The following is a 123,389-nucleotide window of genomic DNA, read 5'->3' on the forward strand; positions in this document are numbered from 1 at the left end:
CAAGTATGCTGGGGACCCGTGTCCTTTCCCTGCCAAAGGAGGGGCCTTCCATGACCCCAGCAGAGACATCTACAATTAGGTCTGTAGGTATCACTGGAAATCTGCAGAAAGCTTCCTGCAAAGGAGGTGCTGGCTGTAGTTGGGTCTCACTAGAGCCCTTCTGTTTTTGTGAAGTCAAAGCAGAGGAGATGGGACAGTCATGTCACTGGTCCCATTACAGCAGTGGATCAGAGAGAAGCCTTCTGAAACAGGCAAGGTTACACAATCTTGCTGTGACTGCAGTCTGAGGTCTGCAGTGCAGCCTCTCCCCACAGCAGTTCTGTCTGGGTGGGGACAGCAGACACCACCAGGATAGACAGGATAGATCGCAGATTGCAGGAAGAGACATGTTTCTCCTGGGGCAGGGACAGGCAGCAGACCTGTGCGCAGAACACATGCTCAGGTGGCGCACCTCCTGCAGCAGGTGGCTGAGCTGCACAGGCAGCAAGAAGGGTGCATAACATCAGGGAGACTGAGAAGGTGTTAGATAGCTGGTCCCAAGCTCAGCCTGCAGTGGCCCCATAAGCTGACGACCTAACAGCCAGAAAATCTCCCTCACTAGCACATATGGAAGGCAGGGGCTGATACTGCAGAAGAATGGAAGCTTGCAAGGACCACAGATTTCCTGAAGCCTGAAGTGCCCTTGCCTTTCATAACCACTTTGTTTCCCTGTGGACTGAAGAGGAAAGACCTGTCACGTCATGAGAGGCACTGGAGCTGAGTAAGGCAGCCCCATCTGCTCCCTGTATAACAACCAGTAAGGCAGCCCCATCTGGTCCCACTTCACAGCCAGCACAACTAAGAAAAGGCAAGGGGTGGTAGCAGTAGGTGACTTCTGAGAGGCTCAGAGGTACCGAGAGACCTGACACAGTCTCTGGAGAGGTGTTGCTTTCTGGAGAGTCATAGCAGGGATGTCACTGATAGGCTGCTGAGCCTTGTGCAGTCCACTGATTATTACACACTGCTGTTTCATTAATTCCCCCCTGAAAGGGAAGGTGTTTGAAAGGGCCAGTCAGGCAGGTAAATCAACAAATGGTTACAGGCTGGTACCTCAGTCCAGGTTTTGGCTTCTTGGACCACATAACTCACCTTGCGGAACTGGGTGTACTGAGGGCTCATGGGCTCTGTCTGTCAGGGAAGGGGAAGAGCATCTTCAGCCATAGGCTTGCCAGACTGGTGAAGAGGGCTTTGAATTCAAGGTGTCAGGAGATTGGAACCTCAGTCCCTCTTAGTCCTTCCAGTCTGATGGGAAGTCAGCAAGAGATGCCCAGAGCTTGGAGCAGGTCAGGAGCAGAATACACAAAAAGTTATGAAGGAATTCCTGACACTCCAGCCAATAAGTCTGCTTCATCAGGGACTGAATTTATGCCACAGACATCACAGGGAATGATCAAGAGGAGTTAGAGATGGGCTAAGAGGCACCACAGAGATATGGTGGGGTGGCTCCTATGACACAAGCATTGGAATGAGAGGTTACAGGCTCTTTTGAAAACAGGCAGGAGAGACGAGGAAAGAGTGTTGCTGTCTGTGCCAAGAACATGCTGAAGTGAATGGATTTCTGCCCTGGAATGGATGAAGAGCCAACTGAGAGGTCATGGATCTGGATTAAAGGCAGGGCAGGGACAGGTGACATTATAGCAGGGGCTCACTACAGGCTGCCTGACCAGGAACATTGAGCAGATGAGTCCCTCTGTAGACAGACAGGAGCAGCCTCACATTCACAAGCCAGGTCCACAGAGGGAACTTGAATCACCCTGAGAGCAGTTCAAGGGAGAATACAGCAAGACATAAGCAATCTGGGAGGTTCCTGGAACACAATGGCAATTTCCTTCTTCAAGTGATAGACAAGAAGGAGATGTGTTAGAACCTTGTTCTCACCAAGAAGGAGAGGCTGGCAGGGAATGTAATGCCTAGGAGCAGTCTTGGCTGCAGTGACCATGAAATGGTGGAGTTTGAGATCTTCAGGGCAATGACAAAGGTGCACAGCAAGCTCACTACCCTGGACTTCAGGACAACAGATCTTTGCTTCTTCAGGGGTGTTTAGGGATAAAGTCCTGGAGGGAAAAGCAGCCCAGGAAAGCTGGTTGATATTAAGGATCACCTTCTTCAAGCTTGGCAGCAATACACCCCAGCAAGGAGGAACTCAGGCAAAAAATGCCAGGAGGCCTACATAGATGCCAGGAACCCCTGGACAAACTCAAACACAACAAGGAAACACACAGATGATGGAGGCAAGCACAGGTAGTCTGGGAGAAGTGCAGAGAGATTGTCTGAACCACCAGGGATCAAGTAAGGAAAGCTGGTTTTTGGCCTGGTTTTTGGTAGTGGGGGAGACTACAGAGGTGGCTTCTGTGAGAAACTGCTGGAACTTCCACCGTGTCCAGCAGAGCCAATCCCTTATGGCTCTGAAGATGAACATGTCACTGGTCAAGGCTAGAGATGATGGTAATGCCTCTGTGATAACATCTTTAATAAGAAACCAAAACAAAGGTGGGAGCACAGTTTTAATTCCAGCCAGAGAAGTGGAGGAAGTGAGAATATGTGAGGCACCAAGGTCAGTGAAGAAGAAGGGGCAGGAGCTGCTCCAGGCACTGGAGCCAAGATTTCCCTGCAGGCTGTGGGGAGACCACAGTGAAGCAGCTGTGCCCCTGCAGCCCATGAGGATCCATGGGGGATGCACAGATCCACCCACAGCCCGCGGGAGATGCCGATACTAGAGCGATTAGATCCCTGGAGGAGGCTGAGGGAGACCCAGTGGAGAGAGGGGTCCCTGATTCCAGGCTGGAGCAGCCTGTCCTTGAGAACTGCACCCCGTGGAAGAGTGACCCACGCCACAGCAGTTCTGGGAGGGACTCAGGTTGCAGCAGTTTTGGGAGGACTGCTGCTCAGAGATTTGGAGCCATGCTGGAGAAGTTAATGGAGAACTGTCTCCTGTAGGAAGGGACCCCATGGTCTCACAGGGGAAGGATTCCTCTCCCTGTGCAGCAGAAGAAAACCTTGGGTGATGAACTGACCAAAGCCTCTGTGCCCTGTCTCCCTGTGCTCTTCGTGGGAAGGAGGGAGTGGTTGGGAAAAGAAAATGTGTTTTTAAGGGCTTATATTACTTCTTATTATCTTCCTCTGATTTTGTTAGTAATAAACTCACCTTGTATCTCTAAGCTGAGCTTATTTTGCCCTTGGAGTATTTTCTTCTGGTCCTTATTTCAGCTCATGAACCCTACATTAAATTTTTCTCTCCTCTGCCCAGCTGTAGCAGAGGAGGGTGAGTGAGTGGCTTTCATGGGTGCCTGGCACTTGGCAAACGGTGTCAAACCATGACAAGTCCTCATAGACATAAATCTGGCCAGGGACAACAAGGGCAACAAGAAATTATTCTATAGGTATTCTGTATAGGTAATGTAGCTAGGCTGTCTCAGTCACTGTCAAGTAACACCTGTTTTGGCATTGGCAAAGGCATGGTGACAGACATATTGCTGGGGATGGTCCTGATGTGAGAAGGAGGCTGGACTGAAAATGTCCTGCCAGCAGCACAGCTGTAAGTCCCCATTGAGATGAAGAAAGCAAGTAGGTAGTATGTACCTCAAATCCCCTCTAGTAATTCAAGCACCATGGGACCTAGACTTTCAGGATCATTATTTACAGTTTCCAAATGATGTCAAGCAGTTCAAACATGCCACATGTTCTGTAGAGGATATCTAGTTGCATGTTCCCCACCATCAGGTACAAAACTTCACAGACTATCTTTAGGTAGGTCAGGGTTGGGCACTATTGGGTCCAGTTGCATTCTACAAGAGTCCTCGTGTCTCACACCTTCCATAACATCTTGACTTTGAGAAATCTGTGACACAGTTGCGTAACCAAAGCAAAAGTTTTAGTTACCCATGAATTATAAAGACACTGATCAAGACATAAGAAATATCAAATTTTCTTAAATACATGTGTAACTATACTCAACTACTCTTCTGCAAGCAGTGTTCAAGAACTTTTTAATACTCTGATGGCACAGCCAGACACACTTTGTGGTTAAGTATGTGAACCATGTAATCAGTGAAGGGGCAAAGAAGGATTCAGATTCAGAATAAAGGTTTTCGAGCAGCTAAATGTTGCTAGAAAGTGAGCACAAGACACTGGAAATAAGAAACATTCTAAATACACAGTAGCAAAAGCAAACCAATATAAACAGTATGAGGAACGGGGGAGACCTCCATCCCATTTTGGGAAAGAGCATAAAAGAAGCTAGACACAAAAATGGAGGAAAATCAGAAGTCATAAGACAAGCTTAATTTAACCTCTCTCCTCAAAGTGCTTTTGTGACTTAGCACCATTCCCTCCATGACTAGAAGCCACTCAGGACCACAGGCAGCAATGCTAAGGAGGTGGCATCTGCTACATGGTACTCATAGTTTACTGAGCACTGAGCTACACAGAGTGGGAAATGATGATGAACAGCATGCAAGAATGAATCATTAGCAAGAACTGTGTTGTTACAGAATAGATCTGCAATTCCCCAGCTGATAGATAAATACACATATATTTAGATATCAGTCATGGTTTGGGTTGCTTTGTTGACTCCAAGCCTTCCTCCACAGGTCTCTGTGCCACTTCCCTTTGCAGGCTCCTGCAGGACAGATTCTCAGAAAAGTTTGAGAAACCTGACAGCCTTCATTGAGCCTTGTCTGGCACTGAGGAAACACAGAGGAAAAGAAGCTATATGAGATGCTGCTGTACCTATCATGCAACCTCATCTTAACCCACTTTTTCCTTGCCAAGCAAGTTGTGAGTGGAAAAGGGGAGGTCCCACTCAGGGGCTGCTGTTTCTGGAAGCATGCAGTATGCAAAGGAGAGACATGGAAGGGCAGAGGAAGCACTGATGGGCAGTGCTTGGAGTCAGCAGGGACAAGACAAAAGCACTCAGGCTGCTTAGGTCAGCTAGGGTATTGACAGAGGCAGGCTGCATTCTACCAGTGTCACCTGGGATGAGTGGGCTGTCCAGCCTGCAACGGGGCAGAGTCTTCAGTTGGGCAGAGGGGCTCTGCTTCCCAAAGACATCTTCATCTCTGAGGTGCTAATTGCACATGGATTCAGGAGCTTACAAGTGTCTTGAAGGTGTCCTCAGCTTCCTGACTAGTCCCACCAGCAAGCCTGCAAAGGAGCTGGGGAGTCAATCTGAAGCTGTTCCTTTGCTGACAGTCACCAACACTTCTCCGGGTTCCCCCATGCTGTCACAATGGTCAAAGCTCCTGTGGCTAAAGCAGCAGCCCCTCCATATGGATGGGCAGCCCTTGTATGCACACTGCTTTGTCTCTTCCCTCCCTTCCTTGTCCAGCAGTCTTCACTCCCATGGAGCCTTCTTGCCCACAGTGAGGGAAGACAGCACTTCCTACCTGTTCTGACTTGGTGCTTACTGTTTGTACCAGGAACACAGATTGTGCATGCACAGCATAATCCTATTGATCCTCCAGATGTGGAAGGAATGGGGAATGATAATGCAACTCAGGGAATTCATGGCCTGGCCTCCCCCCAAATAAGTGCTCCTCCTCCACTTGGAGGAGAAAGAAAAGAACATAGAATTGAGAAAATTACACATCCAAAAATCAAATAGTTGAAGCATAAGCATCCCTTTCCTAAATCTATCACTTTGACACTCCACAGTAATTTCAAGATCTTTTTGTAGTTGCCTGTGGGCAAGAGAGAGTGTCCCAAAGGCTTTTATTAAGCCAACAGCATTGCTGCCACAGCCAGAAAGGAATGACATGCAAAGCTGTTGCTGGTTAGTGGTATTGCTCTCAGCACTTGGCCCCATCTGCCTGGACAGCTGGGAGCAGGCCAGCTAGGCACTGCCTCTCTGCTTCTGCTAAGAGTGCCTTCTGCAGTGGGCTGGGAGCAAGCCTGAGTGCCCCCTCTGCAAGAGGAGGATGACCTCCGTCCTGTACTCGGTGTGGGGGGATGACAGCTTTGAGGAACATGTCATTCCAGCCCACAGGGCACCATAGGACATGTTCCACCTGAGAGGAGGAGGTCCCAGGTACCCAGCTGCTCCCCCATCTGCACAGCCCTGCAACAAACACCCTGGCCATCAGTGGGAAGACAGCCACCTCCAGTGGCTGAAGGTGAGTACAGCAAATGGAACTGCAACATGTGTGAAGTTGTACTCACTGGCAAGTGCCTTCATTTAAAGAGAAATTTGAAAAACAAAACAAAACAAACAAAAACCGACAAAAATCCCAAATAAATCTAACACAAAAATAATGGACTCTGCTCCAGGTTTGCATTTCTGCAGTTGATCCCAGGGCAGATGTTTCCAGCCAGGGAGACTCCACAGTCAGCCCGTGCCCCACCACTCAACCTCACAAGTTCTCCTCCTCACCCTGTGCCCCACATCCCGGGGCTCTGCTCTCCTGCCAGCTTGGGCTGCCCGCTGCAGCCTCACTACGGCAGTGCCCAAATCCCTCCTCCTGCCCAGAGTCACGACTTGCTGATCCTCTCTGAGTCAATCCAGGGTTGTACCCTGTCAAGGCAGGAGCCCCAGGAAATTCAACAAGGGGAAGTACGAAGTGCTGTCCCTGCTTGCAGTGAAAGACAAGTGGGTGAGTGTTCAGAACAGGTAAATGAGAAAAGAAAGGCCCAAATGATGAATATAATTTATTCAAGCCTTTGTTAACCTTTCATTTTCTTGGTGAATAAAACTGTAGTGGGTGCAGAGGCAGAGGAGCTGTCCTGGAGGAACCAGGCATTGTACAAAATCCTTTGGTGTGAAGCTAGCACCTTACTTACAGAAAAGTTGCAAAGAACCTGCCAGGTATTTGCAAAACTTTATGGCCATTGTGAGTCTATTTTGCAGGAAAGCAGCACACCTCTGTGTTTAAAGCAGTCCTTTCAGACAATCCCCCTTGTAGAAAAGAACTCAAATTTTGGGTGCTTTGAGTAGAATTGGGCAGGGTACGGAATCTTGTGGAGGCAGCAGGAGCTATGGCACATCACGGTATATCTGGGGTTTGGTGAGACATCTATGGAACCTTTGGCATGGCCCTGGAGAAGTCTGAGAAAGTCTTCAGAGGGTTTAGGGTTTAGGTTGTTTGTGGACATTTTAGATGAGTCTTTGGGGGCAGCTGGATGTGATTTCAGATGTATTCCTGGCTCAAAAAAAAGGTTTCAGGGTGTTTAGTGGTTGCAGCCCTGGACACAGGGTATAGGAACTTTTGGGGGTCATAGACAAGCTAGTAGTTTCTTTGGTTGCTCCTGGAAGGGACTTATGGATGTTCTGTGGACTACAAAAAAGATTTATGGGGTGTTTATAGGAAATTACAGTTTATGGGTGTTTGAAGAAGGACTTTCAGTGGTTCAGAAGTAGGGGTTGGGAACTTTGGGGTCTGCAAGGCAGATTTGGGGGGTTTTGAGGGTACTTGGTTAGGGTTTGCAGGTATTCATGACACCTAGATGACATTCTCCAGGACCCATTCAGAGGACCATTCAGATGTATTTGGATGCCTTGAAAGGAGTTTTGGGAGTGTACTCTGACAGGATTGGAGAATACCAGAGATACTCAGGTAGTCTGTGGGGATAAGTGGAGGTACCCTGGAGCCGGACTTAAGAGGGTTTTGAGCTGCTGGCATGGGGATGGGGGTGTTTGGGAACATTTAGGTAGGGTCGAGGGAAACTGCTGAGCAAGGTTCAGAGGGAGGAGACTAGAGCAGGGTTTGGGATGTTTGGGGGCCCTAGGACAACTCAGGCATCCTTGGGTTTAGTCAGGCAGGGATTTGGGGTCCTGAAGCTATTGCATCCAAAGGAGGGCTACAAAGATGATTGAAGAGCCTTGAGGAGAATCCATATGAGCAGTGCCTGAGGCACTTGATCTATTCAGCTTGGAGGAGACTGAGGGAAAACCTCATCCCATTGTTCAGCTTCCTCGTGAGAGGAGGTGGAGGGCAGGCACTGATCTCCCTGGTGATTGATCAGTGACAGAGGGTGTTTGGGCATTGAAATAGGCTCCGCAGGGAAGTAGTCACAGCACCAAGCCCGACAGAGTTCAAGAAGAATTTGGACACTACTCTCAGGCCCATGGTGCGATTCTCTGGGATAGCACTCTGCAGAGCCAGGAGCTCGGCTGGATGATCCTTGTGGGTCCCTTCCAACTCAGAACATTTTGTGTTTCTGTGATTATGTGAGGCTGAGTCTTGGGGGCCTCAAGCAGAGCTCTTGTTGTTTGAGGCTATGGGGCTGGTTCAGGCTTTCCTGGGGGGCACTAGAGTGGGTTTGCGTGTGTCCAGAGATAACCAAGAGCCCCGAGTTAGTGTGGGGAGCCTTTTTAAACTCACCTGAGCGCAGGTGTTGCGATGGGCCGGCTCAACGCTGCAGGGACACGCTCCGGGCCAGTCTTTGCCGCTGCCCGGCTCCCGCCAGCAGAGGACATCCCGCCCCCGTCCCTCAGCCCTCAGCGCGCTCCCGCCGCAGCAGCGCCGCCTTCCCACGCTGCCTCAGGCCGTGCCCACCCTCAGGGGGTGCCGGTGGCCGCCGCGGAGGAGCAGCGGAGCGGCGCGGCCGTGCCGGGAACAGCGCGGGGAGGCGGAGGCCCCGCCGCAGCGGGCAGCGCGCAGGGCCGCGCACATGGCCCCGGCGTGCCCGCGGCTCCGCAGGCCGCGCTCATGGCCCCGGCGTGCCCGCGGCTCCGCAGGCCGCGCTCATGGCCCCGGCGTGCCCGCGGCTCCGCAGGCCGCGCACATGGCCCCGGCGTGCCCGCGGCTCCGCGGGCTCCGAGGGGACAGCGCCCGTGTGCCGGGCACGGACAGAGGCAGGGACGGTGGAGGGACGCTGCCCCACGGCGGGAGGGAGAGAAGGAGAAGGGTAGGGACCGAGGAGTGGGCGTGTGTTCGAGAGTGGAAGGGAGGGACCGGGAGAGGAAAAGGGATGGTGAGTCAAAAAGTGGGGATAGGGAGAATAAAATAGGGACAAGGAAGGGAGGAGGAGGAGGAGAAGAAGCGGAAGAGAGCAAAAGGAGACAGGGATAAAGAAAGAAGTCTGGTGATAGGGAAGTGTAAGAAAATACACAAAAAGGATACAGAATCAAGCCTGAGGGCCTGGCAGTGGGAGGAAGAGAAATTGGGAAAGAGAGGGGCAGAGTGGAATAACCAGGAAGTAGGGCAGAAACAAAGAAGAAGAGGCACGGGAAGCAGGAAGGAAGCACAGCAGGAAGGAGGAAGGTGGACGCTGATTTGGGGGAAGAAATTTAGAGATGGGAAATAGGACAGATAAGAAGATCTGCAGGCCTTAAGGATGCAGGCTGACTCCAGCCTGGCTGAGTCTTGGCTGAGTCCCTGTCAGCAGGGCCAGGGGCTGGCATTGCTCCCTGACCAGCTGAGCATCCACCATAACCAGTGGTGCAGACCCCAAGCAGCCAAGGAGGTGGAATCCCCCTCTAGGCTGAGCTCTGGTGCAGTGCCCTGCACCTCTATGCTTCTCTTTCTCTTCTCTTCTTTATGCTTCTCTTGTGTGGGGAAAGGACAGAGCAGGGGCTGAAGAATCAGAGCCTGAGCCTCTGGGGATAAGGGGCTACTTGCAGGCCTGTCTGACAAGGCTGGAGCTCCTTGTGTCTTGCTTTTGTTGTGCAGTTCTTTCCATGTGCCATTGGAGCATGCAGAGTTCAGGTAGCAGCTCCATTGTGACCTCAGCTCACCCACTAGGCATCTGCTGCCTACAAGAGTGGGAAGCCATGAGATCCCTAGTTCATGTAGACCCTCCTGCCACCATCTGCCTCCCTTTGCACCAGCAAAAGGAGTGGCCCCCTCCATAGCTCATTTCCTTGGCTTCCTCATCCTAGCACCCAGCAGAATGGGGATTACGCCAGCCCAGCTCCCTGCTTAACCAGCCAGATATATTCACAAGCTGCAGTACTTTCCTATCCTCCAGCATCCCCAGCCTCACCAGCAAGGTCACTTGGCCTGTGTATGTGTGGCCTGGTGTCATTTACCTTCCTTGGAGAGGAGCTGAACCCACTGAGTGGTCTCTGCAGCTTGACATGCATGGTGAAACCCTGGTGATGTGACTTCTGAACAATGCTCTGTATCCTTCAGCACTTGACACCTTTATCAGAATTCCCCAAATCACTCGTGACTCATCCAAACCACTCCTCAGATAAAGCACTTTCCAGTACTTCCTGCATTATGAGGGCTTTCTTTATGCTCCTGTCTTCTTGTGCAGCTGTTAAGGTGTGACTGTGGCCAGTTGTCCTTTATCTCTGTTCGCTCACAGCATGAGGTGCTGAGTTTGGCTTGGAAGTCAAGTCAATGCTAGAAGGGCTGACTGGGCAAACTCAGCAGCAAGCATGGTTAAAGCTGGTAGAAGAGCTGTCTCACCTGCAGACAAACCACAGAGGAAGGATGCCCAGCTCCAAACTTGCTGAGTTGTACCAATGTGACCCAGAGGAGACAAAACCTCAGGAAGAGGAACAAGTCACATAACTTCACAAGGTCAGAACACAGTCTGAACCCCTGGGTAGAGCTTTGACATGGACCTTGTCTATAAGCTCCAGTCTGCAGCAGTCCATCCCAGGCTTCACAGGGAAATGGCTGTGAGAGAAAATGTCCGCCTCTAAGGTCTTTGGTGAAAAATCCTGGTTTCTGTATTTATGCCATCTGCTTCTGTAAGAGATGAGCAATGAAAAAATCCAGAGCTGAGGGGCGGGTGTACATCCTTACTATAGGATCTCAGCCAGAAGGGCTGGTTTTATCTTCTCTGGGAAAGTTTTTTTCAGTGGCTGCACAGTTCAGGACATGGGAGAGGAGGAGCACAACTTGCACAATAATTTTGTCCTCACTGTATCCTTCCTTAACCACAACCTGTGAGAGAAGCACACCTTCGGGCCCCTGCACTGATGATGAAACCTATGCAAGCAGCAATCCCAACAAAGAACCTGGTTGCAGCTCAGTAGTGCAATAAGTTATGTTTTATGGACTCCACAGTGTATATTTGGTTGTCAGAAATGCTCACTTCTGCCAGATGACATGGTTAAATGGCTGTCTGTGGAACAAAGCAACCCAGACATTTCGAAGAATTCACTTGTAGCCTAATTTTGAAATGTGATTAAGAGCTGAGAAGTGCAAAAAAGGAGCTAGACTGCAAAGCCCCTGGATTCTGCCTGTCTGCATTTGCATGCTCAAAGTGGGATATTGCAGCACCAAGTCTCCTGCTTGCAGAGAGCCATAATATAGGTGGATTTTCCATCCTTGTGAGATCAGTGACTTTCAGCCTGTGCTCCTGTGAGTAATTTGCAAAATGGAGCTCTCAGTTGAGGCAGCCGAGGTACTCAGGAGTCACTCTTGCAGCAGCAGAAATTATCTTGGAGGGGAAAACTCCATCTGGGGAGCTGGGAAGGTTTTTTCCTGGGGGACGTGAGTATTACTTCCATCCATCCTTGGGCCAGACAACAATTGTGGCCTCACTTACCTAGCACAACAGTTGCTGCTGCAGTGTCCCTGACAGGCAGTGAAGTGGTTTGTCATCCCCAGCTGTCTTCAGACCCCACCGCACATGGCAAGCATGGCCATGGAGCTGGACAACTGCTGTCCCATCTGCCTGGTCAGCTGGGAGCAGGCCAGCTAGGCACTGCCTCTCTGCTTCTGCTAAGAGTGCCTTCTGCAGTGGGCTGGGAGCAAGCCTGAGTGCCTCCTCTGCAAGAGGAGGGTGACCTCCGTCCTGTACTTGGTGTGGGGGGATGACAGCTTTGAGGAACATGTCATTCCAGCCCACAGGGCACCATAGGACATGTTCCACCTGAGAGGAGGAGGTCCCAGGTACCCAGCTGCTCCCAGTCCCCACACTCTGGCCATCAATGGGAGGACAGCCACGTACAGTGGCTGAAGGTGAATACAGCAAATGAACTACAATATGTGTGATGTTGTACTCACTGATGAAAGCTTTCATTTTTAAAGGAATTTAAGAAAAACCCAAACCTAAACCAAAAATCATGGACACAACTATGCTCCACGTTGTTCTACTGTGGGGATGTGAGGGGAGTAGAAAAGGAGAAAAGGAGAAGTTTAGGTGCAGCTGCCCCGCAGTCAGCACAATTGTCTGCAAGAACAGGCATCTCTGCTGTTGGATAATACCTTTTTCCTGACCCAGAGATGTGACAATGGAGAGTTGTTTTAAAAGCTTTAATTCCATTTTTAGTCTCATGAAAAGGGTGTGACGATACAGATGTTATAATTCACGCCATCACAATCAGAAGACGACTATTTTGTAATTACAATACACTATATGCATTTCTTGGCCTGTCAGCTTTTTGCCACACCATGCTGTAGATGCCTTAAAGCCAATCATCTAGAACTACCCCTCATGTGTCCTATTACAATGCATCTTTCATAGTTCTGTTTCTTCAAAGCATCTAGTCTTATTTGCAAGGCCATCCTGTGAAACTTTTTTCTAGCTCCATTTCTCTCTCAACAATATCTGTTCTATTCCATGGCATTTTTAAGTCAACATTTCTTGTCTCAAAGCTTGCATGTGGATGCATAGTATGTGGGCTTTCTGTCAGGCCCTGAGAAGGGCCTGAGAAGGGCCTGACAGAAAGCCCACATAGTGTGCATCTACAAATCCATTTCCCACACTCTGCAATGGGCTCTGCTCAAGTGATCTCCCCTTGCAGGAAGCTGTGATCATGTATCAAACTCACTGATCTCCTAAGCACTTAGCTGCTCCCAATCTCCATTGCTCTGCAGCACTATCAGACCTGAGACTAGGACTCCTGCTGCCCCTAGTTCCCACAGCACTGCGATAGTCCTGCCATCAGCCATGTGGCCACTGCCCTGGGGTTAGTGAGCATCTCCTGCACTACGTCTCAGCATCCCTCCCCTACCTTGCTGTTCTCCACCACCTGCTGTCATAGCTGCATCGGGAGCAGAGGCAGCTCTTTGAGGATGGTAGGAAGCAGCAATAGTGCAGTGCCTTGTCCCATCCAGCCTGCACTACTTTGGCCCAAATGAGGCTTTGTTCCAGCTTCTATGGGCTTCCCTGCACAGGCACACCAGGAGCTTTGCCCACCATCTTATTGACACCATCACAGGTTCAGTGGGGAGGCCCAACATCAAATGGGCCCGGAGGTCAGCAGTGCAGCTGGAGAGTGGGAGAACAGCCCCTCTACAGTCCCTGGCCCTGATGCCACTCCAGGGGGTCTCCTAGGCCAGCCTTCCTGGGGTCCCAGCAGCAATTCCCATTCTGTCCCCATTCCTAACCATGGGGAGCAAGAAGGAGCCTGGGAGAACCCAGAGGAGGCTGTGCCTGGTTGTTCCACATGCAGCTGGTCAATGAAAGCTCACCTGGGGCATCCCAGCAAGCCTGCAAAGGGAGGGCCAGCAGCTCTGAGGACCCTTCCCAGACCCCCAGGAAGACAGCCCACCATCCAGTGACAGGGTTGAGAGGGCATGAGGATATAGCTAAATCAATCCAGGCTGCAGCTGGGGTATACGCCACCCCCTTGTGATCTCAGCCTTCCAAATCTATTTAACATTTATTAAAAGAAAATGAAAGCATGAAAACAGCAGAAGATGTTTGTGTGTTACTAACTAACGCTGGTGGTGTTGCTCTCCCCACTTGTAATGTTTCCCTCCCCTTTCCTGGTTCTTTGACCACCGATTTTTCACATGTTTCCTGAGCATTGTAAGTTTGCATTTCTCAGCTGATCCCAGGGCAGATGTTTCCAGCCAGGGAGACTCCACAGTCAGCCCGTGCCCCACCACTCAACCTCACAAGTTCTCCTCCTCACCCTGTGCCCCACATCCCGGGGCTCTGCTCTCCTGCCAGCTTGGGCTGCCCGCTGCAGCCTCACTACGGCAGTGCCCAAATCCCTCCTCCTGCCCAGAGTCACGACTTGCTGATCCTCTCTGAGTCAATCCAGGGTTGTACCCTGTCAAGGCAGGAGCCCCAGGAAATTCAACAAGGGGAAGTACGAAGTGCTGTCCCTGCTTGCAGTGAAAGACAAGTGGGTGAGTGTTCAGAACAGGTAAATGAGAAAAGAAAGGCCCAAATGATGAATATAATTTATTCAAGACTTTGCCTCACCTTGCCTCTCTTTTGCTAGTGGATAAAATTGTGGAGAGGAAGGGGAGCCAAGGTGAGTGTGAAATCCCACAGTAGAGAGCTGGGGAAGAGGGCACTCAGAGCAGCTCCCTACATCTGGTGGAAGTGATTACAGGAAGGGGTGCACAAGAATTGGACAGGAGATTGGCTATTTTCATATTTTCAAACTTTTGCGAAATTGAATCCCCCCTGCCACCTCTGCTGGGAGAAAAGGCAGGTGTGTGCCACAGGTGCTTGCTGCAAGTTGCCCTGGCAGCTGGGAGGGAGCAGAGGGGGACACACACTAATTCATTTCACCGGGAAACTACTCTAGAGGCACTCGAGTGCAAGCACTGGAAACACTGCAGCCGTGCTGTCTCAAGTTAGGTACAATATGTGGAGATGTGGAAAGCGTCTCCGAGGCAGCACACTCCCCCTTCTTGCAGTACACAGACAGCTGTGTGCGAGGATCACTTGCATTTGCTCCTGACCGGGGAAAGGCTCAGTGTGTTGAGCAATGTGAGTCCAAAGGAATGTAACCTGTTCCTTTGTGTTTGGATTTACTGACCAAGCACTGAGCTGACTTTGCTCCTGGGGACTGGAGAAGCACATGAGCAAATGCACTTTTCCCCCCTGGCGGGAAGCTGGTTTGATGCCTTATTACCGTAATTGCCAAATCCATCAGTCATTGCAGGCTGTCTTCAAGACTTCATCCTCTTTCACCCTCTGCTCAGGAAGGAGAGCCAGCTTATTTTGACAATGCTCACAGAAAGGTGCTTGGCATTTGTTTATTCTGCACTGTACCTCTGGTCATCCTTGTTCTTCTCACTCTTTAAAGGTAAGCTAATCTGTGTTTGTCCAGGGCTTTCATTTTTTTTGTAGTGGTTTGGGTTTATTGTTGCTGTTGTTTTGATTTGTTGTTTGGTTTTTGGTTTTTTTTTTTTTAATCTGCTAAATGCTAGTTACATCCAACCTCAAATATTTTTTTTCAGTAAGTCTTGTATCTGCTTATATTTTGGACTTCATTAGAGTCCCATGCTGGTTTAACTGACTTTTGTAATCAGTTTGGGTAAGTTTGTGGATCTTACAGTGCTGGGATCTTACATTTTTTTAGAGAAGGAAGAAGCATGTGTGTTTGGTTTTGTGGTTTTTTTTTGGTTTTGTTTTTTTTAATTAAAGGTGAGTAATTTTAACTTCCGTAAATTAATTGAAATGGTTGTGTTTCAAAAGAAATATTTTCTTGCTTTCCTGAAAAATGTAACCTTACTGTGGTTTTTTGACAACAGGAACTTATAACTTCAGGCTGGGCAGAATGATTTGGGAGCACTGTAGGTGTGTGAGTGCAATGGTGTTCTATAGAGAAACACAAGCAGAAGAAAATTCATAATTGCTTATTCTCTGTGCATCATGTAGAAATATTAAATCTGTATAAATAATAAATTTATTAATTCTGGTTTGTTTTTATTAAACATACTCCTAGTATGCTTAATAAAAAACAGTTAAGACAGAGATTGATTTATAGCTGAAAATATCTAATAAGAATAATGGGCTTCTGTAGTCTAAGGTGTCAGCTCTGACTAAGCTTCTGTCTTCAGAAGTTTCAGCATGGTGCTAAAAAAATAGGAGCTGTGTGATTATTTCAAAACATTCAGGATAGCAAGGCTGACAATAAAGTGTTTTTAAGTGAGAATGTTGAAATAGCCACAGTCATGAAAGATATTCAGTATTCTACACAAAATGTGCTTTTATGGGTCCCTTTCAGCTTAAACATAAATGTCTGCAGCAATCAAAAATTCTAAAACTAGGTATTCTAGTTGTGAAGGGCCATGTTTTGTTTCTCACAATTTATGTATAAAGCAGGATTGTCTTTTTAAAGCAGAGAAAGTTGTCCATCTATTTCAGAAGTGCAAGGGCACTGGAAACTTGCATATATGGGATGTTGCACTAGACTATTCATGCCAAAGATAATTCCTCATTAATTCATCTGAAGCTGTAAAACATCTGGACATTTCATTATTACATATCCACATTTCATCTGCCTAATGTAGTAATGGTACTGCTGAAAAATATTTCCCCACCTTGCTGAATTAAGAACCTTGCTATCTTCAGGACATTTCTGTGCTACTGTAGGAGCTGAACTAACAAGCGGGTTATAACATCTAGTTATAAGATAAGTAATTTTGTGGACATTCCCATTTTGAGAAGTTGTGTGTCATGTAAATCCCGCCTTTTAAATAATGAGTAATCACTAATTCATCAGGGGATGCCTAGTTTCTCTATACAGCACATGAAGACAAACTGCTTTTATAAATAATTCAGAGAATTTTTTGTTAGGTGCTCTTACCAACAGCTTATAAGTGTGCACTTTTACAGAAAAATGCTAAAGCAGAATAAAATAATCTCTGATAATGTTGGTCTGTAACTGACTTGGGCTTTACAGATTTTTTAAGTAAAAAAAAAAAAAGAAAAAAAAGGGAAAAAACCCCAGAATGACCTGGGAATTGAGCAGCTGGGGCAGAAGAGAAAAAAACTCAAGATGATATTAGCATGTTATCAGTAGCAGAGTTTTTTATTTCTTAACAGTAAATCCAGATGAACATCCCCCTGGGTTCCTTAGTTCACCCACAAGGAAGTCACACCAAATTCAAATCATAGCTAACATTACTCTCACATAGCACTGAGTTTTTTCAACATTGTTCATAGCAATTTATCAAGTACTGAAAACTCCTGTAGGGCTGTTTGACAGGAAAGTTGTTGCAAGAACTAGATAAAAACCAAACACAAACAACACATGAAGAACTCAGTTTTTTCCCAGTTCTTTCCTCAACTGTCTGCTTCATCCTGACTTTACTTGCAATAATGCTAGAAGCCTCAGTAGTCATGTCATTTAAGCTGGGTCATTGCAGCCCTCTTTCTCAAAGGGCTGATGATGCTTTTTTGAGACATGGGTCTAAGGAAAAATCAGGAAACTGGTTTTCAACCTTCCTATATCCCAGGTGAATACTCTCAGGGTCAGACATCCCTTCCAGGCCAGGGGCAATCCTTGAAGAAGCACCCAGAATGTAGAAGGACCCAGTGAGTCTCAGCAGCTACCTAACAACCTTGGGTGGAGAAACTTGAAAAACCTGGTCTAGGGATTGATTGCAAAGGAGGGATCAGTCCCATTCCTGCTCCTTTTTTTGAATGTGATGCAATCTGAGAGATAGGGTGCAGACAACCCTGCAAGTACATTCTGAGAAACATGTCACAGTGACCACAAAGATGCATAGCCTCTCTGAGGAGTTACCTTCAGATCAGGGCATGGTCACCTAGAGGGTTTGAACAGCCAGGGAGGTTAAATACACACTTGGCTGGCCTGCAGTCAAACCATGTATTCTAATTACTGTGCCTTTATACCCTTTTTTATTTCTCAGGTGAGACCATTACAGTGCCCACATGCCACACAGAGCAGAGTCAGAGCTCTCAGGTTCTTTGTTCTATACAGACTGCCATCAGGGAGGGTCGTACTGGGCAAGTGGCTTTGAAAAGCCCAGCAAAGGCAAAGGCAAGCTGAGGACAGCAACCTTTCTCTGCAGTCTGGTGGGAATATAAGTGCTCAGCTGTATGGGACAAATCCTATGGCAGGGGATGCTTCAAGTGACCTAACCAGCTCAAATATGTAAATGATGAAGTAATTCAGCCTGACTTGGTGTACCCAGCTGGTGCAAGCAGCATTTCTTTGGCTCACTCACAATACAGATTTGAATTGCAATGCTACACCCAATTTCGTGCTTTTTCACACCTTTGCTTATTTCAATGGGGTCTAGTGATCACATCAGAACAGAACTGATGATCTCTTGGAGCAAATCCTCACAAATTTCTTGGTTCATTTCCATGCAAGCAGGTGCTGTTTCTGCAACAGCAGAAGCATTGGCAAGATAGCCTCAGAAGGCCAGATTCCACTGCCAGGCTACAATTTCTCTAATGTGAGCTAATTAGACTGAGGTGACATGAGTTGAGAGATCTGTGTAGTAGGAAGAACAAATAATGTTACGTAAATGCCTATATATGGAGTCTAAACTTCAGGCCTCAGCTGTTTAAGCCTGATAGAACTGCAATGATGTGTTTTAATCAAACTTATGTACTCCAAAGAGACACAGTCGAACAGATAAAAGGATTCCTGTGCCTTATAGGAGTACAGTGTAATATCATTGGTAATTTATGTGGTTGGTGAAGTAGCTGTATTTTTACATCTCATAACTGTTATCAGAGTAGAACCATGTGTGAAAGTTAAATCATTTAGAATCTTTCATACCTTAATTAGAGGTCTGAAGGTTCTATTCACCTCAACTCTCCATATTCTCTATGTTGATGCACTGAATGATACAGTTTCAAAGATAACAATGCAGCTGATGCACATTTAAAATAGAAAATACATGAGCTAGGTCTTAGCTTGTACTGGTAGCTCTTTTCTTCCATATTGATGGCATAAGAAGATGCCACACATGCAACTTGCAGATGTGGCAAATTGCTGTCAGATCCCTGCCACTACTTTAATATCTAATAGCACAGACAGCAGAGCTGATCACTCTGAATGCTGAGAGCGTGCTAAGGCAGCACATGTGCATGGAGCCAAGGGAATAAATGTACTTGTCCCTGGCATGTGCACATATGCTCTGTTATCAGGAGCACTAGTGCCATTGATATCTGTCAATACATTTAAGACAGGGTCCTCAGCAAACCCCTATTTCCTCTGCATTACTGTCTGCTACAGTAACTTGCTGTTCATGCTTGCTTCTTGAGGTTGACTTTATAGTTCAATGAACCAGACCTTGTGTTCAGTCAGTAATCTTCTATGTGCATTCACTGGCACAGCTCTAAGGCTGATCTGTATTATCATAGGCACAGCTGTGACAGTGGAGCTGGCCCAAGCTTCTGAGAAGTTGCCAGACTCCAGGAGAGTTGGAGGTATTTCTATGTGCATTTGCTGATAGGGATCTGAGCTAAATCTTGTGTTAATTCTTTTCAAATTTAACTGGAAAAAGTGGGCAGCTCCAGAAAAAGCAACTGAGTCAAGACATCACCAGTGCCTATTGTTACATGCAGCTATTGGTATAGCAGTCTTGCATGTAGGGAGGGGTCCAAAAGCAGATGAGAAAGTAGCATCCATCTGGTCTTTGGGATGATGCCAGATGGCACCTTGGGTGCCTTCAGCCTTGCTTCAGCTCGCAGAGTTTTCTGATGGCCTCAGAGCAGAAGTTCTCGTTCCAGGCAGAGGTTTTATCTCTTAAAGGCAGCTTCAGAACTTTTATTTCTCTCTGGTTTATTTTTCTAAGGCCTGCGGAAAAGAACATGAGTTAGTTATGGTGGTAGCACATACAATTTCATTTGCATGTGACAAGCAAGGAGGGAGGTATAGTCTCTTCAGCTCTAAAGTGTGAATAATGTAGATGAAAACCCTTTGCATCAGTCCTGACATGGTTGTTTGAAGATGTCTACTGACTAGAGATCCTACATAAACTAATTAAGAAAGAGATCAAATCTGACTGAGACAGGTAGGACTAGCACTGGCAATCAGTATAAACCCAGGAAATGAGAAAGGCAGACGGGAGTTTATTGCTGTTTTAGAACACAGTCCTGAGAAAATATGGCTTAAAGAAAGAGTTTTGCTTATCAAATACTTTCTGCATTGAGCAAAACAGCTGATGAGAATGCTGAGACCAGAACCAGATGGAGTGTTTGGAAGTAAGAATCTCCCCACCCAGGGCTTACAATTAAGTCACTAAATTGCAATGGAAAGGAACCTGTAGTCAACATGAGTACTTATGTATGTAAACAGTGAGGTGCATGTGTCTCCATCTTGCGTTGCTATCAATTGGCTTTGCTCAATTAGAAAATCTGTGCTTAATGGAGTGCTGAAACAGATGCCTGCAAACCTTATCACCATTCAGAAATGGGTATTTTCAACACTTTTGCATTCCACAAGTTTGAAGAGAAAACCAGTCCTCATTTCTATTCTTAATGCAACATAGATTTGATCAGAAAAATTACTTAGAAGAAACAGGCAGGCTTGAGGAGGTCTCATTTCTCACTGAAAGCTCCAAGAGGCTGAAGTCAGTTTGCAGACTGGACCAAGACAGTACACAGTGTTCACTGAAGCTCAGCTTTGATTACATGGAAAAACATCACTGGTCCCTTAGATCTTCACCATACAAAGGGAGAAAATTAAGTTGTAAATTGGAAAAGGTGTGTCTGTGGCAGCTGAGGTGAGGGAGGGTCTAATCTATACAGGTTCATATAATGGTAGAATAATTTCGCTGGAAGGGACCTTCAGAGGTTGTTCAGTCCCACCCTTCTTCTCTGTTGGGTTTTTATCTGAGGAGTCAGCCAGCAGACATCTCCAAGGACAGTGGTGTTCCTTATGCAGATAAAAAAAAAGGCTCTCTTAGTACTGTGGGAATGCCCTGTCATGCACCTTTATCTTACCGGTCCTGTCCCCGTGCACCTCCCAGGAGAGCCTGGCTTCTTCATGATGAAGCCCTTCCTCATGGAAGCTGAAGGCAGCCAAAATAACTCCCCCTTGTTTTCTCATCTCCAAGCAGATCAAAAGCATATCTCTTTAACTCCAATCCATCTGCTGGGTTACAGCCTGTTGTTTGTGGCCTCCGTTTCACTCACTCCAAGGGATCAGTGCTGCCCTATGGAGGCTTCATGACACAGAACTAACTGTGTGTCATGCAGTGGGTCTCATTGAGCGCAGGCTGGCTGTAAAGAATGATGCTTCTTAATGTTCTCACCACATCTGAGTCAGTGCATTTGGGAAAAACGAAAAGTAGAAAGTCATATAATCATGCAGATAATACTTTACATAATTCTTAGCCATCTTGTGGGTTTTTTTGAAGATCCTGCAGGAGTGATAAAGGAATTGATGGAGTGCTTTCCCTTTAATATTGTGTCATTTTAGAAAGGTAGTCAGCAAACTGAAATCCAGCTTTTATAACAAATATAAAAATGGAAAGCAATTATAACAATAGGAAGAAGAGATCAAAACTTAAATAAAAAGTTGCCAGATAGTTTGCAGTTCCCACTGTTTCAAGTGGCAAATGGGCAGCAACTTTGAATTAAACCTGCTTATGTTCAGGCTTCACACACAATCCATAAATGGCAACTGAGCAGCTGCAGGAGCTCCAAGTAAAAGCTTTGCCTTTCTTTTATAACCAAACAGCTATCCTGTAGCATACTCTCTGCAGTAGGTCTGAGACTTCGAATGTAATTTCCAAAGATATTAGGGTCACCAATAATAATTTAAATTTATTGGATAGGTATCTCAGCTCAAGCACTTCAGCACTCCTGGCACCATCAGATATACTTATGTGTTGCCAGATTATATGAAAGAGAAGGTAGATCTAAGGAAACCGGTCTGTGGGTAAGGAGAAGAGACATTCTTCTCCAGAGGAGGTCTCTGTCAAGTGGACAAATTACTTCACCTTTGGGTCAAAATGCTGTAGCAGTCTCAGGAATTCTTTGCTGGGGAATACAAGAGGGCTGCCCAGACAGTACAGGATCACTTTCTAACTTTTAGGCTCATTCTGGTCTCGCTCAGAGACCAAGCATCCTGCATCTGTGGCATTGCTGCTGTATTACAGGATGACAATCTTGCTCCCTCTGGACACACAGGGCACCACTTCTGTTTTAATATTTTTTGTCTGCACCACCATAATTCAGGAGCAGTAGAATGAAGTTACCAAAGCTTAAAAGCAACAGAGTAAAGACAGGACAAAATCATGCTCCCCAGGTCGTCATTCTATAGAAGTACCTCAATTTCACTGTGATTCATTTCTGCTCTTAGCCAGGATGAGTGACTCAGCCAATGCAGGTTTGGCTGGCAGGGTGCAGCAGGGAGAGACCAATATTTAATATAATCACTAACAAAACCAGGACCTGAGCCATGTACCCAAGGAAAAGACAATAGCATCTAGTGTTCTGAAAACAGATCAAGGCTGACCAACACTCAGCTGTCACTGAGATCTTGATACCTTTAAAGTCTGGGGGAAAAAAATCAAACAACAAAATAGATGTAAGCTTTTAAGCCATTTTGTATGCATATAAGTAAATCTGGACTGAGTCAGCCAAAGCATAGTACATACAGTTTCAAGTGTCTTAGGTCAGATCTTGACAAACCTTGTTTGATTGGTCACAAGTCCAATTTCCTCAGAGCCAGTCATTTACTTCATCAAGAGGTATTAGAAGCAGCTCTTCTCTTCAATGTGAAATAAATTCAGACTTCTTGCTAAGAATTTTCACACCCTTATTTACAGTTCCCTTTGTATTTGAAGACCTCTACCACCAAAGCCTCAGACTTCTTTCCCTTAGAAAAAAATTCCCTTGATAGCAGCCACTTCTGCTGCCAAGACCTCCAAACTATCACCAGCTGATTGGCAGCACAATATCTCACACAGACAGGCAGCATGTTTGACCTGACTTAGTGAAAGCTCATTGGTGCTGCCTAAAACAAGGCTGAGTCTTATCTATAGGTGTGCTATGAAAGTTCTGCTCCCCAAGTGTGAAACTGTTTCAGATTTAGGAAACATTTAGAAAATGTCTCTCCATATTTCCCAGTTCACATACTAAGCACTGAACAAATTAGCAGTCATTCAAGGTGCAGTCAAAACTTTCATCTGACTAACCCCCATCCCTTTCAGAGGGCTCTTACATTGTGTTTTTCATTATCCATCATTTAACTTCTGATATTGTAAAGACAAACCTGGAACTTTCTTTGCATTTTCAGATCCATGTTCACTAAGGACGTTTGTGTCTTGCCTGTGCCTTGCAGCCAGTGGAGCTCTTACTTTGTTCATGGACAACAGCTGCAACTTGAGTGATGAGGGAAAAAGGCAGGAGAAGCAATCTCTAGCCTTGCCTATTGCATCCTCAATGACTTTGCTGCTTAGCTTTGCTATGCAAGTACAGGTGGCAGGCTGGCAAGGCAGAAGCTCACAGTTTGGGAAACTAGCTGTCTCTGGGATTATAACCAGCTGATGAGTACTGCAGAAGGAAAAATGGAAAGAAGCACTGCAACATCTCTGAGCACACTGGGCAGTTCCTTTTCATAGTGTTATTGTCTGTATCATTTCCACTCCAGCATATCCTCTACATTGCCCAGAGGAGTTTAACCAGATTACCACTGCTTCACCAATAACACGCTGAGGCAATGGTTTAGAGCAAGATCCCTCCCTCATCTTTGAACCATAAAAAAAGGCAACAAGCTTTTTTTCCTGTTAAGGACATCCCTGTGACTAAGGAATAGCTCTTGGAATCTTTGCTCTCTTCACATCTTGGGACAAAATGATTATGTTTCTCTTTGTGGAAAGTTAGTATATCTCAGTATATAAACTGAGGAAAACTGACTAGAAAAGGCTGATTGCTGCTCAGGCAGGGGTGGGCTGGGCACAGATCAGTGGGTGGCAAGCAATTGTGTTGTGCATAATTTTTCTTCTTTGAGTTTTATTTCTGTCTCTCTTTTTGTGGTCTCCCTTTTCATTATCATCATCATCATCATCATCATTATTATTATTATTATTATGTTTCATTTTTATTATGTTTCATTATGGTTTATTATTAATATGTTTCATTAATGTTATTGTAATTTTTTTTCTAATTCTTCATCCTCTTGGGGGAGGGGAGATTGTAAGCCAGTGACTGCATGGTACTCAGTTGCAGTATGGGGTTAAACCACAACATCATTGCAGGCTCCCTCACTGCTATTATCTGCACTGGTTTAGGAAAAAGAACTCCTCCTACATATTGTTTTTCTCAGCCTAATCAGACTTGCCTATCTGTTTCCACAGAAATCATTATTACACCTGTCAGTTAATTTATGACTTTCTTGGATCTGAGCTCTCCATACGTGTAGAGTGGACTTTTGATGGGGAGGTGCAGACTGACTTGACCCTTTTCAGAGCTATCTGATAATGCTGTCTATAATGCCATAGCTTCCACATTGATGCCACTTAACAGGTGAAGCTCATAGTGCTTTCCCAAGAAGGGCTTTCCCTGGGTTGACTGGTTTGGGTGCTGAAACCCATAGAGATGAAGGGATGTGACAAGATGTTCTGCAAGCCAGCGGGATCAGGGAGTGCAGGAGGCCAGTCCAGTATACTGATGGCCATATCACTGGTGCCTTTTGTCTCTTCCCTTTGTCTTCCATTACTACTCCTCTCCACAAATCCCAGGATAGTTGGCAAGAGTTGCTTCCAGACAGCCACAGTACTCTGTAATGTGTAACAAGGGGTGTCCTTTTCTTCATGACTGCTCCAGATTCCTCCTCCTGTGCTCCCTGTGCATCTAGTATTGTAGCAATGACTTTTGTATTGCATGGAGCTAATGCAAACTAGCATTACACTAAAAGTACATTTTTTGCCTTTACTGGCTGTAGCTACTTAGGTTTCTGACCTGCAGTAATGAGGCAGTTTAAATAATGTTGATAAATATGATTGAGAGGCATCCCACTGTTAATACCTCAAAGTGAGTCTCTCTACCTTACACACATTACTCAGCCTTTAAAACACCCGCAACCAAGCCGATAGGACCAAAAATATAAGCTCATCCTTTCATTATATCGTTTTAGTATGTTGTCATGGGCCTAGAGTCTTTAAGAAAAAACCTTTCCTTGCATACCTTTTTGATACCCATCTCTCCTGGGAAGTCTTTATCTGCTATGAAAGAGCAAAAATGACCCGTATCAGGAATATTGGGCACTTCTTGCTTAGGAAGTCAAGTAATTTCTCACATTCCTCTGGATAGCTGATGAATTTTGTGTGTAAGATGCAGAAACAATCTGCATAGCGAGAGACAAAGATTAGAGTCAAAGATTACCCAGAAGGGAAGTAGATTAAAAAGAGGTTTTAAATGAGGGAAATATTCAAATACACAACACATAAACACACACACACAGACACACAGGGGGTAGAGGTAGCTGATGTGATTCCATTGTTTCTTATGTGAATCCTCTTCCCTGAAGGCATGATGGCATGCATTTTAAATCAAAGGGCATTGAAAGAAATAGTGCATTTGCAGCCACAGATAAAAGTAACAATGCTGCACATAAGAACAAAAGCAGATGGGACACATCTGTATCTCTGGGGATTAAGTGACATATGGCAATGACATCCTTTATATTCTCAAAAATCTGCAAAATATTCAAAAATAAGTTGTTTTTTATAGCTACCAAATATTAGAACATGCCTCATTTTGTAAATGCTCTTGCCATTGCAGTTCTTTCTGCGAATGAAATGGTCTGTGAAACAACCTGCTTTTTTCCTGATACTTTTCATGCTTCCCCCATAATTCATTATTGCATGTAGTGTGTGTGTGCGTATATGTTTCCTGTGATCATTCTGTTTGGATTCTGAAAGCAATAGCTAAAAATAGCTAAATATCCCTGCAAAAGTACAGTGATAAACTGAAATGAAAATAAATAATAGAAGGAGCTGTGGCAGGAAGGTTTTAGGAAAACAGTTTTAAGTTCTAGGATTTAGCTCTGATAACCATAGTTTTTAATGGATTTTTCCTCTGTAAATATTCCAGCTATAAGAAAATTAAGTGCAATCATTACCCAACTAGACTTAACAACACTTCACAGTATAATGGCACTGATGTGTTTGTTTTTTATAAATGCCAGAACTTTACTCATTTTCTTTTATGAAACAAATAACAAACAAAACAAATAACAAACAAATAAACCAAAACAAAAGATACACGTCAAAGTAGCAGTTCAGAGAGTAAAAAGTGACATAGATGTGGTGAAAAACTTGCGGAAGGTACAAGGGGAGTGAATAAATGTCACAGCTACAGTATCACTCAATTTTGAGACCTTTCATGAAGTATTGGGGGGCAAAATATATAAAAGCAATAATGTGATGGATCAGAAACATACTGTTGATTGTAACTTACCATGTTCTTCAAAAGGATTATAAATGAAAGTGATTTTAGGAACTGTCTTTGAAAACAGAAGAAGAAAACAAAGAGACATTTTATAATTCAGAGGCATATTAGCATGCATATATGTTAATAAAAAGTGATATGGAAAGACTATGATATTTTGTCTGAAAGCCATCATGTTAGGTACCAATAATCTTGTATGAATAAAGTAATGACTTGTATATTTGGACTCAAGTGTCTGCCTAAAGAAATGAGCAACAGCTAGAAAACAGAAGCTTCCCATCTCCAAAAGTTGAGAGATTATGAAAACAAAACCAGGGAACACTATGAAACAGATATAAATGGTTGATAATACAGATGTCATTGTTGAAAAACTAGTGGAAATCCGTCTTCTACTACCTATCTACTATCTTGTCAATGTTTCATTATTTATTCTTTGCTGTGCACAACCAGCCAGAATATGTCTCAGACCAGCATCCTCAGTTAAGAAGCTGACTACTTTGTGAACAAACCTGGGGAACTGGAAGGGCTGGACTCTTGCCTTATAGTTTGGAGACCTTGGCACGCAAAGCAGAGCAGGAAAATCAACCAGCCAAGACCAGGCATGACAGCACAGCTCCTGGAAAGGAGAGAGCATCTGTCCTTCCTGGGGATGCCATATGGATAGTCTGGCCGGACCTAACTGCAGGTTCCCTTGCTGTGCAATTCTCAGCAATTACATCTTGGAAAGAAATATGAAATACAACTATAGCATCTATGCTCAAAAGATTGGTAGCAGTTTATAGTTTATATGAATCATTCAATCAGTGGACTTCTTGCAGACTTCTTTGCATATGCAGAAGCACAGAAGGAATTTCCAGAGAGGTGTTTAAAAGTTTAATGTAGTGCACAAAAAACTGCTTTCCATAGAGCTCTTAGCAGCCAATCCAAGGATTGGTTGCCTTCTGCTTCCCAGTTGTCTGCAAGCTCCAGGAGCAGTTTAGTTATTTAGTTTATTAGCAGTTTAATACTCATTTTCAAAGTATTAAACAGTAAATCTTGAGGAACAATCCAGCCCTTGATCTGGTAATTCTATGTTTCCTTTCTACTGATAAGCCCCAGCACTGGATCCAGCATTCCAGGTCTGTATCACCAGTGCTGAGTAGAGAGAAAGAATCACTTCTATTGATCTACTTGTGTGGTTCTTCCTGTTGCAGCTCAGGGTGCTGGTGACCTTTGCTACAAGGGTGCATTGCTGGCTTATAGTCAGCTTGGTACCTATAAGGTTCCTCGCGGCTTTTGTGCTATCCTGCTCACCAGACAGCAAGCCCCCAGCCTTTTCTGGTACCTGGGATTACTCCTCGGGTGCAGGAAAACTTTATACTTTTTCTCATTGAACTTCATGGGGTTCCTGTCAGTCATTTCTCCAGTTCTTCAAGGTCCTTCTGAGTGGCAGAAAGCCTTGTGCTGTATCAGCCACTCCTCCCAGTTTTGCACCATCTGAAAAAAACCCAGTTTTCTAAGGGTGCACTCTGTCCCATTCATTCATAACAGTGTTAAATATCATTGTTGCCAGTATCCATCCCTGGAGTACTCCACCACTGGCTGGCCTTCAGCTGAACTTTTTGCTGCTGACTACAATCCTCTGAGCCTGACAGTTCAGCCACTTTTCTGCCCACTGTTCTCTTATCTAGCCTGCAAGGCATAGACAAATGTGTGTGAGAATTTTTCAGAGATGGTGTCAAGAGCCTTGCTAAGCTTGAGGTAAACATTCTAATCTGCTCTTCACTCAAATTTTAATGAGTTTGTATGTTTTCCTACTGCTTCAAAGATACTTCATAGACAAAGGAGACACTATCAGAGGCAGTGGGTCATAAAAACTCTCAGATCCTTTCCTTAGAAAACACGCCGTTTGCCAGTTACTTTTACTTACCAGTAACATAGGCAAGCAAGTCTGGCACTGGTTTTGGGAGACTGACTTGGCAACCTTAAATATTGACAACCGTCATCTAGCCTAGTTTAAAAGATGAACTAGTGCCACTGCTTTTGGTTAAACTTTCTGTGACTGAGAGGTAGTCAGTGGTAAAGCTTATTCTACCACTAGTCCTGGGAGATTCAGGCTTCCCCATCACCAGCAAGCACTCCATTTAGCACACAGAGTTGTAGTGTCAAAATGCATTAGCACAAACATAGGAGAAAAAAAGCAGAAATCTGTCTCGAGTATGAAACATTAAGTATTTGAAAATTACAATTTAAAGAAAAAGGCTGTGAACATATAAGTCAGACTAGACTTCCACCTCAGTTCCTTTCTCCAAAGCAGCTGTAGCAGAGACATGGCAGTGTGATTAGGCTAGCCAGCTCTTTGTGGTACCAACAGCTGCTGTGGCACTTTGCCAGGACACCCCAGGGCTCCATCGCTTCTGAATATATGTCATTTTGTAAGAAAACCATGCAGCACAAAAATATATGGTCACCAATGCCAACTCGGCAGACTAAGAAAAGATCATCTATGACCATGTTAATAGTTTTGAATTCAAGAGACTGCAAAGTACCAGCATTATATTACAGAGAGGAGAGTTGAAGAAAGGATGGAAAATTAGGCACAGTTCTTGGCTATTTCACCTCACAAAGTTTAACAGAGAAAGACTGTTGACTGTTGACAGGAAACAGCTTGACTTCAGCATGGATGAAGCTCACAGTGCAAAGATAGCTTTCCAAAGCCTAGAGCAAAGGGTTATGCTTAGATTTCTGCAAGCCCCCCCTCCCTTGGGGGGCTCTTCAACTTACTCCAACAATAGTAGTACCAGGGCAGTCTAGCAACCCGGCTGGGTCCAGAGACTGGTGAAGGGTGCTTTTCTCCTTTTAAAAGCTGAGGGAGCCAGTTTAAAAGAAAGGTTGAAGGCAAGTACTATGTAAGTACTCAAGATGAGAGCAATAATTCAGAAAGTAATTTCTTCCCTAAAGCACAGGAGCATGGGTGGGTAGGTGAGTGAAAGGACAGCAAATCTGCTCCAAACTCAGAGCATCTTTCCATAGGACAACATGCGGGATTTTCACAGGTTTCCTTCACACACAAGACATTTATGATGGAGTCTGGTTCTGCTGAGGCACTGGAAAATACTAAGGCCATAACAGAGGACTTAAATCTCTGCTTAAGTAGGCAGGGAACATTACTTAAGATGCTGAAGGAGAGATACTGTGGTCAGAAAGCACATTGGTGAAAGCACAGCAACCAATACTGAGGTGTCAACAAGGGCTATTGAAGGCTTGCTTACAGCATTTGCTCCTCTGGGTGCCTGTGATCATGTAGAATGTTATGCAAGAGGAAAAAGGACTCATGAAATTGATGTGATGGTGTAGTTTACTAAACTGAACCAAAATACTCTTCTTTCTTGTTTACTAGGCACTGCCATGCTAGAAAGTCACAATCTCCCTTGAGTATCAGCAAAAATGAAAAGAACACAAGTTAAACAGACCTATGGAGTGTTTATAAACTGAATTTATTATTAGTTTTAAAAGGCATGGCTGCTTTGTTGTAGGGCAGCTTGTCTCAGGCTTGAAGTGTTTGCTAAGCACAGTAAGAGGCTGGGAAGGCAGAACGGGTTGTTACAGTTTGTTTGCACTGTCAAGAAAATATTCATCACAACCTCAATCAAGAAGTAAAAACCGTCATATACAGATAGTGGTAACTGCAGTGGATAAAAATTGCTTCAGTCCAAAGTAATAATGATTCAGAGTGCAGATTCTCTGCCAGGGATTGAATTTATACAGTTCAGAGAATACATGCTTATGTTGACAGAACTGATTGACCTCAGGGAACCTGCAGCCCATGACCTTCCCTCTCTTAGGTGCAGCTCTTAGGTAGAGCTCAGGCTGCCACTAGCCACAGCACCAAGATCAACACAGTTTTGGGGAAACTAGGGTTCTGAGCAGTGTATCCCAGCATACACCTTGCTTTGCTGAGGGAAATCACCAAACCTTTACCACCCATAGTTGTCATCAACTATGACATCCATCAACCTGGCAGAGCAGGTGAGATGGATGCTCTCCACACCCACCCCAAAGGTGGGAACTAGGGCATCTTGGAAATTAAGCATAGACTGAAATTCTGCTAATCTTCAACATGCTCAGCTGCTTGCATGACAGCTTTGTGTGGAGTCAGTTCTCAGTGCAAACTGAGTTAAACGTGTAATATCAGAAATTCAATGTCTCTGTAATAGCTGTCAAATACTCTAGACTTTATATCACCACCTCAGTAGGTGTTAACAAAGTGTGCTGCCATCAGATGGAAAAAAGTCAAGGAAAGTAACCCAAAACCTGGAAAAACTGAAGAGGATAGGAAGAACAGTTGTCACTGTTTCTTGAGCATAGAAAAAAGCCTGATACATCAGCTCCAAGAAATAAGGGTACCTGTTACCCATGCTTGATATAAACACAATATGGCTAAGTAAGTGCTGGCTCACAGTAGCCAGTGTCTAGTAAATAAGAACAAGCAAATTAATGAGTTCATTTGCTTGCCTTCCAGGAAGCTGCCTGGTACTTTTGGAGCCTCAACCCTACTGTCCATCAGCAGGAGGGACTCCAAGGAATATTCAGTCAGAGCCCCAATTCTGTTCAGTAGCTTCTGGATGTTACTAATGAGTTAGAGTGTTAGTAGTTAATTTTTTTGAGAGTTCATCATTCACATATGCAGAAAAGCTGTGTCACATCCACATGCAGAATTTGGGTGATATCTTTAGGAACTGCTTTCTAATTACAAACCTAATAAGAGGGAGTTTTCAACAAAACAGATGTACAATGGTGGCTGTGTGACAGTGTGAATGACAGACACCTTCTTTCTTTTCCTCAAGTCTCTCAGCAGGGGGAAAGCCAGAGACGCTTGTACAGAGAGCTGCTGCGGAACTACAATCGTCTGGAACGACCCGTAGTGAATGACTCCCAGCCGCTCGTAGTCGAGCTCCAGCTTTCCTTGTTGCAGATAATTGATGTGGTAAGTTACTTGCTGTTTTCTTCTCTGTGGCACCCATTCAGCATAACAAATCTGATCTTTCATCCAGGAGATATATTTTTCCTCTTTATCAGGCTATCAAAGATGAAAGCAGTCTGTCTTTTGCTAAGCATCCTCCCAAAATGCTGGAGTAAATGCTTTGGCACTTTAGAAGAGTGAATGTCGTCATAAAAGCACAGCTAGTTCTGACACAACATGAGCTTTAAGGAAATGAATTATGTATTTTTTTTCCATTTGTTTTAAACAGAAAAAATAATTCAATCAATTAGAAGCCATGTGTTACTACAAATTATTAATGATACATTCTTCTCAGAGCTGTGTGGGATGCAATAAGTCAAGACCATGTGCACATTCAAAGCTACCATCACTGCACTTACACTTTTTCATTAGATATTATAATGGCATTGGCCTCTTCTCCCATCATATTTTACTGTGCACTGTGCTGAATGAGTCTGCCCTGAGATGAGCTTAGAAATACATAAAAGTAAAACCTGGAGGCACAGCCCTCTAATTGTCTTGACTGCAACATGCTTTTACAGAATTGGAGATTTGACCCACAGAAAATTTTAACATAATAATCCAAATCCTTTTTTTCATCATGAAGAGGATTCTGTATGACAAACCATGATATATATAGACAGGATTTGTTTCATCTACATGAGAAAAACAAGCAATTTTGACCATCTTCACCCTGTCAGCAGAGCAAACAGGTGAACACACTAGTGCTCTTATCTTCATCCTGCCTTTTCCATGAACAGTATTTGGAGCTGGTTTCTGATACACTGTCACTGTTATGGAGGGAATGAGGAATAGAGAGAGAGATGTGGAAATATTTGTGCAGTCATAAAGCAATTTAACAGAAGCCTCAAATACTTAAGCTTTTTAAAGCTCTCACAATCTTTCTGAAAATGTGTAGTATGCCAGGTGCTCTCCTTGGAGAGGCAAGCAGGACCCTGAAGGTGTAGCCCCCCAGCATCACAACATGCAAGTGGCAAGTCCAGTCAGCTGTGGTATTCCTGGAGGCAGGCAGGAGCCACTCAGATAGGGTATGCATCTTTCTATTTTGAAATGTTACCAATTGCATTGAACTGGAAGAGAGAGGAAGTCTGTACTGTCAACCAAAGGCCTCTACATGAATGAAAGAGCAAAGATTTCCTGCAGCTAATTTCAAGTAAATTTCAGCAAGCAATTCTAGGTTTAGCAGAGGTGTCTCAGCTCCAAAGATCTTCCTTCAGTCCTTTATTTCATTTTGGCATTTTCTTTCAACCTTATTTGAAGGTTGTGGGTACTAAAGGGCCATAGGGCTGTAACTGTACATTTTCAAAGTCAAGAGAAGTTACATAAAACAATTTTCAACTGTGTTTTACAGTTGAAACCCAACCTTTCAGGAAATTAGTATTTTTTAAAAGTACTTTATCTACATTAGGTCAATGTCTATTATAAGAAATGTAGTTCCAGTGTTCCCTTTTGGTTGTCCACAATAGGAAATAGGTATGCTAGATGTTCATACCTTTCAGAAATCAAGCTTTTTTCGCTACACCTTTGTACCAAGTCCATACGCTAGATGTTAATCTGTTTTAATCAGAACCTGTTCCAGGCTTGTGGTCTTGCAAACTGCACCCAAAGCTTTTTAAAAAACACCCAGACTTACCTGAAATTTTTAGCTTGGATGATGTGAAAAGGTGCCTGTCTCCTCAGTGCAGGACAAAAAATCACTTGGCAGTTGAATCCCTATACTGAAAATGTCATTGTGGCATCAACAAGTGGCTGAACCAACCAGCCTGAAAGTGCACAAAACACTGATCCCCTGAGTCCTTAAATCAGGAATCAATGCAGAAATATGCCAGCAACAAGCACTGTACTTGTAAGCCCCTCATCCTCCACTGCCCCTCATCCTCCACTGCTGGCTGGACAGATGGCAGTGGAGGATGAGCCCCTCTGTCTGCTCCAGCTGCTGAAGTAAATGTCTGTTTAAAAGGAGGCTCGTTATAACCACAACGATGTAAAGAGAAGCAGTCAAGCTACAAGGAAGAGGTAACCTCTGTCAGCTAAGACACCATGAGGCAAACCAAGTGGCCATCTCTGTTCAATCAGATGGGAGTCTGGGGTGAGTAGACTCTGCCTTCTCAGCTGTTCTGCCTGGTGGAAGACAAAGCAGATGGTGCATAGGTCTTCACTTGGGGAAGAGGAAAGACAGCATCACAGTTTTGGCAATGATGTATGCATTAACAAAGGGAAAACCTGCTCTTTTTGAGGACTTGTGTGTCTGGTGTGGTCCACTGCTGTAAAAGAGCAGGGTGCTAGGCAGAGCCCCACCATGAGGGCACTTTTTACATCATACTCCCTGGGAAAAAAGCACTCCATGCTCAGGGAAGTGTCATGTGCCAAGACATACTACAGCATTGCTGAACTCACTGAGATACTTTGCAAGCAGTCAGTGCAATGGGCATGAGACAGCGGACCCTGTTCTGGTTTCCCTGCAGGAGAAAACAATGTGAAGAAGATGGAAACAAATCTGTTTCATTGTTGCATGGAAATGAGAAGGGGTCTGCCACTGATACTCAAAGAACCTTGTGCCTTACCCATGCCAAGCCCTGGCATCACATCTAAAGCACTTCTATCTGGGACAGGCTCCATCACATGCCTCCATAAGTCTGTTTCCTACACATACTGTATTAAAATCTAATGAATCCTAAATTCAACTTCTGCTGACAGACTGCTGAGAACAGTATTGGTGACAATCTAGTTGCACACTGCTACACAGAGAGAAAAGACTGCTCTGAGATCTCTGTGGTTTTCCAAGCAGTAGTACAAGTAACTACTTAAAATCTCACCTCCTCTTCTTAAAACCCGTCAAAGAAAATGTCAAAGCATGACTGCTTTGGATTATGTTTTCTGCTTATTTGTGCATGTATTTGCCTACACAGGATATGTATGGTTTTTAGGATTCAAAGCTAGCCATCGTACTCAAACCTGAGAAGAACATGTTATCTACTTGTCGCAGTTGGGATAGACAAATGCAAATGAAGACTTTGGTGTTCGGACTTTTTCCCAAAATTACATTAATTCGTAACTACAGCCATGACAGGCCCATTACATTCAGGAAACAAGTGACCAGAAAGAGGGACAGTTACAGCCCCTGTTTAACAGCAAGGTTCAGTTCAGTTTGCTTTGTCCTCTGTGGGAAAGGACAGCTTCATGCTGAGCTGTCTCATGTATACCATTTCTGAGGGTCACTTTTGTTTGGAGCTTGACGTCCAGGCACTCCCTGTGCATCAGGAGGGCATTGGCTGGTGATCTCTCTCACAGAGCACTGTCAGACACTGACAAGCTCTGCAAACCCAAGCAAGGGTAGACATCCAAGAGTACTTGGACCAAAAATTGTCGTCTTATTTTGTTTGAGAGCCCAGTCAGTTGGTAAGGGTAGAGTAATAAAGAAATGGGGCATGGCATTTTCTGCAGCAGAGGAAATGCAAGCGCTTCCTTTTGGCACAATGTGAGAGGAAGCTTCTAGGTGAAAACTATTTGTCATCATGAATGATTGTTTTCATTTCTCACGTTGGCATCTGCAGGAGACCTTATCTGAAGGGGTGTATGTGTGGTTGCGCTGTTAAATTATTAAAAAAAACCCAAACATCTGTTGATGTCCCTGCATATGGTGGAGTTCTGTAGTACTTTTCTCCTCCATGTTCAGCCTTCCAGCTGCCATAATGACAAAAAAAGGAATTGCAAGTAACCAGTAAGCCACAAAAGTGCTGAAAAAATTCCTGAGCAATCCATGGGTCATTATGCACTTCCAGAAGCCAAAACACACATAATCTTCATGTATTTTGGGCTGTAAGCTCAAAACAAATACTGTGTCTGGAAAAATTTATTATGGACTATTTTGATTCAGTTGCACAGTGTGTAAAATGATTGTGCATCCTAGGGACTGCAGGGTTATCTCAAACCTCATGGTTGGGATATCACAAGGTTGCAATTAATCTCACTTGTACACTACAGAGTTGTTGCCATGGTGTATCAAAGCTCTCCACATTTTTGGAAAGCAGCAAGACAAGGTAATGTAGGTGTTTAGCAGAACGATAAAAACTAAGATTCACTTTGGATTTTTTTCCTGAAAACAGGGTCTGAGCCTTGCTGTTCAGAGAAGACAAGAGAAAAGATCCTCACATACTTCACCAAGTGCTCAGATGCAGTCACTATCACTATAAGCATCATACTAGCTTAGCAGCGTAGATATTTTTGCCTTCTGTACCCAGACCTTATCAAAATGTTGGATTCAAACTTAAGCTTCCACTGGTTTCCTCCAAATCAAAGAATATAAACCTGAAGGAGTTGGAGGCTTTTTTTTTTGGGTTGGTTTGTGTGGTGTTTTTAGAAAGAGTTTGGTAAGAGACCAACTTTTAAATGCAGGCATCTGTTGACATTGAAGCTGCCTTCACCAGCCTGCTCATTTCTCAGGTGATCTGCTCATCAAATAATAGGACTGTTGAACTCAGTCCCCAGGAGCTCAGACCTTTTTGCTGAGGAGATCTCTATGTGAGTGAGAGTTGCCAGAACTAGAGGCTGCCTGTAAGTATACTGTGCCAGAAGTTAGAGGTGAGAAGGCAGGAGGGGATGCTATGCCTGGCCCTGGGGTGCATCCTGTCTGTCACAGCTCTCCTACTGTTGGGTTTTTTACAAAATTTCTGTCAGATCTGAATGCGTTTAGCAGCTGATATCCTTGTTTTTAAATTATTTTGTTTCATAAGCTTTCTAGGGCTGGTTCTGCAGGTGTATTGAAAGGCCAGAAAGTTCAAGGTTTATTTTCTAGCTCTAATTCACCTCTTCCTTGCTAAACTGACCTTACAGCATCTAGGTCATTCCCTCCCACCTTTCATTCTAGCATTCTCACACATACAAAAATCTATGCTGGGTGTTATGTAGTAAACCCAGGTCAACATACAAGCAATTCAAGGAAACAAATAAAAATATGCAGTTCACATAAGCACCTATTCATTTGTTATTCCCAATATAGTATCAGTATTTACTAGATTAAACTATAATCCCTGTAGTACATCCCATACAAATCTTTTACAGATAGATATCTTCAACTATGTAAGCTTGACCGTTCAACTGACTCTTTCAGCCCTTCTAGATTAAAGTATCTTTTTTTTCTTTCCTAATAATGCCTTTGTATTTATTTTGGGCTTCCTGCGTAGATTTTGTGAGCAATGTTTACTCTGTATCTCCTTGAAAGACCTACTCTACCAAACCACATATATTTCTGGAAAGTTTTTGTCACTCTTATCTTGCAGGAGACAATTCAATGAGACCAGAACAGCAAGGCTGATGCAAAATGGTGCAACTGAGAAGAAAAACAGACTGGACACCATCATAAAAGCTGAAAATCTATTTGTGACCAAGAGCATTAAAATTCCAGACAGAAAAATTACAGAAAGGATTCTAGACCAACAGATTCATTGGAGTTAAATCCCAAAATCTCTCTCTTGGTCATAGAACTCACTTAGTGTGACCAATTTTCAACTCCAGGAAGAAAAAATAAAATTCCTCTCCATTAGCATGGGAGGATATTGAAAATTGGAAAATTCAAGGCTAATTGAGCAATGAATTATTATTTTGGCTGTCCCCTATGTGCCAGACATTATCAAAATGCCAGTCTCACTAAACCAGTTAAACATACAACATCTGAATTTACTAGCACAATGAAATTAAGCACCATGGGTAGTATGGCTTCCTGACTATTACTACCTGCACATGCCTGCATGAAACATTATGATGGAATTTTAATTACCTGAACTTTACTGGCATCTTTTTATTTTGTATGACTTCTGCCTTGCTCAGCTCAGAGTGGAGGTAGCTCACTTAGTGAGAAGAAATGCCATGGTTTGTTTTCTCTCAGCATGGTTCCCCAAGCTGTACATCGTGGCAGTGGCTCTAACAAAAGAAAGGCTGATTTGCTTCTGAGATTTTTGGTTGTGGTCATCCAGCTTGGGCATTTAATGATAATTAAGCAATTTTCTGTCTGACTGGTGAAAAGACTGTACTCTGTTGTTTGTAGATGTAGGAATTTAGATCTTGAGCTCATGTATATTCCTTAATTTTGGGTAACTAATCTGAGGCATCAAAGATTTGCAGTAAAACAGTTAAGCCAGAGCTGTTGGGGTGGCCTTGAACCTAGTATTTCTTAGTTTCTCTGAGTTCTCTGAGGGTAACTCCTGAGAGACAATGAGTTCAGTTCATGAGTAAAAATCTTTCCTCCCACTTTCTATCCCTAATCACAGGCCTTAAGAGCTCACTTGAGTTTTGGAACATACCTATATTCCCTTATTTTTTGCTGTGCTGTCACACCAGCATGGAAATATAGAAAGAAAAAACACAGGGAACCTTGCATTAGATTGAATGTGAGTCTCGGATAAGTACTCAGGGTTGGCTTTCTCACCAATTCTTCTGCTGTTTTCCTTGTGATTTCAAATGCTGAAAAGGGTAATTAATAATTAATATCCTAGAATAAAGATTGTGTCTAATCCTGTTTGTTTGAAGCACCTGCCAACTGTGCACAAAATACATGGAGGCTATTTCAGGAGGAGGTATTCACCCTGGAGAATATAAAAACCACCTACATGCTATGTGTGGGTATTTTGGGATTTTAATGGTGGACTGACAGCTTTTGTATGGTGACATAACACCCTTTCCCCCAGGAACTAAGCAGGTATGTCAGTTTATCCAAGCAGTTAGAAAGCAGCACTGTGCTGGAAGGCCATGTGAGGCCCTCTGACCCAGCTTCCAGGGCTTCCATGAGAATTATCTTTGAAATAGAGGGACAAAGCTGGTGGCTTCACTTTTCCCAGGATGTCAGAGAGCTCTGGAGCAGGGAGTCCTGCAATTTGCAGGTCTTTGTGGAGGAACTTGAAGTCAAACAGTCTCAAGCCCAGTGAGGCTACATTGTGTCACAATTCACAGGAGTGAAAGAAATCAGTTCCCTGATCTTCAGGGTAAATTAGTTCCTAAGTCAAGTACCCACAGCCCCAGGCAGTGGTTGGAAGTCATTTCGCATGTGCAGAGCAAGAACAAGACTGCCTTTTTTCACCACAATGGAAATTGGAATGTTTGAAGATGCTGAGGGGTAAGGAAAGTAGGACACAAATCAAGTAGGCTTGGGAGACTCTCACCAGTTGTGCCAGTGAATGAGAGGGCAGCCTACTCTGATGCCCTGACTGGCAACAGAAGCTGGCATTTCTTCCCTTATTTCTTACTTCTACTCTCAGCTTTGGGGAATGTGTGGGTTTAGTACTTGCTGCAGTGGCTTTTGTATCCAGGCCTTTGCATTTCACATCCATGTCTGGTTGGTCTCTGACATACAGGGAGTCAAGGCTTTCACAAGGAAAACCTCTTGAGGACTTTTGATAACCATCCATTACACAGCCTAAGGAATATGGCTGGCATCCATGTGTTTGCAGGCTTCTCTGGCACAGTCCCTCTTTCAATGCTGTGCTTCTCCAAGTACAGGGTTCTCTTAAACTCTCCACTGTCACCACAAGTGATTGCTCCTGGCTCAGGGGCTTGTAAGGGGAGGAGTATAATCTGACAGGGGCCAAAACCTCCAATATGTAAAGTTCCTGTCTCAAAAGCAAGTGAATAGATTCTGCTGAAAGCAGCAGATAGAGATGCAATGGTAGTCCCCCAAACTGGGGGGAGAAGAATGCGGGTGGTTAAAGATAGTGGGACCACACAGCCTACACAGCGTACTACACTGCCTTTGTAGTAGCTGCTACACAGTGGACAGAACAAAGGCAGATTGCACTTCTTGTTTACAGTGAAAGAACACATTCCTCTACAAGACAGGAGGGAACCAATAAAGGCATGACTTCAAGGAGAAGCCAGTGGCATCAGATGGGAGTGTGATTCAAGATGAAAAAACACTTATTTGACATCACTTTCAGCCATTCATAGGAGGAAATCCTGAGCAACAAAGATATCCAGCTATGAGCAGTTGCCCAGATGTATCTTCATCTTGATGGACAACAAAATACTCAGCAGCTGTTTGTTCTTTTGCTATTTCTTTGTATTTTTGTATTTCTCCCTAGTCCTTCACCTTAACTCTGGACCCTCCTGTCTGATTTCCATCTTCCTCCTGAGGGTGCTTTTTTTTTTTTTTTAAAGAGATTAAGTACTTAAACTTAAGTTATCCCTACCTAGTGGATGTTGCCATGACAAGGTTTATTTCAGCTTCTTAATGAGAGGCCTGAAATAAAAAGGCTGTCCAGCAATACTTACTTGAATGTTGCCAGGGCAACCTAGGCACTCCTCAAAATTACTGGCACTGTGAGCCTTCAACCATTCAATGCATTTGAGTTTTAGATAATCAGCTGAAAATTGTGGGTAGATTGGTGGTTCAGCAATGGAAAGGAGTGCCTGTACAGTTGTAGATTGAGCATACAAGCATTTGAAAGCTTGATCAATTCCTTTGGATATTTTTAATAGGATCCCACTCAAAGATCAGTGTCTCTGCTAACAAAACTTTACACGTCTCCATGTCAATGTTTTCATGTCACTTGACTGTTTCACTTCTCATCTTCAGATATTCAGGTATAAAAACAGTGGGAAAAAAATTTTAATTACCTGAAGTAGTACCTAAGTAGTCACACATGACCATTGAGAGTTACCTGTTCAATTAGGGACTTTTCTGATCATTGTCTTGAAATAATTCAGTGGCTGATTCAACTCCCACCTCTGTGGCTCTGTGAGAGGGCAAGAATTAATGACTCCTGCTGATCACGTGGTAACAAATGCCTTGCTGCATAGATGACATGTAATCATATGATGTGACTACTGAACCAGGAAGGGCTTTGAGTTTTTTTGTCCAGGTGATGTGACCCAAGTAGTTATGTGGCTAAGGGCAGTTATATTTTATTTAGGTGTTGACCTGGCAAAGGAGCATCTGTTGACAGGCAGTGGTGCACAATGTAGGCAGATGTACATACATTGTAAGCTTTGAATTTAGGGCAGTGAAAAGAAAACCAAACTAAAACATTCACATGTCACAGCATGTGCACCAGAACAAACCAAACTGTCACTTTACATGGGTCAAAGGTGGCTGTAGGAATAAGCAGATATCCAAGGCAGAGGATTAACTGGAGTAAGGCTAGAGATAGAAAGGGGAGAAAATGACCCAGATAAATACAGGAAGGATTTAGAGAACAAGTGTTGCACTCACTTGTGACCACAGCTTTTCTGGCATTTTTAAATACTAGAAGCAAAATTATTTGTCTGAGCCGAACATTTGCGGACCAGGAGAACTGCCAGAGGAATGATGGAACAGCACCTCTGAGAGCTGATCACTTTCAGCCTCACCCAGAATCTTTGCAGGACTGCTTTCAATGCTTTGCTGCAAAAAAAGATGGGAGCTGAGAGCTGGCCCAATGCAGAGGGAACGTCATTCCCAAGGCTGACAGTGTCAAGGCGGGAATCTTGAGCAGAAAAAGCAGTCTGAGAGATTATTCAAGTTTTCTCCTGGGAGGAAAGGCATCCTCTCAACTAACCTTTAAACCCCTCTGCATAAACCAGTGACACAGAGTGAGGGAACTTCCTCCAGCACTTCCCAAGCTCAATAATTACCTTTTAATTTCTGCAAAGCTAAGTGACCAGTGATCTCCTGAGACAGACTTTGTCCACTTATTTGTTTGTGCGTGTCTGTGTAACAGAAAGATACAGTTCCTTCTGTGCTAAGGTATTTTAGGGGTGCATACAGCACACAGATCATGATGAAGATGGCAGGAGCTGTAATTCTTCTGCAGCTCTGGAAAGGCAAGACAATCAGCCTACTGCAAAGGCCAAAGTATTTGCTTACAGAATGCAAAGCTACCACAAAGATGGAAAGCTCCATAGACACTTCAGCTCTAAAATGCTTCCTGTAACAGAGGGTGAACTCAGACTCAAGGTTCCCATGGCCCTCCTCTCCTTGGCAGCCCCAGAAGGCACTTTTTCCTTGGTTCCTCAGGGTACTCTTCCAGAAAGGACTTAGCAGGAGAGCTACACCCAGACAAATGCCTGCCCAGTGTGAAGTCAGCTTTGCTGCTTCTGTAAACCAGGCACTTCTGGAAAACTCAGATCCTTGTTTGAAAAATGTTCTATTCTGTCATGCAACGAGAAGGACCCATCAGGCTGCATCTGTTGACCAGCATATCATGCTGGTCATGTCATGTTGACCAGCATATGTAAGCATTTTCTCTGTTTTGCCAAAATGTCAGATGCCATTTAAAAGCTCAGCAGCCTGAAGGCAAGGATGGGAATAGTCTCTGAATGGCCAAGAAAACATCCTGAAGTGACTTTTTTGTTTCACCCAAACTAAGAGAAACATAAGCAGCCCAAAGCCCTTGTTAGACCTTGTGGTTTTACTGCTATCTAAACACCAGACAGGGAAGACCATCATTGCTCTCTAGATATGCATTTGAGAACTCAAAACTGTAAGTTTTCTGTTGACTACAAAACATATCTAAGCACAGTAGCCCTGTGAAAAAGCAGGCAAAGGAGACCCAAGACAGTAAATTTAATGCTACGTGGAATACCTGACAAGAACTGTTTGGAGTCAAAGCTGATTAGCCAGGTCATTAGTATTTGACCCACAGATAAACAGGTAAGGACAACAATCTGTTTTTCTGAAATACAGAAGTCAGCCCGAGATATCTTCCTTTGCAAGCTGTCGAGTATAAACTTACTCCCAGAAAAAAATTAGTTTCCTTGTAAATCAGAGCCACTTATGAAAGGCTCCTGATGGAAGGCATCTGCACATGATGGAAACCCCCAGCCTCACAGATGTACGTTGGACTTTAATGCATTCCTGTGAGGTTTACACAGATAGATGACAAAATGGGGAATGTCCCTTCTTCCCCTTCCCTGTAGGTTTCAGTGTAGATGGGGAAAATACTTAGTTTTGTACAGCAATGGCATTGGCTGATTGTTGCTGACCAGATTCTTAATCATGTTGTTCAAGCTCTTTTAACAGTACACAGAAAGTCTTTGTTAGGAGGACATGTGCAGCGTACAAGTATAAAGCAATCTTTGGCTAAGAGCACAAATTATTGTTAGTACTTGATGTGCAATTCAGATGACCATCATGCTTGCCAGCCCTATAGGACACCTCAGGAGTCACTGGTGGCCAGGAATGCATGAATCAGATGGGCTGGTGGTTAGCCTCTGAGGATCCCTGAGACACAACCTTTGTGTTTCTGGGTTGCTTTCATTTCCCAGGTCAGTGGACACAGATAGCTCTGATGACTCTATCAATTACCAGCTCTGAGGTTATTCTTTACTTTAGAATTTTATTTTTCAAGATGGTGTTTGAATCCTCCAGCATCTAAAAAACTTGTCTCAACAAGCCCAGTCCTTCTCTTATTTTTCTGCAGATTTTCTTACAATTGCTTCAATCACAGCAACCAAGGGAACAAAAGGGGGTGCAGAAGGACCAGGCCTCTGGAGGTGGGTTGTAGTTTGCATATAGAGAGGAGTACATTTGCTGGAACAGCAAAGAGGAGAAAGGGAAATGTGTGATCAGCGTAACAATATAAAATCACATCTGATTTTTGTGTGGCATCTCACTGCAGCAGAAGAAGTGTAGTCAGGTCTCAAGGGGACTCAAGAAGAGATACTGTGATAGACAGTTTTATGTGGATCGTTATGGCAAAGACCTGTTTCCTGTCTGAAATTTACCTTTCCTGGTAAAAAGAAGCCTGGCTGCAGAGCCTAACTCTGGCCAGAGTGCCAAATCAGGAATCCTCCAGAAGTTGATGTTACAGCTGGACTCCTTGCTGGAGTGCTTCTGTAATAGTCAATGATGTCTCCCTTTCTAGGTTGTTGTATTTCTGGAGCTCCAACAACCCAGATGTAAAAAGAGGAGATGATGCTACAGACAAGGTTCATACTAAGAATTCAGCAGTACCACTGGTCCAGTGCCTGCTGTGCTGGGGAATCGGTAATTAGGAGACTTCTCAGGGCAGTTCTCCTTCATGCCTTAGTCTAGGAATCTGCAGTTCCTGCATGGGACACAGAAGAGCTAACTCCAGAGGACACACAGATGACCAGACACACCTAGGGTTGCAGTGAGATGTTGCAGTTTGATTTTGAGCAGCCCTTCCATAACATTTCTGGGAAAGTTTCTTTGCATATGTACTGTGAGGGTGTCTCAGGAGGGGAGGAGGGAAGAAAGGCAGAATGAATGTAGCTTGAGGTGGGCAGACTGGTATTTTTCCAAAGTGAATAAGGCAGTTTAGGTTTTTCTACCTTGTTAGAGAGTAAGTACTGCAATAAGGACATGACCAGAGAGGGCATGCATGTCCAGGGAGCTCTCTGTATGGTTTAAATGCCTGCCAAGCAGCTTGCAATTGCAATGTCTCCCACCTGAGACACTGCAGACAACCACATAAGCTTCCTAGGGCATGGACACACACAGGGACAGCTGGGCATACAGTGAGCCAGGCCCCCTGAGCAGCACAGCCTCAGCTCCTGGGAAGTGCAGGGCATGGCTGCTGTGGTGTTTGGGAACCTGTGTATCTGCATCATAGTGACTCTGCAGCCCTGCTTCTCCATCCCCACGGTGCAGGGTCCTGGACCTGCCGAGTAAGTGAAGAAAGCCGGGCACCTTGTGACTCTCCACAGAACTTGGGCACCAACTGGGTGGTGAGAACATCTTTGTTTCTGTTATAAGAGATTCTTCCACGTGGCCTCTGCATGCAGGAATGAACCTGCAGACTCCTGCTCTGTGAAGGTGTTGTGTGAGCTCCCTCTCATGCAGCATTTGTGTCCTTTTAGCCAAGTGATAGCTTCTGCCTAAGGCCAGCCCTTTCTTTCCTTTAGCCAGAGCTAACTTACATAGCAATGACACTTGAAAAGAACACTTCTGGCATTATTTCACCATTACTTTGCAGTGGCAGCAAACACAACATAAAATCTCTCCAGCTATGCCATGTAGTGTGGTTCTGAAAAACATCTTGTTTTGAGTAGGTAGCTAGAAGGTAAAACTTGGTAGGGAGTTCATCCCCAGGAAAAGAAGAGAAATCATCTATTACTTTCCTTTCTCTTGTTGATTAGTTATGATAAATACAGGGAGTCTGTAGGTGTAAAGGATAAGAAAAAGAGCCACTATTGTCTGGGCCAAATAGTGGTGTTCCAGTGAGCTCACAATCTACTCCATGGAGTTTGGTTTATGTATTCCAAAAGTGTGGATTCTCTAAAAGACACAGAAACTCATCCATCTCTTATCAAACTGTTTCATCCCTTTTTTTTCTTGTCTTTCCTTCTCTCTTTTGTTCAAAGGATGAGAAGAATCAGGTGTTGATCACCAATGCTTGGCTGCAGATGGTGAGTAAACTCTGTTAGTAAAGAAACTTTAATTGAAAACAACTGAATGTGATTTCTTAGTGGAAAAGCAAGACTGCTATCTTATAGATTATGTATAATTCAATACAGGCATTTTGAGTCCTTTAAAATTTCCCTAGTACTCCTTTTAGAATTGAAAATTAAATTCTGGAGACTACACTAATCCTTTGGACAGACCTGTTGACCTTTTGAGCATGGAAACCAACTGCATTGTTTTGCCAGTGGATGTAGTGATCTAGTAACAAAGAGTCCAGAGTTAGAGTCCCATCATAGCTGAGAAGAGTATCTTCAAGGGCCTCAAGGCCCTCTCCATAACCAGTGATGGAGACTTATGAGCAAGCCAAACACCCAGTAAAACAGGCACCTGCACTTACCACTTCTTGGAAATTTCCACCTCTGCCTGAGACTGGGAGCCAGGGCATCTGTCCTTGAACAGAAGTGGTCACATGCAGACTACTCAGAGGGGGTGGTGGGTAGTCCAGGGACCACAGAGGGCGCAGTGCTGCTTTGCTGCTGGCAGCACGCAGGCAGCTCTCTGGGATATTGCTTTCCCTCATGCTTTACAAACCTCTTACATAAACATTCCTCCTCCCTCCTCTGCAACCTGCTCCAGCTGAGGATTCACCTGCATGCTCACACAGAATAAGCAAAACTGACCTTCACTAAGGAAAGGGACCTCCTTTACAGGACGGAATTTCCCATCAGGTCTGCCTGGCTGCCTATGGTGAGGGATACAGTGTTTTCTTATGCTGCATAAACAGATCTCCTTAAGGGCTTGTGGTCGGGAAGGAAGCAGTTCTTAAAGTTCTTAAACCAATGGGAGACTTGAATGATTAAACTAATTCCACTTTGATTTTCACAGCCAAACACTATCTCATATTAATATGTTCAGCTGAGCAGGCTGTTTCTTCCTCAGCTGCCTGCTGGGATTTGCAGCAGAAATGAGCATTTTTATATTGCAAAAACTAACCAAGACAAACCTATATGACTACAGGATTATTAGGTCAGAGCCTGTAGGTGTCCTGTCCTTTGCAGAGATGTTCCACAGGTTCAGATGTTCCACAGAGATATTTCACTGATTAAGGTTTCCCTTGCAAGCCTCCCCTGAGCTTCATTGTACGTCAGAAGGTTCCTCCCAAAAGCTGTCCCTGCACCTTTCTCGAATTAACTGTGTTGAGGTGGAGGAGATGGGATCAGAAGCAGTCCCTTGGCACGTAAAGTTCACTTGCCTACCTCTCATAGCAAGGTGGTTAGTAAAAGAGCCACCCAACCTTTGTAACAGATTAAATTATTTCCACCCAATGAGGAGACTCAGACCATGGTCCACCTACCACTAACCATCTCAAAAACCACTTTACTTCAGAACCAGCAGACCTCATGGAGGTGACTACTGCCAGTGGATCTGCCAGCCATCCAGCAAAGGTTTGGCATGCCTGGCCACAAGATGAAGAGCTAAGCACTGTCTTCAGTAGTCGCACTGTTATTTCCTCTATATATGCCAGCCCTTCTTAATAATTAAAACCGAGAATTAACTATTATCATACTGAGACTATTGTTATTGGCAAAATCTATTCTATTCCCATAATATTATAAAGAACTTAGAAGACTTTAAAAAGCTCATATAACCTGATGTATGTGTTTGTCAACAGTCCTGGGTTGATGTTTACTTGTCTTGGGATCAATACGAATACCCAGGAGTGCAGAACTTGCGATTTCCCGCCGACCAGATTTGGGTACCAGACATTCTTCTGTATAACAGGTAAGCAAGATGTGAAATGGCTGGTAGGAGACTAGAAGTAAGTGCAGAAAATCAGCTATGCTTCACTGATACTATGGGCCTTTTGCCCTCTATGGATTTGGCCTTATCCTTAAATAGTAACAGAAACAAGCAAGCATCAGCTAACAGATTTTTCTAGTAGCCCATCTGATCTTCCTTGCTGTACTTCCGCAGATGTCTTCTTTAACTTTTTCTCTGTGAACGCAGAGAGGAAACTATTACAGTCTCTTCAAAATTACCGTATCTGCAGGAGAGCTACTGTCCTATATGTGTCATGGTGTTTCTGATTGAAGTAAACAAATGGATTTTCATCTCATTTCCATTATCACATATTTTATAAACCTCTCCATCATTCTTCTTCTACTCTGAACATTCGCTAATCTCTTTTTCCTTCTACAGAGATGAATCTAGCTCTCTAGACAGCATTGCTGCAGTGTTGAATGAAATGGAAGCTCTCTAGACAGCTGTTTCCTTAATGCTTTCCAGGAGAAGGGGATTTGGGGTTTCTCTAATAATATCTTAATTCTGGACTTATTTTTTTTTTATCTATTGCAAACCCCAGATGTTGTTGTTCAGCTCTGCTGTCTTACTAGATTTTCACTCTTATGTCTTTCTCTGACAGTTTTCAGGGTAATACTTTCTAATTACCCAGATTAAATTTCATTTTGTTAGTTTCCAGAGTTCACCATGATCTATATCCGTTCCAAATCCTCACTACAAGATATCCAAAGGAGGCCTGGAGACACCTAGATTGTTTAAGTGCTTTTCTTTACCTCAGCTTTGCTTCTTACTGTCTCTTTATTCCTTTTCAGTCTCTAAAAAGGAGGCGTACAGCTTGGTCCATATTACTGTAGTTTATAAGAACATGCTGAAATTCAGATAGATACCAGCCTGCTCTTAGTAAGAAAAATAGATTGATTTGATGCAGTTAGCCCTTCACAAATCTGTGCCATATGTTTCACCCCATTTTCTTTGAAGTTAGGCTGATGCCTGTAATTTCACCTTTAAAAGAAGTCAGAATTCTCTTTGATCTCCCCTAATTCACCATGCCCTTCCCTCTTCTCCACAAGCTCTCACAGATAATTTTTAATGCTTCAGAGGGTATTTCGGCCAGTCCTTTCGGTTCTCAAGAGTAAATTTCATCAGCTCTGCTGAGTAGAATCTCTCTTATCCACATTTCCTTAACCTGTTCATCCCCTGTTCTGCCATGGACTCCTGCCACTGTGTGAGAATGGGTTGCAAAGAGTGAGGCACACAGGGTGCAGGAAACTGCAGCTCGCTGCACCCTGTTGTTTTTTTCCCTTCCTTTCCTCTTTTCCTTGTCTCTTTGTACTTATAAAACCCCTTTTTGTTGTCTTTTATGTCTTTGATAAATATCACTTGTTCTGGACTTAGGTTTTTCAGTGTCATCCCTTTTGTTTTGTATTGGGGACTGAAGACTCAAGACATGAATAAAAAGCAGATCAGAAGAGTAATGGAGGCTCTGAATTTTTAAAATCCGGTTGAAAGATGGGGTATGCAGGATAGCGTAGTCATGCAACACAGATCTGCACATAGCCAGTACAGGCAAGGCTCTACAAGCTAGGGGATCCCTCTGTGGCTAATCTCTTTCTAAAAGGCCCTCTGGAACAAGCCCCCAGACCTGCTTCTTTGAAGAACCGTGTCCTTGTCTGGCTCATTACCCCTTTAATTATCTCAGAATTTTCGAATAGTAAAGAAATTCTTTATTCTTGGTCCCTCCTGCTGTTGGAGTTTCAATGAATCTCCTCCTTCAAGCTCCTAAAATAACTTCTCTCCAGTGGTTTCTTCCAATGCTAGAAGCAAACTCTTGTCCTCTCTGCATCTGAGGAGACTGCAGAGTTGTTATGTCAGGCCACCATTGCTGTTACTATGTATCTGTTACTACAGATATCTGGGTAAGATAACAGATAAGGTGGTTTATGTGGTGAGCTGGCTCATTTTGACAAGTGCCCTGGAAAAGACTCATTGTCCCAACTGTCCAGTTTTTGGATACAGCTAATGTGGCACTTTTGCTTCTTTTCCTTTTGCCTTTTTTCTGAGACATGCAACACTCTGCCTCTCACTTCTTTGAGGACATTGCAGCATGCAAGCAGCCTGCCGAGGTGCAGGCTGACAGTAACTACGAGGAACTGAGATATTTATCAAGGGGCACTTCACCCAGGAACTTAATTCAGACAAAAGATTATTTTTATGTTGACAGTTACATCTTTACTTGCACATCAGCTTGCTTTTTCTTTATTTTGTTCTGTTTTGTTTATACTGTGTTACAGTGCAGATGAAAGATTTGATGCAACATTTCACACAAATGTGCTGGTGAACTACTCTGGATCCTGCCAATATATTCCTCCAGGTAGGGCACAGAGAGTATTTGTTTACTTTTAATCAAGTAATTTCAAGCAGGTTTCCTTCATGAATGAAACCAAGGGTGTTTAAACACCCTCTGTGGAAATTTGCAACCTAATGTTTGCAACCTTGGGATCTTTCTCACCCATATTAGACAGTCTAATAATGGGACAGACCCACTATGAAAATTTAAGTCCTTTATCAGTGGCATTTACACTTTATGAAGCAGTAAAATATTCCTCAAGCAGTTTGCTCAAAACATCCAGAGGTGCCCCTAAGGTGTCATCCAAAGTAAGGTGGTGTGCACTATGTCATCATGTTTCATGTGCACTCCAGCTAGGTCTCTGTTGTGTGGAGAGGTGTGTGAGCAGAGGTGACCCCAAGAGCAGCACTTGCTCAGCATTGAAACCCTTCTTGCCAGGCTGAGGCTAAAACCTAGGTTACAAGACAAACTGGGATTGGTCTCAGCCAGTGGGGCCCAAGTCTCAGTCTCTTTTAATTTGTGTTGCTGATTCCCTGCCTGTGTGTTCCAGCATCCAGGACTCACCTGTGAACAGAGAGGCTATTCTACAGTTGCTCACTGTGGTGGACAAAAAAATTCCTAAACTTTGTGTCATAGCATAACACTGTCTCCAAGCAGGTTGACAAGGCCCAGTAGGGATTAGCAATCATTCCCTGATGGCTGCTCCCCTGTTGTTCCCTACCCATTAGACCCCTTAAAGCATCCCAGAACATGAACTAGACCCATCCAGAGTTAAAATCAAGGCTTGGTTACCACACAGATGATAAAGGCCATCACCAAGCAAGGTTTAGGAGAACAATGTATTTTCTAAGGGCTGTGGGTCTGAGGCATGGCCTGTCCAGGAACTCCTTTCAAAGAGCTGGTCACAGCGCAATAAGTCCCTGGGGTGTACTCTTTGCTCCTGTCAGACCAAGCAACACTGCCTGCAATCTGCTAGGGCCAGCTGGCACTGGGAAACAGGCTGGGCTGCTCCTGGATGGCCACAGTGTCCCAGGCAACCTACCTCAAGGATGCAGTGAGAGAGATCTTCACTGGTGGAGGAAGGGAGGTTATTCCACTCATGGCAGCATCTTCCACCTGCAGTACTTGTTTGGTTACCCCAAGACTGTATCACACAGAATATTTGAAGAGGAAACTGGTTCACAATCAGAGACAGATAAAGGTAAGATGAAATGCACCCTGCACATGCTTGATCATGACTGATTTCTATCTACAGGCATTTTGAAGAGCACATGTTACATTGATGTCCGCTGGTTCCCCTTTGACGTGCAGAAGTGTGATTTGAAGTTTGGCTCCTGGACTCACAGTGGCTGGTTGATTGACCTGCAGATGCTCGAGGCTGATATTTCCAACTACATCTCAAATGGAGAATGGGATTTAGTGGGTAAATTGGCAAATCTACAAATTTTCAATATTTTCAAAGGCAAACCTCAAATATATAGAAATTATCAATCAATTTGACATGGAATGCAGATATTAAAAATATAGATCTAAGAAGAAGCAAAGAAATAGGAAAAAAATCACATATCAGAGACAGCCTTTCAGCAATGTTCATTGAACTGTGTCTGAAAACACTGTGTTCTGAAGCAATTGCCTGCCACTGAGTACATAAATGAAAGCTACTAGTCCTGACACATCTGAGCAGTTTGTCAGTACTAAACTTGGATGTGTCTCTTGTAGGTGCATGGAACACTACTGTCACATTTACTCAAATACATCAGCAAAAATGATTGGTGTAAAAAGTATTCCAGCAACACTTTTACATAAAAGGATCTTTCTCACCCAGAAAAGCATCAAAATGTCTCCCAGTTCATAAAATGCCCAGATTAGTATGTCTCTCTTCTATGTTTTGGAAGGTACCTGTATTTTCAAAAGAATTTATGTCCAAAACTAGTTTAGTAAGTTATTTTGAACTCATTTATGTAGCTGTAAGTCACAAGCAATGTTACAGAAATTGATGGAACTTAGACAACTGCAAGGAGAGGTTACGAAAAATATGTTTATCTTCTGGTCTGGATATACAGACAAGGAAATAAGTGCCCTACCCCACTGCATGCAGTATTTTTACCATGCAGGGCATCTGAGAAATTATATTCAGTTTTATGAGAAGCCAGAAGACTCCATAGTGAAGTCCTCCTAAAGTCCAGCTATTTTAGGGCAATCCTCCCTTCCAGTCCTCCTTTACAGTGGGTATTTTTGTCCAATAACTTTGCATATCTGATTAAGAGTTTGTGGTTTATCTGCCTTCAACCCTGACTGGGGAGAACAAAACAGGGACTTATTTAGCTCATACAGCAAAAGCATTAAATATCACCTCAGGCAAGCCATAGCTATATCCTTTAAAAAACTTTCCTAAGCCTCTGCCAAAATGCACACATTGTGACATCATCTGTCATGTCCACAGAAACAAAAGAGAAGTGAGCAATTTTGGCATGAAAGATACAAGGTGCTGACGTCTTCCATCTCTCCTGACATTTCCAGTGCTCTTGCAGTCCCCATCATGGAGCATGTCAGGCAATCTGCTGCAGCGGGATCACCATGGGCAACCCTGCAGTACAGCTGTATTGGACAGCTAGGTCTCTTAACCTTCAGAGATATAACAGACTTTGAGCTTTACTTGGCATCCTTTTTGAAAAGTAAGCCTGTCTGTTTTTCCTGACAAAAAAAGAGCAAAAATGTATAGAGGATCACAGAATAGTAAGAAGCAGTGGCACTTGTCACCCAGAAAATCTGCTGCATGTGCTAGTGAATATCACATCAACAGTATGTTACCACTCACAGAATGTAGGAAGGCAGAATGCACATTGTTGAGGTTGTGATGCTCAGGACTGTTTTGTTCTGGCTCAGATGAGCTTCATTAGCTAAGCTAGGTTTGAATAATTCAGAAGGCATGAAGGCAAACCCTAGAAAACACAGAAGGTGGACCAAGAATAGCAGAGTGACACACATTGGCTCATAAACCATCACTTCTTAGTCCAGTCCAGGGAGGTAACTGGGAGTCCTGCATCTCTCCCCACTGCTCTGATCATCCTGTCTGTAGGTGTCCCAGGGAAGAGGAATGAGATGTACTATGAATGCTGCAAAGAACCATACCCAGATGTGACGTATACCATCACCATGCGTCGACGCACCCTCTACTATGGCTTGAACTTACTCATTCCCTGTGTTCTCATATCTGGCTTAGCACTGCTTGTATTCCTTTTGCCAGCTGATTCTGGGGAGAAGATTTCTTTAGGTAAGTGCTAAAATATTCATTTGTTTTATAAGTGTCCTATAAAATAGGAAAATAAATACCTCATGCAGTATGTGGCTCGACAAAGAAAGATTTCACTAGAAGAGCAATAGAAGTACTTTTTTGGTTACAGGAGCAAGGATAACAGCTTTCTGTATGGCATTCACACATCCTGTGCTACATATAATATCTTGTGGCCTGGGAGGAAGCTGAACTTGTTGCTGGCACAGGCGGCAGTGATAATATTCTGTCATGCCTGTTGTTATGTACTTTAGTACATCTCAATGCATTTCACAGCTCATTGACTCTTGACTCTCTTTTTCAGATGAAACATACTAGGAAGCAAAGAGTGGAAGAGCTGTGAACAGCAGCAGCTGGGCACTGGATTTTCACCTTAAAAATTAGCTCCCAAAACACCTAGTCATGTGTCCCCAGTGAACACAGCCATGGGAAGGGCTAAATGAGATTTACTGTTGTGTGTGTTGATAAAACTGGGAAGGGTCTCCTTCCAAGAGGAGATAGGCAAGAGCTGTAAATACACCAGACTGGGCCAGCTGAGATCTTAAGAGTTAATTGTGCATGATTCTGTCTCAGGACAGAGACTTCTAAATCACATGAATTGTCCTCAGTGGGGCTTTTTTTGGTTAAAAAAAAGGTATCTGAGCAGCCTGCCTTACAAGAAATAAAACACAGGCTATCAGGGGTACAATTGCTGTCTATGAAATAAAGGATGGGGATAAGGAAAAGAGTTATTTGAGCTGAAGTACAATGTTGACATAAAAATAGGAGCTAATGTTCATGCATTGACCTTTTGATTTCTCAGTATCAGGATGGTTAAGTTTAGCAACAGCCTTTCCACATAGAATAAAGAGCTTCTTTTAAAACAGACTGCATGTCTTTGAGGGATGTTATATAATATGTGATAGCAAAACCTAGGCTGCTGTCTGTGCAAAGCCCTTAACAAGCATTTGGGCTTTGTGCAATGTTATGGAAAACTGTAGTTCACCAGTTTTGCAAGCTTCGTTTCACTCAGCAAAAAAGATTTCTCCATTACTTTGACAGAAGCAAGGGTTTGTGTGTATTAGAGAAAAGTGAAAAGAGAGCAGATAGAGTTGCATCTAAAAACACTCGCACTTTTTAGAAGTTCTAATCTTCATTGACAGACATGAAGTCATGGGTTTGCCTTAGCTGTATATCAGGACAATGCTATATTTAACAGCAAAGACATCAGAGGAGCAGCTGCAGAGTTCATTTACCTCATTCTTCCCAAATATGTTCACTCCCTCCAGGTATCACTGTCCTTCTTTCCCTGACTGTATTCATGCTGCTCGTGGCTGAGATCATGCCTGCAACTTCTGACTCTGTCCCACTAATAGGTAAGTTGATTTTCACTGCTTTGTACATGGTGTGTGATACCTCTCAAGAGCTATTCAAAGCCAATTTGAGGACTGACTCTTTGTTACTACAGTTTTGCATTCAGCAATGTCAGGAATGTCAACCTGGATTTCACCATGTGCATATATGAAAAGGACCTACATGAGGTTACAGAAAGGCACTGGAAATAATAAATAAGCAGGTAACTGCAAGGATTGAGAGGACATAGACTCTACACTGCAGAAAATTAATTTTTCTTCTTCTGCATCACACCACCTCCCTGCAATTGCACAAATCCTTCCTGCCTTCCCTCTTCCCTCAATCTGAAGAGCAATTCAGGATACAGCAGTCATAATTCAAGTATATCATTGAAGCATTTTTAATGTGTACTGAAAACTATGGGGCAGATCATCATCTTGGGATTGTGGGCCAGACAGACATTGTTACAGCCTCTCTTTTTATAGGACTGCTCCTTTACCTTGGTTTCATGGGGCCTTATTGCAGGGTAGACAAAATAAACCTGTCCTATTTTACAAAGTAACAAATGAACACTACCTAAAAGACCTGTGAGTACAAACCATGACTAAAGTACATGTTCTAGTCAGCAGAAATGAACAAAATAGTCAACAATATATCTAGATGCTGATGTAAGATGCACCTCACTTTTGTATAATGAAAGCCTCAAAAAAGTTATACAATGACTAGGACAAAAAAAAAGCATTTACTCAGACAGCTTCATGGTCTCTCTTCAAGGCTTTAAGACTAGGCCTGACTCGGAGGAAGGAGATAAGCATGCAACAGTAGGGACAATGGCACCCATAGGCAAGAGTTTCTGAAAGCCTCCAAAAAACTTACTCATCTCAGTGAAAGTCAGCAGGCTTGGCTTGGCTTTGAGTCATACAGGAGCTTCCAAAAAACTAATAAAACCTCTTTCTGAGCATGTACCCAGGACACAATGGAGACAGACACAGTTCTAAGAGAAACTTGTGTGCAGGGAGGAGACACAAGCCATCTTGAACCACTGTTGACATAATTTTGCTGCGTATAATACAAAACAAATCCCATTTAGAATTTGTAAAGGGGTACACTTGCCTATGGCCAGTCCACTAGCTTTAACAGTTTCTACTAATACAGTCTTCTATCACAGAAGGTAGGATTTGTACCGAGAAAAACTATGAATAATTATGTATTTTTATGGACATTGACATTGCAATGACAGACAATTTCTGCTTATCAGAGAATTCCTAAAGTTGTAAATGATATCTACTACTCTCTCATTCTCTGCAAATATTTTAATTTGCTATTGAAGACAATCATGTTGGTCAGACATGATTTATTTTTATTAAATTTTGGATGGCTGTTCCCATCCCCACCCCCTTCCTCAACTGTCCAGAAATGTTCCCTGAGGACTTGCTGCCTGATTTACCCAGGGAGTCAGAATGACAAAGCTCTTGTTCTCTGGATTGTCCTTTTGAGAGGTGGAGGCAACATCTATCTTTCTCCATCTCCTTGGTCTTGCAATGATCCCATTAGGATTCCTAATGATCCCATGGATTTGGGCATGTTCAGATCTCACAATCAAACCATGAGTCCTTCCTTACCTATTGCTGGTTGTGTTCCTCATCCTTGAACCATCTCTAAACACAGAGATAGCAGAGACCTTGATGGTGCAAACTGAGGCAAAGTACACACTTTTGTGCCTTGACCTTATCACTGTTCACTGTCGCTGAATCATCCCCTCCTTTCAGCAGCAAGTCCATGTTTGCCTTGTTTAGCTGTTTGTGTAGTCTTTGTGTAGTGATGGAAACTCTTCCTGTTGTCTTTGATTCCCACACCAGCTTCAATTAATGAGTTTTAACATTTCTGACACCAACCATAATGAACAGAAAATGCTTCCAAATTTTCATTTTGTAGCCCCTCTCTGCTTCCCTTATGTCTTCTGCACTGAAGCCCTACCATGAGTTCACAGTTTGGCCACACTCCTCTACTGGTGTGCTTACTATTTCTTGCATTTGGAGGCACTATGCTTTAAACTCTTGCGGTTTTTCTGTGTTGCTTTATCTTTCAGAGCATTCCCTGGTGGGATCCCAGCTACTAGTTCCCCAAAATGACAAGCCTGTTCACCTGAAGTCCAAGGTCTATGCTTTTCTGTTCTTAGTCCTCACTCAATTAATGGTCCTGAGCTTCACTATTTCACAATAACTCCAGCCTAGGTTGCCACTGATTATTGTGTTCCCCAACAATTCTTCATTGCTAGTGAAGCACAATGTGTACCACCCCTGGTTGTACATTATATATGTGCTGCCTTTTCAGCAGTCATCAGGGTAGATCAAGCCCCTGGTGGCAATGAGGGTTTGTGAGACAGAGGTTTCCATGAGTTGTTTTAAGAAGTCCCCATGTCCACTGTCTTGGGATGGTCTATTATGCACTCCCACAACAGAATCACTCCTTTTAGCCTCTTCACTGAAGCTGATCCACAAGTTCTCCAGCAGCTCTCATCCATCCAGACTGAAGCCCCTCACACCCAAGTGGCTCCTTCATATAACTTCTTTTCCTGATGAGCTTCTGGTAGTGAGAAATGTCCCTCAACATCTCAGTTTTCCAGTAACATTATTTTTTCACAACTATGTGCAGAGTTTCAGTTGATCCTGCATATTCCCCAGACTTAATGCATTTTCTCACTCTGGAGGTGAGATCTTCCACCTTGTTTCACAATTCTTGAGGTCTTTCTTGCTCTGACTACCCAATACTATTTTTTTCCACCCTTGTCTGCTACTTCTGCATTTACATGTGGGTTGTTACCTCCCTTCCACAGTATTTCTAGTTTAAAATCCTGCCTTTATCTTCTTGCTCCACTCCAGATTTGCAGGGAGACTGCTTATCCATTTGGCTTCTGCACCCAAACTGCTCTTTTCCAGTAAGTGCTCAAAGCTGGATTGTGCACTTTTACATTACCTTGAGTCCTGAAAACCTTATCCTTACTCTAAGAAAGTGACGTAGCATCCTTTCCTCACAGTGGTCTTACAGGTGATCTCACAGAGAATATTTTAGCTGCTGAATAGAATATGCCAGGTCATGCTCATAGTTTTTCAATTTCTCAGTGTGATCTCTAGTTCAGTTAAAATCCTCAGAATTAATACGACGAAAAGGAGTATATTTGGAAAGCTTGTTCCAGTTTTGAAGAATCAGCATGATTAGCAGCAGGTTTCAGGAATAAACAAGTCTTCTAAAGCATATGGTTTGTGAAGGATGCAGATAATTTGATCTTGAAGTAGAAAGATCCCATGCTGTTCTGCTGAAGAGTCACTGTTATTGGTCTTCATGCATTGGGGTGCAGAGATACTTTGAAAACGAGACTCCACATGCTTTAAAAATCTGCATTATATTTTTAGGACCTGAGTTTTTAGAAACAAACATGCATCCATACCTCTCTGGATCTGCCTGCACCCTCACAGACTTTGCTATTTCAAAGCCACTAATGCCTAACATGCTGTGCTTTCTTCTCCTTCTGACCTTGGCTTTCGCTACTGAACACTAATAATATGGAAAAATATCACAGCTGCTATTGGAGTGTCTTTATTGAGGTAGCAAAGGAGAACTGGTCTGATATGACACCAAGAAAACTACTAGCTTTTGTGATCTGGAACATATTTACAGAGTAATGTGGAAATCATAAGTTAGTTCCTCTTAGTTGAGGGGAACTTCAAATTAAACAAACAAAGCACCTATCAGATTAAATAATCAGAAGGATGCAAGTGGGACAAGACAGCTGCTTTTTTGTACCTTTGCAAAATGGGTCACCCCTTCCTTGGTATGTGTTCTGCATTCTCTGTCTGTTTATAAAGCTACCCAAAGCAGAGACTCTCTTACTCCACATATCCAATTTCCCCAGACGAGAGATTCCCATTTCTCAGCAGCCTACCAACTATCATGTTAATATATGTTAAAACAGGTCAACTTCTTTTTCTGTAAAGAGCAAGTGACAAGACTTGACCTAGGAATCAGTAGCTGGCTGCTCAGCACCTTAGAGCACCAGACCCCTACTGCTCCTGCTGCAGGGTAGAGCTTTCATATGTTGCAGTTGGACAGGCTGCCCCCTGCTCTCACACAGCTTTCTTGGGGTTTGCATTCCCATCAGTACCTCCTTGCCCAGCAGCATGCTGGCTCCCATCCTTCTCTAGCACACCCTCCCTTTTGGGGAAAATATTTATTTTCAAAGCCCAGTTTTCAACAGCACACATCTATGCAAAGAAAGGCAAGACAATATTTCAAAATCCACAATATTTTGAATCCTGCCCTTCCACAAAGATGCCAATGAAAGGAGAAGGCCGAACCAGGGAATGATGTCTCTGATTCTGTTTAAAGCATTAGTCACCCATGGCTCAGCAATTAGCTCAACCACTTAAATAAAAAGAGTCAAAGGCCCATGACATCTACAAACACAACAGTTTGGCTAGAATCCAGCACATGTCAACTTTATGAACAAAGATTCTTTCTCTACAGGGTACTGGAAGTCCCTCCTGGCACTTAAAACCTCTAGAGTGTAGCTCCTGAAAGCCTTTCAGACCATGGCTATACAGCAGCAACTGTGTCCTAAACTTACCCTTTCTACTGTATCTTAATCATGCTTTGTGGGAAGTGTGTCTTCCTGCAGCCATGATTTTACTTACTTTTAATTTTCTCTTTAAAGTTACTTTTATCAAGAGTCCATATAAGTAGGAAACTGGAGTTCATTACTTGAGGAAAGTATGTACAGAAATGCAGAGAACTCCAGATGTGCTACATGACTAAATTACTGGTCTGACTGTGCTAATCACTGGGTAAAATCATAAAGCCTGTGTGATCCAGCTCAGGTATAAGACAATTGTTTTTTTTTTCTCGTTTTAAAAACCTATGTAATTATGCAGATTTGTTCTGAACTATAAATGCCAGTAATTTTGTGTGGATTTTGTGCACCTTCCAGTGCCTATTATTGCACTTATCCAGTGCATTACATAGAAAGACGTAACCATGTCTGACTGTGTTGATTTCCTGGTTCAGCAGCTAAATCAAAATTGAACAAATACTGCTATCAACGAGTATTGTTATTTTAATTAGAGCCTTTGTACAAGATCAGGCTCTGCCTCTTGAAATCAAAGGACTAGGTAATTAATCTAAAAAGTACATTGAAGGTATTTAGCTCCACACTGTAAGGACCATTTTTTTAAATAAAGATATTGTGATCCATGTTAAGTGAATGGTTGAAACCGATTATATTAGAGGTATTTTCAAACCTAAATGATTCTATTATTCTAGGTAAATAATAGTGGACAAGGATCTGGTTTTGGTAATGGTTATGTGGCCATTTCTCAGGAAAGGATGAGTTCTTTCCTTAGGCAATAGATACACGCCTGAATTCCTTTAAAGTCTTCATATCCCTGATCTGTTTCATAAAACAGTGTTTTCTATCCAAAAGCAACCTTATAATTAAGATTAGGAAATCATGCATTAAGAAGTCACTAAGGAACAAATTCCTCGAAGTCAATACAGATTCAACTATAACTCTTACATTTCATTGCTGTCCTTTGGCTGGAGCCTCCTTAAGATTACACAGTTGGTGGTAATGTAGTCCCACATCCAGTGGTACCAAATAAAGCAGTGACTAGAATCAAATTTATCAGGCCCTGTTGTAGGAAACTCTTCAATAATGCTTCAGGATAAGTTGCTAGTTTGGGCTCATGGACTTAAAAGAATTCATCTCCTAATGTAATACTTAATTTCTACCAAAATCAGCCAGTTTTTCAGAAAGACTGATCAAGCCACAGCCCACGTTAAGTCAGACATGGCCAAAAGCCATTGCTCTGGAAAATTTAGGCCAAGCCAGTGAGGAGCCTAACCAGTACACCTTCCTGAGTATTCTTTTCTCCTGCCTGCAATATCACCTCCAGAGGGAAAAAACTTTTGGGGCCGCATGGCACTGTCTGCACTTCCCACGTCTTCCTGCAATTCATCTCTGTTTTCCTGTGCTGCAGTCCCACCACTATGAGGACAGGGTGACACCGTATAGAGACAAACCCTAAAATGCCTGCTTTGAAAACTTCACACAGCTCTTTGCACTTGTATTGAGCTGAAGCTCTGCAGGCTTTGAGTTCAGGCCCCAAGTAGCACAGAAGGTACAGTCACACAGAAAAACAGCCAGCAGCACCCATGGCTGGACTCTTTCAGCTTTTGGCTAAAGCTGCAATAAGCTCTGACTTAGAAGCTCTCTGTCCATCCTAGCCCATGCTCTGAGGAAGTATTATTTTCAAAGTACTTTGTCAAAGCAGATAAAGCATGATTCTGCCCAAAATCCAAATCTTGAAATGAGATATTCAGATGTATCAGGCTGGTCAGATGATTTGTTTCTTTGGTAAACACTTTTTAGACGTTGCAATTTGAGGCTTCCCTTTGCACAGGAGAAGTGTTAATAATATCTGATTGTCTTCCATGCTAAAAAAATTTCAAAGTGCTGCAAATCCTTATTTTTGACCAGCTCTCTCCAAACTAACACCACTGTATTTTTCTTTAAAATGTGTTTATAGCAGAAAGTGGGGAACACCAGGAAGCTGGTATGTAGACAGTGTTTGAAAGGTTCATAAATATGAGGAACTGGCACTTTCTATGATTAATATTCATGTGATGCTTGACATTTTGGCTAGATGTATCAAATAAAGCACAATAAAAATAAAGTTATCTCCATCTTCAGTTAGCAAAATCGAATTTCTCTGTCTTATTTTGCTAAGCTCCTCTGCTTTTTAAAAAAACACAATTTACTTGCTGCTTAGGGCTCCATTATAATGATATTTTCCAGCTGTGTCCCATCCTTGCTGTTCCTTACCATGCCTATGCCATTTCAGCAAGCATGAACACTTTGCACTGTAGTAAAGTACGTTTGCAGCAGATGCTTGAGGTGATTTCTTGCATTTAGTCATAGAACAAATGAGACTGGAAATTACTAGGACAGGGAAGCAATGTGGTGCTTTGTGACCTTCAGGAGTTACAGATTGTTTTAAGTTAGGAACATAAGGCATTAGCTGTTCTCACTAGAGAGAAAATTAGATTAATCTGTATTATATTTTTTGTCATCTTACAGTATGTTCTCAGCTGATGCCATCTCACTTTATTCTGTCCCTATTTGAGTTTTTGGAGTGCTTTTCCCCCCTATCCTTTCATGGTCCTGCCTGGTACCTTGTCAGAATCAGGCCCCTACTCAATCTCTTTCATGAAACAGAAATTCTCATTCATGGCAGCTCTTACAGTTTCATCTCCATGATCAGTGATGCTTTTCCAAAGCCAAGAGTCTTGGATGTTTTTTCTTTACAGAAAAAATACAGTCAAATGAAATTAGAGAACAGTTTTACCTTTCAAACTCCCATGTCTATTCTTCAAAAGCATGTGGAAGGAGAAGTGTTTCAAAACACAAGTACCCTAATTGTATGTCCACTTATGTATTTCTTTGCTGTCTGTGTACAACAGTAAGTCATAAAGAGGCTTTCTCCTCTATCTTTGATGTCTTGGTCTCTCAGTAACTCTGCCATTACCGTTTTTAGACTGTCACAGTATCTGCCGAGCACCAGGCCTCATCCCTGCCGCAGGAGAAAAGAAGAAGGATGGTTGGAAGCCCCTCTGCCAGTATCTGAGGTTTTCATTAACCTGCACAGGCTTTAGTTCTCTCACCTGGGCCATTTCCAGAAGTAGGAGCAGTGAATATCTCATTCTGAGCTCACAAGAAACACAAAGCATTCAGCCTGAATGACTGAAATTACCAGACTTAGAGTGGCTCTAACCCAGTTATTGATTTCACGTGCAAAACCTGATATTTTCTGAAAAAATAGGATAGAAACGGGAACACCAGTGGGAGGCATCCAACATACAACTTGATCAATGTGAATATTTGAGCACAACACTTTCCTCCTTCCCCTAGTATTTCACAGGAACAAGACTGTGACTGGTCACAGTGCAGATACACTCTCTTTCTTGTGATTGACTATGTTAACAAATTTGGGTCAGATGATAACTGCTGGCATGATATGATATGATTGATATGATATGATACCACTGTTCCATGACAAAATCAAGACAAAACATTCATCTTAGGGATTCTGTTTTGTTTACCCTAATCAGTCCTTGAAGTTAATCAAGTTCCACTTTAGCAGTATGTCTTCCAAAACATCTCTAAAATAATGCTAAGGTGCTTCTCTAACATCAGATAATGACACAAAACATCAAAAAATGGTTCTGAATGCTCTTCAAATTATGAATTGCAAATCATTGCTATATTTTTGATGTAGGTGACATCAGAGTATGCCTGCAAAGAACAATTAGCTGTTCTCACTGACTTTTTAGAAGATCTTCTGACTATCTGTGGTTTTATTAGATCCATATTTGTAATTGTAACAGCACCTGATCATCTTCTGATTGTCCTGGGACAGATGATGACAACTCCTAGATGTTAAAACTGCTGTCCAAATTGTTACATAATGCCTCTGGCAAAGAAAAGGAAGAATATCAATTGTACAAGAGCAAATATTTCATACTTCTTGAAGACCTATCAAGCATCCAAACCAGCTGTTCTGTTCACTCACCTCTGCTGAAGAAAGCATCCTACTGGTTTAAAAACCTATAAAAAGCATTTAGAAGTAACTGGTACAGACCTCAGTGTCCCTGAGGAATGTTGAGGGGTTCCAAACACAGGGTGGAATTTGAACGAAGTCGGTCTGTACTAATATGGTCATGCGGATCATGTACACTGCGGTGAACGATGTGGATAGAAGTGTTAGAAGGCTCAGGTGTTTAAGTAGGATGTGTTTAGGCTTTCAATGATTTGGTCTTTTGAGTAGAACCCTTCTAGGAATGGTGTTCCTATTAGGGCGAGGTTGCCGATGGTGAGGCATGCAGTGGTTGTGGGTAGTATCTTTTGGAGTCCTCCTATTTTTCGGATGTCTTGTTCACAATTTAGTCTGTGAATGATGGAGCCTGACCATACGAAGAGCATGGCTTTGAAGAATACATTGTCTAACAGGTTGTCTGGTGCATTTTTCTGGCTTGTGGCAGCTACCCAGAGCAGTCACTTCCAAGCTCTGCCTCAGAGCAGGTGAATTATCAGCAACCAGATCCTTGGTCTTTCACATGCACCCTGATCTGGGGTTGCTGTCCCTGACACTTCCCACAGTGAAGGGAATTGTTAAAGATTCCAAGTTAATCTAGTAACTAGAAGTTACAAGTAGAACACAGAGGGATGTTTAGTGGGAGTTGTTAAGCATTTTCCTCTTGCAGTTTAAGTAAAAGGGGCTGAGCTTCTTTATAAAATCAGATTTGCCTTTGCCTCTGCCAACAGACACATGGGCATAGGACTTTGTGGGGGCAACAGCTTCAAAGGCCTAAATGAATAAAAAGGATTTAGGATGGTTCCTAAAATACTGCCAGAAAGGTCTGGTGGCTAGGCCAAGGTTGTTGCCTGGGAGACCAAATCTCATTACTTGTACCCCACCATGCCCCACCTCACAAGACAGCATCCTATTTCTGCGCTCAGCCACATCAGTGGAGACCCAGAAAGAGAGTTTGCTAATTCAGGGCAGTGTGGGGCTAGGGTAGAATGAGAGAAGACTGAAGCCCTTTGGCTCCAAGAGAAGTGTTATCCATGAACATTGTAGCTTGGTCCTTTAAGCGGAAAGGCTTCTCTGCTCACAGGGTTGCTGGAGAAGGCTGAGTCATAGTCATAATCAGAGAGGGTGCCAGAGGTGATTTCGTGTTCCACTGTGGGGAACTGCTAGGAGTTCTTTTAATAATGGATGGTCTGGAACGAAATTAAGCCAAACGAGGCAAATATTATATCTGAGAACCATTTATGGGTAATGAAAAGACAAAATAAAAAGGACTTACTCTACTAAAGAGAGCTAGAGAAGATGGAGCAAGAGGAAGAAATATGGGAGAGAGGGGGAGAGAGAGAGGAGACAGAGGGAAGAAGAGGGCGCTACCTCCAGAGGTTGGGGAGTGCCCTTGCTGTCCCGAGGCTGTGCACACTGCCTGCCGGTGGACGGATCTTGCAGTGGCCAGACACGAGGGCAGAGGGATCGGGCTGGAGGGCCAGGACCCCGGACAGGGTCGCGGTGAGGATCATGGTGGTGGGCAGGCTCGGAGGCAGGCAGGGTTGGATGCAGGTGGCTCAGGCAGGGATGCAGAGACGAAGCAGGCAGGGCACTGCTCAGGGACACAGGAAGGCAGGGCAGATGCCCAGGTGAGCAAGAGCCAGTGAGGGCAGGAGAGCCCAAAGGTCAGCTGGGGCCAGGGCAAAAGCATAAGACTCAAGAAGCTTCCAAAAGCACAAAAGGCAAAGGACAGAACAGGCCCTAAAGAGCCCCCAAGGCTTATAATGCTGTTACTTTTTATGCCCCCAGCTCCTCCCAAAGTCTGCCTGCTGACAGGAGACCATTGGCCCAGTCTGATGTCCCAGAGCAGTCCATTGGCAGAGACCTTTTGCCATCTGACTGGAGAGTGTCTCTGGGGTACAGTGTCTTCAGTGTTCCCCTGCTCATGGAACTGCCTGTCCCATGTGGGACATGAACTGGTGGCCAGGCAAAGTCTGCCCAGAGACAAGGCTTTCCTCCATCTTCTCTTAGCTGCCTCCTGGATGTACCACATGTGCAACCCCTGCCCTGCGTGCCTCTGACAACCATTGTTGAGGCATAACAAAACTGAATTGGCTCCTCACAGGTGAACAGGGACAGCAGCCCTTGTAGCTGTCACCAAGTGATGGGTTTTACCTTGCTGGTGCAAGGGCAAAAGACTGTCAGGAACAGAAATGAGCAGACTGGAAGGTTAGGCCATGCTTTTAAGGAGGTGCATGGAGGACAGCACAGGAGTCTTCCTCATCAGTTCTCCTGCTGCAGTAAGACTATGTTTTTCTGCTGCCAGGAAAGAGATGATGTAGGATTAAACCCTGGAAGAAAAATCAGAAAATGCTGAGTAAGTAAGGATATAATTTCAGAGCCATACCTTTTTTTTTTGCCTTGTGGGCAGACCCACTGAGTTCTGAGGGCTTTCCTTCCCTTCCCTTACGGGTGAGTGGTCACTGAGTCTAGACCCAGGGTCTTGGCCATCTCTGCCTGGTTCTAGATTGTAGGGACAGTCAGGTTTTCAATCAAGGTGATGCATGGGCATGTGATCTAGCAATTCCTTTGTGATCAATGGCTATTAGTTCTACCTTCTCCTGTCACAAAAAAGGAGGCAACAGCTTTCATCATATCTCCAGCTAGAGATGTGAAAGACCAGCAGCTGTGCTAATCATTGCTATAGTTTTCCTCCACTTTCACGGTTGTCTTTTTAGGATTGGCAAAATCAGCCTTAGAGCAGTGCTGGGTATTTCCAGGACTTTGCAACTTTCTCTCTGAATACAGCACCTGTGCCTACCTGATGGGCATAGATCTACCTGCCAGATTTCAGAGACATCTTGTACACATTTGACTGCCTCACACTAACACATAGGGCTTAAGTACCATGCACTATGTCCTCCATCCTTACTTTCCAACTGAAGACTTCAGTGTACCTTGAATGGGAACACCCCATTCCTCCCCTCAAAATGCAGATGACACATCTCCAGCTTCTTCCTTGCCTACCACCAGGCAAAACTATAAAATATCCTTCTTTATGGGTCCCTGGCTCCCTTCTGGTTCCCAGTCTGTTCTGGAGAGAACTGTTTTCTATTTAACAGCTGTTCTATACAGCAGTTTCCTGACATCTGTTCCTGGCTTTACAGCACAAAAAAACCTGGGAGCATCAATGCCTTTGCTAATCATTGACTAGGATCTTGAGTCAGATATTATCAGGTTGTTTCCGAGTTTAACCAGGTGACTAATTTTCCAAGGATATGTGAAAAATCTTAGCTAAAGCCATTTTAAATGGACTATTTCAGGCCTTTGAAATCTGGTGGCATCAAAATATGAAGAGTTTAAGGAAGTTATTTACTCACTCATGGCAGTAATTAAACCAACAATATCAACACTGCTGTGTTTCTGTAACATGGGACATATAACAACTTCCATGAAACCTGGTTTGCTCTGCTTCTGCCTGCTTGTTGACTCTCCTCTCTATGAATAAGTGCAATAGAGACCTTTAAATTCATGTCACCCTTGGGACTATTCTTCTAATCTAGATATGTAATTCATTTTGTCATGAAAAGCCATACCTCTTGAAGCAATTGCAGCCTTAGAAGGCCTTAGAACCTCATTATTGTAGACAAGCTTTTTGCACCCAAAGCAGTAGGATTTGGAATTAAGAAACAGAGGCAGAGCAAAACTTGCTTTGGAGCTTTGATTGATTTCTTTACTTTTCCTTCAAGCTGCAGGAGGGAGGGCTGGGGATTGCAAGAGGCTGCAGTCTGGGGCAGTGTGATGTGCTCTCCCACATTGCACCATTATGTGAGCCAACAGTAATGCTCCCTGGTATTTTGCCACTGAAGCCTTCAAATGTCATTACCCCTGTGGACAATTCTGCTTTACACTCCAGCGCATCAGCCTCACATCTGGCATGAGGAAGCTGTACTGCCACTTAGGAGATGTGGCTTCAAGCCTCAGTTCTGGCTTTCAAGACCTTGGTTTCTTTCCTGCACAGCAGATTAAAATTTAGCATTCAAGGAGGCTTTAGTGTACTTTCATAGGAACTGGAAGTGGTCTTGAGTGCTAAGAAGAGTAATGAGAAATATGCCTAACCACCTGGGAGCAGTAGTGGTGCAAAGGTGGGGAACTAGTGACACTCTTTGGAGGGATGCAGAGGCACCAAGAGGACAGCATCTCCCTCCAGCACCTCTGCTGGTACCATGGAAGGCTTAGGACTGGGAATGCTGGTGGTCAGTGGGTGTTGTCAGCTCAACTTCTCACTGTCCTGGCAGCAGGCACAAAAGTGTTCTTACTGTGAGGCCCTACACTCCTCTTCAGGGACAAAACCCAAACAGTTTTCACCTTCCGTGTGTTCTGGGCCTTCCCTCACAGGAGAGAAGGGAGCTGAGCAGATACACAGCTCAAATGCTCCAGTGCAGCAAACCAGAGAAGAGGGTGTTCATGCACATGAGCACCCTCTTCTCTGGTTTGCTGTGATGCAGTGCTTCTCATGTGTAGATCTTGAGGCATAGCCAAGGAATATTATGTGCTCCTTGTATTTCCCCCCCTCTGTAACCAAGTCCTCCTTTTGCTTGCAGCTCAGTATTTCGCTAGCATCATGGTCATCGTTGGTCTGTCTGTGGTGGTAACAGTGCTGGTTCTGCAGTTTCACCATCATGACCCCCAAGCAGGAAAGATGCCCAAATGGGTAAGCAGCTTTGGTGAGAAACATTCAGGAGGTTACTACTGAAAGAAAAGAAAATTGTCTAAAAGCTACAGTAAACTTATTAACTTGTTATAGGTGAGAGGCAGAAGTAGTTTCCCATTAATTTGAAGAGTCAGTTACAAGCAGCATAGTTGATGCTTTTGTTTGCAATTGAAGGGAAAGAGCAAGCATACTAAATGTGCTTTTCCACTAAAACCAGTTTCTCCTCCATTAAAATAGTTCCTCCTATTTGGCCTTTGTTTTCAACATTATGATGGAGTGGTTGAGTCACTACAAAGTTATCTCATTCACCACCCACTTTGCAAGTGCAGACCTTTAATTTCTTATCCTGCAGACGGCAGTACTGACAGAATGTGCTAAACAAACACTAGTCTCTACTGGGCAGTTTGTCTGCTGCCATCTGATCTATTCCCAGTGCATTAGCATGTGAACCCTCTTTTCTCTGCAGCAGCAGACTTTGTCAGCCCAGAGAGGTCTGGCACCAATGCCAGCTGGCTTTCAAATGGAATGTTTCCTTTAGATTTTCAAGTTAAAAGAAAATTATGTTCTATCAATTTAAAAGATTTTAAAATAGGCAAGGTGTGCTTGTGTTCAGAGAATGAAAAAGGATAAAAGCAGAAGCAGATAGTCACAGTCAACTATCTACCACCCTGTTTGTAGGAGACTGGTTGCACAACAACCTCTGATATCTTGTTCACCACATTTTTCATGCTACACAATTATCCTGACATTTCCCAATTATTTCCCAAAGTGCTGTATGATTAAAAAACCTCTTACTTTCAAGGCAGCAGAGAATGTGAATTCTGGATGAACCTGCTTGTAGGCAAAACCTGAGGGCACAAATATGGGAAACATTTTTCAGATATCCTCATGGACAGAGTCTGCCACAGTTTAACAGAACCCATTTTATTGCTTTTTGAGGAGCCCAGACGCAATACCTCATGTTAGTCCTCCTCACAGGCCCTGCAAGTCAGCTCCTGCTCTCTACCAGTCTCATGTTTTCTTGTCTGGAAACACAGTGTGTGGCAAATTCTCCTTCAGCAGAAACCTTGTTCAGTGGCCTGACAGCTGAACTGGCATACATTACACAACATGCCATCAGGAAGCAAAAACTCTGGAAAGCATAACTGGGAAGATGATAAAAGGTGTAGACCAGACAAGTTGACAGGGCTGAGGGATCTCAGGAGGAAAAGAGTGAATGCCAAGTGTGTAGGGAAGAGGCTGACCCCATAAAAGTAGGCACTTATACTCTACAAGCCATGGCCAAGGCTCAGTTGTTAGAATTTGTGTTAGTCTCTATTCTTTTTGTTGTTGTGCTGTTGTTGTTGTTTTGGGGTTGGTTTTTTTTTTTTTTTCAATTTTGCCTGTCCACCTATGTCAGGTGTTTCTTACAGACGCTTTGAATGACTTTTGCTCAGTAAAAAAAAAAAAAAACTGAAATGAAGAAGTAACTTAAGAAAGAAGAAAATTTTTTGCATTACATTTTTCTGCATTTCCAGTACCAGCTGCTGCCCTTACCATTTACTTACTTCCCACAATGTTCTCTTCATGTCAGAGCCAGGCGTCAGCTTATTGCAAACTCTAGCCCTGATTAATTGGATATTGTTGCAGGATTGTTCTCACCTCCTGCTTAAATGGATTTGTCTGCTGGAGTCAGTTGCAGGGAGAGGCATTGGACAATTTGGCATGTATGGGAGCTTCTGCAGACCCAGAAGATTTGAATGGATGCATTTCCTAAACACAGCTGCTTTCTAAACCATTTAGAGTTGAGCAGTTTTTTTCCTGCCTGTCTCTCAAAGGGTCTGTGCTTGCACTTTGCAATAGAAGAGGGAGGAGAGTGCCTGTCAGTGTTTATCCTCTCTGTAGGTGTTCACTTTCCTTATACCCTTGCTTAGAATTGTGTCTTCCTTTCTGTTAATCTTTGATGACTTACAAACCAGCTTTTTCCAAGAGAGGAACTTAAATCCAAGGTGTTCAGTCAGGGCATTTGTTGGCTACTCAGTTGAGAAATGAGAGCTGCTGACTGATGGACACTTTTGATAATGTCTGCTGAGCTAGCATGGAAAAAAACACTAAAGAAGGCCCAGCTAAGGAGCTGTTTGGGAGTGGATAACATCAGGTATGGACTACAGCTCAACTGACCTTTCTCTACTGACAGCCAAGAGTGTTTCATGATAAAGAGGTATAGAGAGACCAAGCACTGAGGGAAGAAGGGGTTTTGTGGGAAAAGGCAAGAGAACTCTGGCTCTTTGTTGTGCTTAAAGCAGGTTTGTTATGTGTCAGGCTTCTCTGTTGATATGGTTCAAACCTGGACATGCACAGTTCTCCTAGGTGCAGATGTCCCTTATCAAGAGAGCTTTAACTGGAGACTGTCTGCTCTGGGCTACGCCAGGCTGGTGGCTGTGATGGAAGCTAGCAGTATAGCTGTATCATAGATAGGAGAGGCTCAAAGAGGGGTTGTTGACCTCTAAAGACAGCTGTACCTGTGTACTTCCTTCATAGAATTCCATATATGACAATGCAGGTGAAAGTGTAGATTCATATTTTCATACTTAGCTGTAATTCAAAAACCTGTATGCTGCAGCTGTCTCTTGAATTAATTGTTATGACAAGAACAGATTGATGCCTGAGTGTCTGTGTTTTCAAGGAAATAGGGCATTTGAAATCCAAGCTAATTAAAAGCTGTGTTACTGTCTTCTGGGTATTTATTTTTCTATGGGAAATGGGTTTGACTGTAGTTATAAAAGTAATTTCCCTGAGGAATAAAACCTCTGTCTTGAAGGAAAAGCAGCATTCCTATATAAAAGTGCTTTTTCACCTCATGTATCCTTTCAGAGTTAAGGCAGACATATTAACATTTTCTAATAAGAAAGTTTGTCTAACTAAGTGTTTTGGAATTTCACATTCCTATAGAATTAACTTCTCTCTCCCCTTTGCAACTGACACTGTTGACACATTGCTAGAAATTAAGACCTTTATTTTGTTCCATGTTGTCCCATTTTGTGTCCAGGAGCAGTCTGAGCACATTATAATTAAGTAAGTTCAATTAAAGGCAGAATCAGTTTTTTAGGCTGCAACACTATGGGTAATTATTTGTTTGTGGTGACTATGGAGAAAATAATGAAATATTTAAAGCAAAATAATATGAATAATGGAAAACAGTCTTTCAGGACTTTCATAGTTTAAATCTAGCTGGCATTTAAGTACCAGACAGCCACTTGCTCACATCCCAGCTCTCTTCCCTTGTGATGGTGAGAATAAAACTCCAGCACTTAGTGGGTTGAGAGAAGAACAGTTCAATAATTGAAACAGAATACAATATAATAATATGAATAATATTAATTATAATAATGAGTAACAATAATAAAAAATAACAACTGCAATGATGACAGAGAGTAATAAAATGCAAGAGAAACAAGTGATGCACTAAACAATTGCTCACCACCTGCTGACTGATGCACAGCCTGTTTTGGAGAAGCAATTGACAGCCTCCAACCAACTCCCCACACTTTATATCCTTTTGGAAGATCCCTCTGGCTAGTTCAGGTCAGCTGTGCTGGCTATGCTTCCTCATGGCATTGTGTGTACATGCTCACTGGTAGAGCACAGGAGATTGAAAAGTCCTTGATTCAGGGTAAGCACTACTTTCCAACAACCTAAACATCAGTATTTTATCAACATTATTTTCATACTGAATCTAAAACACCATGCTGTACCAGCTACTAGGTAAAAATTAACTCTATTCCAGCCAAAACCATGACAATGACGAAGAACAAAACATTGACTAGAGAGAGAGAAGCAAAGTGGCTCACAGAAAATGGTACAGAACTGTGACATAGAAGAGCTCATATTGCAGAACTAAAATATTGTGTAACTGCCTTTTACTGGTCATTGGTTTTGGCTATTATTATTACTATTCCTATCTGTGATTCCTTAGGCTTCCTCCTTTCTGAAATTATGCTTGTCATTACAGCAGTAGCTCCAAGTGCTGGCTGTAATTTCCCCCTTCCTGTATTCCTGTATCTGTACTGTGCAAATACAGGAGTCAACTTTTCCTGCATCTAAAACATCTTTGCAGTCAAAGTGTGGTCCCAAGTCAAACATGACCAAAATAAGCAGGACTACACAGGGAGTCCTTGGGAGTCAAGGCTCAAAGGGAAAACCAGAGGCCACATCTCTTTTCTCCATGATGTCAGATTATTTGGCTTGCAACCAGGATAATAAAGTCATCAAAGAGTCCTGTGTGCATGGAGGGTCCCTCTCAAGTGCATTGTAAATGCCCTTTTTGTATGCATAACAACTGGAGGATCTCATGAATAACAAGATTTTGCTAATTTAGTTTGCTGCTCTTCACACAAGATGTTACTGAATCCACAGCCTTTTTCCTGCCTTATATGTTACCAATAGGAATTCTAGCAGGCTCAGGCTCAGACCAAACATCTGAAGGTCAGTTCACTGGAAAAAATTTCTGGAAGCACTCTCCGGAGTTAGCTCACTTAATGACCTTGACAAGAAGCATATGAGGCACAATCTGCCATGTGCACGTCAGAGCATCTCGTGATGCACCAGCACACAGGAAAATGACAGCAGTTAATAGCGGCACTTAGATTTTGAACTGCTAAATGTAATTGATTTACTCTTTTGAAAAAAAAAGCCTGCTATAGTTGAACTCCTCAAAGAAGTATAAAATAACTTTCAAAAATCCATGAAAACCCAACCAAGGTCTTTTATTTAGATGGAAACAATAGCAATGGGGATGGGAAATGTTCTAGAATCTGTCATATAGTGATTTTTTTCAGCAAAATCTAAACATTGACACCCAAAAATATTTAACTGTATCTCTTTCCTTACAATCTGAGAAATGTTTGAAAACCATGCAGCCAATTTTGGGCTGTCTGCTCAATTGCAGACGTCTCAAAGTATTTAATAAAGATAGGTCTCCGAGGACCATTTTGTAAAGTAAGATTTTACATCTCTTTTGCTTTATAAGCTAAGTGGGCATTGAAAATCCCTATGTTCAAGACAGATCCAAAAAAGGGCTATCCTTAGGCTAGACCCTCAAATAAACATTTTGAAAGCAGATAGCTGGAGAACACAGAAATCCATCAGTATTTCTAAGAAACTGTGCAGACTAACTATAATAGTCACAAAAACATTTTAAATGATGAAGAGTCTCCCGTATATCTGCCACGGTAACTCTCTTTCAGGTCCGTGTCATCCTGCTGAATTGGTGTGCTTGGTTTTTACGAATGAAAAAACCTGGGGAAAACATAAAGCCCCTCTCTTGCAAGTACAGCTATTCCAAGCAGCAGCTGAGCGTGAACAGCATGGACGTGAACGTCCTTCCCGGGCACCAGTCCAGCAACGGCAACACCATCTACAGCTACCACGCCATGGAGAGCCCCTGCTGCCCACAGCAGAACGACCTCGGCAGCAAAGGTGGGAAGATGACCTGCCCCTTAGCAGAAGATACTGAGCTTGTGCAAAAGAAAGCTTTAATGGACACTCTTCCAGTGATGGTGAAGATCCTGGAGGAAGTCCAGTTCATAGCGATGCGGTTCAGGAAACAAGATGAGGGTGAAGAGATCTGCAGTGAATGGAAGTTTGCAGCTGCTGTCATAGACAGATTATGTCTGGTTGCATTTACCCTTTTTGCCATCATTTGCACGTTCACAATACTCATGTCTGCTCCAAATTTTATAGAGGCTGTTTCAAAGGATTTTGCATAAGGTTTTCAAAGATGAGCATGATAATCAAAAAGTGAATATTGCCAGTAATTTTACTAGATAATTTAACTCAAATAGAGAAGTGTACTTACATGTGCTAACATACACAGAAGGGGATTAAAATAATTTCAGGACATAATTATTCCTGATGTTAGTGATTGTAGTTACTGAATAGTAAATGTATTGAACTCCGTTACTTATTTCATAGACTAGTGCCACATGTAATTATGTCATGATCTGTGGTAAGTGATATACAAGAATTCAATACATTACAAAACTATAATATATTTATTACAAGTTAACACTAGTATCAATGTGTTACTTTGAATTTGTGAACTTTTGGATATCGTTAATTTAAATGACCATTGAAGACTATAATTTTTTGCATAATTTTATTGTTTTCAGTATATCTGTGTTTTATAATTATTGTTTGGTGTGGCTGTGACATTCACTTCTCAGATTTGAAAGATGTATCTCCACAGTCTCATGATGCTGTATATTGTATTTATGAAAATAAACCGTCATCATATTAGCTCAAGCTAGCACAATGACTGGAATGCTTTCTTGGTAAATTTGTTAAGACTGTATCTTTCCCAGAAAATCATTTTGGGTCTTTTTTTTTAAATTTAAATTAGGAAATATTGGTTTTGACATTGGAAAGAAATTTCTTTCTCCTTGCTGACAATCATCTATGTAATTTACAATGCTTGCTTAACTGTTTCTGTCATCTTGAAAGTCTACTTAGTTTAAAATATCACTGCTTTCTTGGAACACAGTTGCCAACCTAATACTAACTAACACTGTGCAATTAAGGCAGAATCTTGTGGCTCCATAATATCTAGGAAATGGTCCATAGATTTAATTTGGCTCAGATTTCCCATCCAGTCTACTACTACACTGAAGTAGTATTTTTTTGAAAATTATATTAGTACAGTTTCCTTTCTATGTGATCACTAGGCTTTGTTAAAAGGAGTGTATAAAAGACTAATTTTATTTTGCTTCAACTTTAATGTATCAATGCTTATTATCAATTTTCTGTCCCTAAATATTCTCTAATATAATGTCTATATGTTAATAAAACATAATTGAATTATGCCACTTCCTGGAATAGAGGGGGAAAAAAGCGCTATTCTTAATAGCAGCTTTTTTCTACCCAGTACTGTGGGTGGGAGTGACACCTTTTTTGCATGATTTTATTTTCCCTACTGATCACAGCAGAGCTACAAAAGAACATGATCTGTTGTAGACACCTTTCCCCTTTGGAGTAACACAACACTTTTCTGAATGTTTACTAGAAGAAAATAACAATCTATTTTCTTCTCTGGCTGACTTTCAACTTACTGTTCTTCCAGGGTTAGTAAAAAATTAAGATTTCCCCTATCTGCATGATGGGATCCTTTACACCATCATTGTTAGAGAAAGAATATGATCATGATTTTAATCAACAGGAAGTACTTCCATCTAAAATGGATGGTGAAGCTGGTAGTTCTATGGATGGAATATGCTACTATTTCTTAAAGGAAAAGGTCCCTCATCTTTTCCACTATGGCCTTTACTAGGTGGTGATACCTGGCTTTAAATGGAGACTTCACTATTTTGAATGTTAAACCTCTGCAGCAGTAAGATTAGATCATCACAACCATGGATTTATCATACTTCTTGGAGTTGTGTTCAAAAAAGCACCTAAGGAGGTCAGCCTAAGAAGGTCCTGACTACAGTGACCTGTTTTATATTTCACACAGTTTTCCTGGTTACTTCAGTTCCCCGTGCAGCTCCAAGTGGTAACAATGGTAAAATCCCCCACTAATTCTATCCATATTTCAGAGAGATCTCTTATTCTTCTTGATAGAAGCAGTGTGCTCTAAGTAACTCTTTCCAAGCCTGCAGAGAAAACTGCCAATACCTGGTGATTTCTCTTGTGCATTTTCTACTGTTTCTGCTTACAAAATTGTCCTTGCTGAAGTATAGAATGTAATTCAGGAGGGTTTTTCTTAACAGAAAAGCCTCATTGAAGAGCAGAATCATTCTAGAGGTTTGGGTTAGTTATACCAGCTGCTCTTGCACAGCAGCTGAAATACTAATTTCATTTTTCTATTAGTTAAAAGCCTAAATATCCCATTATTTCTGCAACTTGTGATAAAGGATGCTAAATGAACTTTGGAGCACTTGTTCAAGGACCACTAATATTTTTGCTTGAAAAGCATTTTTGAAAGTAATTTTCAGTGACAGGATAAAAAAGGTAAAAGCTAATGTTAAATCACACAGTCAAAATAACTTAGCATCCTCATGCAAAGCATTGCTCCCTTACATTAAATGAGTTGTTCTATAAGAGTGTTTTTAACTAGATGCATAGACCTTAAGATCAGAATGAGGATGGAAACTATCTGAAAACAACAGTGAAAAATTAGTTTAAATAACTTTTTTTCATACGTAAAAGTTGATAGAAATAAAAAAAAATCCATTTATAGGCCATGACTTTCTACTGTTAGATTGTCCCTTATAGACATGCCCTAAAACTCAAATTGCAATTTACAACTCATCACACTGGACTTAAACTACTTGCTGATTACTTTTTCAGGTTGCATATGAGGCAGATCCTTTTGCTATCCACTTATCACTTGGCCTTCTGAAAGGCAATAGCATTGTTACACAAAATTTGTAGAAAAAAACATGTAAAATAGCACAGAAAAATGGTTACTGTACATTGAGAACATTGCAGAATAAAGTGTGAACCAATCTAAGATTTTCCTGAGAATTATAGTACACTTGAAATATTGGGACATATTGATTCACAGCTCTTTATGGCATCACCAGTTAGTGTCGTGTTGTATTTAATTCCAAGAGAAGGAAAAAATCCCAAACTTATTGCACAAGTTAAAGGGCAACAAGAAACTAACCCACAAAATCCAAGCACTTGTAGAAATGTTACACAAGGAATGATGGAATGTTACTGTCCCCTGGTAACACAGAACATGATAGTAAAGGTCCTTGTGCACTTTACCTTGCTGAGGAGCACCTTATTTCCCAGAAGGCACAATAGGTCTCTGCAATAAAAATATTCAGCACAATAAAATGAGAATCTGCCCCGGTTTATTTGTCAAACATAAAGAACAATTAATATAATCAAACATAATATTTACTTCTGACTCATGAGTTAGCATATCTAGATACACACATGAAAGTCTGTGGTTTCTTTGGTTTTGGAGGTTAATTTTTGTCTTGCAAGTTTTCTAATTTATCTGCCACCATGAGAAATACAGCTGTGTAACTTCCAACAGTGAATGTCAAGTATTTCTATATTACAGCGAGGTTGCATACGTCTTTCATTTGAAATTAACTTTTCAGTATTGATGACAATAAAGAAGTAGGGGATCATGATCTAAATCCATTATTCTGAATTACCAAGTGCCTAGGAGAAGAGGATGCTATAAATCAGAAGAAAGTTAATGAAGAACAGGACTAATCTGGGATTTTAGACAATAAGAATGTTAAATACTGAGAAATCCCCAAATACTGAGAAATCCCTACAGAAGTAAATAAAGGCAAAACATTTAGGGTTTGAAGGCTGAAATGCCTTCCCTTTTGTAAGGGAAGAGGCTCCTCTTGGCAGAATTTAGAACAAAAATTTAGAACTCTGTTAAACACTTGGTGAGGTAACATCTGGGTTAAGGGATTGGGCTGAGCAGTGATCCTCTGGCTGAAAGGCTTTCCAAAATTACATACCCAGTTTGGAATTAGATGCTAAACAAGGGTTTCTAGGTTTTGGGGTTTTTTTTTCTTTTCTTGATGACAAAGAGACTAAGGGAGAAAGGACATGCAACATATGAAAATCCAAGTTTCAGGTAGGTAAGAAAGCATGTGCTCAGAATGCTGCCTCCTTTTCTTTCTTATTGAATGTAGAGAATACAAAGGACTCTGCACTGTCTACAGTAGAAAAGCATCTTGAGTTTGTTTGATACTGCAGCTGTTAAAGCTAAACTCCATCACAACTGCTTCCTGACACCATTTCAGATGGTCTTCAGATCTCTGACTCTGACTCACTCCTTGTCAAGTCTGTTAATCATACAAATATTCACACCATTTTTCTCAGTCCAAGTACGGGACTACGAGTGGCTGTGTCTCAAGTGCTTTCAAAAGGTGCTTAATCTTAACTTCCAATAACAGAGAATTCAGTTTCCCTAAGAAATTATTTGCATATTTATTACTCCTTGTTAATATCTAGCATATAAATGAATCTAGTCATCTCAATCACTTGAAAACCCCACCTTTCATGTGACAAAGCAAAATGTCAGGATTGTTAGCTGATTAAGTATGAATAAAAAGAATCTTTATGGTGATAATCATGATCATTATTAGCAATCAAAGTCCTAATCATGGCACAGTTATTTTAATATTGTGAATACCTTGATCATGTAACAGACACAATTTTGGAAAAGAAAGTTTACGAGTTCTTCAACACATAGAGAATTTCTTTTGTGAACAGAATCCTCTGAGTTGTTACACAGGCTGTCAACACACTGCCCCTGTAGATTTTTATTTAATGGAAGGAACCGATGGAGATCTTACCAAGTAAAACATAGGTTTGACACAGACCAGACAGACTTGTCTGACTGAAGGAAAAAATGTGTTGAACAAAAAAAACCCAACAAAACAAAACAAAAAAAAAACCCCAAAACCCAAATACAATTAGAATGCAGGAAAAAATAACTGAGTACTAGTAAAGAACATTCATTCATTATGATGGAAAACTCTAAAAAGAGATATTATTGAAAAAAAGAGAAAATTCAACTATTTGATTTTCAGAACACATACTTAACTCTTACAGACACTATATCTTCTTGGATTTTTACACTCATTTATGAGAGGAAACAGGGTTTAAATTCCAGACCATTGACAAGAATATGGCACTCTGCCTTTAGGAGTATCCATGTCCTCTATAGAAAATTATTTTTGGTGAAATAATTTGCATGGTTATACAACATATACAACAGCCAGAAAGGGGAAATAAACATGACATGGTACAGTGAGTTCTAATAAAAATAAATTTAAAGATCACATCTGTGACATTCTCGGCTTTCAGGCACATGACGTTGCATTCCAAAAATTTTCATTATTAACATTCAATGATAGAACATAAAAATGGGAAGGCATCCTTAGAAATCTCAATATCCTCTAATTGTTTGCCTCCCTCAAGGTTAAAGCTGTACATTCAGCTATTTTTGAAAATAGGACTGGGAAGTTTTTTACACAGAAATTTCATGTCAAAAAGGAATGGAAAAACCTTTCTCATTGAGAAAAAAGCATAAAAAGCAAAAGAAAATGCAAAAAAAGCTTGCTTATAATGTTTTTTAAATTGTGGGGGAGAAAAAATAGTCTTGATGGTGTTTCAGGTAGAGATTTCTGAAATCTATGAAGTACAGCATTATAGTGGGGCAGATGGTGGTAGAAAAAGGGGGAAAGGTTTTAAACTACAAGAAGAGAGTTAAATTAGATATTAAAAAGAAATTCTTTGCTGTAAGGGTGGTGAGACACTGGAACAGGTTTCCCAGAGAACTTGTAGATGTCCTACCCCTGAAAGTGTTCAAGGCCAGTTCGGATGGTGCTCTGAGCAACCTGGTCTCTTGCAGGGAGGTTGGAACTAGATGACCTTTAAGGTCCCTTCCAACCCCAAACATTCTATAATCCTGTAATTCTGAGGTTCAATGATTCTATGTCAGTACACACTGATTAAACCTTTCACTCAGCAAAGGTTTAGATTTCATCTTTCATGCATACAAATGTTCACTTTCCAGCTCAAACAAATGAAGTTTTTGATAAGAAAAATGGAATTTCAAGGAAATCCTTATCTGTCATTGGCAGGTACCTGCTCTGGTTATAAAGTGCTGAAAGTTACACTTGCAGATCAGTTCCACATGTCCTCTGCAGTGCCAAGTAAGTCTCTGGGACCAATAGATTCATTTCTGTAGATGAGGAATCGTCTGTGGCTGTGACTTGTGGTTTAACCGCAGTCAGCAACCTAGCACCACACACAGCCACTCTCGCTTAATGCCCCACCAGCAGGATGGACTGGGCGGAGAACTGGAAGGGTAAAAGCTGGAAAATTCACAGGTGGAGAATAATTCAGTTGCATAGGGAATGCAGAAACCACACACACAAGCAAAAAACCCCAAAGAACTCATTCACCATCTCCCATTGGCAGGCAGGTGTTTTGCATCTCCAGGACAGCAGGGCCCCTTCAGGCCTCACAGGGACTTGGGAGGACAAATGCCATCACCTCCAACATCCCCTCCTTCCTCCTTCTTGCATGCAGCTTGAAACACTGAGCAGGATGTCAGAGGGTCTGGAATGTCCCTTTGGTCAGCTTGGGTCTCTCCCCAGCCTCCTATGTACTCCCAGCTTCCTCACCAGCTTGGCAGTAGGATAAAGCAGAAAAGGTCTTGGCTCTGTGTAAGCCCTGCTGAGAAATAACAAAAACACTTCTATATTATCATCCCTGTATTCAGCACAAATCCAAAACACAGCGCCATACCTGATGGATTGAAAAAAACTAACCCTAACCCATTCAAAACCAGCACATAGTGCTGTCATTATCCCAAGGACTTGCAGTCAAAAGCATCCCATAAACCAATAGAATATCCTCAGGACAGAGACACTGAAAAGAACATCAAAAAGTGAAAACAATCATTAAAATGTCACAGACAAGGAAAGCCAACCAGAAACCCAGAATCCACTCAGCATAAAATATTGAAGTTCATGAAGGAAGAGATAAGGTCAAAGTCACAGAGAACTCTAAAAATAGATGTACCAATATTATCCTGAATTTCATTTTAGTTAGAAATAATTCTGATGAAAATCTTTCACTAGTTTAGTAGTTAAGAGTGCATTTTTATTTGGGTAGTACTGTCAGTTTGATTGTATACAGAAAAAGTACTGCTAAGAAAAAGTAAAGATTTTTCACTTTGTAGTTAATACTAGAGTGTTGCATAATTAACCCTTGCATGTCCGTAGAGTCTGTCAGGCTGTGAGGACTATCCAAAATTGCAGATGATAGCTCCCTTTTCCTTTTATCTAGGGGAAACAAAAGGGAGACATCCTGACATATGAACAACTAGCATCCATGTTCTGGAACTCTGTAGCAAACAAATGTATTTCCATTTAGAGCATTGGTTTTTGTTTGGTTGGCTTGGAGGTTTTGTTGTTGCTGTTGTTGTGGGGTTTTGTTTGGCTGTTTCATTGTTTTTTATTGTTGTTTTGATTTGGTTTTACTTTTGGATTGTTAGTGAGGTTTTTATACCCTGTAAAAAATCCCTGTGGAAAAACAAAAGTTGGAACAGAAAGACTCTTGGTGACTTTTTTGACCACGACACTACAAAGTCAGAATATTTTACTGAATGTAATTTGCTAGTTTTAACACTGCATACTTAAACTGTACTTGGAATTCATAGCTAAGTTCAGCCCATCTGAAGCACAATTAAATTATGCATAGTGTGGTGATGACATGTCCTTCTAGTCCAGTGTCCAACTAAAAGGACCAGCAATTTCCATTACCTGATTGTGCCTTCCTAAATGGAATTTAGTTTCTACAGCTTTGCAGATAACAAGGAAATAAAAGACCACATATTATGTGTTGAGAAGAACTGACAATATAAAACATGTTTATGTGAACATCACATGTTAATGTGAACATCTCCACATATGACCTGAGTGTTTAAATAATGCATTTTTTCAGCACTCTGAATGCTGAGATACCTTGACTCCATAAGGAAGTCAGAGTTGAAGCACAGTTTTTTGCTAGTTCAGAAAGTTTCCAATTATGTAATTCTGTGCAATCAAATGTCAAAATCCCATGGCAAAATTATGTTATTCTTACATAGGATATGTATACAATAATGAGTAGAAGGAAATGGAAGTGACAAAAACAGAATCTTCTGCATTAGTTATTGGGTGCATAAGATTCTGAACAGGAGAAATTGAAGGTTTAGGACCGTGTTAAATACATAATCTCAAGCACCAGTTCAACTCCAAACATAAAATTTGCCATGCCCCTTTTGTTAAAGTCCCTTGGGTGTTCTTTGAAGATGTGTCCACTGAACACTACCACTCTAGCAAACCTCTCTACGAAATTCCTGCTGTTGCTGAATTTAAAATGAACATGCCCTGGGATTGAGTGTCCCAGCGTACTCTCCACAAACAGATCTAAGGTCAGCAGAAAAGACTGCCAGAGATTCAGGTTCTCAGCAGGAGTTTTTTAAAGGCAAGTAGTGTTTGTGGTAATGAGGAGGACACCTAGAGACTTAGCTCTCTCTAATTATGTTAAGATGTCCTCAGCCTTAATTGGAATATTGCTGCCAGAAACATTCTAGACCACACACCTGGGAAAATGGCACTAAGCACACAATAATCAAAGTGGAACGGGAGACAATAGCTCCAGAGAGATCAGACAGATGAAGGGAATGACCCTATCTCAGAGACTGATGCAGTGCAATGACCTGGAAGGCTCAAGCTGTGGAGGTGCTGACTACCACATATTCCACAAGGACTGTGTTTCAGCATTTTCTCTCTACTGCCCAGAAGTCTTTGTCTTGAAGAATAGCAGCAGATTGCAACCAGATGTCCAGGAAAAGACTTGACTTCACACAGCTGACTTTTCAGTCAGCTGTGTGAATTTTAGATTTTAATTCCAAATTACCTTCAGAGAAAGGAATACAAAGCAAATTTGGGCCAGCTTTTTCTTTAATATCTCTGGACAGGTCTCCCAGTTAAAGCTGAGAAAGGTCAGGTTCAGTACGTGCCATCTAGAATGGCTATCCTGAGGTGAATCTTGTACAAAGATTCCTAAGGCTTCAGAGGATATGTTGCATTGGCTGACAGAGCAGAAACCTCATTATTTAGAAAACTACTACAGATGTTCTCCATTTCTTCTGACATACTCAAAAAAACCCAGCATTACCTTTTTTGAGAGTTCCCTCTGCATTCTAAAAACAAGACTTAAAAGCATTGTCACAAAATCAGAATTGGATCACTTGTCCTTTATTCCTGGTTGTTTTTTCTGAAATGATTGCTTCCACGGGATAATACCATGTTTTGTATTCAACAATATAACAATCTCAGCTTTTGATATTTTGATATTTTTGGGAGTTTTTCAGTAGCAAAAACCAGTCAGATTTATACCATGGGTAAGATGGCCAAATGAAAATGTGGGCTTTTAGACCAGCTGATCTTCCAAATCTGGATAAGGCAAAAAATAAACCTCACATGTGTCCATGCTCTTCTTCCATGGCTGTTAATAGACAAAAACAGAGGCACTGTTTATGGTTTGACAGCAATAAGAATGTCATTTTAGACAGATTTTGATGTAATAATACTATGGTATAGTAGCTTTTGTCATTCCCATGTACACAACAAAAGAGCTTTCTTTTTATCTCACTGACCAACCATCAAAAAATAGTTCCAGCTTTTTGTAGCTCAGGGATCACATTTTCTACCACATTCTAGTAGTCTCTTCTTAGCAAGATGACAATCAGTTCTACTCTCAGACAGGCAGTGGAGTACTTCTCCACTGAGACAGGGTTTTCCAGGCGGCACAACTGAAGCCTGTGTCATGGAGTTCCCTAACAGAAAAAGGAAACAGGGGGTTTGTCCAGTAGCAGGAACAGCCATTCAGGGTTTAATCTTTAACACAGGCAGAGTTTTGCCATGGTGTTCACCACTTTTAACAGACAGAAGGCAAATATTTTATTGCCCCTTCCCAGAAGTGCAACATATAAACATCCTTACAATAAGAATCCCTGGTGAGCTCCTAACACTTTCCTTTGCATCAGGAGGAAATCCCAGTCAGAGCCCCTTGGTACCTTGAGACTGGATATAAAATTGTGGCTGACACCTGGCATAGGAGTATTTATCCATTGCACAGTGAACATTTGATGTATAGGGCACATCTACTGAATATTTAGCAGTGGTTCACTGTGCTCATAAAACATGGCACCCATCAAAAGAGGGACAAGCACCAGAGTTTATTCATAACCAAGCTCAACATCAATATCACTAAGTATCTGTAAAAGTTTCCAGGAGTACAGACAAAAGTGTCCTGATATGAAAATCCAGTAAGAAATTATATATGTTTAAAAAGTGATTATCTGAATTTAAATCTGTTCTTCCATTCAGTCATCATTTATAGATGTTCTCTGAGTTTATGAAATAGTCTCAGAAGTAAGGCTAATGAATACTAGTTGTAGATGTCAGGGAATTATTCTCTCCACAACATAGAGAGAAGCAGAACATGTATATTCTTTTCTGACTGCAGTGCAGAGCTGTGCACTGCTCTGTTTGTACTTAGCACAGAGAAGGTAACTCTGAAAGAGTCTGCTGTAGTGACCCATCGTGAAGCTTTAATGGGATGGATCCCTCCTGATGGACAGATCCAGAGCTGCCTGACACAGACTGACTGACCAAAAAAAAAACCCCAAACTGCGCTGCCTATACTCAAAGCAGAATTAGTTATATCTGGCTTTAGTAAAATGGCTACAACTGTAAAATTACTTTTGTTTACTGACTGAAAGAATGCTTAAGCTCTCAGTACCAATTAATTTATTCTGAACTGCTCTATTTTAAGAAATATTAGCAGCACATCTTCTCTACACTTCTAACCAATAGCATGGATGTAATGAAATACTGATGGTTTTGTTGCTCGCAAGCAGGTTTGCTAAAGTAGCTTTGAGACTGAGGAGGTCTAGATACCAGAGCATAATCATATTTTTAGTGAAATGTGGATCCCTGCTTTCCTTTATCAAGGGCATCTGGAGGGTGATTGAGAGCTTTGAGTCAGGTGTCTATATTCACACCTCAGCATCTAAATGCCCATTGTCATTTTTTTGAGTCATCATCAGAACCTTTGCTTTCCACAGACATAAACTAATCGTGCAAGTGCTTTGACCTCCATAAAATATGCTGGAACTCATTCATAGTTGTGTATGGAAACACTCATCTTGCATTTTCAGCAACAACTTATGGACTCTATGCAAGCTCACCTTTCTAAAATTAACTTGGAGCATTTGGTGATTCACTGCAAAGTACAAGCTAAAGGATTTGTGTAATATGAAAGCAGAAGATTGAACTCTTCCTGCACTTGTTATGTGGACTGGGTGAAAGAACGCTTGGTGTATAATGGGCATATAAGTTGCTAAGACAATAATTTCAAATTATAAGCAACAGAAAAATTTGTGTAATAGCAGGGTAATACAAAAGAAACTTCCACTTTCTGTTTTACTTTTCAGTTATTTCAGAGCATAATAAGAGATGTCCCAAATATTCAGAAACTCTTAAAGAAAAGAAACATAATACACCTCAGGGCAATTAAGATTTTCACTACAATGTCGTTAACACTTCTAACATAAGGATTTAATGAAAATTATTAACTGTGTGATTAGGGGTAGTTGGGAATAATGCAGCCTAATAATTATTAGTCACAATGCTTTTCATCATGTTCTATGCAGAAAACAATGTTTAGATACCATCCTTTCAAACATACTACAAAACAGAAAAAAAATTAAATGCCCTCAGAATTATGGTCTAACCAATAATAGTATTCCTATAGGCAAACAGGGGCAAGCATTTTTGAGAAAAACATGACACGAGAGTGAGTGTATTGGCCTTGCTTATGTATCAAATGTACAATATTACTGCAATGCCTATTTGGAAACATAAAGCAGTATTTCTAAAAGGATTTGGAAGTCTTAAGTGATTAGAAAAATCATCTCTACTGCTCAAATAAATTTTCCTGATGAGGTATCATAGCAACAATATGCAACTTTTGTTCCACTGGAGAGAATACCATGTTTTTGGTGAACAGCTTATATTTCACATTCCTTGCATCTTATCACATTTTATTTCTGATAGAAAATTTTAACACTCATGTCACCTAAATTGCATAAATCTCACATATGATTACCCATAAGAGGGGCCAGTGAAAAGATTGCCTGCCTTGATTTACACGGATGTATTGAAGAGGGTTGGTGTTTGTCGCCATCCAGACTCAGTGAACTCGGTGAGAATAGTTCCACTGGCTTGTCTGAATCCATCCCTGAGATTTTCAGTATTTTTCCACAAAATGTCCAGTGCTTGCTCTGACTCCAGGAATCTGGTCCCCCTTCCCTGTTCCCACACAGTTGGTGGACTCATCAAACAGTAGCTTCCAGAAAACAGGAGAAATGAGCAGAGCTCAGCTAGAGGAGGAGCTGAACCCAGGTTGAACTCAATCTTCATGCACTTAATTTTTCTAAGAAACATTTTCTGAAGTGCAAGAGGTTTTATTTTCTGATTAGGGAAACTGAGGAAATCCTAAAAGTAGGTGCTTCACCAGCTGAAATTACCACAACCTGGGATTCTGTCCTGCTGCTTTTCTGAGCTGTGATCTGTTGGTGACAAAGTGTTCCATGCTGCACCTGCGAGGGCAGCAAGGCAGCAGGAGCCAAACACAATCTAATTGTTTAAATGGTTTATCCCACCCACCTGCTCTGATATCTCTTCAGATACAGTGGTTTGCAGCACTGGCCAGTGTGGAGCACCTGGCAAGAGCCTGCTAACACTGCAGTTTGTCCCTGCAGAATGTTTTTTAGCATCAGTCTTAACAATGATTACTGTTTGGGGTCTTATTTATTTAAGCATTTGAGTTATAACTCCCAATATTTATGCTGCATAGCACCTGTCTATACTTAGCAAAAGAACACTTTAGCTTAAAAGAAAAAAGTGCAATAATAATAGGTGCTTTATATTCACTAGTCAAAATGTCTTTGTGAAGATATTCAAAGCACAAATGAGAATTCATGCTCAGTGATGCTTTATACAACAACTTCCATTGATTAACCATGATTTATGATTAAAATTTTTTCTCTTTTTTTAACATTCTTAACATGTACTTTTTTTAACATTCAAAGTACAAAAAAAACTTTTGAGTATTAGAAGATTTAACTTTTTATGCTACAATATAGGTTCTTTTTCATTAAGTAAGATCAGGATCACCAAAGTGCACTTTTGTTAGGAATAAGTTTGTTGAAGAGAAAACCCATTTTCATTTTTTTCAGTCAAGAATGTTCACAGTATAGAACAGCAGCACCAATAAGGATGAAAGTGAAGCTGTCATACCAGGAAGTTTGGACAACATAGTTCTAGCAAGTGCTTGAACAATTTCATCTCTGTTTTTCCCTGATCCCTGTGCTTTTGTTCATGGCTGCAACTCAAGAATTATTACAATTAGAGTATTTATCTCTTTATGCTGTAGAGAGAAGAGAAAGAAGAAAAAAATAGGCATCCTTCAGAGAACTTTTCAGAAGCCTCATCCTGTCTTTTCTTCTTTTTTTCTTTGTTCATAGGACACATTTCCATGGAATATTTGGGATTATTATGCTATTTACATGGCTCACTCCAGAATTTAATATTGGTATTCTGCACCAACTTTCTAGTTATGCACCAACTCTTTCAGCTATTTAGGAAAAGAACGCATGCACAGGAAAAATGCATCTCCTAAATTTCATACCCAGAAATATACAGTATTTTTTTTAATTCTGCACCATTCTAGTCCATTGAATTGCAGACTAGGAATACTATTTAAATTCAAAAGAGATGCTTACAATCAGATTAAAGTGTTTATTAATACTTCAAGCTGATCGTTCTAAAGACAATTTTCACTGATTTCTACATAAAGAAGCTTATTTTTCTCAGTATGCTTCTAATTTGACCATTAAACTCCTTATATATATTACTAAATGAGACCTCAAACATGAGGAAATGAGTTAAAATTTTAATGATTTTACTTTATTATCTTGGTTCTAGATGTTATTAAATCCTTGTTGCAAGCCCATAGGAACAAAGTTTATTAAATATTTTGTTATTTATCTTTCCTATTTTCTGTGGGAAGGGTTCTCCTTTATTTTGCTAGTAATTCACATTATTGCTATAGAAGCCTAATTGGTATAACTAATTTTAATTTATGGACACATACTGGAGCTTTTCCCCCCCAAATAGAGAGCTATGAGACTCCTACGATGATTTGGTTCAAAAACTGCTTCTAAAACCTGAAACTGATACCATCTTCCCAAAAGGAATGGTATGTGTTTTGTTGCCTAATGGATTTAGAATAGTAATTTAAATAATTAGAAATCCTGTAGAAACTGTCAGATAAATGGCAGAATTATGATTTACAGTTCAGGTTACTCAGAATGATACAAGGTGAATGGAACAGTGTTTCTAAAGTCAAGGGTGGTCATTATTAAATACAACAAGTATAAGAAGAAAGCATATCTTATCAACTCTTGTGATGAGCAGAAACAAAGACAAAAAGAGATGAAATTACTTACCCAGGGGGTCTGTGGTACAATTAAGAATTATACAAAATGCCTGCAATTCTACCCAAAAACCTTAAGCATAAACTAGAAATTTTTTCCTTCTTGTTTATGCATCCATTAGTTGGTATTTAAGGTCTCAGAATTCTTATCCCGTGTGTTTCTAAGCATATAATATTACTTTGATTCAGCTGCTATAAATGTCCTGCTTAAGAAGATTTTAGAGGATTACTAGGGTACCCGTAGGAAAAATGAATAGGATTTAAAAAGTATAATATTGAGAGCTTGAATATGAATAGCTTTTTAGTATTCCTTCAAAGTGCTCCTTTGTGAAATCAGAAAGTATAAAACCACTATCCCACAAAAACTGATTGATTTGCACAAAGCCATGGATAATATATATGCTAGCGTAGAACATAAAATGTATAAATACTAAGAAGTTATTTATTAAAACCTGAGTTGATAGGAAATGGGCTGAAGAGAACATCCAAGAATCTTCTGTTATGCAAGAAAAGCCAGATCTAACAAGTAGTACAGCCATTTCTCATTATTTCTGCTTAACAAACTGTGATTGTTAAATCAAATTCACCCTTTAATCTACAAAGTATAATTCATTTAACAAAACTATTTTAGAAATCTACTTAAGAAAAATCCACAAACTTGAAACATTAGGTTGGCATTTCTGGGCATTTTACGGAATCCTGCATCTACACTCAAAAGGTTTCAATGTATTCTTTAAAGTCTCAGCAATTGCCACGCACTGAGCAGAGCACACTCTCGTTGCAGAAACATCCATTTATTTATACATCCACATAAAGTATTTTCTTATTAATTAAATAGGTAAAATTAAAATCAGCCTATACATATGTTATCCAAATAAACCAAGGATTTTCCTTGAAGTATCTGAAGATATATGTAATTCACCATAAGAAATATCAGTGTGAAGACATGGATGGCAAACTTTTACATAGGTGTGACAGATCAGTATCAGCTTTTGATATCCTCAAGGTGAACCCTGAAACTGAGGGGTTTGCTCCCATTAAAAATCCCAGATATTATTCTGGAATACTCTGTCTTCTCTGTGGAGGACAATCTGAAAGTTGACACTTTGTCACACACATCCCCCAACTGTTCTGCAGACAACACACAGATAACAAAAAAAGATTTAGAAATCCCAAGATCTATTTCAAGCTTGAGCATTGAAAATTAAATCACACAGCTAAAGTGAGCCAAATGAATCACCTGAAGGTGGTCACTGAAAGGGAGAGTGTTTATTTGTTGCTCTTCTGCTCTCTGTCATGAAGAAGGAATTAAATAAAACCATTAGGTCAGTTTATGTATTTACAGATAATACTAATAAAGTAATGCTTAAATAATCTACAAGCAAGAATCATGATAGAATATTGCTAGTGCCAGATCTATTGCTAGATAAAATATTGCTAATGCCAAGTCTGGCCAAGAATGCTTCCCTGCAACTCTGCCCGCTGATCAGAAAGTTTTGCATATTGGAAATGAGGGAAATCAGCAATAATTTACCATGGAAAATAACAGTTTTCTATATAAACATCTGTGAAAACTATGACTGAATTTTAGCATATTGCTTAGATGCATTGAGTGAGCTTGATTTTGGATCAAGATTATTGCTTCTCTGCATCAAATAAAACAGGTAGGAAAACACTCAACTATTCACATTCATGGAGTACAAATATAATACCTGAGTCTGAACAAATAATTCTACTCAGATTGTCAGATAACTGACATATTTTCATCCTTTCCTTGAAATAGATGTACCTGATTCTGTATATTTGTCGTATTTCAATGTGCCAGCAAAAAAGTATCTTCAAGACTTTATAAAGGCTGAGGCAGTTTCAGATGCAGTATTGACAGATTTCTGCTGAACATAAAAATGCACAAATATTATTTCATATTTCTAAATATTTTGAGTATTCGGATTGATCTAGGAGGTTTTTTTTAATTGTCATGTACACAAAAGTGGAAGTGCCCTCATATCAGAATCAGTTCTTTTCGGTTGTCAAAGTATAAAGCAATACTGGTAGTACTATAAAGTACATGTGTCAAGCAGTAAAAATGATGTAAACATTGACTATTGGACATCATACATAAGCAACTCTATACCTGATTTGAATATGCTCATGGTTGCAGCTGTATATTTATGCTTTATGGCCTTTATTTGCCTCATCACCCATGTGAACAAACAGCTAATTTGGGTCATCTATTTGTATATGTGCACAATTTCCTATATAAACAGAATTGATGCATGTGCAAAACAAGCACTTGTTTTCCATTTCTTCACTTGCAACTTCAAATTATGATCTTTTGTGGGATCATCTATATGCACGAACTATTTTTGTCTTAATTTCATATAATGATTGAAAGAGTTTCTAATTCTATATGGAAATACTAGTTTCTTGGTAAGAGATAAATGAAACTTCCTAGACATGCAAACCTTCTAAAACTAAATTGGTATCAGTAGTTTGATTACACATGGGCATACAAAGAGACTCTCTGAAAAACACAAAATGCATTTTCATTTGGCTTGTCAAATGAAAAGTGGAAACATTCTCAAGGGAACAAGAAAAATTATGTCAGGTATTATTATGTGCTCTTACTTTTACCTCAATGGGCAAATATTTGTGATACAGTAAACAAGAAGTAAAGGTTAATAAAGTGAATATGAGAAGGCTAAAGAAATGCTGTGTCTTTTAAATGTAATAGATTAATTTTTGTTTCAGGACAACTGCTAGAAGAAGAATAAAAAAAGAAATCCTTATATGGTATGTGTGGAACATGGAGATGTTTTACTGTGTTTGTCTTCAAAGGCTGATACATCTATATCTGAGAATCTAATTCTGAGTTACCTTGTGGTTTTACATTTCCACACATTTTTTTCCCTGTCATTGGTAGTTTTTCCATTTTTAAGGGTCTGGCAATTTATGGCAAACCAGATTATCAGAGTTGATATTCTCATGAATGACACATTTCTTTGAAGTCCTTGAGTAAAATCTAGAAAGAAAATCTTTTTTCTCTAGAATAGTTTAGGAGTCAGGGCTACATAATACCAAAGCAATACAGTTGCATTTTCATATTTCAAAAGAGAAAGAAAGAAAATAAAAGGAAACAAAGAAAAAATATTTTAATAGAGACAATTAATTCTGCACAAGAATCATTAGAATACTCAAATATTAATTTATATGCTCTCTCTAATATAGTAAAACAGTTTCAAAGGCAATGTGAGGGCTGCTTATGGCAGTGTTACAAAGTTGGTGGATGAAAGTGACTGAGCTTATCTGGACTTGTGCAAGGTGTTTGCCACTGTTCCACACAACATCCTCGTCTCTAAACTGAAGAGATGTGGGTTTGCCAGATGGAGCACTAGGTGAATGAGGAATTGGCTGGATGTCACACTCAAGGGGTTGTGGTCAATGGCTCAGTGTCCCAGCAGTGGCCAGTGGTATCCTCAGGGTTCAGTGCCGGGACTGGCGCTGTTCAACACCTTTTTTGCCCCATGGATGGTGGGATCAAGAGCAAGTCTGCCACTGAAACTGAGCTGTGGGGGGCAGCCAACACACTGGAGGGAAGGGATGTCATGTCACACAGAGAGACCTTGACACTCTAGGCTGGTGGGTCTGTGCAAAGCTCATAGAGTTTAATGAAGTGCAAGGTCCTACACTTTGTTGGGGCAATCCCAAGCACAAAATCAGTATCAGTGGGGAATGAATAGAAAGCAATCCTGAGGAGAAGTACTCGGGAATGTTGCTGGACAAGGAGCTTGACATGACCTGGCGATGTGCACTTGCAGCACAGAAAGCCAGCCTCATCCTGGGCTGCATGCGAGGAAGAGCCAGCAGTGGGAGGGAGATGAATCTGTTTGTGTGTGATCCTGCCTGGAGAGCTGTGTGCAGCTATCCTGAGATCCCAACACAGGAAGTACATGGACCTGTTGGAACAAGTCCATTGGAGGTCCACAAAGTAGATCAGAGGGCCGGAGCACCTTTTCTACAGAGACAGGCTGAGAGTGTTGGAGTTGTTCAGTTTGGAAAAGAGAAGAATCCAGAGGACCTTAGGGCACATTCCAGTACCTGGAGGGGGCTACTAGAGTTCTGTACAGGGACTTTTTACAAGGGCACCTAGTGGCACCTAGGGGGAATGGCTTTGAACTGAAAGAGGGTCAGTTATATGGTAGAAAGATGGTAGAAATATTTACTGTGAGGGTGGTGAAGCACTGGGGAAGGTCCAGAGAAGCAATAGGTGGCCCATTACTGCAAGTGTTTAAGACCATGTTGGATGAGGCTTTGAGTAACCTGGTCTTGTGAAAGGTGTCCCTTCCCATGGTGGGGGAGTTGGAAACAGATGATCTTTAAGGACATTCAAATCCAAACCTTTCTGTGATTACATGATTGTAGTCCAAACAATTTCTGTAACCTAAACAAGCATTTACTTTCTTATGCCAAAAAACAAATCTTTTGAAACTCATAGTGGGCTGCATTCTGCAGATCAAAATGGATTTTGCCTAGGAGGGATGCTTGAAAACTTATTTCAACAAATATATAAGGGTCTTTGACTTAAGCTTTGCAAAAGAGTTCAGAATAGTATGCCCAGTTTTTGATTTGTATCTTCTAGTGCATGGGGAAGGTGACTATATAAAATATATAGTACTGGGCAAAGAAAGCACTTTCATATTTCAACAAAAAGGAGACGTTTGTATAGAAGCTCTGCCTCATCTTTGGAGCCATTTTTCTCTGTTATACTACACACAGTTACCTTGGTTCCCTTACCATTGCTATCATAGGTGGTAGCTATGACTCCAGTGGAAGTTGGGGCAGTAATGATGCAGTCTTAAGCACCCTGAATTTAGTACCAGGTACGAAGACTAATGGGTAATACATCACCAGTTCTAGAGCAGAATGTAAGAGAGGTATTTGTAAGAGTGAAAAACTGTAATAACCTTGCAGAAAACACTGCAGTGTTGTGAATGCCCTGTTCAGTAACCTGTGGTACCAGAAATAAATTGTCTAAATCTGTCCACTGATTCCCTCAATACATTGAACAGATGCCTGGTCAGCCTTAAAGGGGAAACTTCAGGCATAAAAGTAAGCAGACAGTATTTCTTTGCAAATGTCATGAAGTTATGAAGTCAAGCAATGGTGGATTGCTCCTGCTGCAGAGGGTGAGAGCACACAGCTGCTGCCTGCTCTGCAAAGGCATGAAGGCTCTCTCTGTGGATGCTCTTTCTGTGAAGGCAAGAAAGATATAATCAGCTGGGTAATGGCTAATGCACTCAGCAGACAAGATAATGGCAGAGTTCGAAGAGGACAGCAGTAAAGCAGTTGCATAAGCCAAAGACTGTGACTGTGACTGAAAATGGTGAGATGTGAAAGCTCCTTACTGTGAGGAAAAGACATTGCATTTTGTGTTAGAAGATAAAAACTGGAAATTTGCTTTTCATCTTGGAAAAGGTAAATGGTCTCTGTTAATATGAGAAATTTGGGGTTTTTTTATATACTTATTTTTGAATAGGAGACTTCAAGAAAATTACCTATGACTTGATAGGCAGCATGTAAGAATATTTAACTATTCTGTGTATAAGGATTATATGTGGAGACTTTAAGTTAGAAAGTTCTTCTTTCTGAGAAAAAAAAAGAGGTTTAAAAAAATCAAAACCTCTGGGTTATATTAAGAATATTTCAAAGGCACTCAGTTTTGACTCATTAATCTGAGTCTGAGATTAGTAGGGATCACACATCCTGGACTTCAGTTACAATATCGTTTGTTTCACTGAATGCTTCAGTTTTAGAGAGTATGTGGAATTCAGCCCACCTAATTTTAGCCTTCAGAAAGAACAGTGCCTTTATGTTAGCCTGCTATCTTGAACCCTCCCCAGTCAATGGAACAAAAAGAGCACTTCACTAAGGTCATAATAAATCAGGAAGAATATCTAAACCAGATGGAATAAACATGTTAAACAGATGGAATATGTTGTGTCTACACAGTGTGTTTTTCCTCCTTCACCTCCTTTTCCTTGCTTTTGTAAGGGATACTAGAGACAGCTCAGAGAAGAGACCTATTAGTTTTATGCCACAACTAAGCAAAATACTTCTGCCTGTCAGTAACCAGCATTCACCCTACCTTTAGTTTGCCATGACAAGCTGTATTAACAAGAAAAAACATCTTTGGGTTCTGCAAATGCGTTACAGCTTCCATCTGGCAGCCAGTTGGTGGTGTCAGCTCTGGGCCACGTTACATAAGCTGCCTTCTGCAGAGCTGTTCTTCCCCAGCAAGCGCCAGGAGCAGACAGCCGCCACGCCGCAGTACAACTGCTGCGCTTGTTATCCCAGGCAGGGCAGCCCACGGCCCCTGCCTGCCTGCCAACAACGGCTTCAGGAAAGTATCACCCTCATTAAATTCACCACAGATGTTCCAAACAAGAGACACAAATGTTTTCCTCTCCCTCTGTGTTTAAAGCAAAATGCAGCGCGTCCTTGTGTGGAGAGGGTTTTGTGCAGTTCTAGAAACACGCAATGACCAGAGCACGGATCACACCTTGTCCCCCAGGGCACAAAGAGGTGTATCTGACCACTTCTCGTGTGCTATGGCGCAAAGTGCTCAGGAAAATTCCTCTGAATTGCCACTGCATTAGTTCTTGGAAAAGTTGAAGCTGTCAATTCAGCACTAGAAAAATTGCTTAAAGCGCCCTTTGAATTCTAATCTCTACTTGCATGTTGATCTCCTGGTTTGGACTCTAAAACAAGTTTCCATCATTTTTAATATTTTTTCCCCCAACTTCTAATCACCTTTGTAAAATAAAATATGTACATCTGTATAAAAAACATACATATACATACACATATACATATATCTGTATTAAAAATATACATCTGTATATTAAAAATATACATCTGTATATTAAAAATATACATGTAAAGAGATTTTCTTTACAGATGTATATTTTTTTTACACAGATTCTTCCAGATTTTTTCCTAAGTGGAATGAATGAAAATGATCATGCAAGCATTTTTTTTTTTAAGTTACAGCAGCAATTTTCTCAAGAAAATATTTTAAAAATATAAAAAAGAAAACACATTTTTGCTCTCAGCTTTTGAACTCTTTAGTGCAGAGTGAGATAAATAATGGTAAATGTTGTGAGAACAGGATTTAAGCTGAAACCAATGGCTCTTTAATATGCATTTGTAGTCTTAGAACGCATAGCTTGGCAAGTTTTCATTGCATGACTGAAGAAATATGAAGTTGTATCTACAACAATTGATAAAAAAGAAATTCCTCCCACTTTGAGATGAAGCTAAATAAAATTTGTAACATTCATAACAAGTAAGCTACTGTTGGCTGTAGTGGAAAATGGGATAAATATTGGCTTACTGTAAAATCAGTAAAGGAACATTAATAATATTTTTATTTAAAAATATTTCCAAAAACAGGATGGAAAGAGACTAACAATGGAGGCATATATATCCATGTGTCCACTCCCAGTCTATGGCCTTATATTTCAGATATATACTTTATTAATTGAACTGCTTGGAAAGACAGAGATTACTTTTTCTTTTTGTGTTTTCTTCCTTTGTCTTGCAATTTTATAAGTTAGTTTTAAGTAGTAACCTTGTGCAGAGTTTTCTGCAGAATCACAACTAATATGATTGATGAGATGGTTCATAGTAGAGAAATAAATACTGCACTGATTTCTTTTGAGATAGTCTCTATATAAAATCTCCAGAAAATACTATTACAACTGTGAAACTCTCCTTGAAGAAAAAATCCTAAATACATACCACAGGCAGAATAATTGTTTTCATAACTGTCTCTTCCTATGTGCTTCAGTACCTTCAGACATACCTGGCTAACAGCACCAGAAAAAAAAAAAGCCCCACAAATGCAAAAAAATATTTTTCTCTGCATTTTGCAAAAGAAATATTTTTTTAAAAAATGTAGCTGTCATTTCTGTGATGCTGGCCATCTGTCTGCATGAAGTCCTTTTGCAGGTTCATTAGCTATAGGAATTAAAAGAAAAAACAGTAACTATATATTTAAATTTTCTTTCCACTTTTTATGGTGCTGTGAAGTTAACAGATGGACTCTAGCAACATGGAAACTGGATTTCCATTTTCTGAATGAAATAGACTTATCTACAATAGGTTTTAGCTTTAGTCAGATGAGCATGCTGATTACATAAAAAGTGGCATTAAAATTTTGCAACATTTGAATGTGGGAAAGAAGAGATTTAGAGCAGAAAAAGATGTATAATAAATGGTCTTGCAGAGATGGGCATAAACATGCTATAAATTAGCTGAAAGTTGACATAGTACATCCTATTACAATTTAATGGCCTTGTTTAGCTATTATAATATCCCATTTTCAAGCAGCAGTTACCTTTCCTAACGGGCAGAAAGAATGGCCAGGCAGGAGAGCCAGCAGCTTCATTAATAAGATGAGGGTTGCAAAGGTAAGCAAGTTCAGGAAGCATGGAGAGAGAGTATAAAATCAGAGATATCATGGAATATTCATTTCTCAGAACCTCTTTAAGGTAACCTTGCTTTGTGGGGTACTTATGCTTCCTAATCTAGGACTGTTTTCTTTCTCTTTAGATTTCATATAGTAGGATTTTTTTTTTCGATTTGCTAACTAATGGCTTAATTTGATGCCCATCCTCCTCTTTTAAAGTATACTGTTATTCCCCTTCTACACTCTTTTTATCTTCTCAATATAAAGTTCTGTTATTTCTTTTTCATTAACTTATTTTCCAGGTTGAAAGTTACTAGTCTATTTAATTGTTCCACATAAAAAAAACTAAAAAGAAATTTAAAACCCCCAAAGTTTTACGTCTGTGATGATGCTTATTGCTCTTTTCTAACCTTTTATTATTTTTTTAAACTTTTCTTTTCATTATTATTTATGCAGCTTTTGACAGGGGATGATCAGAATAGCACACAGGACTCAATGGGGCCAACATGATTTTTACAGAGGTGTAGTACAGAATTGTGCTCCTCTCCATTACTTTCCTTCCACTTTTTTGCCCTTTCCTGATTGCTGCTCTTAGGTTTTCATAGGACTGCGTGTCAAATCTCCTCGGATTGTCTGAAGGAAGAATTAGGATTTTTTTCCCACATGCATTATTTAAAGTTTATCTATACATCTGCCAGTTTATTATTCATTTTACTGCATGAGATTCTTCAGCAGCTCTTCAGTTTGCTTTTGTTTTTACTTCTCTGTATATCTTCAATAATGCCACTTTGTTGATCATCCCCTCTTACAGTGCAGTTACAGTCATAATGAACACAAGTGATCTTAGCAAGGAGGTTCATGGGTTTTGACTAATTGCTTGCACCATTATGAATGCTATCTCCTCTGGTGTTGGTTTTTGTGTTTAAACAAGTACAGGCATTCCTACTCTTTCATTGGAGACTTTGCTGAGTACTTTGAATGCCAAGAGTGTTACCAGTATGACAACTGGTTTGCACCTTTAATTCCTTCAAAGACCTGCAGCTGATCCATGGGGCCTGACTTCACTTTACAAATGGAATTCCCTTGCTGTGTGATGCTTCCCAAGAGTACCTGTTTATCCATTCTTAGGAAAAATGGGTGATGACATTCCGGAGAATAAATTGACTCATAGAATGAATCATAGAATGAGTAGTAAATTCTATGATTCTATGATTCATAGTTTTTTCAAATTTTCTCAGTCTCAACAAAGACTGTTGTGTAGCTTCCAAGAATGTCTCTTGAGTCCTTTTTAAAAATTGCAGTCACATTTGCCACAAAGTGAACTGCAGATACCAAGGCAATTTGAACTGCTCTATTTACACTTGAGTGAGTAGTACATTTTTTTTATCCTTGCAAGGGTCTAAATTTTTGAGGTCAATGCTCCTCTGCTCTTGTTACTTGCAACTCTCAAATATATCAGGTGTTGTATCCACATCACTTCTGCCAATACTAACATTTAAGACAGAACAGAGAGGTTCTGGTTGGGAATTACTTAAAGTTCATCCACCAGAATTGAAAATGCAAACTTCAATTTATGCTTTCTGTCATAAACATTCTGTTATTTGATAATTTACTTAACTGGAGATTTCCGATTCTGGTTTCTGCTATCATTGGAAAAGATCTATTCATGATGATTTATTTTGCAACCACCTCTCTGGAATTTTGAATGAGTCAAACACATCACATGTTTTTAAAAAGCAAGGGAAGATTGGAGTTTATTTCGTGCTTCCTCAGAACCTACATTTCCATTCTTGAGACTTGATATAGCTACTTGCTTAGTACTTGTATTTACATGTACCACATTATACATGAGGACTGAAATTGCAGTGTGTCATGACTTGCTGGAACTTGATATTCTTAAGTACCTCCAGTGATGACAGTTCATCCCATTTCATGTAGTCATAAATAAGGTGTGTCTTAAAACATAAAGGAAGATAACTAAAGACAAATACATCAGTGTGTAAAACCAACGTCCACAAATATATATTTTTTAAAAAAAAACATAAAGAATAAATATTTTATCTGAGAGATTCTATAAGGAAATGTTTTTTTATTTTACTTTGTATTTTCATTGGCAGTATCTGGCAGCACAGGGACAGGACAGGTTTTACAAAGCAGAGAGCTTAAATGGAAATGGAAGTTCCCATGAGCAAAAATACCTGAAAAACAAACAGTTTCAACTTAACCCCAGCTATTAACTAAGCACCACACACAGCCACTCAGTCACTGTCCCCTTGGTGGGTTTGGGAGAGAGAATCAGAACAGTAAAAGCTGGAAAACTTGTGGGTTGAGATAAAGACAGTCTAATAGGGAAAACAAAAGCTACACACACAAGAAAGAAAAGCAAGGACTTCATTCACCACTTCCCATGGGCAGGCAGGTGTCCAGCCTTCTCCAGGACAGCAGGGCCCCATCACAAATAATGGTGACTTGGACAGACAAACACCATCATGTCAAATGTCCTTCCTTTGCTCTCCCCCAGGTGTGATTGGCTGAGCATGAGGCCATGGGGCATCCCTTTGGTGAACTGGGATCAGCTCTCCTGGCTGTGTCCCTTCACAATTCCTTGTGCACCCCCAGCTCACATACAGTGGGATGGTGGGAGAGACAAAAAAGGCCTTGGGTCTGTGTAAGGGCTGCTCAGCAGCAGTGAAAACATCTCTGTTATCAGCACTGTTTCCAACACAAACCCAAAACACAGCCCATACTTGTTACTGTGACCAAAATTAACTGTATCCCAACCAAAACCAGCACATGTGAACAGCCTGTTCTCTTGTTAACTTTGGCTTAATGCACTAATCCAATTTTTAAATAACATGGTGTCACAAAACTAATTAAAATGAGTAATATTTGCTAATTCCTATATGTGTGATTTGGGGGACAAAATAAACAATTTTCTAATTGCATTTAGGAAGTCTTCTTGGAATTGGGGAGTTTGGAATTGGTTGGAGGTTCAGAAGAATGAACAAAAGCACAAAACCTACAGAAAACTAGGAGATAACAGTTAAGAATTGAAACTAAAGACAGAAGATAATTATTGAAAATTGCAAAGGCAGTAATTATGTGTGGTTTGTGCAACCATATAATAGCAAAAACAATCTTTTTTTGCATATAATTTTATCACCATGTCTTGAATACTGACATCCCTTTCGGAATCACTGCTACCTATTGAAAAAAAGTAGAAGGTCAATGAAATTAATAACAAAGAAATCAGAGACTATGGATATCTAAGCAAAGTGAAATCGTGAGAGCTGTAAAAATGAGCACCTGGTGGTGGTTGAAGAGTAGATGCAGCAAAAAATAATAGCTGGCCATATGTTATGTAGACCTTTCTATGATTCAGCTCTCAGGCTTTAGAACTGGGTATGTGTACGGTTTTCCAGTGGATTGTCACTCATTCTTTCATAAACAAACCACATCTATGTAATGTGGTACACCTCAAAAAGCCATAAAAAATGGGAGTGTCCTGAAGGTCACTATAGTGTAGGTTACATTTTACATAACAGTACAGCAAATAGTGACTTTTAAATCATAGAGCATTTTTCCATTTATCCTAAACTGTGAGAATTACAAGAGCACAATTCTGATCAACTTTGTGAAAACGTGCTCTAATGAAAATTACATACTTGGCTGGGTTAAACATTTTACAAGCTCTCATAGAGCAAACTCCCATGTAAAGCTGACTTGGCAGTTTACCAGAAGTATTCCATTTGTTTTATTGCATCCTACATCATGGTTTTCTGCAACAGAGCCTTGGCTTTATCCCAGTGAAATTTACTCCAGCCTGCAACAAAGCAAATGTTTTATGAGTGTTCATAGTAAGTACAATTATGTATCACTTTTGAAATAACTGAAGCTTTGGGATTTGCATTTTGAAAACTCTGGAGCTTAACTGTTGAAATCAGGGTTTTCAGTGTAATTTTCAGACCTAAAATGAAAATGACTTAATTTTCTGAAGAGCTAAACACCACCGAATCCATGAGCACATAATTTTGGCAGTAGTGGCCTAAAAACCAGAAATCAAGGCATCATTAGGTATCTAGTTGTTCCATATTACTTTAGACACAAAACACCTGCTGCTGTTCTTATAAAGGTGAAGAACCACATAATATACTAAAATATATAGAAATATATATCTACACTTACACTATGCAGATGAAATCTCAGCTTCTACTAAGGCAGCAGTAAAATCTTGCCAATTGTTACACAGCTTCATGCATGGCAATGTAGCATCAAGTATTATGACACAATAAGGATACATTTAAAGGAGACTGGCATTTTAAAGGGACCAAGTAGAGTTCTTTTCCAAATAAGTTCAAAGATATGATTTCCTAAATATTAATAAAATACTTTGATATTGACATCTGTAAAAATCTGCCTAACAGCATGTGCAATCAAACAGTGTAATCGATGTGTTTCTAAACATCTCTGCTTTTTGTGAAATTGCTCAGAAGCCTTAGTTGGGTTGGGACATGTGCTCAAGACAATCACCAATGCAGCTGAGGAAGATTTGTCTTTATGCAGAGGTCAAAATCCAGCCTGAAGATTCTCTGTGAATTGTTTTCCAAGATGCGCTTTTCCTAACTATGCAAGTGCAGAGGTGATCAGAGGAAATAATGATACAGCTCTACATGAATGCAGAAAAGATTAGCAAAACAAACTGTACCTTAGCACCGAATCCATTGCTTCTTCAACACTACCCGACAAAATCACATGTATCCTATTTTTTTATTGTTATACAAAGATAATTAAGAATTAAAAAAAACCCACAATCACCTGGGGTACTAATTTAAAAATGTATCATGTCTAGAAAGAACTGCTTCAGTATATCCACAAGCAAAAGAAAGATCTCTCTTCAATCTATTAATTCAAATAATATTACCTGTAACTGTCAATGCTTCAAGAAATTGAAGTCAGCTTCTAGAAGCTGGACCTGCTTCATGTCACAGGGAGGAACTACAAAAGAGCAGTGTCTCCAAGTAGTCTTACTGAAGCCACTGTTCCCACTACATTCACAAATATAGACTGTAAATGGCACTGTACAGCTGTAAAAAACCTCTAAAAAGCAGGAAGAACAGACAGAAACTACCTTTAAGATCTATGTTCCTCTGTAACAGCTACAAATCTACAAGCTAGTCTGGGTCTGCCTTAAACCCAGCTTGAACTGGCTTGTAGAGAGCCATGCCCTCACTCTCTCAGGACTCATATTTCATTATTCCTTTCACAGAGAAGTACTGGAGTTTGGAACAGGTAGAATTCAAAAGGAACCAAAACTTTTCTGAAATAAAGAACTTTACCACAAATAATTTCTAAAACCTGATCAGTCTTGAGTCTCAGGAAGCTTTAGTCACTTTTTTATTTCTTTCTTCCTCCTGCTTCTCCATAGGAAAAGGCTCCAAATCGTGTCCCCATTCTGGATGAACATGAATTCCAAACATATGGAACTATCATTTTCTCTGCCATGATTGTCTAGTCCATACCATATCAATAATCTCATATCTAGGTCATAAATATGACACAGATAAAAGAAACAGATTTTTTATACTTCTAAGATAAAAGCCCTTGGAACTTCAAAGTGAACACACATTTTATTACATTCACTGGGAACACACTACAAAGATTTAGAGAGAATCAGAAGACACAAACTGCATAAAAATCAGTAAATAATTCTTTGGGTCTTCTCTGAGCAGGAGGATTGAGCTAGGTAATCTCCTGCATCTCGTCTAACTTCAGTGAATCTATGGTAACAAATAGATCATTTTCAGACTGACAGCCATGCCCATCCTACTGCTAGAGAAAGTTTTTTGTATGTGTAGAGTTTATTACAGCGTGTCTCATCAAACAAGGGCACAAACACTGAGATGGTCTGGGTTTGGAACAAGGAACAGGTAAGTGTGGGAAGAAGGGAGAAGTACTCCACATAGTTTTTTGCATTGCTTCTGTGGAGGTGGAAGAGGAGTTTTGAACTGCCCCATCGAGGTGTGTGGCAAGATCCTTTTATGAAGGCATAGGAAACAGAGAAATGGGATTTAGGAAACTACTTACAGACAGAGCTGAGCTGGTGTCTTTGAAATTGTTCAAAAATACATTCAACGACATGAGACACTGTCACTATGAAAAATATCCTTTTAAAACAATGGGTTGAAAACCACAGAAATATCTTTCAAATATATCCAGTTTCTTTTGTTACCTAATTTAATGAAGATAGGACTACCAATCCCATCCTTTTGCATTTCTTTCTGTGCACTTCATATCAGTCATGCCACATAAATCACTCCGTGTCTTCAAGCCATGGCACATCCAGTTTAACAAGGCATTGCTCTTGAGTAGAGAGAATACTCTGTGAAAATCAAGTAAAGAGAATTACAAATAAAAGATTAGGAAGTGCATCACTTTCAGTAGAGAAAACTTAACCCAAGCCTGTGGCAAGGTATCAAACCAAAGTCAGAAGGCCCTTGGAGGCAGAATTCCATTCCTTATCTCTAAATCCCGCTCTTTGCTGTAGGGTTTCAAGGCACAGTGTAAAGCTAGACAGGACTTGGTCAGAAGCTCAGAAAGACCTCAACACACATGGGTGCACATTGTGTGGAGAGTCTGACTAAGTGTGGTAGGAAGAGCCTATCCAGATTATCATTCCCTTCAAAAGTCTTAGCAGTTTTACTAAATAGTTGAAAGAAGAACAGATTAGCTTTAGATGAGCTCAGTAACTTAATTACAGCCAAATCCTGGAGTAATTCACTAGACTATCTGAAAACATTACTCTTGATTTCATGCACTAGATCACAGTTTAAACTAAAGATGTCATAGAACCTCAGTTCTCACTAGTGATTCCTTTATTTTTTCTCTTGAAGTAGCAGTGTATTAGATGCCAAACACATAAAACAGCACTAGGGAGGCAAGATGACAAGAAAATTAGTTTAAAATGGGGACACCTGCAAGGCAGCATATTCTTATTTTTGTTTTGATAGTGATAAACCAGAGAGAAAAAAAGTGAAATATTAGGGAAAACAAGAGTAGAAGAACCTGGTCCCTTTAAAGAGTTCTTATGTGACCTTGAAGAAAGTTGATTTAGTCAAATGTTGCTTGATACTTAGTTTAAATTCATCTACCTCACAGTAAAAATGACCTGATTTCAAAAGATGATGAATAGTAATCAGTCATGCCAAAAAATGGTAAGAGGAACTTGCAGAATTTCTGTCAGTGGTTTGCTAATAATCCCTTCAGAAAATGCTTGTAGAGAGAGACTTAGGCATCTCAAACCCAACTTTGGAACAGAAGGGGATGAGCACTCTTGGTCCAAGAGCATTTTGTAAGATTTATTTAAGCATCTTAACCTTAAAAAGAAGCTTACATATATGTATACTCGCATATGTTTATATGTGCTTTGAAAGAGAAAGAAATTTTGTCACCTAAACTAAGACTTAATACAGAATATGCGCTGGAAGTAAAGCATGAATATTTTTACAACTTCAGTGACCTCTTTAGTTTCTCATAAATGTACATACAAATAGAACAATACATACAAATAGAACAGTGACCTCTTTAGTTTCTCATAAATGTACATACAAATACATTCCTGAGGTATGGAATAAAGAAGTCTGGCCTACATTGTAGGGTAAATTCATAAAGTCCATGCTAATCCCATCTCTAGGAAATATTTCAAACTTTTTTTTCTACAAATATTCTGGTTTCTAAGTGTGGAAATTTTAGTGCAATTTAATAAGATGCTATCTTGGGGCATTTAAAACATGGGTAATGCAAAAGGCTGTTTTCTTAAAAGATATTCTAAATAAACCTACTAAAAACACTTCAAAGAAAAACTGATACACAGGATCTGTCTCTGGTAGAGTTGCCACTGCAAAATGCATGACAGAGTGGTGACAACTGAGTATTTCTCATGAGTGGCACTCATTTTCTATAACATTTCTTCTGCCTCCTTCAGTCCTGTAGTAATGTAAAGAAATACATTTTCCCACAATATTTTGCATGTTCTCTGTAACTAGGAACTGAACACTGGAGGAAACTTTCTTCTCCCAAGGCTGAAGTGGTTACAGGGACAGCTTGTCAGAGCACATTTGGTATGTAAATGTTAAGTCATGCTGAAGGAGACCTGACTCCACTTAAATTTCTCTCTCTCTCTTCTGTTCACCAAAGGCAGAAACTCAGGACAAGGGATTATTTCTATATTGGGTACTGTGCACTTCTAAAATAATGAAGTGAACTTAAAACCCAGAGGACTCTGTAGCATTTGGTGGCTTTAGAGCTGCAGAAGTTAATACCAAGAAAAGGTAGTAGCTAATATTTATTCTACAGGCACTGTGCCAGCAGATCATGTAAACTGACTTCCTGATCAAAAATTCTGAAGAAGAAAAAATTATGTAACATGTTCTGAAGATTTTAAAAGTAATCTGTTGATGACCTTTACTTCAACAAAGTAACTTCTCAGCTCTGCTTTCTGGGCAGGATGAAGATATCTAAGTTATTTTCAGCTACAGAGCGACAGCCTACTCAAAATGTCAATTAAATTATGCCACACCATAGAAGTTGAGGAATGTCTTTTAAGCAGAAATCTACATGGAATATGTGCAAATAGAAGTTGTTCTGCAAGAAAGGGAAATGTACCCAATTCCTTAAGGCTCCCTATTTAAAGAATCATAGAATGGCCTAGGTTGGAAGGGACCTTAAGACCACCCAGATCCAACCCCCTGCCACAGTTAGGAATATCTTCTGCTACATCAGGCCCATCAAAGCTACATCCAACCTGGCCTTGGGAGGGCAGCTTCCAGGTACCCACATCTTCTTTGGGCTACCTCTGCCAGTGACTCACCACCCTCACAAGAAAGAATTTCTCCCTAGTATCTAATCTAAACATATTCTGCCTCAGTTTAAAGCTATTTCCCTTCATCCTGTCACCCCACGGGAGAAGGCCACCCATTTGTCAGGCATTATCCACTTAGCGAAGGCACATTGCTGATTGGTCATCAACAATTACCTAATATTTTCTTGTGCATTTCCGTATTTTCCAGGAGTATCTGACCTATGATGGGTCCAGAAACATAGGTGAGACTTACTGGCCTGTAGTTCCCCATTCCATCCTTACATACCCTTTTTAAAATGTGGGTTATATGTTCCCTTTTCCAGGCAATGGGGACATCACCAAACTGCCACAACTTCTCAAATATGCTGGACAGTGTCTTAGTCATTTCCTTTGCCAGATCCTTCAGGATCCATGGGTGAATCTCATCAAGTGCCATGGATTTGTGCACCTTCAGGTTTCTTAGGTCATCTCAGAACTGATCTTCTCCTATAGCAGGTGTTTCTCCAGTCCCTTTACTTTCTGTGACTTCCTCAATTTGGGCAGTGTGGCTGATGCACTTACAGAGGAGACTGAGTAAAAAAATTCATGGAGTGCCTCAGTCTTCCCTATGTTTCTGGTAACCAGGTCTCCTGCTGCCTTCCAGAGAGGGCCCATATTGTCTCTAGTCTTCTTTTAATCACCAGTGTACCTACAGTAAATTTTCTTGTTGCCCTTGATATCCTTGGCAAGTTTTAATTCTATCAGGACTTTAGCTTTCCTAACCTTATACCTGGCTGCTCAAACAGGATCTTTGTATTTTTCCAAGGCTGCTGTCCTTGCTTCCACCTCTGCGCACTTCCTTTTCATGTTTGAGTTTGTCCAGGAGCTCTTCATTCATCCACATAAGCCTTTTTATATTTTTGCCTTACTTCCTCCTTACTGGGGTGCATCATTCCTGAGCTTGGAGAAGGTGATCCTCAAATATCAACCAGCTTTCTACGGCCTCTCATCCCTTCAGGGAGTTACCCCATGGTACTCAACTAAGCAAATCCCTGAGGAGGCCAAAGTGTGCTCCTCTGAAATCCAGAGTAGTAAACTTGCTATGTGGCTTCCTCACTGCCCCAAAGATCTCAAATTTCACCATTTTATGGTCACTGTAGCCCAGGCTGCCCTTGGGCTTTCCATTCCCCACTGGCCTCTACTTCTTGCGAAAACAAGGTCCAGGATAACACCTTTCCCTGTTGGCTTCTCTGTCTCTTGTAGAAGGAAGCTGTCAAAACTGCATTCCAGGAACGTCCCAGATTGCTTATGTCCTGCTGTTTTCTCCCTTGAACTGCACTCAGGGTGATTCAAGTTCCCTCTGTGGACCTGGCTTGTGAATGTGAGGCTGCTCCTGTCTGTCTACAGAGGGACTCATCTGCTCAATGTTCCTGGTCAGGCAGCCTGTAGTGAGCCCCTGCTATAATGTCACCTGTCCCTGCCCTGCCTTTAATCCAGATCCATGACCTCTCAGTTGGCTCCTCATCCATCCCAGAGAGAAATCCATCCACTTCAGCAAGTCCTTGACATGGAACAGAGAGCAACACTTCCTCTGTAGAAGTAATCCCATCCTGGAGAAACACAAACCCAAAAATCATCGCATCAATAATTTATTCAATTTCTGCCCCGGAACTGCAAGCATGTCTCCTGCATTTGATTGCTGCAGTAGGTCAATGATTTCTTCATTGTCCAGAGAGTTTCCATGAGAATCTTTCTGAGAGTTTTGTCTTCAATGGCCCAGATTTTTGTACTTTTTTTGGCAGCATTGGTGCCCACAGTGATTTGAATCCTTCGATCTTCAAGCTCTGATTTCCACGGATGCACATCATCACTAGGGAAGATTTGTATTTCTGTTGGTTGCCCTGACACTTGTGATCCTTGTTTTCCTTTTCTTCAATTCAAGACTTCAGAAAGTCTCATTTTACCTCAACAAAACTAAAACAGATCCTTTTCTGTTTATTCACCTTTTAAGTGTCATAAAGGGATCACCATAGAGAGTCTCACACTTCCATAACTTGCTGTTTCATCCTGGTGCTGATGCAGGGCTCAAGCTCAGCCCAATTAGAGGCTTCATTTGACAGAGCTGTCAACCCTTGACAGCTAAAAAAGCACTGCACCCACTCCTTATTAGCAATTCTACAGACAGAGCAGAAGCCGTTCTCCTAATGCCTGAACGTACAAACTTCCAACCCTTGCCACAATGGGAGTGTCCATCTCTCATACAACACTCTACCTGTGCTGCCTTCAGTACACTTTTAAGTTCAACTTCTTGAAGCCAGAACCTTGGAAAAGACATGCTTAATCTTTTCTCCATCCTCTCTGCTGCTGCACAATCTGTGGACCTTTTCCTACAGCTTCTTCTGTTGGGAGCACCATTTCTCAGCACAGGCACACTTCCTGCAGCCCAGGGAGCCTTAGCCCACTGCTCCATTCCCAGCAAGAGGCCCTAGGCTCTCCTGGAAGGCAGCATCCACCCACCAGAGCTCTGACAGGATAACAGCTCAAGGGCCACAGGGACAGGTACCCCAGCAGCTGTTGAGGGCTGCTCTGTGCTGCAGAGACACCACTGCTGAGGACACACATGCCTTTCTATGCCAAGCTGCTGAGCCCCATTCTGTGCAAACTGCCACGTTTCTTGGCTGCCTCTGAGCTCTTCCTCTGTTAGCTGGCCCCTCTTACCAAAGGACCTCAACTACAGAACAGCCTGGCAACCAGCATCTTCACATGTATACAATAAATATGCCCATTGTGCTAAAAATGACACAGCATTAACTATAACTATAAAATTAAAAAGCAGTCACAATTCAATTTAAAAAATAGAAATACACAGCATTAACTATAAAATTAAAAAGCAATCACAATTCCACTTAAAAAAATTAGAAATACACAGCATTGAGAATCAATCATAGCAGTGGAATAGAAACAACTAACAAGCAACAATTTTCAGAGTTAAAAATTAAAAAGTGTCTTATGGACTAGAGTTTGGCATAAAAGGGCCAAATATATATATGTATTTGTGAATATATGTCAATATATATATATATATTTGTGAATATTTGTCAATCTATGTGAAGATTTTATATATATATAAAATCTTCACATAGAATGAATTTTAGAGAGTAAACATCATGATAGAAACTGCTTTCTAGTAGATTTTAATTTTCTGAGTAAAATAGATTTAATGGAATAAATAGGCAATTATGGCACTCAGGTATTGAAATTACCTCATCAAACATTTTAGCATGGTTGACCTAGAACTCTTGTGTTTCCAAAAGAACAGAAACTATCTTCTGAGGACTACTTGGATAGTAAAGGCAAACCATCCTGGGTAGCAATAGTAAAGTATTCTTGTATCCTATACAATTATGGTTTTGAAGACTCTGGGCAATACTCTACATTTTCTGACCTCAACAACACTTTGGGAGGAAGCACTTTTCTGCTATACTACTACCTGTTCAAATTATTAGATTAGGATTCTCATTTATACAATGTCAGTCTTAGTTCAAAGAGGATTTCTTTCTTTTTCCTGACTGCTGTGATACAGGGAGAGGTCACACATTAGGCAGTCAAAAGTTCTGGTCACAAAACTGTTTTCATCTCTCCCCAGGGAAGAAGGTGAAGACAAAACATCCAAGAAGAAGTTTCTTAGCTATGGTTTACAGGAAGAAACTAAAATTTTGATGTGATTCGTGTCTTCTGGATGCCACCTGCTGGGTAGGCAGGAAAGTGTGAATTCTCTGTAGCCTGTCCAATAGACAACACCAGGAAAGGAGTGCCACGTGTACAGTTTCTCTCCAGATATGTCAGTACACTTACTGCTTCCTCCAAAGCTTTTCTTTCTTTGGCTTTCATAGATCTGGTTTCTGTAGTTTCTCTTCCTCTGCCTCTTTGTCCTTCTCAGAAGGCTTTAAGAATCTTTGTCACCTTTTTCTCTCATTGTAGTCTTGTCTGTGGGGGTTGCCATCAGTAATTAAAATCAAACAGCACTGCTATGTTGTTTTAAAATTAATGTTCTTCCACCAAGATCGTTTCCAGAGTCATGGTCTTAAGCTCTGCTGTTTTCTCATTTTTTCCCCATCATATATTTTTTTTAATAATAAAGCGTTTTATGTTCAGAAAACCAGGAAATATGTCTTAGATTAACAGATTTACCCTTTGAGGTTATTAAGCAGAGATAATTATCATGAGTTCCTTGTTTCACATTACCTCACAAACTGAGAACTGTTCTCTAGGAAAAACAGTTTTCGGTGGGTTTTCCTCCTACTTTTTTAGACAGCATCTCTGGTCTTGTTTGTTACACAAGGAGTGATTACTGTAGTTTGTTCCCAAAGAGCCATTAAGAAGTGCTCAAAAACCCCTGAACTTTTCATTTGGTTAAACTATTGACAGTAGCCAATATTTTTGAAGAATTTGGACTGTTTTAGGTATGAGGCCTGCTTGGTACTCTTGAAATATTAAGCCCTGAAAAAGAATCATTGGAAAAATAAAACATTGACTATAGTACAACATTAAGGACAAAGATGATGATGTTATTGCTCATTTAAAGGGTAGCTTATTTTGTCTGTACCTTCTTACCAAATATTTGACTACATTTATATACAAAAGCACTCAGAGATATATAAAAATCTATTTGATTTTAAGGACACCCCTTTGTCTTTTTTTTTCCTCTTTTTAATTTTTCTCTTTTTGTATTGCCATGTGAAAAGATGCATATTTGGACCTTCCTATTCCTCTTTCTCCTTCAACTAAGAACACTGTTTCTACAAGGTAAAGCAAGTTAAATTCTCTGCAACATTAAGCTTCAGCCTTTCCAACTGATTAGTAATCATTCCTCTGATGATGCTAGAAAATAATTCAGTTTTGACTATGAACTTAGGTCACCTTTCTGAAATATTTATTTACCTACTGACTTTCACTACAAGCAGGCTATCAATATTCTATCCAGACCTGACATATCACTGTATTAATCAGAAATCCTACGCAATGGTTTTTTCAGTTATAGAGCAAATGTAATATCCTTCTCTGTTCAAATGAAATAAATAAAAAGATTAATAAATGGTACTGAGTAAAATTTCTCTTTTCCTTCTTTCAAAATAAGTATCTTGATTTCCATGCAAAATGCTGTCTGCATATTTCAATCTGGTATTTCTACTTCTCTTTAGGTCTGATCGTTGCCTATCTAATCCTTCCTTTTCAAATATATTACGAGAGTCCACAAAATGACGAGTATTTTATTTATATATTTATTTACATCATTCAAGAACATCTGTATTGCAATCTACAGGTAAGACTGTACATACATTCAATTACCACTTGCAACACTGAAAATTGACAAAGTGACCACAGAAATTGGTATTAATGACATAAATACTCACATTATAAATCCTATGGAAGATAGAAAAAAAAATTTGAAAAGCATGGCAAACTATTAAAAAGGACCAAAAAAAAATCCATGACCACTCCTTCAAATCCACAAAAATTCCAAACACATTCTTCACAGTTTTCATTTTATTTCTCTAAGTCATGGAGTCAGAAAGACCCATAGCATCTTTCATACTATGTGGGTATGGTTCATGGATCACCTTCAGCATGAAAAAGTCCTGATAGAAGCCAAAGACACAAAGGCATGAGAGCTTTCAAATGTCCATAAAAGGGAATTTAGACTGCAAATAAGAAGAGATTTGGAAATACTTGAATAGACAGATGGTCACTGAAACCCTTCTGATTATAGAGAAGACCTGAGAAGCTGAAAAAAACAACTGCTTTTGATACAAATAATCACCATAGATAACCACCTCTCATGAAGGGAGTAATATGGACAGGTAGCCTCCTACATTGATTTTTGGTTTACACAAAGCAAAACGCCTGAGAAGGATGTGCTCTGTATTGTATATCCAAGCCAGGGATACAAAGCTATGCAGCAACCCTGGTTAGACTGCAATCCCAAGGCAAGCCAACCCATGACTGTCTGTCCAGCTGCTGGAGCTCCTGGTCCCAGCACTCACTATGGGAGACATTCCCAGTAAATTACAACTGTCTCCTTCAGTTTTAGGTTACTACAGGTTATCTTCAGTGTTAGGATTTACACAATTTGTTTGTTGCCATATCAGCCAGATCTTCATGCAGACTATCAGTTTTTTCTGTTCCAAACTCAGTGTGAATTATCTGAAGAAAATAAAACTGGAAAAACTGGAAAACTATATAAAATACTATGTAAAACTGGAATAAAACTGGAAAAACTATATAAAGTATCACAGTTTGAAAACATCTTGAAGTCTACTGGTTCACATTTTCAAAATTAGAAATGCAGCAACTCACTTAAAAATATATTTATTTTTATTTAAAAAAAACTGATTCTTAAAATCCATGCTTGATTTTTCCAGTGCACTCACACCCTTATCTCAATTTTCAGTTTAGTTTTTCAGCTCATTAAAAGCTCCACCCTCTCATCTTTCAATATAGGTTACAAGTGGCAATCAACTTATTCTAATTACAATTAAATTATGTTTCATGCCTCATTTTCTGTCAAATCACTCTCACAACGCAAGTGGAATATTTCAGGTATTGTCACCTGTTATCTCATAAACATATCCTTGCTTACTTGCACGCCAAATTAATTCTTCCTACCTCTACAATGAGATTCTTCTGGGACTAGGTAGAAAGGAATTCCTAAAAAGTCCTAAGTTTCCACTCACAGAAGTCAAACAAAACACAATAAAACCTTTGCTTGTCAGAGAAGAGTGGAAGTATCTTTGTGAAAGGTGGTTCCCTCTGAAACCTCTTCTGATAAAGAATTAAGTGATCTGCTCTTTTTGATGAAAATTATCTAGCTTAAATTCCTGTTCATTTCTTAAATTCCTTTTAAGCATAATTGTTTTGATGAAATTCATTGTTTTAAAAAAATTCATTCAGGGCTGGAGCTTAGTGTAAAACAAATGGTGTCAGTGACAAATTCCTTTCCCCTTTGTTCCTTGGAGCTGAATGATCAAAATGTTGTGTGTAATTTACCCTCCCCTGGGACCTGCAAAGAGGCAGAGAGAATAATTAGTGCTCCCTGATATTGGTATCGTACATGTATATCTGCTGACTCTTGAACTACCATGGGACCTCATTTGTCTATCCAAGAAATCTCACTGCAGGGGGAATAAATTAATTTCAGCCATTACAATTAATATGTAAACTGTGCCTTTGAAAGCAGACTTAAAAAAAAAAAAGTATATTTTAATGTGGGGTTTTTTTACTGCTTTTGTTAGAAAGGACTGAATGACCTTACTCCACAAACAGTTACTAAGGAAGAAATTACATATATTAGAATAAGAAAGAGCTGACGGGAAGCTGGGATGTTTTCAGACAACATTGCTGCTGGAGAAGTTGTACTGTCAAATCCTTGCCAGCCATTGCAGCTACAAACACATTATTATTAGCAGCTTCCAAGCACTAGCAGCTTGCTCTGCTGAAAAACAGATCAGCTACTTCTGTGACAAACAGATCAAACTTCCACTTATCATCTTATTTTCAGAATTTTTAGCAGGTCCTCTTAAGTATTTGGACTCAAAAGCTGCAGTAATTACAGTGTTATATGTAGTTCAGACTATTCACAAGGGGAAACTTGTTTTTGGAAGCTGGAGACCACAGATGGACAGAACACTCTTTTATTAATATAGTCATTTCCAGTCATTTCATAATAAGTGCTGAAAATTAATTTTCCTGCTAAATGTAAAGGCACATGGAGGACCAGGATGTGATTTGTGACAGCCAGCATAGCTTCACTGAGGACAAGTGCTTCCTGATCAGCCTACAGTGGCCTTCTCTGATGTAGTGACTCCACCAGTGGACCAGCTTCAATTTATCTGAACTTCTGCAAAACTTTTGACACAGTCCCCCACACCATTCCTCTCTCTAAACTGCAGGGAGATGTATTTGATGAGCAGACTGAGAAAACGGTTGGATAATTGCATCCAGAGGGTGGCTGGTTAATGGCTTAGAGTCTCGATGGACATCAGTAATGAGTGGTGTCCCCCAGGGGCCCATATTGGGACCAGTGTCACTTAAAATCTTAATTAGTGACATAGATGAAGGGGTTGAGTGCACCCCCAATGAATTTGCACATGGCACCAAGCTGGGTGGTGCAGTTGACACTCCTGGAGGACAGGATGCCATCCAGAGGGATCGGGATGCTGCAACTAGGTCACCCTGGTGCATTCTCTTCTCAAGGCTGAACAAGCCAAATTTTCTTAGCCTTTCCTCACAGAAGAGATGCTCCATCCTTCACCAGAGCAGAGCAGAGGGGCAGAATCCCCTCCCTCCCCTGCTGCCCACGCTGCTCTGGATGCAGCCCAGGACACGTTTGGCTCTCTGGGCTGGGAGTGCCCATGGCTGGGTCATGTCCAGCCTCTCACCCAGCAGCACCCCCAAGTCCTTCTCACAGGGCTGCTCTCAATCTGCTCATCCCCAGCCTGTGCTGATGCCCTAACACTGATGCAGCACCCTGAATTTGGTCTTATTAACTCCTCATGAGTTTTCTACTGGCTCACTTCTCTTTACCTGGCAAATTCTCACATTTTTTGTCTCAAAACTGTTCACTTGAAACAAGGAACACAAGCTTCATTGTTGTTTTGTTGTTTAATTTTGTGTAACCTCTGAGGTTTTCACTATGCAATAGGATATAGTGTTAGATCAAAGGAACACCATCCTACAGATCTAGTCCTGCTGCAGACATCTGGATAATAGTTTTATTCTCATCCTCATGTTGTGAAACTTCAGAGAAAAGCCTGTTGAGTCAGTAAAAAAGCAACCTATCAAGCCCCCTCAAAAAAACTTCAAACAAACAAACAAATAATCCCCAAAACAAAAACAAAACCAACCAAACAAAAAGCCCCCAACCAACCAACTGAAAAAAACCCACCAAAAAAGCCCACCCAACAAAATCCACTTAGCATGAAAACAGAGTGGGTATTAAAGAAAGAGTAAATAAGGACAGATAGGAAGGAAAAAAACATTTTCATGGCATTTTGTATGGAATCTCAAAGAGTAGGTAAATACTTAAATCAGGCAAGTAATTTTTAACCATCACTCTAAATCATAGATAGTCTCAAGATGACCAAACCTCTTCAGTATTTCTTATATAGTCTAGTTCAAGGTCTAAATTAATCAAGGCAAGAGATTTTACTATTTCAGACATCCTAACTGTCTTCTATGATCTACCAATGACAAATAAATCAGACTTCAAAAAGACATTTAACTTTCAGGAAAGTCCAAAGTGGTAAAATTTTGAAAGGAAAACAAAAAATTATTCAAATAAACATGTAGTGCTTCTTCACTGCCACAATTTAATATTTTGCCATCAGGGTTGACAAAAGAGAAAAATTACATCGGGCAAGAGGAATTGCCAAATTTTGAGAAGCTCCCCAATGAATAATTTTTATTAATTCCATAAAAGCAGTTGTTGTATGCTGCCATTTCTTTTTAGCTGTGTTCCTTGGGTTCCTCAAAATGTCATCCTCTGTTTATTTTATATCAACATGTTTTTATGGGTAGGTAACTGCTGTTTGGATCACAGAGTGAATATCCTTTGTGAGAAAAAGGATGGTTGCATTGCTGGCAAAAATATTGATAATAAAAGCCAGTTTACAGCTCAGCAGAAGAGTCTGGATTTGTTGAGTTGAACTGTCAGGGCTAAGCCTAGATGTGAATTAAATGTGGATAGGTTTTCTTTCTATTACTGCTAGTAAGTTGCCTGAGTGGTAATATACTACAAATATAATCCAAAATAAATTGTAATGCCAGGCTATATGGGTGTGATTGAACATCACATTAGAAAAGATACTGGCAATAATTTTTAAAACTTTGCCATATAAGAGGCTACAAGGTAAAAAAAAATCTGAACTATGAGATACCTCAATTTTGTGCTCAGCTGTAAAAATTTAAGGACCACATTTGTTAAAAGCAAAGTCACCATGGTGCTTAATACATAATTAGAATAATGAACAATAGAATAATGAAATATTTTAGGCCAAAAGAAACTTCCAGGATCTTGTATATGAACCTTCTGCTCAAAGTGGGACTAATCAAGTTAGGTTTCTTGTCCAATAGAGCACTTGTCTCTACTTGTCCAGTAGAGTGTTAAGTATCTCCAAGGATGGAGATTTAAAAATCTCTGTGAGCAAACTATTCCAGTTTTTTCTCACCCCCATGGTGAAAAAAAGGACAAGGCAAAAAAACCCCGACCCCAAACAACTTAGAAGACTCCTTAGAGTCTTCTCTAGGCGAATCACGAAACAAACCCTGTTCTCTCAGACATTGTTAATATTCTCTAAGGCATTGTTAATATGTCAGGTATTAACAAACCCCTCACTACCTTGGTGGCTTTCCAGTGGAACTAACTCTAGGATATCAAAATCTGCAGCAGAAAGTATTTCAAAATGTTGATATTCAAATGAAGAAATAATTAGAAAAATAATTACCTCAAATGTATTTCTTTGTCTTTTCCAATTTGGATTCAATAATCTCTTGTGTACTTGATGCTGTCTAAGTAGAGCAATCTAGATAAATTGGCACATAGCCTATTTATCTTGTATTAGTTGTAGCTACAGACATCAGAAAGAAAAAGAACTCTTTAGTAACAACTATAGCACATTTCCAGCTACAGGCAGAGTATATCCATGAGTATAGGTGGATGCCTCCATTTTATGCTTAGTTATGGAATACTGCACATGATATAATTCAAAGTAATGGAAGATATGAAACAGATACAAGTCCTTCATTCACTTTTCCAGGTCACCTTGCAAAAGGCTGCTGCACTGCTCCCCTCCATTTCCAGGGACACACAGCAGCACAAACCAATGTACCCAGGATATTGGACATCAGACCTGCAGTGTCTGCTGCTTCGGAAGAATGAATTACCATATTATCCCAGAAACTTTTTTCTACCAAAACTAGGTATTGCAGAGGAAATCTGCAATCTGTGAGGTGAACTGCACTGGCATCAAGCTCTGGAGCAGTGGATTGCATCAAGCACCACAGGGAGTTTTCCTAAACTGGCAAAAATTCAATCTCAGTGCAGAGAGAAGTTCTTAAGTAAGTACTGCTGGGACTGTGACAAGAGGCAGCTCCAATCCCATGCAGGCACAACTGGGAGTGGCATCAGCCAGATCTCTGCATGAATCCCTCTGCATGCACCACAAGGGATGTGGGGAACCTCGACAGAGCTCCCACAGATTCATGCATCTGTAGTAAACCCCATAGATTTAGGAAAAGCACCATGGAGGATATGAACAATAGGAATGCTGAAACAGCAAAAGAAAATTCCTGTTTTTCTGTCCTCCACCCCCTAACCTACCCCTGTAACCCTATAAAGCAATGTCATGTTAACCCCTTACCCATTGGTTAAGCTTGGATCCTTTCCAACCCTATAAAAGAAGCATACTGTACCCCATTAGGGGAGAAAGAAGAAGAGCAGAGACCCTTCACGGACCTCCCCAGATAAAGCCATCTCCGTGGAACAGCCTGTGCCTTCTCCTTCTCCTCTCTCTCCGTCTGCTGCAGCCTCCAGCCCAGGGCACCACTACCTCGCAAGCAGAGCTGAAATCCTGAGAGCTTGCAATCACTATAGAGCTGATAATCACCATGCTTGCTGGATGGTAGCCCTGCGGTGTTGGCATGAGCAAGCTAGCCTCGGGCACCCAGTCCCTACTCAGGGACTGAGCTCCTGAGCCCTATTGCTCTGCTTTATGATAAGGCCAAATCAGAGGCTTTATTATACATCCATCTGGATGTCAGGGTGTGGGGAGGGCCAGAGCCGGTCACTGGTATTAGATGGCACTTGTGTGAGGTGCCCCTAGCTCAGCCAGTAGACAAGCTGCTCAGCCTGTGTCAGAGCTAAGAGAGGAGGCAGAATGGCTAAGAGGCATCAGGGACAAGGATGCTCTTCTGAAGAGGACATTGACTGCTGGAGCCATGCTCAGCCACCCCTGAGATAAGCTCCCCAGCTGGCTGCACCAAAGGAAGGGAAGGATCCTTCACCCTCTCAACCCCCTGCAGAAGGAGAGGACCTAATAGATGGGGTGAGATGTAATCAGATTGCTTCTTGGGGTGGCAGGTGAATCCACTCCTGGCCTACGTCCTGGCCAGCATGACCAGGGCAGCAATTCACCCCTGTACTCAGCACTGGTGAGGCCACCCCTCAAGTTCCATGTGCAGTTCTGGGCCCCTCATGGCAAGAAGGACATTGAGGCGCTGAAATGTGTCCAGAGAAGGGCAGCAGAGCTGGGGAAGGGTCTGGAGCACAAGTTTTATGAGGAACAGCTGAAGGAGCTGGGATTGTTTAGCCTGGAGAAAAGAAGGCTTGGGGTGACTTTATTGTTCTCTACAACCTCTGAAAAGGAGATTGTAGCTAGGGAAGGTTTGGCCTCTTTTTCCAGGCAGCAGGCAGTAGGATAAGAGGAAATGGCCTCAAGCTGTGACAGGTGAGGTTTGAATTTCATATAAGGAAAAACTTATTCACTGAAAGGTTTTCAGGTATATGAACAGAAAATGGTGAAACTATCATCCCTGGAGGCATTTTAGACGTGGTGCCTAAGGACATGGATGAGTAGTGAACAGGGCAATGCTGAGTTAACAGATGGATTTGATGATTTTAGAGGTCTTTTCAAATTGCATTGATTTTATGTTTCTATAAATGAAGCTGAGAAAGGTGTACAGAATAACTTGGTCCAGGTATATTTTGTTATTAAAATTAAATTGAGTTTGGTTGCTATTTCTACTTTAACATCTTTTTAGTTTTGATGTATCCTAAAATCATCTTTGTGCATGTGATGCCCAGGCCTTTATCTCAAACAGTCAGACAAATGTAAGTAAGTAATATATGTAAAAACAGTCATAGTAAAGTAAAATTTGCAAACAGAGATAATCATTGGCCACGAGAGCACTGCTTTGCATATGCCAACACTGCATTTCCTATGCTATGAAGTTATATTTTTCTAAGAGTTGTTAACAGATGCAAACTCCTGATTACAACACTGTCACAGTTTTCTTATCCTGTTCTCCCTATTTTCGCTATCCAGAAATACAGACAACTATCTTCTTTTCAGCTTATAAAATTGCTAATTAATGTTTTAAGAATCAATGTCTGACATTTTTTAAAGACTCCACAGTATATATAAATATATACTCTTTGCTATACCTCTTTGTCCAACTGCAGGTTTTCACCAAACACACATATATATATATTTATCACTTAACAGATTAACAACTCTGTAATTAACACTAGGAAGGAACTTTCCAACTCTGTCTGCTGGACCACAGGGAGTGAAGAAGGCTCACCACTAGAGAATCACAGAATCATTTGGCTGAATCAAGTGATTATGCAGCAGGTGAATATTCCCAAAAAGAAAAACCCCATGATGAGCAAAGCTGTACCCGGATATCCTACTGCTCTACATTTTAATTATTCACTCAATTTGTGAAACAGGAAAAAGTTGACACACACTACGCCTTTATAAACTGACAGCTGTATAAGTGAAAGTGAATATACAACATATAGAAAATAAAGTGTAAGGTTGTGAGGCTTAAAAAAATTAGCAGAAGACCTCCAAAAACTATAGGTATCTGAGACATGGTATTTCAGTAAAAAAGTAATACTTTTATTTTTATTTCTGCATTTAAAATTATTACTTTGATCTCCTAGAAATTCACAGAGTTACTGGATTTCTTCATTTTGGCTTCAATGTGATGCCAAGATGTTTCTTCAAAACAAATACAACAAAATCATATTAGCAGTAATCAGTGTAGTTTCCACCCACTGACCGTGAAAAACAGAAAGCAAAAGCAGGCAGATAATGGTATGTGTTTTTGAGTGAGGAATAAGTACCTGTTTAAAAGTGTTTTGTACAGTATTTTTCTGCAGAGTACCATTTGAAAAAGGTCTGGAAGTTATACTAAGTCTGCTGATGCTACTAAATTGTTGACTCCCTCAAAAGCAGAGAGAGCCCAAAGGGAGGCCTGGACAAATTTACAGGGCTGTGCAATCACCAACAATATGAAGTCTAACCAGAGAAAGAGACGGATTCTGTTCCTAAAATGGAGCAGTACTGGATGTGCAGCCAGCCTGCGGAATGAGACACTGGAGAGCAGTACTGCAGAAAGAGATCTGAGGGAGGGTTGAGGGCAAGTTGGACATAAGTCAGCAGTGCCCTGGCAGCCAGGAGGGTCACCTGTGTCCTGGGGTGCATCAGGCACAGCATCACAGCCAGGCAAGGGAGGAGATTGTCCTGCTCTGCTCTGCACTGGGGCAGCCTCACCTCAAGTGCTGGGGGCTGTTCAGGGTGACATAATATAAGAAACACATTGAGCTGTTAGAGAGCATCCCAAAGGGAGTCAACAAAGATGGTGAGGCCTTGAGGGGAAGCTGTACAAGGAGTGGGTGAGGTCTCTTGGTCTGCTCAGCCTGGAGGAAACTGAGAAGAGACCTCATTGCAGTTACACATTCCTTGTGAGGGGAAGAGGACGGGTAGACACTGATCTCTTCTCTCTGCTGACCAGTGACAGAATCCAAGGGAATGGCCTGAAATTGTATCAGGGGAGGCTTAGCTTGGAGACTGAGAAAAAGTTCTCCACTCAGAGAGGGTGGTGGGGCACTGGAACAGGCTCCCCAAGGCAGTAGTCACAGCACCCAGCCTGTCTAGCTCAAGAAGCATTTGGACAATGCTCTGGGACACGTGGTGTGACTCTTGGGGTGTCCTGCATAGGGTCTGAGTTGAACTCAATAATCCTTATGCTTCCCTTCCACATCAGGATATTCTATGATAATATGATTCTAAATATGACATAAATTTATCACATCTATAAATACAAAAGAATCCATATTTGTAACTTTAGCTTCCCTGAAAGTAATCACCTATTGCAAAACCAGAGAAATCATTTCAATATCAATATGAATAAATTCATCAAAGCAGCACTATGTCCCAGACTGAGCCAAACCATTGAACAAACATTACTTCATATGAGAAGATGCACATTCACGGCTGTTTTAGAAACTTCAGTGCTAGGCATTTTAATTATTTACAGTAGAAGCTCATTCAGTTTCAGAAAAATCAGAAGTAACCAGGATGGCCAAACCAAAATACTGGTTTTTAAAGACTTTCAAGAATCCAACAGCTATTCACAATTAGGATGCATATCCCATGGTGAAAAGTAACATATTGCCATGTAATTAAAGGCTGATAATAAAAACTTAAGGTCTAGCCATAGAGATAGCTCCTGAGAATAACTACCATACATGGACTAGCAGGGAGGAAAGTTTTATGGATAGATACTTTATTGTCACAGGTAATATATTAGATGAATTATATGCAGAACAAAGTTATTGCACTGAGTGAATGCCATTATTTCCATTGTTACAAAATTCTTTTAAAGAATAGACTACGATAGAGTGGCAAGTTTGTGAAATCTATGGACAGGTGTGTGTACTTTCAGTCTACACAGTACTGCCATTTTCTAGGAAAATATGAAACAAACAAAAAAAAAATGCATTACACTTAAGTAGGTCCCAATCTGTCAATTGAGTGATGCCCTAAAAATTGAGTGCAACCCCTATTTCTATCCTTTTGTGTGGTTGAAGAGGTTAAGAATTGCATTGATCTGATCATCAATGAGAATTAATTCAGCAAAAAGGGAACTAAAATGTTGAGCATAGCAAGCCATGGGAACGGGATGCACAGGTATTCACACAGTCACAAAGAACAGATAGATCTAAGATGAGTCCTATACCCAAAAACATCCTAAGCCTGAGTGTAAAAGCTCAGATGTACAAGTGTGATGTTTCTTACTGAGATGTGAAACTAGTTTTTACAGTTACAGTTTGGCAAGTTCAGTCTGAATGAAGTCATAAGCTGCAGGTATTTCAAACTGTTCATCTAAGTGATGACAAAAAAATAATGCAGGTATTGAAGTCTGGATAAGGACACACGTCTATGCAGGATTAGAATGTTTTAAATTATCTATTTACAGGTGTTTACAAAAGTTAGCAGGTGCAAGCTCACAATCATTGATTACCCTGCACCAATCCCATTTTGTCCATGCTGCAAGTCAATGTCATACTCATGGATATGAACTATCAACCCAAATGGATACAAGTAGTTAAAAACTATAAATACAAGCTTTCTACAGCTGTATCCAATAAAAATCCAACAGTGCATTAATTGAATAACAAAAAATACAGTTAAATCCATAAATTTTTTGAGGTTATAACCAAACTTGGACCCAGGTAACCATAAACAAATGTACACTGGGGTAGACTCATTCCCATGGCATGGTTATTCAGACCCATGTCCCACTAGTAATGTCCCTATTTTTGCCTTTCAAAATTGTTGGCAGAGTTGGCACGTACAGAAATGAAACACACTGTTGACTTGGGCAGGTTTGTACATGAAGAAACTCTGTACCTCAACATCCCGGCAACAATCCCTCTGACATTCCTGTCAATATTTATCAATGCTGTTTAATTTAGGAATATCTCTGTGTAATTTAGGAAGATTACTAGGAATTAATGCATCCAGTACACCTGCTGAAATGAAGAAATACATTACAAAGCCATTTTCTGATGGAGTGTATAATTCAGCTTTCTTAGGATTATCCAAGTTTCAACAGATGCAGGGATTAAGAAACATTTGTTTAGTTCATGACTAAAAAATAAAACTTATACATTTCAAATATTAGTGAAATTTCCAGAGAACACTAAAACAAAGCTGCTTTTAAATTTCATTTATTTGATTGCTTCAAAGTACAGAAAAGTAAAACCTACACATTTAAATACAGTCCTAGGAAGTCTATAATCACTCTAAGAAATAGGAGAAAACCAAACAGGCTATTACTACTCAGAGCATAGTTCTATAATAACTTCCTTATTAGGAATTAAATATTACACAGAGCTATACAAGAACAGATAACCTTGAACATCTATATTACACAGAGCTATACAAGAACAGATAACCTTGAACATCTGAGCACTTTTCTACTTTTTTTCACACACATAATTTTATTAGCCCTGCCCCAGAACAGCTTGTATATAATTACATCTCCATAGGTGTGGCCTACCTGAAATTTGCAATGGTGTTTTTGAGCAATGTTGGGCATTAGTGGCATTAAAAAAAATCTCAGGTTTATTATTATCTAGCTCTTCTTGGAAGACCAACTAAGGGAGGAAAAAAATGTGAGTTTCAGGGGAGTAAATGCAACTAGAGAAAAAGTCTATTTTTTAAACATTTAAGTCATAGTCTTTAATGCAACACAACATTAGATAGTTCTGATTTTCCTGAAAAAGAAGGTGAAATATTTGAAGAGTTATTGTAGACCTATCTTTCTAAAACCTGTGCCAGCCCGTGGTGGGTTGATCCTGGCAGGATGCCAGATGCCCACCAAAGCTGCTCTATCACTTCCACTCCCCTATGGAACAAGGGAAAAAAATATAACAAAAGCTTATAGGTTGAGATAAGGACAGGGGGAGATATTTCAGCAACTACCATCATAGAGGGAACAGACTTGATTTGGGAAAATAAGCTTAATATATTAAATCGGAGTAGGGTAATGAGAAATAAATCTTAAAACACATTCACTTCACCTTCCCCTTTTTCCCAGGCTCAGCTTTACTCACAAATTCTCCAACTCATCTGCACCTCCCCAGTGGATCGGGGAAGAGGGAATAGGAGCTGTGGTCTGTTCATCACATGTTGCTTCTGCCGCTCCTTCCCTCGGGGGAGGAACTCCTCACACTCTTCACCTGCTTCAGTTTGGAGTGTCTCCCATGGGAGACAGTCTTCCATGAACTTCTCCAATGAGGGTCCTTCCCAAAGGCTGTAGTTCTTTACAAATTATTCCAACATTGGTCTGTTCCCTGTGGTGTAGTCCTTCAGGAAAAGGCTGCTCCAGGGCGAGTGCCTCCTGGGGTCACAAATCCGCCAACAAACCTGCTCCAGCATGGGTTCTTCTCTCCATGGAGCCACAGGTCCTGCCAGGAGCCTGCTTCAGCCTGGGCTTCCCAAGGGGCCACAGACTCCTCTGGGTGTCCACTGCCCCGTGGGGGCTCTCCACAAGGTGTAGGCGGATCCCTTCCAACAACTCTTTTCCAAGGTCCCTGGATTCCAACAGACAGAGTGTGATGTGAAAGCAGTAGTACAACAAAAGAGCTATGATACCAAAACTCTGACATAACTAACAGAAAATGCCAGAGCTTTGAGCCAGTGACATCCAATTACCTCCTCCAGCTGTCTGAGCTGGGAACCTCCAGGTTCCTCCAGGCTGCCATGAAGCCTTTTCCAACATGACAAAGACACATGTCACTGAGTTTGTATTACATATTTTGAATTTCAAGCAGTGCTAGCTACAAGGTCTGCCAGCCAATAAATACAATTTACCAAGATAAAGCTACATTTTAAGAAATGTGTAATTTTTTAGAATTTAGAATTTAGAATAGGATGAAGGAGCTTGTGTTCAAATGTTTCCAAAGCTAATACAGTATATTCCCATCAGAGCATACCCCAATTTATGTCTTTGTCCAAGGTAAGAGTACTTGTGGACATTTTCATTTGAAAACAGTTCAGCTGTTTTCAAGGACATATAAAGTTACCAAGAGTCTGGTTAAAAATGAATAGGGATGTAGGTCTTCATATAGGAATAAGCACATCCATAGAAACATCTGACAAAATATACTGCAAACACTATTACAAGGGTCTAAAGGGAGATGGAAAAAGTTTATGGAAGCAAAATCTGTAAGATGTTACTAAGTACACATCTAGCTTAGAAAAGTGCCAAAGCCAAGAACTGTTGACAGCCGAGAAAGTTTCCAAACCCTGGCCTGTCCTGTGCCTCTGTGCATTCATTGTCCTCACCATAAAAGCAATTTTGGGACTAGTTGCCTAAGTTTTCCATGTTCCTGCACCACACAGCACTGCCAAGAGCAGAACAGTCTGTTCACTGTTCTTTCTACTTCTTACATAGAGCTTTGATGATGTTTTCACTTCAGTACTCTATACACAGGCAGGTGCTACACATTTCTGAATAGGCTTCTCTACCCTCTCCTTAACCCCTGAATATGGACCAAAAAGCTTAACTTGTCAGTAGAAAGGAGCAGACCCTGAAGGGGTCTACAATATTGCAGACTTGAGATACATTCAATCAGTCATAATAATTTTCACAAGAAAAATAACATGCTCAGTTATTGAACAGACCTGTACTCCAGAGAATACTGTTTCAGGAACTGAGATTTCCAGTTCTGAACACTGTAACTATAAACAGAATCACAGAATGGTTCAGGTCAGAAGGGATCACCATGGATCACCTGGTCTGACCTCCTTGCTCAAGCATGGTCATCCCAGAGCACTTGGCAAAGGATTGTGATCAGGTGGCTCTTGAATATCTGCAGTGAGGGACACTGTACACCTTCTCTGGGCAATCTGCTCCATGCACAGTCACCTGCACAGTAACAAAGTTCTTCCTCAGTTCAGGTGGAACTT

The 123,389-nt window shown here is 41.1% G+C and overlaps 1 protein-coding gene across 1 annotated transcript; it reads left to right on the forward strand.

The window, feature by feature from the left end:
• Nucleotides 1-11,107: 11,107 nt before the first annotated feature.
• Nucleotides 11,108-72,739, forward strand: LOC139588878 (neuronal acetylcholine receptor subunit alpha-7-like). The gene is made up of 10 exons (XM_071424629.1): nucleotides 11,108-14,926; nucleotides 30,837-30,976; nucleotides 44,306-44,350; nucleotides 46,018-46,127; nucleotides 48,437-48,516; nucleotides 49,748-49,915; nucleotides 51,572-51,766; nucleotides 53,053-53,139; nucleotides 66,348-66,457; nucleotides 71,683-72,739. The coding sequence occupies exons 1-10, from the start codon at nucleotides 14,848-14,850 to the stop codon at nucleotides 72,202-72,204; spliced, it is 1,536 nt and encodes a 511-aa protein (XP_071280730.1). The 5' UTR covers nucleotides 11,108-14,847; the 3' UTR covers nucleotides 72,205-72,739.
• The last annotated feature ends 50,650 nt before the right edge of the window (nucleotides 72,740-123,389 follow it).

This window comes from Agelaius tricolor, unplaced genomic scaffold (assembly GCF_023055355.1).
Source record: "Agelaius tricolor isolate 1412-34295 unplaced genomic scaffold, bAgeTri1.0.p SCAF_4, whole genome shotgun sequence".
Lineage (NCBI taxonomy): Eukaryota > Metazoa > Chordata > Aves > Passeriformes > Icteridae > Agelaius > Agelaius tricolor.

Coding starts and splice junctions, on each gene's coding strand:
- LOC139588878 (XM_071424629.1), top strand. CDS start 14,848: ATGCTCACAGAAAGGTGCTTGGCATTTGTTTATTCTGCACTGTACCTC. Junction 44,351..46,017: donor CCAATGCTTGGCTGCAGATG/GTGAGTAAACTC, acceptor GTTTGTCAACAG/TCCTGGGTTGATGTTTACTT. Junction 49,916..51,571: donor TGGAGAATGGGATTTAGTGG/GTAAATTGGCAA, acceptor TCCTGTCTGTAG/GTGTCCCAGGGAAGAGGAAT.